This window comes from Perna viridis, chromosome 13 (assembly GCF_037379345.1).
Source record: "Perna viridis isolate PV_CMFRI_1.1 ecotype Kerala chromosome 13, ASM3737934v1, whole genome shotgun sequence".
Lineage (NCBI taxonomy): Eukaryota > Metazoa > Mollusca > Bivalvia > Mytilida > Mytilidae > Perna > Perna viridis.
The window spans coordinates 35,042,490-35,186,668 of record NC_142457.1 but is presented as its reverse complement, the minus strand read 5'-3'; the positions used below and the strand labels follow the sequence as shown (position 1 = coordinate 35,186,668).

The 144,179-nt window shown below is 32.5% G+C and overlaps 3 protein-coding genes, 2 long non-coding RNA genes and 1 pseudogene across 6 annotated transcripts in view; 1 reads left to right on the top strand and 5 right to left on the bottom strand.

The window, feature by feature from the left end:
* LOC148600611 (uncharacterized) overlaps positions 1-1,741 on the top strand; it is a 3,422-nt gene extending 1,681 nt beyond the window's left edge. The window contains exon 2 of the long non-coding RNA XR_015918061.1: positions 1,486-1,741. This is a non-coding gene — a long non-coding RNA (uncharacterized LOC148600611). The remainder of the gene's footprint in view (positions 1-1,485) is intronic.
* Positions 1,742-38,818: 37,077 nt separating this feature from the next.
* On the bottom strand, positions 38,819-69,575 carry LOC148600609 (uncharacterized). 2 transcript variants are annotated; one of them, XM_088557982.1, is made up of 18 exons: positions 69,564-69,575; positions 68,271-68,386; positions 67,946-68,051; positions 67,428-67,477; positions 66,358-66,622; positions 61,304-62,959; positions 60,326-60,379; positions 59,333-59,413; positions 58,235-58,303; positions 57,357-57,404; positions 56,953-57,042; positions 56,077-56,124; positions 52,857-52,946; positions 45,146-45,181; positions 43,958-44,065; positions 42,383-42,516; positions 39,649-39,772; positions 38,819-39,002 (listed from the first exon to the last, which is right to left on the bottom strand). In XM_088557982.1, the coding sequence occupies exons 3-17, from the start codon at positions 68,049-68,051 to the stop codon at positions 39,755-39,757; spliced, it is 2,853 nt and encodes a 950-aa protein (XP_088414108.1). In that variant the 5' UTR covers positions 68,271-68,386; positions 69,564-69,575; the 3' UTR covers positions 38,819-39,002; positions 39,649-39,754. The 2 variants fall into 2 exon arrangements, with proteins under 2 accessions (XP_088414108.1, XP_088414109.1); XM_088557983.1 differs by having other exon boundaries at positions 42,464-42,516.
* On the bottom strand, positions 47,659-52,309 carry LOC148600610 (uncharacterized; annotated as a pseudogene).
* LOC148600608 (uncharacterized) lies at positions 69,469-72,635 on the bottom strand. The gene is made up of 4 exons (XM_088557984.1): positions 72,510-72,635; positions 72,104-72,222; positions 70,537-70,605; positions 69,469-69,652 (listed from the first exon to the last, which is right to left on the bottom strand). The coding sequence occupies exons 1-4, from the start codon at positions 72,583-72,585 to the stop codon at positions 69,560-69,562; spliced, it is 357 nt and encodes a 118-aa protein (XP_088414110.1). The 5' UTR covers positions 72,586-72,635; the 3' UTR covers positions 69,469-69,559.
* Positions 72,636-75,850: 3,215 nt separating this feature from the next.
* LOC148600607 (uncharacterized) lies at positions 75,851-112,197 on the bottom strand. Its single transcript, XM_088558242.1, has 13 exons — positions 112,056-112,197; positions 98,385-98,427; positions 95,923-96,013; positions 87,057-87,219; positions 85,269-85,491; positions 82,161-82,212; positions 81,716-81,759; positions 80,699-80,753; positions 79,238-79,290; positions 78,642-78,725; positions 77,888-77,971; positions 77,163-77,231; positions 75,851-75,961 (listed from the first exon to the last, which is right to left on the bottom strand). Coding segments are annotated over exons 1-13 (1,074 nt in total). The 5' UTR covers positions 112,058-112,197.
* A 10,620-nt stretch (positions 112,198-122,817) lies between these two features.
* On the bottom strand, positions 122,818-125,714 carry LOC148600606 (uncharacterized). Its single transcript, XR_015918209.1, has 2 exons — positions 125,139-125,714; positions 122,818-123,052 (listed from the first exon to the last, which is right to left on the bottom strand). It is a non-coding gene; the product is annotated as an uncharacterized LOC148600606 (long non-coding RNA).
* Between the last annotated feature and the right edge of the window lie 18,465 nt (positions 125,715-144,179).

Below are 144,179 nucleotides of genomic sequence, written 5' to 3'. Positions count from 1 at the left end.
CACACACACAAAATAGAAACAGTAAACAAATAGAAAAAAAATAAACGAAATAAAAACAAATAATTAATCGTCACTGTGAAATTTCACTCCTCAAAAAACATTTCTATAAATAATAAATAACCAATATACATAAAAATATCGAGGGGAACGATTGTTATGCACGTCGTGTAGGAGACCCCTCTTCAAGGTGTCATAAAAAATTCATACGGCAAAGCTTTTAAAGGCCATTCAGGGTTAGTTAGACACCATACCGTTTAGTTCACAACTCAATTTCCAGGGTGTGCATATGAACCGTCCTCCCAAACGTGGAATTCAAATTTGGCAAAAAGCGTCAGATAGGGGACCCCTCTTCAAGGTGTCATAAAACATTTCCTACGGCAAAGCTTTTACAGGCCATTCTGGGTTCGTTAGTCACTATACCGGTTAGCTCACCACTCAATTTCAAGGATGTGCATATGAACCGTTCGCCCAAACATGGAATTCAAATTTGGCAAAAAAAAAAAAACTTCATGTAGGGGACACCTCTTCAAGGTGTTCCCTACATGACGTTTTTTTCTTTTGCCAAATTTGAATTCCATGTTTGGAATTTTTTTATTGTTCACGCCCGAGCACTTTAGGGCTGAATTTTCGATATATTGGTTAGTTAACCATCAAATTTCTGGGGTGTTCAATATGGATCGTTCCCGCACAATCAGGATCCCCCAACACATTATTTTGTTCTTTCTTGTTACGAATTACTTTTTATAGAAATCTTTTTTCGTGGAGGAGTGAAATTAAACAATGGTTGGTCATTATTTGTTGTTATTTCATTTGTTTTTTGTTTTTGTATGTTTTTGTAAAAAAGGGATGTAATTTCTTTTTTTATCTTTATAGATCGGATTAAAAAAAAAATTAACATAATTCTGTCGGTATGTAACTGAATTGAGTTGTATAATTAAAGTTGACAGATTTATCAATGTCATATCCAGACATTTACATATCGGGCCCTAAACCAGGGTCCAAAATTAGTTAATTAATAATATTATTATGCAAACTAATATCTTATGTCTATGAAGGCATTCAGAATTTTATTTATTTTAATTACAAAAAGTTTTCAATCTCAGTTTCAATAAAGCAGTTTAAAATGCATTAAAAGTACGTGTATAAATACAATAGTGTCAAAAATTTTGTTACGAAATTATCCAATGATACATAATAATATGAAATAAAATGGCAAAGTCCGTTGTGGGTTTGTTATGTTCTATGGTGTTTAGACATTGAAGTTTTCCCGCACTTTCTTATTGTTTGCAGCCTTATTGTTCGATCGCTAGCTTGATCGGGCTTATTGGTCTCTGTTTTATTCTTCGCTCGCTTGAGCTTGGTATTTGTAAGGGGTGAAATAGGCATCACGAAAACTTGTGAAAAGATCTGTTCTTAGTGAAATGGAATATTATGTGTAAAATTAATGAAAATGCTCAATTCTCAGACTGATTTCTTCAATTTTAGGTACAGAAATAATTGGAAAACGCCTGTAACCAATGCTGGCAATAGCAGAACGGTACTATTTTTCGTAGGAAACAATAGTGAAATTAAAAATAAAAATGTTTGAAAACAATGACGGAGCTATATAAACCGACCTACCTTCATTTTGTAATTGCAAATCCATTGAATTTTTAAGCACATGATGGCTGGGATCCGTCTTCAGTTTTATCTGTTAGTAACACACGTTGCTTCTTTTTTATTAAAGTAAAATAACGTTTAAGCTACTAGTCTTTGTCAGAGTGGTTAAAGGCCGTGAGCTCTTTAATTTTGAAACGAATGTCATTTTTTAAAGTTGGTCAATGAGTGCCAAGGCTACATCAGTTTTCAAAGACCCCGCTGTAGCAAAAACATCTTCTATTATACATGACAAATATGTTGTCGTACCAGCAGACAAAGCCCAAAGCAACATTGTTTTTGTCTGCAAAACGTTTTACATCCAATGTTTATTATCAGAAGTAGACATAGTGGTAAACCATAAATCTGTGCTATCCTCTTTTGGTTTCTCTACCAAGGACGATGATTGTGATTTACCGTCTATGTACTGGATTCCTAAACTCCACAAGAATCCACACAAACAACGTTTCATAGCTGGATCAATGTACCACCAAACCTCTTTCAAAACATTTAACTTCTATACTCACAACTGTCAAAGAGAGTCCTACCGCAACACTAGTTACTCCCGTAGTGGTATTAATTCAATGTGGATCCTGAAAAAATCGGAAGATCTTTTGGAGACAATCAGTTCAAGACTATTATCTGAATATGACATGATAGCATTAAAACCTATGATTTTTCAACTCTGTATACTTCTATTCCCCATACTCAGTTAAAATTCCGACATTATACATCATTGTTTTTCCAAAAAAGATGGTACACCTAGATACAAATATATAGTTCTTGGTAGAGATTCCTCATACTTCGTAAGAAATAATTCCAAATCGTCTTCCAAATATACAGAGGAACTTACTTACTGCCCTTTACGCCACTGGCATGTAGGGCAGTGTACTAGTGATTATTATCACAGGGATTGGATATGCGCCTAGTGCAGGGGGAGTCGAAGACTCTACTACTGCCGCTGACTAGCCTACTTGTAGGTGAAAAAGAAAGCCGAGTGCATACAGAGGAAGATGTTTACCAAATGATGGAATTTTTAATCGACAATATATTTGTCCAGTGTGGTGGACGTGTTTTTCAACAAACGGTCGACATTCTAATGGGAACTAATTGTGCTCCTTTACGTGCTGACCTATTTCTTCACTCTTATAAGGCTGACTTTATAGCTGATCTGATCCGAAAGAAAGAATACCGTTTGGGTAGATCATTTAACCTCAGTTTCCTCTGTATAGATGACGTATTATCTTTAAACAATCCTAATTTCGGGGACTTGGTACATCGCATCTACCCTTAAGAACTTGAGATAAAGGACACTACAGACACTGTGAACTCAGCCTCATATCTTGACCTACACGTAGAAATCGATGGTGAGGGAAAACTATTGACCAAACTTTACGACAAACATGATGACTTTTCATTCAGACTTGTCAAGTTTCCTTTCATCTGTGGCAACATCCCCTCAGCACCTGCGTATGGAGTGTTCATATCACAACTCATACGTTATGCCAGAGCTTGCCGAAACTACGCAGACTTTTTTGTATCGCGCTAGAAATCTAACAAATAGGCTTCTGGAGAATGGTTATGTTGCTACAAGATTGAAGTCGTAACTACAAAAGTTTTATGGTCGTCATCATGAACGCGTGGATCGTTATGGTGTATCCATCTGCACCATGAAAACTGATTCATTCAACGGGTCATAGTTTTCCTTTCCTCCTTTGTCTACCGCGGACTCGACTTTTTATGAGCAACTCGTTGGGTGTTTCTAGAAAAGCATATGTCGCTTACCCTACCGGTGCGCATGGTCCATGCTCCCAGTTTTAGTAAAGTCCGATTTGCTCATTTACTTTTGTTATTTTGTATGTATGATTTTAGTTACTTTGTGTTCTTTTTGTGTATGTTTGTTTTCCATGTCCGGTCTTTATCCCTGGATAACATTCTTTTTTGATCACTGCTATAACCTTGGTTCCCCTAATAACTCTTCCATGTCTGGTCTTTGTACCTGTATTACATTCGATCTTTTTTAAACAGTTAATAAGTGTTCAATGTTTTATTAAAGCCATCATTTATACATATATATAAACATTTCAAATAGAAGAGAGCTAGTACCTACAATTAACTTATTAACTGTAATGCGTATCGTATAGATATCACATGTCTTTGATTAACTACTAATAAATAAAATGTGAATTCCACCTGATTGATTCATACAAGCTTCTTCAGCTAGATTTAATAATATTTCACCAAACATTTGAACAGTTTCATCAGGTTTTTGTTTAACTTCCGAAAGTTGTTGAAAAGCGTAATGACTATCAGTAATTTCTGCAAATATTGTAGCTAATTCAGCTTTTAATGCAGGCGATGTGATATCTTCATTATTAATAAAAAAATCTTTTTAGGAAGGAGCTAACACAACCTGTACTGTTTTGAAATGCAACCAATTTAACATTTTCAAGTGGTAGGTTACACACAATTGCATGTTTCTCTTTATTTTTTATCCAGTCTTTAAATTTTGTTGGATCACCATCATACGATCGAAGGAATCAACTGAGCGACACTTTGGGCACCTTTTGAATTAGTCAACCCAGAAACATCATTTGCTAAATCATGAAATACAGTCCCAATGTTTTGGTAAGTCATTTGTAGCAAATAAAAGTCTACTAAAGCCATTAACCTAAGTACTTCCTAGATAAGCTGTTTCATGTTCCTCCGGTGATCACTTCGATTACGGTTCGAAATTTACATAATAAAAAATTTTAAAATCCTCAACACGGCACCATAAAAACTATGGTGTTGCATAACCCATAGTTTTTTAAACAGTTAATAAGTGTTCAATGTTTTATTACATCCACCATTTATACATATATACAAACATAACAAATAAAAGAGAGAGGTAGCAGCTACATCTAGATGTTAGGTTAACTTAACGGATCTTATAATTTTCAAAAGTCTTTGAATAACTACTAATAAATAGAAAGAGGTAGGAAAGATAGATAATGAATTGTTTATGCATCTATGCACTTATTATCCATTAATTCATGTTAGGTCCACAACAAAGGCTAATTAAGAATGGTCATCTGGTTTCTGGAAAATGTGCATCAAAACAAACACACAATGATTATATCGTCAACAGTTTCGTAAGGACTGTTACACTATTTAACTGAAGTGTAGGAATTTCTATAGAATTGTACCATAGTGGATCTAAATGATGTTGGGTTTATGACCCCAAACATACAGAAAGTAAAGGTGAAAAGGACAAAAAAAAATAATTTTCTGTTTCCAAACCATAGCATGAATGAAAATATTTTTGCATATGTTCCTATAGTAGTAGGGGTCAAAAAGGACCTGAAACAAGCATGTGAGAAAATTACTTGCATAATATAGTATCAGTGAATCCCTTATGAGTTGTACATGTAATACCGGTACAGGGATTTATAACACTAAGCTCTGGCTTGGATTAGTTTTTATGTTATGACGGTAATCAAGAAGGAATAGTAGAGCCACAAACAACCAAACGTTTTATTTTCAAAAGGAAAGTTTTGGTTATAGCTCTTATCTTTAATAAATTCGGAACTAATAATGGGCCAAACATTTATGTTTTATAATCTTAACGTACTGAATTTCCAAAGTTCTTAATTTCTTAAATGCAAAAATTATAAAGTTAAACTTTTCACAATCCAAAGTCAGAGCGTTTTTGCCTTATGGCTTTGCCATTTGATACAGAATTCAAGAAGTTAATCTCTAATTTTATTGCAGCTTTGTATTAATTTTATTTCATTGGCGTGATAAATGACAAATGAATTGTCTCTTTTAAAGTACGAAACAATTAGTTGGGAGGTATCCAATGATACCCCTGCCTTTACAGTACAGTTACTGTCTTCAATTCACAAAACAGTTAACAATGATACGTCTAGATTTTTTTAATTTTTTTTCTTCTTTAGGAAACATTGCTGAAATTGTGTCTTCCCCGTTTAATAAATAAACAAAAAAGAAAAACATCTGATCATTTTTAACTGATAAAAATTCATATATCTAATTAAACTACGCAGTAAATAAAAGATTTTAAATAATCTGACAAGATAGCTCTTACTCTTACTCGTATTTATTTGTTTTCATTTTCAAGAACATTGTATTTGCGAATTTTTGTTCCAGCAAACAAGTCCTCGGAGACCATCAGCTGTCCAAATTGCAGATTATAAAACGATGCGCGATCGCTTTAAACGTTTTATTTACGTTTTATATGTGTTGTGTCCAATAGATGAACATAACCCGACAATTCGGTTGCTTCTGAATCACGGGGTTACATTCTGTATATTTTTCAATAAACAAAAAAAAAAGATATAACAAACAAACATTTTATTTTCTATGGCATGCCGAATTTATATTCAAATAACAGTCTTTGTAATAATAATGCCAATTCTGTAATATGTGATGGCTACGCATTTTTTTGTTTTTTTTTTTTTGTTATTAAGTTGTTTAATGGGTCCATTTAATGAAATGTATAATCGTTCATTCCAATCTGTCTGTTCTTAGGAGATAATTCTCATCAAAAACTTGATAGTTTCTATTGTATTTTAGCCTCCCTTAATTTTGAATTATAAAGACCATTCTTTATAACTGTTATCTCCTAAGAACAAGGGTTATATAAAAATCCATGTTATTAATAATTGTTACTTACTATAACATTTCAAACAAAATATCAAAAATAAAAATATGTAGTCTTTCCAACCATGAATCACATTTTGCACGATTCTTATTTTGAGTACTACTTAATATTCCAATTTGTAGGTATATTATATAATTTAGTAGGCCTTAGATCTATTTTAGAATATATTAGATATCTTATAAAGTTTATGATATATCTTGTATTATAATTTTTTTTATCAAAATCCAAAATAAGAGTTGCATGCGCAATGGGAACATGTAATAAAGATTCCGTAAAGTTTCTTTTAAATTCAATACAGTGGTGCGGAAAGAAAAACGTATAAGAGACCCTCAAGCGTTCCGGAAAGGAAGGGCGGAGAGCCCTCTCACTATAGTGGGGGGTATTTTTAATTTGCTGTGTGTTCAATATCCAGTCGTTCCAGTACTCATTTGCAATGCGTTCAGAGCTTTAAGTACTTCTCTGTCTAAAAATCAAGCAAAACGTGTATAGGGTGTGGCACATTAAGAAAAAAATAACGACCAGAAATAAAGATAAGTGTTTGTCAAATTTGCCTTCTAAAGATATTGATTCAGTAATAGAGATACAATGAAATGCCGAGTTCCTATGACACGACCTGCCCTAAGAGCCAGATTGTAAATTCTACTACTTTTAAGTTTCCGATCGGCATTATAATATTGTTTTCCAATGAAAAAGCTAAAAAGTTTTTCTCCATTAGCATGGACCAGGTGCACCGGTAGGGTTAGCGTCCTCTGCTTTTCTAGAAACACCCGCTGAGTTGCTCATAAAAAGTCAAGTCCGGGGTAGACAAACGAGGAAAGGAAAACCGTGACCCGTTGAATAAATCAAAAATATGCAAGTTTTGTGTCAAAATCGCCCCGATTGTCAATATTTGAGCCCCGGTGAGCGACTTTAAACTCAAGGAACTGAGTTTCGATTGGCTGTCGATTTTTGCCCTATTCCAGTACTACAACCTTTATATAGTAGCTGATTGATACACTTCGGGTTCAGGGGAGCAAAAGTCGTTGCAAATATAAATATGCAAGTTCTTGTCTCAAATTGCTCCGACCACCAACAATTGAGCCCCGGTGAGCGAGTTCAATCTCTAAGAATCGAGTATCGTTGGTTGTCGATTGTTGCCTTAATCTAATTCTACAACTCTTAAACAGTGGCTGTTTGATACAATTTGGGTTAAGGGGGTGGGGAGTGGTTGCAAATAAAAATATGCAAGTTTTGTGTCAAAATCGCCCCGTTTGCCAACACTAGAGCCCCGGTGAGCGACTTCATTCCATTCTCTTGGAATCGAGTATCGATTGGCTGTTGATTGTTGCCCTATTTCAGTATCGCCCCAACTGCAAACAGTAAAGCCCCGGTGAGTGACTTAATAAGCTTCAATCTCCAGGAATCGAGCTTCGATTGGCTGCCGGTTGTTGCCCGGCTTTTCCAGTTCTAACACCCGTATATAGTGACTGTTTGAAACACTTCGGGTTAAGGGAGGCAAAGTCGTTGCAAATAAGAATATGCAAGTTTTGTGTCAAAATTGCCCCGACCACCAACATCTGAGCACCGGTGAGCGAGTTCAGTCTTTAACAATCGAGTATCGCACTTGTTGCTTAAGGTTAGATAGCACCAAGTCAGAAATTAGCTTGCCAGACAACCTTTAGAACTGCTGGAGTACTAAAAGTAGATCTTTCAGCACTTGATTTTTATTACATTCAAACTTCGAAAATTATTAAATTTTATGTGGACGTACTGGATTGGTAAATTATCATCTAAAATCAGATTTGCATAGGGCATCTATTCCTCCTTCTGACTAAATTCCACCAGATAAAGAGGCTTTTTGCCCTGAAGAAGTTATTGGATACCTGAAGAATGATAAACCGTTACACCAAAGTAATCATCTGATTTTCACTCGTCGCAACTTCGGCCGAGTCCGTACCCTCCTCATACCTCGTCTGTATTACGTCAGCTGCCATTGGAACTACTTTCGGAAATCTTCTATGTAGATGTATTTAATGTTAATTTTAAGATGGATGCGCCCATAATATGGATTTGAAACACAGGCACTTGGGGACAATTTGTGGTTTCTCGGTATTTTTCCTCGAAACCCGCGTATTTTATAGTGTTCCCTCATATTTGGCCATTATATGCATATCTGACCTGTTTTTAGCTTGTTTTACCATCTCTGACATTTCCCTCTATCTCTAACATAAATGAAAATTTTAATTATCTATGTATCAGGAAAAAGAGGATAGCTACTACACCCCCTCTGCTCTTAAAGTTTCTTGTAGAGAATCGGTAGCTGACAAACTTGTAAATTCTATAGAAAAGATGAGAAAATTAGACATAAATGGTAATCTAGTTGCACCTGTGAAATCAGGAGATTCACTTTTGATAAAGTATCGAGTATCAGTTAAAAAAGTCGAGTTTCGAGTTGAAAAGGTCGAGTATCGAGTCAAAAATGTCGAGTATCGAGTCAAAAAAGTCGAGTATCGAGTTAAAAAAGTCAAGTATCTATAGAAATCTATAGAAAAAGATGAGAAAAATAGGCATAAATGGTAATCTAGTTGCACCTGTGAAATCAAGAGATTCACTTTTGATAAAGTATCGAGTATCAGTTAAAAAAGTCGAGTATCGAGTTAATAAAGTCGAGTATCGAGTTGAAAAGGTCGAGTATCGAGTTAATAAAGTCGAGTATCGAGTTGAAAATGTCGAGTATCGAGTCAAAAAAAGTCGAGTATCGAGTTAAAAAATGTCGAGTATCGAGTAAAAAAAGTCGAGTATCGAGTAAAAAAAGTCGAGTATCGAGTTAAAAAAACACAATTACAGAAATGATATAATTATGGTAAACAAACACGAAACATCAAGATAAAAAGTAATATGAAAAGACACTCCCTTGTATTTTTTTTATATTTAAACATCTGAGAAATGTCCCGTGCCAAGAGGGTATGTACGTCTGGTTCTAGTTTCAGTTTTCCTTCCGGAATTTTAGATGTAGAACGTATTGAAATCCGAAGGCCGGTCTGCATTTTATTGTTCACTTCCGGGAAATGAAAACGCTGTATCACTATGCAAAAATTTCTATTTCTATGCTTTTTTTAACATTTTTATTCAGTAGAACTAGATATTTGTCATTTTCTATCAGTATTTTTTTCACAAAAATATATTTTGCTTTTAACGTTGAACTCAAAGCTGCGTTAATGACGAATCTCTATGCATTTGAATGGGAGATGAGGACCCATTCTCATGAAATCATGTGACGAAACTTACATACCCTAGAGCATAACAGTAAAAATAGCCTTGTATAAAGTAGACATGTACGCACATAAAACGTGACGGTGTTCAAATTTGTTGTCGGAGGAAGACGAAAAATGGTTCCAAACGACATCGTATCAACAGTAAAGTGTTTCCTAAATCAAGTCAGTTCTGTCCAAACAGAAAAAAAATATTCAGAAAATCCAAGACGAAATTAGAAAATTTGCGGAGTTACAAATTGTTTTACAATGTATGATATGGGTAATAAATACTTTGATCGTGGTATTTTTCACAAATAGGAAAAATCTAGTCATGCAAGAAAAAGCACGGTGTAATAGGAAGTAAAGTATAGCACCATAATGATATAATCGATCTCCTTTATATGTTTGAGTCTCATGAATTCGTCTATGTTTTCGAATATTTAAGGTTACTTTGCCTTGGGTTCAATTTTCCTAGAAAACAAAAAATTCAAATTATTTGATAACTCCTAAAATATACACTTGACCATAAGTTAAGGACCACTCAATTTTTCTCAAAGAAATTGCTTGAATTTTTTTTATAAGATAAAATTGTCAATATCTATCCTTTCTGTGAAAATATTGTACAAAGTATCATTTCATCAGAAAATGCAGCATTCAGGATTCTGAAAAAAAGTCTAGAATTTAAAAATTGGTGACCGTGTGAAAAATTATTCGAAAAAGCCGGGGGTTGTGATTTTTTAAAATTCTGGAAAGATTATAAAAAATGTAATTAAAATTGGCAAGTCTTTAAGTCTAAAGCTCTTATCACGTGTTTGGTGCCAAAACTTATTGCACAGATACATTTGATGGCAGACTTTTTTGATAGTTTTCCTTCTTTATTTTTCCACAAAGTCTTATTGTAAAGCTAATAAGAAATATCCAAATGAATAAAAGCTCCTTAAAAGTCGTATTCACGCTTGACTGTTCAAACCTAGAATATCTTTTATCAAGGCTTATTGCTGATTGGAGAAACATTGAAAAGAAAAACATAGTCGCTTAAGAGTCATACAAGTATTGTTTAAACTCCTGTTTTAAAATGACATATATATATATATATATATATATATATATATATATTATATATATATATATATATATATATATATATATATATATATATATATATATATATATATATATTCTATTTCATCAAAACAGTTGGGTCTCTGTAACCCTGAATGAAAAATAAAACAAAAATCACGTTATAACACTAAGACCACATTTAATCCCTCACTTAACTGACCTGAAGTTGATCTGAAAAATATGAATAGATTATGAAGAAATATACCAAAGATCTTTATCCAATTGATATTCAAGTTAGATGAAGTTGTTTTTAACAGATTTATTTTGACCGCTTGGAGGAAAAAGGAAAAGGGAGTGTCTTGCGTTTAGGACTCGGCCGTACAGACCCTGAAAAGAAAAGAAAAGAAAAGAAAAGAAAAAGAGAGATATACCTAAAAACAACGCTTTAAACATTTTAAGTTTATTACCATGGACGTTTTTACTGTTTATGTAACGTTTTGAAAATTACTTTTGTCACGTGAATTACCTGTAAGTTGGTATTAATATATATGCAGTTTTTAAACCCGATACCCGACTTTTTTAACTCGATACTCGACATTTTTTACTCGATACTCGACATTTTTTACTCGATACTCGACTTTCTTGACTCGATACTCGACTTATTCAACTCGATACTCGACTCTTTTAACTCGATACCGACATTTTTAACTCGATGCTCGACTTTTATGACTCGATACTTGACTGTTTCAACTCGATATTCGACTTTTTTGACTCGATACTTTACTTTTTACAAGAAGTAACCCTCTGAAATCAGAGGAAATGTCTAAGATTAAATTGTTTTTTAATGACATGTTGTTCGTTCTTGACAATAGAAATACATGTCGTACTGAAAAGTTTGAAGATGTATTGGCTAGTCCACATTCTTTGGATAATGCTGAGTCGTTAAATGATCATGGGTACTGTTCTGTTGGAGCGGAAAATACATGTAGTACATCACAAAAGACTATGGCTTTAGATTACTCATATACAGCAACAAAGATTGATATTGAGGATTTATCATTAACAAATCAACAGTCTGTGGAAAACTTGCTATCAGTATCTGATAAAAGGGAAATTTCAATCTCTATTGAAAAATAACTCACCCAATTGAGCAAAGTTGGACATAGTATTGTCTTTGATAATAAACAAGAAACATTATTTGAGAGAAATTGGTTTAAAGAGTTAGTAGAAGAAATGAAGACAAGATGCCCAGAATTACTTGAGATACTATTATGTGCCGTAGGTAAGTGTTAGTTACAATAACGTGACTAGGTAAGTGTGACTTCAATAATATTAAAGCAAACTTTTTTCCAACTAGACCATCCCTACCAGTGTACCTATTCAATACCACAATTTTTTCCAAATAAATACCTTTATACTAGTGTATGTGAGCAACTGATTCCTGATTTAAATAATCTTAAATTGCTTTACATGTACGTGTAGGTGACGAAGTTGATGTGGACTCAAAGCTGTCAACAGTAGGGACCATTTATGGGATGATATTGAACTGCAGGAACAAAAAAGCATCTGCTGTTTAAAGAATTTATACAGCTCTAGCTATAAGATTCCATGCAGACAATAAGGTAATTTTATGAGTGTCCTACTTAAAAGGTAAATTATTACATCAAAAGATTGAACTATGTGTGTTTATATATAATATGAAATAAGCACTTGCTTGGAGGACTCAGTTTTTATGAGTGAAGGGTTCAACTCCCTTCAGGTGCAATTTTTGTCTCACCCACGACAAAATACTGAAGGCGAGACTCATGTTTTGCTTTTCCAGTGGTTGCGGCGTCCACACACTTAACATAAAGTTTCCTGATAAGTTCATTTAAACATGAACCCCATATCCCAAGTCAATGATATTTGGTGTTTAGATTCATTGCCATCATTGCATCACAAATTTATGCCAATTTCACATATATACCCCCGCAGTGATGGTCAATGTTAAAGCTAGATGTTAAGTTTTCTGATAAGTTTATTTCAACATGAACCCCTTATGCTAGGTCAGTGAACTTTGGTGTACAGGTTATACAAAGGATGAAAGCAACACAAAATATTATATTTAGCAAATAAACCATTATATTGACAATATCGAACAGGCCAGGCTGATCTGTGATAACAGTATATATTAAATATTATTCATTCATTATATGTTATATGCTTTATTTGAACATGTTGAAAACTCTTGTTTACACTTGTATATCAGAACTTTGAAAACTTAGATGAATCTTTAAAATTTTTCGAGTTGTAGACGCAAGAAAACTTGTCTATTATGGAGAACTTAAAAAGAATAGGTCTTGATACTGTTATTTGATATCAATGTGTTTTTGTTATACATATTTAGCTATGATTCTGATTGAGGCTCATGGTGATATTATAGTACTTGTGTGTAATCTCTTATTGCCTACTCCATTACTTCGATCATTGTACTGTACTTAATTTTTATGCTCTTTATGGGCCCTGTAATTTGGAAAAAATATTCTATTTTATTTTTTAGTATATAAAACCAATAATCCTCAAATGGCTTTTGATTCAAAGTTTTATGTATATACATGTGTGTAGTATAACATTTTTATCCAATTACTTTTTATCACTTAATTTTATCATTACTTGCCATTTAAACTGTACCTTTTGAAGCGACTGCAGAGAACTCACATCACACTTTCAGATGAATCTAAGCGTAACATCTTGGACCAGTTTGCTGAGCATTCCTCTAATAACATTGTCAAAATGATTTCTGCTGGAAAACATGGCAAATTTAATGGTGATAATCTTGATATCTATGTTACAACAAATGACATAAGAATGAACAACAAAAATAGGGATTACCATTTTGTTGCATCAGACTGGACAGCTGATCGTGCAGATTTGTCAGGACTGGGCGACAAGAAACCCCTCATTGAAGATGAACTGATATCTATGAAACTATATACCCTAAATGATGAAGAAACAAAGTTTATAAGACAGCAATCAAGTTCTTGTTGGGCAGAATTACAGCTCAGTACATGGATGGTTTTAACTGGATGGATTCTGTTATTCCAAAACACTTCCCACATCCATTGGAAGAAACCATGAAAGCAAAATCTGAAATATTTTGGTTAAAGATCATGTTAAAAAATGAAGCCTGCTATTCTGATTGTGTTCAGATCATAGATGAGTATGAGAGAGAATTATTGCAATGGTGCACAAAAGCTGGAAGAAGTATGCACTCCAGATAAGAATCATGCGAATTGTAAATTTTTGATAATTTGTTTGAAACGTTGTACAACAAATGTAACCACAGAATGTGGCTTTTCATATAATCCTTGTTCTTAGGAGATAAAGATTACATAGAATGTAGAATTCACAATTAAGGGAGATAACTCTGTATATGACACTGAAATACAATGGAAACTATTTGATTTTTGACACAAATTGTTACCTACGAACACATTCACACATCTGAATGAACAATTATACATTTTATCATATGGGCTAACAAAACAACTTAATAACAAGATTAAAAATGTGTAGTCATTTCTTAATTAGATTAACAAGGTGTGAAAATTTTACAAGCCAGATAATGGTGATTAGAGAAAGTTACTAGTAATCCAATTAAGGCATTTTGTGTCAATAAATTAAAATGTTTACCCTGAAAATAGTTCGTCCTGTCAAGATTTGGGATTTATCTCTAACTTAAATTCAAGTATCTATACATCAAAATGTAGCAAAATATATAAGCTTTAAGAATATGATAAATATTTTCGACAGACATTAAATGAAATTCAGATATTATATGTTTTGTATTAGATGTATAATCATTGATTCTAATATGTCTGTTCTTGGGAGATAAATTAAATCGAAACTCAATAGTTTCTATTATATTTCAGATCCCCTTAATTTTGAATGCTGGAGTACATTTTGTATAATTGTTATCCCCTAAGAACAAGGAATATATGAAAAACCACATGTTAATTTCTGCTACATATAACATTTTAAACATGAATATCAACAATAAAAATATTCACTTTCCAATCATGAATCACATTTTGCATGATTCTTATTTTGAGTACTACTTAATATTCTAATTTTTAGATATCTTGTACAATTTAGTAGATTTAAGATATATTTTAAAATATATAAGATTTTGAGATATTTTGTGTTAAAAACGTAAGTACGATATCTCATAAAATTTGTTTCAAAATCAAAAATAAGATGTGCATGCGCAATGGGAACATGTAACAAAGATTCTGCGAAAGTTTCATTAAATTCCATTTTATGGCGTAGGAGGATTTACGAATAAGAAATGCCCCTTCCATTTTCCCTATTTATGACGAAGTCGATCCATCTTTTGCTATGTGAAACGCCCAAATTGATTTGTCTGACAAAATTCTAAATCTAAAATAAGAGGTACGCAATGAGAACATGTAATAAAGATACGTAATCGTCTCACTAAATTCGATCCAGTGGTGTGGGAAGAATAACGAATAACGGAATGAAGGACTGACAGTCCTTTCACTAAAGTGTGGGGGTATATTTAATCTTAACAAAATTTGCTGTGCATTCAATATCCAGTCGTTCCATTACTAATTTTGTAATGCGTTCAGATATTTTTAAAAGTAATTCTCTGTCTAAGAATTATGCAAAACTTGTATAAGGTGTTGCACATAAAAAACAGTAATAATAATAAAAGTGTTTGTAAAGTTTGCCGTCTTAAAATATTGATTCGTCAAGTTTATTGGAAATACACGATGAAAAAATGACAGGAAAAATTTCCCGCATTTTTTCTTTATGTAAGCAGTCAAAATATCTACTCAAGAGATAGCTCAAGATTTATTAAATTAGCTATTCGGTTGTTTCCTAGATGTACATAATATATTTTATATTTTATAATAAACAAGAAACATTATTTGAGAGAAATTGGTTTAAAGAGTTAGTAGAAGAAATGAAGACAAGATGCCCAGAATTACTTGAGATACTATTATGTGCCGTAGGTAAGTGTTAGTTACAATAACGTGACTAGGTAAGTGTGACTTCAATAATATTAAAGCAAACTTTTTTCCAACTAGACCATCCCTACCAGTGTACCTATTCAATACCACAATTTTTTCCAAATAAATACCTTTATACTAGTGTATGTGAGCAACTGATTCCTGATTTAAATAATCTTAAATTGCTTTACATGTACGTGTAGGTGACGAAGTTGATGTGGACTCAAAGCTGTCAACAGTAGGGACCATTTATGGGATGATATTGAACTGCAGGAACAAAAAAGCATCTGCTGTTTAAAGAATTTATACAGCTCTAGCTATAAGATTCCATGCAGACAATAAGGTAATTTTATGAGTGTCCTACTTAAAAGGTAAATTATTACATCAAAAGATTGAACTATGTGTGTTTATATATAATATGAAATAAGCACTTGCTTGGAGGACTCAGTTTTTATGAGTGAAGGGTTCAACTCCCTTCAGGTGCAATTTTTGTCTCACCCACGACAAAATACTGAAGGCGAGACTCATGTTTTGCTTTTCCAGTGGTTGCGGCGTCCACACACTTAACATAAAGTTTCCTGATAAGTTCATTTAAACATGAACCCCATATCCCAAGTCAATGATATTTGGTGTTTAGATTCATTGCCATCATTGCATCACAAATTTATGCCAATTTCACATATATACCCCCGCAGTGATGGTCAATGTTAAAGCTAGATGTTAAGTTTTCTGATAAGTTTATTTCAACATGAACCCCTTATGCTAGGTCAGTGAACTTTGGTGTACAGGTTATACAAAGGATGAAAGCAACACAAAATATTATATTTAGCAAATAAACCATTATATTGACAATATCGAACAGGCCAGGCTGATCTGTGATAACAGTATATATTAAATATTATTCATTCATTATATGTTATATGCTTTATTTGAACATGTTGAAAACTCTTGTTTACACTTGTATATCAGAACTTTGAAAACTTAGATGAATCTTTAAAATTTTTCGAGTTGTAGACGCAAGAAAACTTGTCTATTATGGAGAACTTAAAAAGAATAGGTCTTGATACTGTTATTTGATATCAATGTGTTTTTGTTATACATATTTAGCTATGATTCTGATTGAGGCTCATGGTGATATTATAGTACTTGTGTGTAATCTCTTATTGCCTACTCCATTACTTCGATCATTGTACTGTACTTAATTTTTATGCTCTTTATGGGCCCTGTAATTTGGAAAAAATATTCTATTTTATTTTTTAGTATATAAAACCAATAATCCTCAAATGGCTTTTGATTCAAAGTTTTATGTATATACATGTGTGTAGTATAACATTTTTATCCAATTACTTTTTATCACTTAATTTTATCATTACTTGCCATTTAAACTGTACCTTTTGAAGCGACTGCAGAGAACTCACATCACACTTTCAGATGAATCTAAGCGTAACATCTTGGACCAGTTTGCTGAGCATTCCTCTAATAACATTGTCAAAATGATTTCTGCTGGAAAACATGGCAAATTTAATGGTGATAATCTTGATATCTATGTTACAACAAATGACATAAGAATGAACAACAAAAATAGGGATTACCATTTTGTTGCATCAGACTGGACAGCTGATCGTGCAGATTTGTCAGGACTGGGCGACAAGAAACCCCTCATTGAAGATGAACTGATATCTATGAAACTATATACCCTAAATGATGAAGAAACAAAGTTTATAAGACAGCAATCAAGTTCTTGTTGGGCAGAATTACAGCTCAGTACATGGATGGTTTTAACTGGATGGATTCTGTTATTCCAAAACACTTCCCACATCCATTGGAAGAAACCATGAAAGCAAAATCTGAAATATTTTGGTTAAAGATCATGTTAAAAAATGAAGCCTGCTATTCTGATTGTGTTCAGATCATAGATGAGTATGAGAGAGAATTATTGCAATGGTGCACAAAAGCTGGAAGAAGTATGCACTCCAGATAAGAATCATGCGAATTGTAAATTTTTGATAATTTGTTTGAAACATTGTACAACAAATGTAACCACAGAATGTGGCTTTTCATATAATCCTTGTTCTTAGGAGATAAAGATTACATAGAATGTAGAATTCACAATTAAGGGAGATAACTCTGTATATGACACTGAAATACAATGGAAACTATTTGATTTTTGACACAAATTGTTACCTACGAACACATTCACACATCTGAATGAACAATTATACATTTTATCATATGGGCTAACAAAACAACTTAATAACAAGATTAAAAATGTGTAGTCATTTCTTAATTAGATTAACAAGGTGTGAAAATTTTACAAGCCAGATAATGGTGATTAGAGAAAGTTACTAGTAATCCAATTAAGGCATTTTGTGTCAATAAATTAAAATGTTTACCCTGAAAATAGTTCGTCCTGTCAAGATTTGGGATTTATCTCTAACTTAAATTCAAGTATCTATACATCAAAATGTAGCAAAATATATAAGCTTTAAGAATATGATAAATATTTTCGACAGACATTAAATGAAATTCAGATATTATATGTTTTGTATTAGATGTATAATCATTGATTCTAATATGTCTGTTCTTGGGAGATAAATTAAATCGAAACTCAATAGTTTCTATTATATTTCAGATCCCCTTAATTTTGAATGCTGGAGTACATTTTGTATAATTGTTATCCCCTAAGAACAAGGAATATATGAAAAACCACATGTTAATTTCTGCTACATATAACATTTTAAACATGAATATCAACAATAAAAATATTCACTTTCCAATCATGAATCACATTTTGCATGATTCTTATTTTGAGTACTACTTAATATTCTAATTTTTAGATATCTTGTACAATTTAGTAGATTTAAGATATATTTTAAAATATATAAGATTTTGAGATATTTTGTGTTAAAAACGTAAGTACGATATCTCATAAAATTTGTTTCAAAATCAAAAATAAGATGTGCATGCGCAATGGGAACATGTAACAAAGATTCTGCGAAAGTTTCATTAAATTCCATTTTATGGCGTAGGAGGATTTACGAATAAGAAATGCCCCTTCCATTTTCCCTATTTATGACGAAGTCGATCCATCTTTTGCTATGTGAAACGCCCAAATTGATTTGTCTGACAAAATTCTAAATCTAAAATAAGAGGTACGCAATGAGAACATGTAATAAAGATACGTAATCGTCTCACTAAATTCGATCCAGTGGTGTGGGAAGAATAACGAATAACGGAATGAAGGACTGACAGTCCTTTCACTAAAGTGTGGGGGTATATTTAATCTTAACAAAATTTGCTGTGCATTCAATATCCAGTCGTTCCATTACTAATTTTGTAATGCGTTCAGATATTTTAAAAGTAATTCTCTGTCTAAGAATTATGCAAAACTTGTATAAGGTGTTGCACATAAAAAACAGTAATAATAATAAAAGTGTTTGTAAAGTTTGCCGTCTTAAAATATTGATTCGTCAAGTTTATTGGAAATACACGATGAAAAAATGACAGGAAAAATTTCCCGCATTTTTTCTTTATGTAAGCAGTCAAAATATCTACTCAAGAGATAGCTCAAGATTTATTAAATTAGCTATTCGGTTGTTTCCTAGATGTACATAATATATTTTAGGACTTAAAGTGCACCGTATCTTAATTGAAAGCATTCTTACATAATTAATTGTCATAATAATCCAGACGGAAATACAATTTGTTGGCTGTAAGGTTTTAATTCGTTCAATTTGTTATATTTAAACGCATTTTTGCACATATGTCATACCTGTGGAACACCTTAATGTGAAGTTCCATTTAAACTATGTATGTTGCTTCTAACTACTTGTACCAATATGAGTCATTTCAGCAAAAAAAGTCTTTGAATAACACAGAATGAAATAGAAAGAAAAGAAATCCTGTAGTTGAAGTTTTTCACTTTAAAAATTGTCAATATTTTGCATATACATTATGTATATCATTGATTTCCATAACATATAATTAGCATTAATGTAAGATAATTTATGACATGTAATTGGGAGGACTCATAGCCAAGTAACATGGATACTTGCTAAAGCTATTTGTATTGAAAACGTAGCTTTATACACCGGTCCATGTATAGATACATGTATCATTTGATGACTTGTACTGTGCTCCTTTCCTTTTCAGGTTTGGCTTGATATACATGTATGGTGAGATGCGTTTTCAGTCAACAAAATTTTGACTCTATGCTTGAAGAGAGTTGTTAGACATGCTATATATATGGAGAAGAGTGTGACCAGATTTAATAAGGGGGGGGGGGTTGTAATCCCGCAAAGGTGCTTGAAACCGCCGCATTTTTACGCATGACCCAAGTCAGGAATTTCATGCCTCTCTATACATGTATTATTTCGTTTTCACTTTCAGTTTACTTTATGTTGCTGGAGTATATATACTAGCATGTGTATACCTGTGTATAATGTTGTTTTGTGACCAGCTGCAGCCTGCCCTATGGTGTGAGGGTTTCCTTATCGTTCATTGAAGACCGATGGCTGGCCTTAAGCTGTCTACTTTTCATCCCAGTTGGGTTGTTGTCTCTTTGACGTATTTACCGTTTCCATTTTGCCTAAGTCTAAAGTACACTCTTAAAATGACAGAAATCCCAAGTCCAAAAAGGGGGGAGGGTGATACCCTCGAGGAGTAAACCATGAATTAATGAAGTGAACTAATAGAAAGGCTTATGAACATTCTTTATTAAGTTGTCCGATATGAACGAATTGTGGTTGAGGACAACGCATGCAACTTCAAGTTATTAATAATTGATAGCATTACCGGAGTGGTTTCATGATATTATGTTTACCTTCAATACAGAAGGTAATGATTTGCTTAATTTGCTTGTAGTCAAGAGTTCAGCACTCATTACATGGTATTTATGGAGACTGAGTGATGATTGTTGGTCCGGAGTAGAAGTAATGTGTCCTTAGGCTAGTGGTGTGGCATATCTTAATGCAGGCTGTTGCTTCTGCACACAAGAAAAATAAAGAACCAGACTGTCAGACTAGTACAAAGGATGATTTATACGTTTATACTTAAACTGATATATCTGCCATAGGACGTTAAACCAAAATCAATCAATATAACAATCCAGTAAAAGCTGATATCATCCAAAGACACCATTGCCAAGCGAGAGAAATTATCATGAACAGATAAATGAAATATGTCAAGTATTGCAGCTTGACCGTGAATGGAACAAGTACTGGATTGTGAACACAAAAATATTGTTACTGTTTTGACAATTTCAGTAAAACCGTGACTTTTACAACAAGAGGTCCTCAGGAGCCTGAGTCGCTCATCTAGTAAATTGTTGCCCTTGAAAGGCAATAACGGTAACAAGGAGTCATCATACAACTTTGATGATCTTATCAAACGAATCATTTCATCAATTAATTTAGTTTTATCTATCATGGTTTTCAATATACTGACAATAAATGTTAAAAAAGTATTTCAAGGGCAATAACTCTACCAAAGAGTCGTCCGACACCTTATCATAACTTCATCAATTGAATTTGTTTTCTATTATTGTTTTCTAGGTAAAGGGCTCAAAACTAAAAAAAAGTGTCATTTTTCACCTTTCGATGACAATAACTGTAACAAAGAAATGTCCAACAAATTTAAACCGTGAAGAAATTGGTAGGCCTTATCACAGGGATTATATTATCAATTGAACGTTTTTCTCCCTATCTTTTATAGTTTTAAAGAAATTGGCCGAAAAAAAAACTCTCATGTTTTCACCCATCAAGAGCAAGTCTCTTTTAAGAAGACATCAGACGATTTGACTTGATAGACTTTTGCAGGTCTTATCATTAAGATCATTTCATCAATTGAAAGTTTTTTTCTTTCTTTTCTATCATAGGGCCCTTTCAAGGGCAACAACTCTAACAAAGAGTTGTCTGACAACTTTGACCAAATTGAGACTTTTATAGGTTTAATCTTTTATTGTACAATGTATTACAATTATAGCTGACTGCCAGTATTGATAGGTACTAGAAAATTATATCAAACAAAACCATGAATAATCCAGAAACCAGATTCCTGTTAACCTTTGATAATCTATCACCTGCCTGAATAACAAAACCAAAAGGTGTTTTGTCTCGGTTTTATGCATAAAAGAAGTAAGTTCCGTTGGTATAAATATTTTATTGAAGTGTTTGATATAAATCATGTACAAGAAATCATGTTTACACTTGCTCTCTATAAGGATGTTTCAGGTAAAAACAAAAAGATGAAACAATCAAGTATTTATATCACAGTTGCACAAGTAAAAAAATGTGTATGACGACTAGTTGTACATTACGTAAATGTATCTTGCATGTCAAATATTGAAATAAAATTATGAACTAATATACATAATAAAAAATACTTTCAAATCATTCTTATTCAATTCAATTCAACAATTCATAATGGTAATTTAATTTAACTAATTTAGGATTGAAATAACAGATCAGCACAAAACATCAAATATACACAGAATTCATTCCCTCCACCTGTACATGTGTAAAATAAATATTTACAAATTTGTAATTTACTGAATCTGACCAAAATCTGAAGTCATCCAACAACTTTGACCAAAGCAGACTTAAGTAGGCCTTATTGTAAGGGACATTTCAATAATTAAAAGTTTCTTTCTAACTTTCATAGTTTTTTTTTTAGATATTTGCAGAAAACTACAAAATACATCAATTTTGCCTTTCAAGGTATAAACTCAAAGCATGGCTTAACAGATTTCATGAATTATTTTAAGTGTTCAACATGATGAGATCTACTTCATTCTGTGGTCAAATTTTTGTGTTAGTCTGCTACGCCATATTGGAGTTATTTCCCTTTTTGAAATTTTTTTGGTTATTTTATCGATATTTCTTTAAAACATTTCCTTATTGGACTATTGTGCTACTGGACACAATTGATTTAATGAAAATTGATTTGATTGTTTCTTGGGTATAAAAATTAGGAACTTTTATCCAAGAAAAATCATGGACACTTTTACAATAAAGAGCTGCGCTTTGAGCGCATGATACGCCCTTTGCCCTTTTAATTCGTCCTTATGCTTTGAATAAATTTATATGATAAACTCCTATCCACTCACCCCAAAAAAAGTAAATTAAAAATCCCCCTTTTTTAAGTATAAAAATTCATAACTAACTTCATTTGTTTGGTGGTCAACACGACTGTGTCAGAAGTAAAATAGGTAGTCCACAACAGTCATGATGGTTCTGTTCTTAGATCTTATAAGTCAAAATTTATATTACCCATAGGACTTCCATGAAAATATTTAAGGAGTCCTCTCCAAAATTAGGGTGTCAAAAAACTACTCGACTACTGTTAATGTCGATCCACGATTACATGGAAATGAAGAATCTGAAATTTATAAAAATCGGAAGTGAGTTTATGTCAATATGTATACACAATTCACCAAAGTTTCATAAAAGTAGGCGAATGTGTTTTTTAGTTATTGTCTGAAAACTTGAAAATCCCCCTTTTTTAAATATAAGAATTCATTACAGAGAAAAGAAAAATCTGAAATTATTAAAAATCGAAAGGGAGCTTGTACGTGAATAGATATGAAAAATTCAGCAAAGTTTCATATAAGTCAGTGAAAGTGTTTTTTAAGTTATTGTCCGTAGCGTTGACGATGGACAGACAGACAACGCTATACCATAATATGTCTTGTCTTAGCTGGGCGTATAAAAATGAAATGTTGCTTACCGAGACAGGTGAGCGATTCAGGTTCTTTAGAGCTTCTAGTTTTAATCTTTTAGATACATGTGTATTTAAAGATAGTACATTGTACATGCCTTGATTATTCCTTCTTAAAAAACCTTTTTTTCCTAATTCTATGGAACTTTTTTATCTTACTTTTTTACCAACTTACTTTCACCAACATTTTTTACAATCTAAGAATGCTATAGATACAAAACAAAATCTTAACACTTCCACACATGCTTTTTTCGTGGAAACCAGATAAAAAATACTTAAGCCTTTTTTTAGCCTTAAGCAAGATGGCAATATTTACCAACACTGAACTCACTTTTTAGTCTAAAGCCACCACCTAGGAGTCTTGTATTATTTTTATTACCTTACACAGTTGTTTACTTTGCTTCATCCAGCCTTCTAAGCACAAATGAGCAAGGTTAATAGCTGGTACATTTTCAAATGACATGTTCCCAAATAAAGTATATGTGTCCGTTTTCATCCTGGCTATAGATATCACCACTTGATATTGGAACAACTTTTATGATGCTTTTAAAATATATATAGAACGTCTCTGATAGTAAGTCCAGTCAGTGGCCACCTGCATTAAATACAATGCATATGGTTTATGTGCCTTTGTTTTCTTTCTTTTGGTGTTTCATTATTTTGACTCATATTGTGACTTTCTGTGTATATTAAGTAGTCAATCCCTTTGAAATTGCTAATTGATGGATAAACTATCTAAGATATATCACTATTAACATCACTGTCTTTTTGCATGTACCGGTAGTAGGCCACTTTTGCAACATTTTTGTCATGACCACTGTATTCACAACTGATGGTTATATTTTCAATTTCAGAAAATGAAGGCTGGCGATAGCTCATACTTGTTAGTGGCAACCTGCATTGCATCACACTGATGAAGTGTTGATTTACAGGATGGTCCTACTTTGAACAACTTACTGTGAGTTTCCTGTCCTGTTGTTGGTCATACATGTAAAACAAATTTCATCTGGTATTGGAGAATAACAAGCTCACCCTCAAGGAATGCCTCCTGACTCAAACTTATCTTTAAAAGACTACTGACATCAATACCAAACTTGTTATCAACTATGTCACTAATTTCGAAAGGAAATACTTCTTTCCAACAGTCAGACAGAATTGGCATTAATTGCATAATGCAGAGTACCTTAAAAAATATCCATACCAAGTTTGGTTCTAATTGGTCCAGTAGTGTCCGAAAAGAATTTAAAAAAAAAACGTTGAAAAGGGGCAATTACTCCAACATGGCCTAACAAATTAACAAGAAAATTTGACTACATCAATTCTAATCATGATAAACACTTTAACCACTGTCAAAATTTGGCTAAACCTAAATGTTTATTAGATATATGCCAAAAATTTCTGCTGACCCCTATATTCTATTTTTAGTAACAGCGGCCATGGTTTCCGACAGCTCAAAAATCCCAACATCTGTTCTATGCGGAATACTCTATGGAACATTCATGTCAACTTCAGTTCTAGTTAGTCTGGATGATAAGATTTTATATAGAAATTACATTACATATAACAAAACGCCAAAACAAGTTAATAACTCCAACAATGGTCAACAGATGTTTATGAACATTTTACCACAGACACACAAATGCGATCCCATCATACTGAACACTATAACCCAATGGCATAATGTTTGTGTAGGATACCCTATGGAACATTCATGTTAAGTTTCATCTAAATCCATTCAGTAGTTTCAGAGATGTTTGAATAATTGTTAAGGAAGACAGACTATGAGCGACAAACAACACGTGCGAAGTGATGGCAACAGCTCACATGGCCTATGGACAGGTGAACAAAAAAGTAAAATTACCAATAAAATGAAATTGTGTAAGCCTTATTACTGAGAAATCTTTTTTTTTTACATTTTTAATTGTTCATGTTTATGGACATTTCCTATATTGTGTAATTTGTAACTCATAAAATCTTGAAACAATATCATTCAAACTTTTCACAGTGATTTTATACTTTAAAAAAGAAGCTCGATTCCTAAGGACACATTTGAAATAATGATAATAACATGAGAGCTGAGATAATAAAACAATCATAAATGTACACATAAAACTAAATTTTAACAAGAAGTTGTAAATATATTATGAATATTAAAAAGTTTGCCATAAAAATATGAATACTACACTACTTGAAGCGTTCACGTTCCCATCGTTTATCGTGCATTTACACATCATTTTGCATTCGTTTAAACACTGTGCAAGAAAAAAACGCACGATAAAAGCGTTCATTTAAAGGCATGATAGAAGCGTTTTTTTTTATTTTTGTACCCTGATTATTTCCTTGGTTCAACTGTTATTTTTACATTTTTTGCTATTATTAATATATTATAATAATAATGATAATAATAATATTATTTAATTTCATTAATTTTATTTTCTATTCTTTCTTTCTGCATTATTTGTTAATATTATTTTTCCCCCTTTGTCTATCGTGCATTTAAATGCATGCTTGGAGTGTTGGTTTATCGTGGGTTTGGGTATTGTGCATTCGGCAAACCTAAACGTCTCAACGAGTGTATATGTATTTGTAAATAAAACATATAATTATAATAGTTAATCTATTTATTAACACTGTGCATTAAAAATAGTTTCATCTAAAACTCAAGAAGAAGATAATTCATTACCTATTGGAAATTCATACTTTAAATAACCTCATTGTATTTAACAGACCTTTCAAAAGAAGTTCTGGTTTCCTTAGGAATGCTTTCGTATCAAGACACTGTTTTACTTATCATAATGTGAACTTGTGTTCTTCTAAATTCAAAAACTGTTTCTGACATTTAATTGTCTCTTAAGCATTCTGACCAGTCAGTCTTTATTTTGTTTGAAAGTTACAAATAAATCACTTTGGACTAGCTTCTGCTTGATTCTAATCTTTAAACACATGTAGTAAAGGATTGAAATGACTGCAATACAAAAATTATACATATAATCTAATCCAACACAATCTACCTAAAATTAAAAACAGGAGAAAAATTTTAAAATTCATCATTTACAGAACTTACTTATCAAACCACAGGAAAACAAGTTGCTCCTAATGTTGTGCTTAATTGTTGAAATGGAAGTGAACTGTTGAACAAGAGACTCCCAGGAGCCCGAATCGCTCACTTGGTCTATCATAAAATTATTTCATCAAATAAAGGCTATTTTTCATATACCATAGTTTGCAAGAAATTGGTCAAAAACTGCCATTTGTTGCCTTTCAATGGCAATAATTCTTACAAAGAGTCATCCAACAACTTCAATCCAGTAAAGATTATTGTAGGCCTTAACTTTATTAAGTTTGGTTTAATTGATTCAATGGTTTTAGAGGAGAAGAGCTTTGTAAAATTGTTAACAACAATGACTGAAGAAGATCACAGATGCAAAGTGATGGCAACAGCTCACATGGTCATAGGTCAGATGAGCTAAAAATACATACTTGAAAATGAAAGATTTAATAAATAAAAAGCTGTAATTTCTTTTCAGAAAGAATCATAACATTCTCTTGTTTCAAGTACTGGTTTCAATGTTAATGTTTGAAAATGGTTCATCCATGGATATGGTAAGTCTTATTCTTCACTCAAAAAAGCTTCACAGGGTGCAAAACTACATACAATTTAGATGATCCCTGTATAATTGGGGCAAGAATGGATACTCCATTGATACAGTTCAGAGTTCTGATACGAATATAAACTTTTCCTTGGTTGTACATTTTGGTATGGCACCTTTTGTTACAATTTTACAAATATAAATGTATGCATACACATATACTTAAATAAATGTCTGGACATAGAATTGTCTACAGATGCTGTATGTTATGGATGATGACAAAAGCATATAATTATATATAATTTTTTTCAGTCATTAAATAAAGAATGATCCCCTTGAAAGATCTCTAGGAAAATGATTTTTTTCTTTTTCACCAAGGAAATGCAGAATAAAAAAGAGGTGTTACATTTGTAACAAAATGACAATGCAAAATTATTTACATTTTGTAAAGTACATCTGTATCTCTCCCCCATCCTCAAACTTCAAAAATACTCCTATAGCAATTTCTGTTAAAATCCTTCCTTATCAAGCTTTTATAGCTACTCAGCATGTCCGAAAAATTGAAAGATACCAGTCCAAAAATGAAGAATTTACTGTGTAAGTGGTTTTTTTTTGCACGTATTTAAAATTTTGCTTTTTTCTTCAAAAACTGAGAAATTTTTTTTTTTTTGCATTATATAACTTTTATGTAAAGTTCAATGAATAAGTCATTGATGAATAAGTCTGTTTTATCTTCAGAAATATTTTTTTGTATTCCAACTTTGACAGCTAATATAAAGGAAATTAAGTCGCCATGAGAAAAACACTTATACAGTTTATTCATATATATATATGCAGTAAACAACCCTAAATCCTTAACTTATTACTAAGTACACCTCCAAGGCAAACTGTCTTCTTTATTGATTTCTGCATAACAAATTCATCTCATAAAAACAGTTAATCTTCCATCAAAGTCTGAAGGAAATCAGTAAAAATAAAAAGCTTGCCCAAGCACAGCATGGTTCAAATGCAGTGGTCAAACCCTGAACAGTTGGATTAAGCATGGACATATTGTTTTTTTGATACACATAATTATGTAGCCTAGGGGCATATAATTCATTATGGACATAACAAATTATTTAAACACTATCATGTTGCACAAAACTGATAATTCAATCACAAATTCTCAAAACCAGACAAAAAATAAAATTGTTTGGGGCATGGTCCTTTTTACCACTTATAACTCAAAAACTATAAAAATATCTGAAATCTGATAGAAAATGCAGGCATGGACTTTACTTAATAGAAACAGAAAGTTATTTTAGAATTTTTAAAAACATTGATCCAACCATTTACTACAGGAATAATACAATAAAAGTTCAAGATGCTGTAATAAGTAGTAACTTAGAAAAGTGTGGTGGAAAAAATTGTTACCGGCACCACAAACATGGACAAGGATAAAACAGTGTACCCCTCTCTTTAAGACAAGAGGTATAATTATTATACAATTAAAACTTATATATGCATACTTAATGCTAATATGACACAATATTAATGTGTTGTAACTACAACAAAAGTATAAATAGAAATCATGCCCTATAAATGTGTTTAAAAATTTAAATTACCAAAAACAACTCTTTACAATGTATCATGGTATGCTTTGACAAAAATCTTAACATTTTACTGTTGGTTCATTTAAAATATAAATATAATAAATTCATTATAATCAACACTGAAAAAGTAACCGCATAAACAAACGTGTTTATATGTATTCAAGTTAAGTCCAGTAAGAATAAAGAAATTTCATAGGATCAAATATCTAAAGTATTTGTTCTATATAAAATGATTAATTCCTGTCCCTGTAACCCTGAACATTTCGGTTCTTTAAATTCCAATATTCAATAAAATTGTTCATATATGGTATGAAGCACAGAAGAAAATTTTTAAGAAATAAATACACTTTTTCAAATGCCAGACTTTGGAAGGCTAAGAAATGTAGAAATAGACAGAAAGACATCCAGATCACCAAACACTACTCATTTTAAAGCTGGGAGAATACAGGTAAAACAACATATAGACAATAACAGTGCCCTGACTGGACATATAACTGATATACAAATGAAACTTAGAACCGAAGGAAAAATTTCAGGGCCTGCTGAACTCATATATCAAAGATTTGATAAGTCGGTGCACTATTATGGTCTTTATACTGTGATAACGTTTTATAAGAAAAGTAGTTTTCAGCTGGAAGAACAACCTTTTAAATTTGAAGTGGTGGAAATCCTGTCAACTTCGAAAACATTTTATGCTTGTAACACAACAGTGACTGTATATCACTTTTAAATATACATCCAGTGGATTTTGACAAGTTAGTTTCCTTCTATATGCATGTTATTGTTCATTGAATTTTCATATTTAATTTGAGCATATCTAATTAACTAAAATCAATGGAATATAGAAATTATCATTGTTTTATTTTAAGCTAAGGTCACTGACCAAAACATATCCTAATAAATCACTGATATGGAATAACAAAAAGAAAAAATATACTTAACTGATTTGGATGAGAAGGAATTTAGTAGTGACTGCAGCATTTTCCCCAGGCCATTATAGCGCTGAACTTTGCACCACTATGATTTCTTAGCACTGTACTATGAGTAATTAATTTAAGTTAGAATGCAGTATGGGCACTGTGCTATAGTTTTGGAGGAAGGCCAAAAGAGCTATTCAATTAAAAAAATATGGGAAGAACTCTGACAGTGTCAGGAAATCCATATAAATTTCACTAACTTTATTCTGTACCTCTATTCCAATGATATTACTTTCTTTACAACTTGTTAAAAATGCTTTTAATTTTGTAGACTTCCACCAGTAATTTTGGACAAAATCTTCTTCTGATGTTTCTTAATGCCAATGACATCTGAAAAATAAAACATGTCTACTAAATTTTTCATGACAAATACAAATGTAATGCCATATTCACATTCCTGCAATACATCCTTGACAATGAAGTACAAAAATAAGCAATTTTTGACTGTAAGATGGGAGAAGTTAACAAAACAGGTGTTTCAGAAGTGCAATTCAGGAAACTAAATTTAATCAAAGTGTGTTAGCACTAAAGGTTTTTGATCTTTGTTAAAATAATCTCAAAGATACTGTGAAAGTACTACAGTTCGTGGGGCACCAATTTTCGTGGTTATTGTGGGCAAGCAAAATAACAAAATTTGGTTCCCAACAACTGGAGACTCTAAAGAGCCAAAATCTCTCATCTGGTAAACTGTGCCAAGTCAGCAGGTAATGATATCCTTTTCATTATCATCATTTAACTTAGAATTACAATTATACATTGTTTAAACAAAAGAAAGTAAAACAATTAGCAGGATATTGGCAGCCAATTTAACAACTGTCATCTAAAACAAAATTTCTATCACCATTCAACTTGTATTCCTTTTGAAACCAAATATCACTGAAATCTGAGCAAGTATATAAACAACAGGAGAACAGTCATAACTTCTAAAATGGCAGCCCAGAACAAAATTTTGTCATCAACATTCAACTCAAGACACCATAATTCCTAACTAAACCAAATATCATTCAAATTTCAGCAATTAAAAATAAATTATTGATATCATGTTTACCTTAAAAATAGCATTAATGTTCATGATTTTATAAAAGTGGAGAAAAAAACTATGAAAAATTGCATTTTGACTCCTACATTGTATGTTCTATTTTTAGTAATGGTGGTCATGTCAGAATACTCTGAAATGCAACCCGTTTGTAACCTGCAAGGTTTCAAAGAAATCTGTGAGGTAATTTTAGAGTAATTTCTTTTTTAAAAGGCAGGCAACAAACCATGAAAAGTGCAAAAAAACAACACTTTTAGGGGCCATAACTCAAAGTCAACATTTTTTACTGAAATTTGCACCAAAGATAGATCTCATTGTGCTTCACATTTTTCCAATTTATAATAATCAATCTGCTATCTTTTTAAAAATACATCACACTCAGAATGAAAGTGGTTCTCTAACACTCAAGTCTGACCCAAGTGAAACTGAATGTTACACTGACGACATCCAGATTCCACCTGGCCAACACTGACTGTATGTATATTGTAAAAGTTGTAAATCCAATGAGGCATAACAGGGAATTCATTGTAAGAACAATGTATGTTCTGTTTCTGTTTCTCAGGATAAAAATTTGGTCATGTATGTATTCAATTCGTACTTTGTACATGTTCTTCATTGGTACAAATATACTGGAAGATGAGATGCATTTACTAGTGAACTGTGTTATTTATAGTGATCTAAGATATGATTTATTTAATCATGCTATTCATATTGATAACTCTTTTGTTACGAAAACTGATACAGAAAAATTCATATTTCTGATACATCAATGTGAATTTCTACATGAGTTATCTCCCTTAGTATGTAATATGATAAAACGTGGAAGGGCACTGCTGTTGGCCTCGTGCAATAGAACACTTGATCATTTTCAGTACCTTAGGACAAATATTCTGGTCTATTGCACCCAACCCATTTTATAACTGTATATTATTTTATTTTTTTTTATTTATTATTATTATTAATATTATTATTATTATTGTATTTTTCAGGGATCCCAATCGATTTCGGACTAAAATGATATAACAGATGTTAAAACAATCCATTGATGAACATTCAATTAATTATAACAGCCAATGAATATTATATTGATTTTCTTGTGTTATCACATGATCTTTGTCAATAGTTCATACCACATGCTAATCGTCTCAACTGTGTTTCATGGTGCTGACAGGATTCAACATTCTTTTGGGCAAATTTACTTTATGTTGAGAAATCGTAATTCAGCAATTGGATTGACAATTTTCACAAGTCCCTGGACTCCCCTGTTGTAATTTTCAGGTAGCCCCAACAATTTCAGACTTAAATGATACCAACCAATGTTAAAACAATACCTTGACAAACCATGCTAATAGTTGTCTATTTTTAAAACTCTAATTGAAAAAATTGTATACAAAGACTCTGATGTGTGTCTGGTCATTAAAGTGAACTTAAATTAATTATTTTACGATTTTCTAGAGTTTCACACTTTATTTCTCAATTGGTAATATCACGTGCTGATCGTCTCAACTGTATTTTTTTGTGTGCAGACGGCTTGGATTCAACAATCAATAGGGGCACATTCACTTCATGTTGGGTACCTTATTGTAATGTATTTCATCGACTGGATTATTTTCACAAGCCTCCGGACTCTCCTGTTGTATGTTCTGGGATCCTCAATGAATTTTAGAGGTCAATGACATGGGAGCTCTGGTCCTCAAGAACCCTGCTGATCAACTTTAGTACCAATGACCATACTTTCAGCGGAGATCAATGAGATTAACGTTACCGTGCTGGGTGGATTTCCCAACCAGGTTGGTGATTCTCCATACACAATTAACAACCACAATTTACAGTCCCAGATGGATGGGTGTAACACTCATTTTACCCCAAGATAAAATCTGACTGACACGGAGTTTCACGAACTAACACAGATTTAAAACTTGAGTGTTAGAAACCCAAATGTCCCGGAGTGCACTGTAACTGGCAAAATTCAACAAAATCATCAAAAATGACCCTTTCAAAGGCCATAAATCCAAGAATTGTTCTGAAGCTTGCACCAGGGGTTTCATTAATTTTTCAGGCAGGAGGTACTTTAAAGAAAGTAGGAGGTACCAAATAAACTTGACTAGGGGTCTTGGGGCCACTTAAGGTCCCCAGTGGGTCCATGGGAATGCCCTAGTGGGGGCCCGGGGGACAAAGCTCCTGGATGTTTGCCTTTTTGAGATTTAAATTTTGACTTGAAAATATGGGATTAAGTCTGCAATATTTTCTTCAGTTTTGTTTAAAGTGTATGAATTTGAAATCAAGATATATGATGAATCATACATAACTGATTTAGTCTCAAAACCCTGAAATCAAGGAGCTCCCCATGATTCCCACCAGATCCATTTCTAGACTAATGCTGATAAACTTTGTTGATTGTTTATTACTATGCCATTTTATATGAAATTTTGATAAATGTCATATTTTATTCTTAGGCTTTTATTTACTTGTTACAAAATTTGAACAATAACACATGCAAATAAAAGCATACGAACAAATGAAACATTAAATGAAATTCCATAATATGTAATGGTTCTTAGTGTTGATTAAATAATTTTCGTAATAAAATTTGGTTGTTGTGTATTACTGTGACATGTCGTGCAATTGCATGTGGCTTATGGTGAAATGGTCGTTTAAAAATCATAGTCTGATAAGAAATTTGTTGCTTTTGAAAAAGAACAAGGCTGGCAGTTTTAGTCTGGTTGACTTTTAGACAGATAGAATTTTTTTAACATAACAATGTACTTATTATCTATAATTATTTATACTAGTGTTGAATCTCGGATCCAATATTTTTATTATATTCTTGGCAGCAAAGGCCAGATGTGTTCTTTTCAAACCTTAAATCATATTATGTAAAAGTTTGATTCACGTGTTGACTTGTTGTCTGCACAAATCACAACAAATATCGGGAAAAATGACAGGTATGGGGCAATTCAAAATACGAAAGGCATTTTTTGGACATGTTTTCATAAAAACTTCACCTGCGTTTTGCTTTTATTCCAGCACAAAAAAAATTAGTGATTGCTTTGACATCGAAAGTCACCACGTTTTCTAAAAAGGGACACTGTTGGTTAAATTGTTGTAGGTTAAAGCACTTTACCGATTAGATTCCGACGCGAATCTCGACAAAGACACCCATATAAACAATAATAAATACTTGAGATCACGATTTTGGAGACAAAGCCTACAGACGGAATGATCTTAGATATCTATTTACTAGATTTTTCCTCATGAATTTTTTTTATTTAATTTATTCTACCGGTACCAGACGCTACCATAGCCGAGTGAAAGTACCGGGTAGGGGCTCTTAATGAAGCACTAGCACCAATGATGGATCTTGTCTTTATTTTGTTAATACAGTTTGAAATGTCAAGCAAGCTGCTATACTTTTCAAATAAATAACCAAAAACTGCAAAACAATATGTAAAATAAGCATAAAAAGGGCATTAACTCCAAAATTGGTAATTCAATTATCATAACATTTCAGTGAAAATAGATCTCTTTGGGACGAAGAGCCTTAATTGTCTCTGATTTCACCTATCTATTACCATTATAAAGACACTAGCAAAAACATATGGTAAGACTCCAATGTTCTATCTCTAGTAACAGGGTCTCAAGCCACTTTCGGCCTAAAAAATATAGGATTATAGGGATTTTTTTTTTCAATTTATTGGCCAAATAAAGGGATTTTTAAATAAATTTATAGGGATATATAGGGTTTTTATTGAAGGATTTGTGTTGAAAGTCTATGATTTCAGCCTACAAATCTAGCAAATTTGGTATTTAACAAAAACTGGAATAATATGACAACATACATTGTTAACTAAAAAGACATTTAACTTTGATTAGTTTTGTGTCCAGCTCTTATATCTCTGATACAAACTGACAAATGTATATTTAACTCTCTATTCTAAGTACATGTATTATGGCCTTTTCCTCCCCTACAGCCATTTCCTTTACTCCCATTTATTATTTTTCCTAATTTATGTTAAGCCATTATAAAGTTACTCTTTATATCCCATTAAAATTAAAGAAACAAATATTCAGTATCTAATGAATACATGAAAATGTCATTAATGTTTTTGTTTCTCTCTATCTTCTTCAAATGCTGCAGTTGTTTCACTCTTTCTCTTAGTTGATTTCTCTCCCTTGCTTTTAGAACTGCTTTCCCTGTCATCCTGCTTTTTTTAACTTGATAGATGACAGTGTTCATGATGTTCATGATGTTTTGTACCATGCTTTCCTTGCGTTGGGTTATCTTTTTCCTCAAGAGAAGTGACCTTTTGTAACACTGAGCTTTCCCCCTTCTTCAATGCTTTTGTGTCTATGATATTTTTTTTCGGCTCCTTTAAGGCTTTTTCTGATTTGCTTAAATCTGTATTCATCGTCATTTGGGTAACCTGGAGAGATGATCTATCTATGTCCTTTTCCTTCATTATCTAGTTTCATTTTTCCTTCTTTAAGGAGGGCATTGCCTGCATCTGTATCAATCATAACTTGTGTTTCTCTTTCTGACAGTTCTATAAATGTAGCTCTCTTTGTCCAATTTTTTTTGGTAGCTGCTAGTTCTTCTTCTCATTTTCTCTTTATTCTTTCTCCATTTTCCCATTCCCCTTTGCATTGGTTAATTCCAATTCTTTTGCTTATTTACCAGCTTCAAAGCCAGTTCTATTTTGTTTCTTTCTTAGTCAAGCCTTGCTTGGTACCAAGCAAGTGCAGTTTTCAAAGCTTTGATCAATTCCTTTATGAAAATATGCTTCTTGGCTGTTTATGTTGAGGATCATAGAATGCCACTGCATCCTTCACCATTGGTATGCAATTAATAGCTTGCTCTGAAAGCAAAGCCCTATTATCAGTAACCACATCAGTATTCACTGACAAACTCCTTTCAACATCCGCACTTCCATGTGGCAATACAAAAGCTGTTTTAATTACATTCTCCAATAGTCTGTACTTAGTTTTGCCATCATCACTTTTAAGTCGAATACTTCTTTCCAGTAGTGGTCAATTCCTTGCTCCTCCACTGCTACAGGCAGACTAGTATCATGCTGATAACATTTCAACTCATCAGTAACCAAAACAAGATAAATTGTTGGTTCTAGTTTGAATACATCTGACAGACTCACTGACTGTTCCAGTCTTTTTCAATGGATTGAGACAACTAGGACTCATGATAAGGGCATTACCTAGTTGCAGTCTCTTCTGTTCATGCTCAACTGATCTATGGTAAAATGCACAATTCCTACTTTTGCTTTTTCCGCTGTTTAGGACTCAACTTTACCATGTGATGTCTCACTTTATGTCCTATTACTACATCCTGATCACTTAAGCAGTTCTTTAAATTATTGGCATCAATGCTCAACAATTTCTAGCCTGTTTGCCCTCTCTTAGTTCTGGCTTAATGAAATTTCCCTTTTCTAAATCTTTAAAACAAGTCATTCTTAAAGATAAAGTTAAATTCTTCAAAAGGATTCAATGACTTAACTACTAACTTTTTAACAAATATATGCCAAATCAAAGACGATATATCTCTTTGTAAAGTCCTCCTACTAACATGAGTATATGACGATCAAAAAGCATGGCTTAAATTTTGCTGCCCCGAGTACACCAGATAGAACATCATACCTGTAAGTTACTTTCCCAGAAACAGCTTTTTCAATAAATATATATATCAGTGTTTTTTTATTTTTTCGAAAAAAAATATCACAGATTTTTCGGAATATATAGGGTCTTATAGGGATTTTAATGAATTATGGAAAAGTATAGGGACATTTGAATTTATAGGAAAATATAGGAATTTACAGGGACTTGACACCCTGTTAAGTAACGGCAGCTACATTTTTTTATTAGATCACTTCAAAATGAGGATTGTTTGCAACCTACGGGTCGGGTAAGCTAACAAGAGGCTCCCAAGAGTCTGAATCACTCACCTGGTTATTTGTTTTTTTCCTTTCAAAGGCAATTACTTTAACATGGAGTTGTCCAACAATTTGAAGAAAAAAGAAGACTGTAGTCAAACTTATTATAAAGATCATTTTATCAATTGATGGTTTCTATCTATTATAGTTTTCAAATAATTTTTCACCTTTCAAGGGCAATAACTCTAACAAAGAGTTGTCCAAAATCTTTGGGTCAATGCAGACTTTTGTAGACCTCATCATAAATTTTATTTCACCTATTGATCCTTTCTTTCTATCTACTAAATTTTTCAAGATATCGGCTAAATACTGCTATAAAATAATTTTCCACGATTCAAGGGCAACAATTCTAACAAAAAGTTGTTTTAATGTAGACATTTGTAGGCCTAATAACAAAGATCTTTCATCAATTCATAGTTTCCTTCTATCTATTAAAGTTCTCAAAATATTGGCCAAAAACTGTCATTTTTCACCTTTCACAGACAATAACTAACAAAGAGTTTTCTGACACCTTTGACAGAGCACAGACTTTGGATGACTCATCAAAAAGATCATTTCAGCAGTAAAAGTTTTCTTCGTTCTATCATAGTTTTCAAGATACAGGCTAAAAACTGTAAAAAAACTTCATTTTTAGCCTTTCAAGGACAATAACTCTGAAAAGTCATCTGATAACTTTGATTCATTAAAAACTTTTGTAGGCCTTATCATAAGGATCATTTTGGCAATTGAAAGAGTTTTGCTAAACCAGACAGTTTTAGAGATAATGTGAAAAACATCTGTCCGACCCCATGTCCTATTTTAAGTAACAGCAGCCATTGTTTGACAGATCTAAAATTCCCACATCAGTTCTATGCAGAATACCCAAAGGAACAATTATACCAAGTTTGGATCATACTGGTCAAGTATTTCAGAGGAAAAGAGTTCAGAAAAATTGTTTACAACAACATCGGATGCTAAGTGACGGCAATAGCTCACATGGCCTATGGCGATTCCCATTGATGTGTATAATGAAAACCTCATAACTACAAATCCACAAACTTGTGTTATTTCCCTAATTCACAAAAATTGGCATCCATGAATTAAAGTACTTTCACAGTAACTTGATGTAAAAACAACTATAATCATAAATTTGCATTTACCATATAATTCAGAACTGCTTTTTCTTAAATGTTTAAACTCAATGTTGATCTTTAAAACTAATTTCAAAGATATGCAAACCTGTAATCCTTTAGAACAATTTATGTGGGTAATTCTCATTACAGCAATTACTTAACATCTTTCAATGCCCAAGTTTGAATCTTCATATTATTTGTACCAATGATAGAATATTATTAAGCTGAATAACTGCTTGAAACCTATTTACTGATTTTGAAATAGATTTCAAAACAGGGTATTATTTACATTTGGAATTATTTTTGAATTTGGAAAATAAGCGAAAAAATATTTTTTTAGATGAACATTTACTAAGAGGGTTAGTCATGCCAGGATGATTAATCCCCTTAGTAGGGTTAGTCTTGCAAATTATTTTTTGAATTTTCTAAATTCCAAAATTATTCTTAATTCAAATAATACCCTGTTTCAAGAATATGAAGAATAAAATCAAAGTCACCTAAACATAATGAAGTAGTTTCCTCATGTCTAAGAACGTTTGTACCAAGTCCCTTCTATCTTCTCTCTTCAGAATGTTATATTCTTTGCTGAATGTTATTACTGCCTCCTTTTTCTGCAAAAATCCTTTGCATAAATTTTCGTAATATCCATTTTCTGGTGTAAAAGTTGTCAAGGTCACCTGCAATACAATAACAATGTATACAAGTAGTAAGTAGCATGACTTGCTCAGGTAGCTCCCCAAAGTTGGGAATCTCTGGTTCATTTTATCCAAAAATTAAAATGCATAAATGGCATAGAATATGAAAAAAAAGTTTGAGCTATATTGTGAAAATGATACCACAATTGCTACAACTGAACATTTACCTTGGTAACAAAATGGCTGTTAGCTAGGTTACACATTTGTTTACGTAGTAGCAACTATGTATGAATGAAAAAAGTAGTTGTGGTCACATGAGCAGTGGGCATAGATTAAAGTGATACTATGACATTGGCATTTCAAAGCCTTATGAATAAACAGTCAATATGTTTAACTTGCACTAATAGGATGATCGAAGTATACAAAAGAAGGTCCTATGAAAAGAGAGATGAACAAACAGATAAACAAATGGATAAACAGACAGATAGACAATTACATCAACTGTATTAGGTCATCAACTGATAATTTCTATTGATGCTTTGACTTAAGACAATTACATCAACTGTATTAGGTCATCAACTGATAATTTCTATTGATGCTTTGACTTACATTTGTTCCTTGTACAAGAAACCCATAGATTCCATTGTTTCCAAAAGCAGAAGATGATAAAGTACAAAGGAATTGACCTCCATGCTGACCTTTCAATGATGATCGAATGTGTTGGGCATAGTATGCTTTCTTTGTATTCTCAAATTTCTAACAACATCCATGTCTTCATCTTCCTTGTAACGCTTCACCTATTAATGCAAGTGATGTTGAATCAGTGGTCAATGTTAATTGATCAAGGAACTCAAGATAAACACTAAATCAACAAGTATATGTTTGCAAACATGCTATCTAGACTGCATTAATTGTAACTTCATAACTGACACAATTTAGGGTTATTAATTGAAGTAAAACATTAATTCAAAATTTTTTACAAATAAAGTCCCATGACTCGAAAATAAAAAAAAAATAAAAAAACAAATACATGTATATAATTCAAAAAGGCAGCTAGCTCACACCGAATAACAAAAAAAACAACAAATCACTAATATTTCATAAAAATTAAAAGCAACGTTTTAGCTAGACACCAGTATACTGTAATATGTTCCATCTCATAAGACAAGGGGATAAAAATCATATAAAGCATCACTAACTGCATGTTTCATTTATTGAAGTTGTATGACAAAGACAAAAGAGACATGACAATGAGTACAGTGAAATATAGTTACAATGTATTGGCATATGACCACCAAGTTTTTTGTGATTCATCTAACCAAAAAATTTATTTCTTGACCTGAAAAAGTGGTTAAATATGTATATATTTTTTTCATTTTTAATTTTAAAGTTATGACAAATGTGCTTCATTTCTGCTGCATAACACAAATGAAATATTAATACCTCAATGATAGCACATATCTTGTCCTCATCTGTATCTGTGGTATGGATTACCAATCCATCTGGTATAGCAACAATGTCAGTGTCATTGATCTTTAATGTGTATTTTTCAACATTGGACCCACTCCTGAAAATAAAATTTGGCAAGTAATAGAAACATATTTTTTAGAATACCCTACAACATAGTTAGCATGATGGGGCAGCTAATACATGAACAACTAGAAATACTGTGAGCAAACTGTGAAATGTTCATGAAAATAGGATTAAAATAAATCAATTATATGCAGTACCATGATCATTCAGCCCCAACTTCACAAAGTCAGTGTGTAAAGTGAAAGTGTAAATTTGGGATTTGTTTCTTATAATTTCAATCCAAATACATAGAACAAGAGGCTCAAAGGAGTCTGAATCGCTCACCTGGTAATTTTTCACCATTCAAGGGCAATTACTCTTACAAGTTGTCTGACAACTTTTATCCCTAGAGACTTTTTTAGGCCTTACAATAAGGATCATTTCAGTGAAAGAATTTGGCTAAACCTAACAGTTTTGGAGATAATTTATGCGAAAAACTACTGTCTGACCCCTATGTTCTATTTTTAGTAATGGTAGCCATGTTTTATCCCCACTTCAGCTCTATGCAGGATACCTCAAGGAACATTCATACCAAGTTTGGTTTCAATTGGACAAGTACTGTCTGAGGAGAAGATTAGATTTCTGGAAGAAATAACATTAAAAATGGCAAAAGACATTAAAGAGGGCAACAACGCCAACATGGCTTAACAGATTAAAACAAAAATTTAACTACAGATAGATCTCATCATGCTGAACACTATTAGCCTATGTTAGAATTAATATGTGATATATATAATATGTGACACTATACCAAACACTGGATACACAAACACTGGATACAAACACTATACCAAACAAACACAGTATACAGACACTATACCAAACACTGGATACAAACACTATACCAAACAAACACAGTATACAGACACTATACAAAACACTGGATACAAATACTATACCAAACACTGGATACAAACACTATACCAAACAAACACAGTATACAGACACTATACCAAACACTGGATACAAAAACTATACCAAACACTGGATACAAAAACTATACCAAACAAACACAGTATACAGACACTATACCAAACACTGGATACAGACACTATACACAAACACTGGGTACAAACATTATACCAAACACTGGATACAGACACTATACCAAACACTGGATACAAAAACACTGGATACAAACACTATACCAAACAAACACAGTATACAGACACTATACCAAACACTGGGTACAAACACTATACCAAACACTGGATACAAACACTATACCAAACACTGGATACACAAACACTGGATACAAACACTATACCAAACAAACACAGTATACAGACACTATACCAAACACTGGATACAAACACTATACCAAACAAACACAGTATACAGACACTATACAAAACACTGGATACAAACACTATACCAAACACTGGATACAAACACTATACCAAACAAACACTGGATACAAACACTATACCAAACAAACACAGTATACAGACACTATACCAAACACTGGATACAAACACTATACCAAACACTGGATACAAAAACTATACCAAACAAACACAGTATATAGACACTATACCAAACACTGGATACAGACACTATACACAAACACTGGGTACAAACACTATACCAAACACTGGATACAGACACTATACCAAACACTGGATACAGACACCATACCAAACAAACACAGTATACAGACACTATACCAAACAAACACAGTATACAGACACTATACCAAACACTGGATACAAACACTATACCAAACACTGGATACAGACACTATACCAAAGACTGGATACAAACACTATACCAAACACTGGATACAGACACCATACCAAACAAACACAGTATACAGACACTATACCAAACAAACACAGTATACAGACACTATACCAAACACAGGATACAGACACTATACCAAACAAACACAGTATACAGACACTATACCAAACACTGGATACAGACACCATACCAAACAAATACAGTATACAGACACTATACCAAACACTGGATACAAACACTATACCAAACAAACACTGGATACAAACACTATACCAAACACAGTATACAGACACTATACCAAACACTGGATACAGACACCATACCAAACAATGGATACAGACACTATACCAAACACTGGATACAGACACTATACCAAACACTGGATACAAACACTATACCTAACACTGGATACAAACACTATACCAAACAAACACAGTATGCAGACACTATACAAAACACTGGATACAAACACTATACCAAACACTGGATACAAACACTATACCAAACACTGGATACAGACACTATACCAAACACTGGATACAGACACCATACCAAATAAACACAGTATACAAACACTATACCAAACACTGGATATAGACAATGTACCAAAAACAATCACTGGACACAGATTTGGTAAAGAAAAGAAACATTCAAGGGATATTTACAACAAAGCTTGATTTATAAAAAATATGAATCCATCAATAAACCAAAGAATAAACACAGAATATAAGTAAAATAATAAACCAACGGAATCACTGGGGAATACACAACTTGATGCAACAAAATACAGAAAGACAGACACCACTGATGTGTCAGGTTTAAGTTAGTCATGAAATCAACTGCAATATTTCTGCTTTCTCACTTGAAATAATCGTCTTGTCTTGTTTCTTTCATTCATTACTTTTGTTTTTATCAAATTCAGCTTTATTTGAGCATCACATACTTCTGTCAATACATCTGGATAGGCAGCAACAAACTTTAATAAATCTTTTTTACCTGAAACATATAAATGAATAATTACAATTATTGTACATCTCATTAAAATATGCTTATTTCCTTGGATTATCTGCTTTACATGTGATGTTTAAATGTTTCATAAGCTGATAAATCACATCTTTGAGTTATTTATTTATGCAAAGCCCACAATTAAGTGAACTACTTCTTTATCACTGTGTATTATCTATTATTTATGTAAATCTAAAATAAAATCAAATTAAAAAATAAAGAATGTAATTATAAGAATTTATTATATAGATAGCATTGTTTTATCCAATGTTCCCAGTGTAATAAATTTTGATAATTCACACTGTGAAATAAATTTGGTAATTTCACTCTTGAACTTTCTCCCCCCAAAATGTCACAACTTTTATATCAATTCATCAATCACAAAATTTAAAATTCATGTTGAAAATATCAATAAAATATGAAGACAATCTATATAATAAAAGGATAAGAAAATCTATATAATAAAAGGAAAAGAAAATCTATATAATAAATAAGATAATTATTTGGTTATCATGAATAACTAAAATAAGATCACTCGTGCCAAGAACTCATGCATGGAACAAGTTCTGCAAGTTTGAGTATGGAACCTTTGGACCCTAATATGGACCAATTTGTTATACACAATTTAATATATCTTTAACCATCTTGAAACTTGCTTGTTAAAAAATTCTTCGTAAGTAATCAGGATTTGAAAAACAACAAAAATTGGTCAAAGAAAATTGATTAATGAAATTTTGTATCCTGACCATACCTACTAAACTTTATTCTCATGGGGACCAATTGTGCACTCTATGATGGAAGAGGATTTCACATGAAAAGATGCTTCAGTAGTGTATTTCAAACTTTAAAGTGCAAGGGTTCAAAAGTTCGACTTCGGAACATTCTCAAACTTCAATCAGTACTTTGTTAAGAACGAAACTTCTTAATTAGTGATGACTTAAATTTTAACTGTAATTAACTTAAATCACACTGATAAATGATAGGGTACCACTTTTTTGCACATTTTATTTATGCCCAAGCTGACAAAATGGCTGATGAGTTCGAATTAGTGAGGGTTATTCTTTAGGATTTATTATCGAACGGACTGACTAGTCAGTTCGAGTGTTTGAGAAATTGAAATCTGAGAAATTCAAGGTTATTTATATTGATTATATACGGGAACATTTTGGTACTTTGAATTGTATTAAAGAAATCCCAGGTGTTCGAGCCATCTAAGTTTGAATGAGTGAAGTTCAACTGTGTGTGTGAAAATATGCATAACCATAAATTGTGTCCCTACAACATACTAGGTTCACTTGATCTTCAGTTAAGTAGTTTGAGACACTCGTAACAATACAATAAAGGGTGGACATACAGACATGTAAACACATTACACCCTCCCAAAATATTATGTGAATTACATGGCAATGTGTTCCAATAAAAGAAAACATACCAGGCAAACGACCCTTTGAATCCAAAGATGATGTATCTTGTATATAATCTTTAAAGTATATTTTCACAATGCCTGCATCTGCCTCGCTCCACTGTACATATCGTCTTTCTATAAATGAAAAATTATATAAAAAAAGTTTAAAATACATACTTCTGAGTGCTTATTGAAATTCTTAAATTAGCATGAGTATCTACAAACAATGTTTAGACAGACAGCAGATATATAGCAAACAATGATGAGATTTATGGGATTGCTTACCGCTTGCTGGCTGTTTTCTTTATAATTTTTTTGCATGTTGACAATAATAGGATAATCAATTGGAAAGAGTCAATAACCAAGATATTATCACGAGTGCAGAGGAATGCCTGGATTTAATAAGTGTGCCGAACTTGTTCCATGCACGAGTTAAATCCTCTAAAGGTCTTGGCACAAGTGATCATATTTTTGGTTATTCACTATAACTAATTGATTATTTTATTTATTATATAGATTTTCTTAATAATTTATCAATATTTTCAACATGCACTTTAAATTCTGTGATTGGCGACTGATATAAAAGTTGTGACATTTTGTCCAAGATTGAAATTATGGAATTTACTTCACAGTATGAATTATTAAAATTTATCACTCTTATAATCTATAAAAAAGAGACATTCTTCTATTCATCTAACAAAAGCAATATACAAAATGTACCAAATATCTGAGCAAACCCTCCAATAGAAGCTCAGAAACATGTTACAAAAATTTCCATTTTGCAAAACCTTAAAAACTGCTAAATTGATTGGTAAACAGGAAATTGATGAGTGAGCAGTCTAAAAAAGAGAGGCAAAATACAAGTAATCATGCAAAAGCAAACATTCAAATTTCTATCCTATAGAACCAGAAATATCTGCTACAGAAAAGTGTAACATACGGATGTATGAACGGACAAGGAGATTGCAATAAAGCCCCCAGTGAGTTGGGATATAATCATAATAACTATGAATCTTACAGATGCAGACCTGTTTATGCTACTTCATGACAAAGCATAGTTTTAACTGTATTTTCAGAAAAAAGAGTCATAAAATCTTTCAATTTGTGTCATTATGGAGAAATTCACAATGCATAGAGCATAATTTACAGCCAAACCTGTAAAAACTGCACTGAAATCTTAAGAGTAAACAAGTCTGCAAGAACAGCATACATTACCTTTCTTTGCACCAAAAATTTCTTTATGCATTATGTCTGAAATTAACAAGTTTTGAAAATTACAATACCTATCAAAATGTGTGCCTTAATAACAGATAATACACAGTCACTAGTTTTTACCCATATCCAAAAAGCAAACCAATATGAACTTTGACAGCTTTTTTCATATATTATCTCTGTACAAGGATAAGCAAAATCAATTACCAAACATTCATTTTCTCTTTTTGTGTTTCATAACATTTAGCAAATACAATTCAGGAAAACCGTCCTAAATTTTAGGTTACACACCACCAATTCATACAATGAGTATTTGAAATGTACACAAAAATACTCCTACACATAAATTACCCCCTGTTCCTCATAGAGCTGTGAAAAAGTTCTCATGTTATTTCAAAAATTTGAACTGTTTCTCAAAGGAAAACATTTCTGCACATTTTATAAGGGCATTTTTCTTCTTGCAATGTAAATCCTAATCTCCATTATGACTTTTAAATAATATCCCTATCTTGTGAAAAAACCTTGGATTTCTCATGCTATTTATAGACCCTTCACTTCTGGTGACCAGTGCTGCATTCCAAGTCTGATGTATAGTCCTCTGTAGGTTTAAAATCAGGCATAGTCCATGGAAGCCACTGAATATTGTAAAATTAGCATAGAAGCCTAAGGGAAGTAGAATTAGTGGTGTCTAGCCTAAACAAAGTAAGCGGACAATAACTTTGATGGAACCATAGAGTTGCATGTGTGGACACTCCTTTTAAGCTTGATACAAATGTTTAACATTGACAGATCCATTTTTGGTCCCTTATTCCTGAACATTAAGTCATAACCCCACAAATTAATACCATCCTTCTGGTATGGCACCTTATGTTACAATTTCATAAAGATCTTTATACTATTGCTCTGCAAAAGTCAAGGAATAATGAAAACAGCATGATGTCATTATGTTAAAGGGGAAGACCACCTTTGTATTAGGTTTGGCTCTTATGATAAATCATACCCACGTAAACAATAAAAAACCTTTAATGCAAAATGTGCTTTTATAAAATGCTCAAGGCTATTCAAAGTTCGATTTTTTTTAATATATGTAAATAGCTACTTGGAGAGCTCTTCTTTCTGAAGGACAATCATAAGCAGACTTTACTGATTATAACCGATAGATTCCGAATGGCTCATGACATCACAAAGTCGGTTTGGTACTGATACAAGTACTGCAAATGATACGTAAAACAAAGAATATACCGTAACTATTTCTACGATCCTGTTTATCTAATCTGCCTAATTTTAAATCGTGATTAATTAGTTAAGAAAAGGAAATAATTTTGTTTCAATTTAATTTTCATGAACATTTAATAGACTAGTTTTGATATTTAAGACTTTCACAATAACATGGTCTACTCCTTCTAACTATTTGTTTTGTGATCATTTAATGATTCATGGATATCAGATTCTGGAAAAAAAAAACAGAAAAAGACTGTGAGCAATGCTCCCTAACAAGATACTCCTCCAATTGATAACATGCACCTTTGATCTCTATATTGATTTTGATTAAAAAAAAAAAAACTCAAACAGGAAGTAAACAATGGGAACATTAAATAAAGATTCAATAAAAAATTCATTCAATTCCATTCAATTGTGTAGGAGGAGTGATGAATAAGAGATGGGTCTCCCCTTGTCCTCATATTCATAAATGAATACGTCCATGTTTTGCTGTGTAAAACCTTCAAATTGATTTGAATCAAAATCTAAAATAGATTGTGCAAAATAGGAGTATGTCAAAAATATTCTGTAAAAGATTTATTCAATTTCATTCAGTGGTGTAGGAGGAGTAACAGATAAAAGATGCCCCCAAGTAATGGTAGGAAGAAAGGACATACACCCCTTTCACTAAACATCCCCCACTTTGCAAGTGGGATATAGAAAAGGATTTTATCAAGAAGCATAGAGAACTGGATATGGTTATAACTAACAACTTTGTAAATGTTGAAGCAATTCTTATCAAACATTAGACATGCAAAATTATGAATGGTCAACCACTAAAAAAATTAAAAACAGTAAAATGGGAAATTTATCAAAGGGGTTGGTTCACTAAGTACCAAATTTGGCCCAAGCTCAGTTTTTGACAAAAGCTTTACAGATGGATAGGTATTGATGAAATTTATATATATAAACTATTAAAATGTCTGAATATCAATTCTGCATTTCCATGGAAACTGACTGAATCTATCATAGGAAAGTCACATTTTTATCATAAAAATGCCATATTTGGCCATTTTATTCATCTTTGGTATTGAATTTCCTTATAACTTTGTATGAGACTTTGTAGTAGAAAGGTATATAATGGAAAATGAACAAAAATTACAACAAAAAATAATGTTTATTTAATGTTTCCATGGAAACCAATCAATTTTTGACAACATCACCATTTCTTACTTCTTAACCAGTGCAATGATGACTCATCTATTTTAATATGTTGTCCTTAAAGTACTTCATTATTAATTACTTTCAGAGAAGCTTTATAGTAGTGAAAATTTTCTAAAATTTACTACACCAGCTACACGACATCCAGCACGACATGTGCAGTACCATGACTGCACATCATTTACAGAAAACCTTATCCACACTAAATATTTTTTGGCAGAAATATGTCTACTTTGAATTTTGATTCTGATCAAGTTTTGTTCTTCTTTATGAATAAATATGGAAGACTCCCTATCCATATACTCCTGAGTGTAGAAAGGAAAGAGTTTAAGCTGGTATACCCCAAGGGTTAAACTTTGAAATTGTTCTTTTCTTCATGAAAAATGTGATGTCACTCTCCTCAATTGCAACCCAATTGGCTGACCTTCTTTCCAAATGATTTGTCTTCACATATTCCTTTAAGGTATTGACCTACAACATAAGATTGTCATAAATAACCTGAATACTGGTAAACAAAATTGTGGGAGGGGAATTGTGACCATTGCTGGTCATACTGTTACTTGACAGTCAGAAACGCTTGTTACATAAATGAGGCTCCAATTTTCAACAAAAAAAGTGAATACTTGTATTATGTGTCCACTTATCCATTCAAAATATAATGTAACTTGATATAAAGTCAGTAAATCCACAAACATTATCAAAATATTACCTCAGAAGCTCTTTGGAACCTGTCTTGAGCTAGTTCTTCATCCTGCTCTGTATTCGATGGACTGCTCAGTGGTGGAAATTACTTATTGGAAATTACACAAACAATTTTGACATAGTCTCCAATAAATGGAACTTGGCTGGTTGGAAGAACACAATCAAGGTATTTGAACTTCTTAATCCTGGCATTGGCTGATTCAACTACCCATCTGATCTGAAATATAAAATGACAGCATAATGCTTATTGATACCAAGTTGTTATAATTACATGATTTTGAGCAACTGACCTCTGTGCTAATTATTGCAATTACAAAAAATAATTTTTTAATTTTTTTTTAAATATCATTTTACAAGTCGAATCAATTCCATTTTATGTGATACTATCATAAGATTATTACATTCATTTCTGTCCTGTTAATAATAAATTGTATGTCTAATCAATATCATACATGTACTTTGGTAAACACAAAGTAAACATTACTGTATACTAAACTGTCAGTAAAGTCCTGTGAAATTTTATATATTCAACAATGCTCATGCAATAACTATAATGATTGTCTTATGATAGTCTTAATTTTTTTGTTATGTAGTATACTTTTAATAATCAATGAAAGCAGATTATGACAGGTTATAAAATTGTAAATAGTACCACAAACAATTTTAAGAATAAGACAAAATTACCTTAGTAACCATTCTGCTTGTATTGGCATCATTGTCTGACATTTGCTTTTCTCCTTTTTTCATAAATGCTGGCATTTCTGTCTGGATACCTAAATCTTCTAACAATGACAAAGAGTCCCTAAACCCACGATCTACTACAAAAATATCGTCTTCCTTTATAAATTCTTTAATGTCATTGATATTTCTTTGCAGCATATGAGTCAAGATCAAAGCATCATTGTTTTTTGCTAGGTATGGACCAAGTATTGCAACAAAGTGTCCAGTTGTTGTTACTACAACCATTGGTTTCACAAGTGGTCTTGACTTATGGAGACTGAAAGATCTTCTCTGGAATGAAAAGTTATTGCTCATTTGGATATATATGTATGTCCCATCTCAAACATGAATGAATTTTTCCCATCTGCACACAGTAAAGACTTGGCTAATGGGTGTGTGTGATTTTTAATAATATCCTATCTTGTAAAACTGTCAAATCCTAAATACAGGGATACAAAAGATTGCATGAATGCATGCCTGACTGTGTGATCAGCACCTTGAATGCTAGATACACTTATTATAAATAAAGTTGATAAGAGCTTATTTGAAAGGGCACATTACAATTTCATCAAAAATATTCCAACAGATGTCTTTGGAGTTCTGGATGAAGTATTTTTAACATGTATGATGATATGTGAACAAAGATCATCAAATTGTTCCTGTGACAGACCTGTAACGTTTGTACAGTCTTCTTTAACAGTACTGTCAAAATTGATCCTATTGTTGGACTTCAGACATGACTCTCTTAAGTGTTCTAACAGTTTGACGATGGATGTTCTGTTTGTTGAGGAATTGGCTTGTGTGTTGATGTTTGTAAATGATTCAGAGGTAAGCATTTTGTGGCTATCTAAATGCGGGCCACAACATATTGCTCCAGCTGGTATTAGTATGTTACTATCAATAAAAGCTTTGAATCAAGTATCTTGTGAGAGAACATACATCTTTGACCCTTGCCTTTTACATACAAAACATCTTGCATGACTCTTTGATGTGCTTGGTATATTCAATAAAACAGAGGGTGGACTTGAAATGGAGCTTAAAATTCTTGGCTTTTTCGATGGCACATAATCAGGATCAGTCATCTGGTTGAACTGTAGTTTCTCTGACTAATTCTAGTATGTTGTTTTCAGACTTGTAATACTTGTGTAAACATTTATTGCAAAGCTTGTCATCCTATGAAATTTCTGTTATAAAAGAACTTTCTCTTTAGATACTTCTTTACAGCAGGGTTGATATTCTTTCTGTTTTTAGGTTTTGTTCTGGCATTACACAAAATGCAGTTGTAGTGCTTCACCATGATGCTGAAAAAAAAAATCAAGATTTAAGAAAACATACTGATATATTCCACATACTATTTAATTGTTAGCTTTTACAATAAAACAATAAAATGGTTCAAAACCTTAAACTGAACTTACTTTAATGTATGTACATTTGATGACAGTATTCTAATTTTCATTTATGACATGTCATAATTATATTTATAACAATTTGTAGATATCTTATATAATTTAGTAGATACCTTTTATTTTTTCATAAGTAACAATATTTTATATACTTTATGAGATATCTTATCATTTTTTTTAAAAAAGAGATATCTTATTAAATATATAAGATATATTAAACTTTACAACAATTGTGACGACTTTTCATTCAGAATTGTCAACTTTCCTTTCACCTGTGGCAACATCCCTTCAGCACCTGCATATGGAGTATTCATAACACAACTCGCACGTTATGCTAGAGGTTGCCTAAATTCAAAACTTTATGTCTTGCGCTAGACTTACTTCTGAAACAGGGTTATGTTGCTACGAGATTGAAGTCATCACTACAGAAGTTTTATGGTCGTCATCATAAACTTGTGGATCGCTACGATGTATCCATCGGCACCATGAAAACTGATTTGTTCAATGTGTCATAGTTTTCCTTTCCTCGTTTGTCTACCCCGGACTTGACTTTTTATGAGCAACTCGGCGGGTGTTTCTAGAAAAGCAGAGGACGCTTACCCTACCGGTGCACCTGGTCCATGCTCCCAGTTTTTAGTGGAGTCCGAGTTGCTCATTTACTTTTGTTACTTTGTATGTATGATTTTAGTTACTTTATGTTCTTTGTTGTGTATGTCTGTTTTCCATGTCTGGTCTTTTTCCCTGGATTACATTCTTTTGATTACCGCTATAACCTTGGTTCCCTTGATTACTCTCTTATACATGTATATTTTCTAAGATATATAATAAAATGTATAATATATGCTAACTCCTTATTAAGATATCTAATAAAGTTTATAAGATATCCTATATATTCTATAAGATTTCTTATAAAAAATGGGAAGTGTTGGCTAAATAATATACAAATATATCTACAAATTTGAATAAATATAAATAAGGCATGCCACTTTAAATTTCAAAGAAAAAATAATGCTGATCTATATTTGTTGATGTACCCTTACTCCATTGAAAAATGCCTTCAAACACTTTTTTTTTAATGTAAAAAACACTTCAGAGTATAATGCTGCAGTAAAAAAATGGCTTAATTTTTTATTTTCCATTTAGTGCTGTCACAACTGATACTTTTGACAAATTTAAAGGGCTTGTCATCATAATGAAAATAAGAATGTGTCAACTGCACTTCACATTTAAATAAAAAATTGTAGCTACATGGACCATTAATTTTCCAAAAGATGTTATTTCAGAAAAAAAATTGGGCCCGTATTATTGGAAGAAATCATTTGGCCCACATGAAAATTCAATTTGCATAAGGAGAAGTTTGCATGGAAATGTTAAAATATTGAAATCAACCCGGGAAGATAATTCGAGATCCGACAGTAAAATATGTTTTTTCTCACTCTTGAATTTTGCTGCCACTGCCAACAACTTGAAGTCATATATCTTAAAGTACATTTATTTTTCTTTGTATATGAATTAAAACATACTAAATGCATAGTAAATTTGGCCAGTTTCAATGTTAGACTTTACAATCGATATGGTCGTCTGCTGCCGCTTCCAAACATATTTCACCTATTCGGTTTACTACTTCATAAAAAGAATAAGGGTAACTGATGTTTATGAACAGATGGCATACTTACATTTCTAATGATGATTACATATTATATTTCTGTACATGATCTGTAAGCAGTTTTGATGAAATCATAAACATCAACATTGTAAAGTTCGTAATCTGGCACGATGATGTCTCTTCGGTTTCCATGGCAAAGTAAACAACAAAAACACGGTCGGAACGGAATGTTCCGATTTGCATAAACAAAACACGCTTCTCAAAGTTAAACAACATAAAAATTTCAATAGAGCACATTTCTCGAACTATTAGATATTGAAGGTGGACGTAGATATATAAGATATATAAGAGACGATTTTATCATAAAGATACAAAGATGTTTGACAGCTGCATTGATACTACATTTTTCGTTTGAAGTAGGTAAATCGGGGAAAAAACTTACCAAACGATCATACCATCGATAAGACATGGCTACTTTTTTCACTGAAGTGACAGAGAACTTTTTCTACAATATCATTTTGTTGAAAGACGACATTCAAAGTTTGTTATGAGCAACAAATATTACTGCTGGGTGAATTTTGAATTTTCAAGAAATAGTTGGGCTGAATATCTTGAAAAGTGAACAAACCCCTTTCAAAGAAAACTCACAAATCAATAAAAAGACAATCCACTGTAGTTTTGTGGAAATTGGTTTAAGTGTATTTGACATTCTGTGTAAAGTGTGAACAAAAAATATACAGACAGACAAACAGCATTGTTCCTTTACATGAGAAGAACACAACAAAATAAAAATCTTATTAAAACAATGTCCCACTTTCTTAAAGATGCAATTGTTATTAGACTTTAAACAGTGATGACTTACCTTTCACTTCTTTCATCAACTCATCACTTTCAGCTCCTGTTTCATCACTCTCTAAATCATCACTACTTTCACTAAAACTTTCTTTAGGATCTTCAAAACAAAAATAAAGAAAATTATTACTGGCTTTTTGCTGTTTGACCTGTAAAGGAACAAATTACCACTTATACATGTGATTATGCATATTACTATTTTCCTCTTAGAAAAATTTTCATGACTATGCCCTCAGCACAGAAAACTCACATACTTCCTGACTTATGTAAACATTTATGGAAACTCTTAATACAAAATTATCATCAAAATATTACCGGTATAACATCGAAACATGAACTTACAATTATTTATACTACTTTTCTATGCTCCCAGTTTTTAGTGGAGTCTGAGTTGCTCATTTTCTTTTGTTACTTTGTATGTATGATTTTAGTTACATTATGTTCTTCATTGTGTATGTCTGTTTTCCATGTCTGGTCTTTGTCCCTGGATTACATTCTTTTGATTACCGCTATAACCTTGGTTCCCTTGATTACTCTTTGCCAGTTGAAATCCTGACATTATTGTTGTTACTCTAAGAAAGATAGAACTCCTAGATGGAAAAACATAGTGCTTGGTAGAGATCCATCATACATATACTTTTAAAAAAATGAATTCCAAACTATCTTCTATATACACCAAATAAGGTGTCAAAATGCTGGATTTTGTTTGTGTCAACATCATACTTGTACAGAGTGGTGAAAATGTTTTTCAACAGACATTTAGCATTCAAATGGAAACATATTGTGCTCAGCTACTCAGTGACTTATTCCTTCACTCTGAAGCTGACTTAAGAGCTCATCTGATCAAAAAGTAGGACATTGTTTAGCAAGTTATTTTGACTCAGTTTCCACTATACAGATGATGTTTTGTCTCTAAACAATCTAGATTTGGGGGTTTTATATTTCACATATCTACCACAAATAACTTGAATTAATGATATTTTGGAATCAAGACTCATATCTTGACCAACCCTTAGAGACTGATGGAATAGGAACACTCATGATTAAAATATAAAACAAAGCTTATGGGACTTCTTCTTTCTTATTTTATGCAGATCTTTTCAAAACCATGTGGGCTTTTGTACGGTTTTAGGCTTCTTACAGTTAGGCTTCTGGAATAGAGCTATGTTGCTAGAAGATTAAAGTCATCACTACAGAAGTTTTGAAGTTTTATAATGTATCCATTTGCATCGGGTGAGGAATGAATTGAATACCCTGCCATAATAAGTTTTCTTTTGTCTACCCTAGACATGAAATTTTATGATCAACTCAAGAGGGTAAACAAGCAGAGGGCACTTACCCAATCAGTGCACCTGATTCTTGTTCCCAGTCTTTATTGGAGTCAGGTTGCTCATCACTTTTGTTTTTTATGTGCTTGTTATTCTAGTTTTTTTTCTAGTTATGTTCTTTTATGTGTAGGTTTATTTAAATTGTCTAGTCATTTCCCTGGATTATGCTCTTTTTTATTACCATTTAATTCCTTGTTCCCTTAATTTCTGTTTGTCATAAATAATTTAGGTCTTTGCTTTTACATCAGACTAATTTGTTTTATGTGTTGAAGATGAAGTATATCTTTTAACTCTTTATACATTTAAGTTATACAAAAACTGTAAAATGTTATTTGTAACAAGCATTCTGGTTGGTTGACCCTCATCAGACAAATCAAGTCATTTCTCATTACCTATTTTGGTACTCTTATATCACTTATGCCACTTGGTCTGCAGTATATATAATTTAAAATGAATCAAAACTTGGGTAAGGAATCAATATTAAATGGAGTATCCTACATAGGTGTTAACTCTCCTGTTTCTGACTGGAGCCTCCCGATATTTCATAACAAATTTTGGAATTTCCCATTTCCCATGTGTGAATCCTAGCAGGAGCTTAGAAACTCAATAATGAACGAAAAGTTTTTTTTCAAATCAAAGTGCTGTTAGCACTGGAGGTTTTTGGTTCTAGTGAGAATTTTCAAAGATAACATGATGTAAATTAAAAATCGTAATCATACATTTGTGTTTCCCACATTATCTAAAACTATTTTCCTATCTTGTAGAATGCACATGACAATCTTTACTACTGATTTCTGAGGTATAAAATGTATTCAATAGTTAAGCAATGTTCAACTTCACAAATTTATAAAATTTCGTTCCATTTACCTTTTTCAAAACTTTTTTTAATTTTTAATCTGTCCGGAAGATAATTTGTGTTTACATTCAATAATTATTTTAACTGAGTATTTTTCCTTAACTGTATTTATACTCAAATAAAACCCATTTCAGCTGAAGAAAATAATTTCTTAATGAACAAAAGATTTTCCAAAACTAAACACTTTTTACAATTTTAATTTTCCCACTAATTTTACTTGGATAAATCCACTCCTCTCAACTTTTTGTCAATTAATAATAAAATATTAATGATAGGATAAACATTTTGACTGATACATATACAATGTATGTAAGTGTGTTAAAAGAAACATGCTTAATTCATCAAATGTTTCTTGACACATTACAGCAAGAATAAAATTCACTAATTGAGTTTTATTCCTAATCATCTTTCAAAGCGAAATAGGAGTCCCTCAAATCTTCAGTTGATTTTAATCTTATTTTGCAGAAATAATAGAATTGAGCTGAACAATTGCCAGAAACATATTATACGGTTATAAGGAGTTATTGAATGATATAAAAAGAATTATATAAGGAATACACTTTTGTGTAGAATTCTAAAATAGTAGGAAAGTTCCAGGCATTGCCCGATGACATAAGCTATTTTGATCCTATAAAATCAAAAACTGCCAAAAAAAAAAAAGAATTCCAATCTGATGTTGTAATGTTTGAAAATAATTTGTTACAAATTCTAGTATACAATGTAGCTTTGTTACAGAAAAGTTGGTATGCTATGAAAATCACAATCATTTTATCAAATCATAGATCTGTAATTAAATACTAGTCTATAATCAAATTTCATGCTTTCTGTAATTTTTAAGAGAAAGATCTGCTTATTTGATTTTCCAAATGTATAGAGATAGGGTCTGCTAGAAATTAAATTATAAGAAGAGGTGTATGAGGTACAAACTGTAACAAAGCAGGCCATTTTGTGTTACCTTTTAAAACAACAGAAAAATTCCTTAAATCTAATTTGCTAAGGGTCATAATTCTCTATTAGAATCTAATCACTAAAAATCAAATACATACATTTTCGTTTTTTACCAACTCTACTTCTTCTGGCTGTTGAAGTAACCCCTAAAGATAAAATAAAAACAATATCACACTGATTTTACTTTATTATAAACTCTACAACTGACATTACAATTTCATCCTTCAATTATAACTGACCATGCGGAACTATGAATTAAAATTGATTAAACTTATCACTACCATTGCTTTGAGTAGTATGTTATGCTAATTAAAAATTTTTCTTAAGTAGTTTTATCAAGAACTTTACAAGAACAGTAAATGCTCAACAAAGAAATCTTCAACAGCTAAGAGTAAGATATTAAGTTCTTCCTGATTGATTTGTGATATGACAGTATCCTGATGTTTGTCACAATAAAATGTTTATAAGAACTTCTCCGGTGAGTAATAGTGCATGTAATGTTTATATTTATGTGAGAGATATCCCACCATTTAATCACTATATTCTGCCATGCCTCAAAGAGGGAACAGCAAAAATTAAAGACAAAAGGTAGAATCCTTAACATGAGCAGAACATCACCACAAAATAAAACTCTTATGACAGTGAATACACTGCAGGGAATAGAGTTAGTCTTCCTCTGATTAAACAACAATCACCTGATGAACGTCCTTAGGTAGTTAAATGTAAAACTGAGATTTAAACATTCTATCAAACAATAATTAAAGGAATGATACAGAGTTTAAATGATGCTAATTGTGGCAATAAATAACCAAGATATTTCATCAGATAATGGTTCTTCAACCAAAAGAAGACCAACTCCATCCTGAGTTAACTGTATTCCCCCCTGTAAGACAATGTCCCCGTCTACAAAATGACACAATATATCAATATTTTACATTTAAGCAAGGTTTGAGCTCAAGAAAGTAATGACTTACCTTTCACTTTTTTCATAAATTCATCACTTTCAGCTCCCGTTTCATCACTCATTAAATCATCACCACTTTCACAAGCACTTTCTTTTGGATCTTCAAAACCAAAAAAAAAAAAAAGAAAAACATTGCAACAAACTTTTGCCATTTCATCTGTAGAGGAACAAACATGATATCTGTGAGTGATGGCTCAATCACTTGTGCTATCCCAGCTTTCAATCATGATATGAAGAAAATGTAGAAAGTCCTCAATATACAGGAAGTTGTCATCTAATTTTTCAAAAAATGGATTCAAAAGTATGGAATGTTTTTGGACCACAGTATATCAAACCCATATATTCTATAAAAACTTTTTTTAGATTTCGCTATCATAGCTCCTTTTGGGAGCAAATTAACAATCAAATACATACATTTTTGTCTTCTTTCAACTTTTTGTCTACTGGCCTTTGAAGGTAAGCCTAAAATTAAAAATAAATGAATCATCAAAACAGAAGTTGAGGAACAAATTGAGGAATTAGTTTATAAATTCTAGGCAAACCCCATGATCCGTTTGACTATGGTGTTTAAAGGGATATCATCAAATGTTCAAATAATAATGATGTTTATCCCTATGCTTAAACACAATAAATACAAACAAATAATTAGAGACCCTGGACTAAGGGGTTACCTGCTGTTGACCTCGTTAAATGCAATATTACCTTGTTTAATTGGCAAAGGATTAATAAATGTTCCAAATCCTTAAAGATGTTGTTTGAGATGTGTTTAGACAGATTACATATGACAAGATACTGCATCTTCCGACCGGATCGATAGATCAGATGATTATATAAGCAGTGTCCAGATTACTATATCAAGGAAATATAAGAGTGATTGTAAGAACTAGCTAGGGGAAGTTGGAATGTTGATTAGATCAGACATTTTAACCTGTTCTGCTAACTGATTCATACACACAGATCATCATGCACTTAAAATGAATAGGTCCAGGTTCATGTATGTCTGTCTGGTCTTTGTCCCTAGATTGCATTCTTTTGATTACCACTAGAACCTTGGTACCCTTGATTACTCTTTCAGAATGTTTTTGGTAGTTAGTGACACAAACAAATTGAATTAATTCCTGTTACAAGCATCACTTAATAACTATTTCTGTAAGAAAATATGCTTGGAACTAAACCTGTTTCCCAATAAACATTTTATCTTTAAACTGCTTTTCTTTATATCAAGCAACTAAAACTTTAATCTTTTTTGTACACAAACAAACATATGTTTTGATTCTTTAGCTAAATAATACCTGATTCTGTACCACTTCTGATGGAGCCATCCCCACTAGACTCTTGCCCAAAATAATTGGTTTGGAAAACTGAAAAATATAATCAATAATTCTGAATTGTGTGGCTGCATTTGAAATCTCCAGTACAGAATCTTAATAAGCAAGCTGTTGATAGTCAAATGGTTGTAAATGAAACTCAGGTGTGACTCTATATACATAATACAAGACTGTGAAAAATTTTTAAGAATTATTTCTATCTAATTTGTACTTGCATTTTTATTTTAAACACAGACTGCACATGAACAGAAAAACAACTTATATCACCAGTAACAAAATCATATTTTAATATGATGTCCTTAAAAGGCTTTGAGACTGTGGTTGATTTTCAGTTGCTTTATGAGCAGCATGCAACTTATTGGCCATGGCTTGTGTGTGTAAATTACTGCCCATCTTAAATCATGTTTTTCATTCATTTTAGAAGCATGAATGAACATCAAATTCGTATTTAATAAAAATATTAGAAAAAGTATGTAATATACTGTAAAAAGCACTTACGCACGTACACATTACATTTAGCACTTGTCACGTGCGCCATCATGTATGAAAACAAACAATAACAATCGTCAATGAATGAAAAGTTGTACCTGTCCATGTGTAAACGCTATGACCTTAATATATTGCAAACAACTATTGCCATATCTAACCTCATCCTACTTAATGCCCATTTCCTTCATAATAAATAATACAAAGCACTAAGCTAGTGACCGTTTCAACTGATATGGCATAAAGTGTACATACAAATATGGACAAATATGGCAGGTCTAAAGTTCCCGTAAAAGTCATGAAAATGTAATAAAAAAATAACCGTAATTGTTATTATTAGATTCAAAATAAATCATTTCCGAAATTTGTTACATAATTTTACAACTTATTCAACTTGTATATTCACTGATCCTACAAAAAAACAAAACAAAAACAAAAAAACACTTTCACCATGATTATTTGTAGCACAAAAAAAGTCAAAACAACCATTAATTAGGCAAATAATTATTAAGAAATGATTAAGTGGTTAATGATGTGATTAATACTATCTCTACCCAAATGCTTTCAAGTACAAACCATTCCAATCTATATCATCATTGTCAACATCAAGATTACCAACATCACCACTTTGAGTACTCCCCGAGTTCTCATTTTGAGCTGTAACAAATAAAAGCAATGAGACAATGTTTAGAACTAGGACAAAAAATTCAAATTAGACTAATGAAACTTCATCTAGTACACAAATTAACTAAAAGGATACACACAGAAAGTGTGAGTGATTGCATTAAAAAATAAAGTTGCACGTGTTGTTATGCAATGTATGTATGTACAAATGTATATACCTTCACTTGTACAGGAAGTTGATAATGGACAGAAACAAAAATTGCTTATGTTTGCCATATCTATCTAAAGCCTCACATTTAAAATTGCTCCACCCAGTGGGAGTGGGATTCAAACATTTTGTAATAAAAATTTTTTATTATCCATCATTTCATATAATGAAAAATTGCAGACCCACAGAACAGTTTTGAGATATTCAACTTTTGCTCATTATGAAACCTATAACTATCTCATGTGGACAGACATTGCATTAGTAATATTTAATGAGTAATAAACCTTAATCTCTCTCAATATTGATCAATGGATCAATGTTATATTTGGTATGTGGCTTTAGATAGTGGAGGGTTATATTGTAAGCAATATTGGATGGTTTCCATTACTGAACATAAAAAGCAAAAGTTGAATATTGCAAAACATTTCTCTAAAATTTCATTAAAATCCCTTGAGCAGTTTGGGAGAGATGGGCTGACAAGAAATAGGGACAAGCAGTCTGACATACTGGATAGGGAAGTTCCTATAATTCCCGCAAAAAAAAAAAAAAAAAAAAAAAAAAAAAAAAACTTTTTTGCAAATGGTATAAAAAAGGAAGTCTCCCCGTAAAATCAGTTAAGGGCTAAGAGGCTCAGTGATGACCACATATACTTCAATATTTCCATCTGTACAGAATGCAATTATAGATGAAAGAATTTTTGTTCATAAAGCTATTGCTAACATATGTGTACTTCTTACCTGGCCAATCATCTTTTACTAATGCCTTTTCTCTTTGCATAGCTGAATCCAAGCCTGAAATTTTTTTTTTTTTCAAATTATTCAAAAATTTCATCAGTTTTCTTCTTGTCATTACGTTTTCTCCAAAACTGATATACCAGAAGTACAAAAAAACAATAGATCAGAGAAACTTCTGAAACATTACTTACTATCTACAGTGGTTTCTTGTTTTGTTGTCTACAAAGAGTTTAAATATTAACATTTTGATTTCTATAAAATTTATCATTTTTTAGCATAACAAAGCAAAACTGACCATTTTGTATAACCCACATTTTTTGTAACTTGGTATCTTAGCTGTGCCCCTAACTATGAACTTCTTTAATGGTATCCCAACACCCTAAACACATGTATGTAAATAACAAATGGTGCTATTGACTGATAATGCTAAAAAATGTTGATTTCATATTAGAAATACAATTCCTTGATATTTAATTTTCAAAGGGTGTTAAATGTTATGTTATTAAAAAGTTGGCTTATCTCCCATTGGATGAGTCTACCAACAGAAATTGTATTCTTTATGTGTATCAATATAGTATTATAGCAAATGTTCCCAAAATATTTCATCACAATCCCTTTGATTAGTGCTATCAAGGCTTTCATATGTAAAAACCTTTAGTTGTATTATCTCCCTTTGAAGACACAAAGTCCTATGTTTCCTTCATGCACATCTACATTAAATTACAGGAAGAGTTGCCTTTACAAAAACTGTTGACTGGGTGATTCCTATATACCATAAAAATCTGTGTGAATTGGGTATAATAATTAACTGATGAAAAATCTAGTTTTTTTTTTTTTTTTTTTTTTTTTTTTTTGGGGGGGGGGGGTGGGGGCTGAGTGCATGTTAAATATCTATCCACAGATAACATTAGCAAGAACAGGTTAATGCTTCAAAAATGTTAAAAGTAGTTTTAGAACAGAATTTGAGGACAGGGTACTTACCCTGATCAATATTACGCAGAAATCTGCCAACTTTTGTAATTTCTTCTATCCCTAAAGGACATTGATAAACATGTTTATTGATTTCTTCAGAATGTCCCATATGTCTGTAAAAAGCTTCTTTTTCAGTGTCTGGATGATCTAACCTTGCATAAACAGTTGACATCCAGTGTCTCATTTGTGTTGCATTAATTTTTTTTGATAATCCTGCCTGATCACACACCTGGCTCACACAGTTCCAACCAGAAGCATGAAAACGTGAATTTTTTATATGTGGAAATAGGTAAATATTATCAGGTGATATACCAGCTGCCTGCCTGATCACTGGATCAGCCAGTTTCTCTAGAGCTTTCCATGTGTCTTTAGGAAACAGAATAGGCACAGTCTGGTTCACACATTTACCAGACTGATATGTCAGTTTGTGACTTTTTAAAAGGTCTTGCTCTTCTGGGTTTGTGACGCAATTTTTCTGGTTTTCATTTATCCAAACATCATTTCTGGCATTTTCCCACTCTTTATATGTAAGTCTACATGGTTCACCTCCTTTTCTAGCATTATAAAGTGTCAATCTACTAACAACAAGATTTCGTAACAGGATATATTCACTTTTCTCAAGAAATTCATAATGGTCATCAATACTCTTCATTTTCTGCACTGTGTAAGTCTGGAGTTTCTTCACATCTTGCTCATCTGGTAAATTTTTTGGACGCCGTAATTCCTGTTGCCTATTTTTCTTTATATTGTATTCAGCACTATGAAACATTACTGCCTTAAAATTTGAAAACAAACTGTTGAAATCATCAACATCATTAACCAGCTCTTTTTTTTTCTCCCAAATAAACTTTCCCCGTAAATGCTGCGTAACATTTTTAATTAGATGCCCAACATTTCTTTTTGTACCTGATTTGATTCCACCATCTTCTTTTTGGGCTATTTCATTAACTGCATCCATAAATATTTGGAAATTATCTGCTTTGAACATATCTAATGATGTTGTTACATTTATGTTATTTTTTGCAACTTCCTCTTTAAAATGAAAGAAAAGTTTTGCTAACATTCTCATTGCAGCCATAATTGTCTTGCGGTTTTGGTCGGACTTATCTATATTTGCCTGAACAATTCTGAAAAGATGGTAACCAAACTCTTTGATATATGTGTCACTCCTACAAAAATTTCCAATTTCATCTTTCCAAAAATCCTTCAAAATATTCTTTTGAAATGCCTCACTAAAAGTTATGTTATCACTCAGAATTTCCAACTGAATACCTGCTGGAGTATGTGTGTTTCCTTCTGCTGCACTGCAAATACTGACATGTTTTCTGAAATGTTTTCTGACAAAATATCCCTTACATAGTGAACACACTTCTCTGGCATCCCCTTGATTAATTTCTCCTGCTTCAGCTGATTTTTTTCTTGACTTCCTTTCTTTCATTAAACTAGAAGGATCAAAGTTTTCTTCCTTCAGTTTATCTAAATTATATGCATGACAACCCTTCCTTCTCAAAAGATTGAATGCTTGATTCCTATCTTTAGCAGGTAGTTTCATGGCTGCCATCACCTCATCTTCATCCTTATGTACACTTTGAATATGCCTGGTTAACCGTGCAAACATCTTGCCTCCACAAAAGGGACATGGTCTTTTGGGGTCTTTTTCACCACCTACAATCACAGTAAACCTCAATTAATTAATGATCACCTTCTAAATTATTTATACTCAGAAAATTTTGTTAAGAAAACAGGCCAAAAGAATTAAAACTTAAATCATTACAGTATAATAGGTTATAACAAATATGCTTTTAGCACACTTCCATGTCTGGTATTTGTCCCGGCATTACATTCATTTGATTTCCGCTAGAATCTTGGTTCCTTTGATTACTCTTTCAGATACAGCAAAGCATGTTTTGTTTCTTTAATGCAACGTTGATATTTTTCTAACTGCAATAAACCCTAATCAAACTAATACATGTAGACATATTAGTTATTCATGGGCAAGCAATTAGGCCTCTTGGGAGCAATTGTTTTTGAAGTAATGAAGTGTGAAATAAAAAAATTCTTTCCAACAAACCTCCTCATTTTAAACTATAGTTTTAAACTAGATAAGTTTCCCTTGAATGTGCTGTGTACATAATTGAAATATTTAATACATTGTTTGTTATGTGTCACCTTTTGGATTATAAGCTTTCCTATTTACCCCTTACAACGAATTGGTTATATTATATCATGTTATCAGACACAAGCTTTTCTATACAAAACAACAAACTTGTCCAGAGAAATTTGTTCTAGATGAAATGTACTGTCAATTGCTAATGATACACATATTTTCTATATAGGGACATACAAAATAAAATATTTTGCAAAGCACAGCTAGAAATGCCTGCAAAGATTGAAACCTGAATATAGCTCTCAACTTTTGACTGTTATTTAGTATTTGACACAAAATATACAATAAAATGCTTCACAGGGTGCAGCATGATACAACCACAGAGGTCAAACCCTAAACAGTTGGGTTAAGTTTGGACATACCATCTCATGAAGATTTGAATTTCGTTATGATTTAATATTTTGACACGGGATAAGAATTTAACTGGAATCACAAGTGGTCACTTTTTGGCCCCTTGTTCCCTAACGGTTCCAGTCAAAACCTTCAAAATCAATCCCAGCCTTCATTTGGGGTTATGGAACCTTATTTTATGACATCAGAGCAATTCAATCCTTTTTACTCAAGTTATCATTCAGAAATCAGTATTTGTTTCTGGCCCTTTTTCTTAATTTGCTCATATCATTTCCCCAAAAATCAATCCCAGTCTTTCCTTTTGAGGTTGGTCACATCGTAGTAAAATTTGTATGAGATCCTTTCACTTTTACTCAAGTTATTGTCAAGACACAAGGAAATGCTAGTTTCAGGCCCTTTTCATCCCTAATTTAAAAAGATTCATGTGCTAACCCAAGGAGCTAAATATAGAAGGATTTGTATCTTGCATGGAAGATTTCATTATACTAGCCACAGCTACTTGCCGCCTATACAGTCAAAATTAGGTCATATAAAACATTGATATCACAAATGCAGGTGAAGCTACAGCTATAAACATCCTTATATACACCCTCAGACTATTTCTATCAATTTGAAAGAAATTTTATGATGATTGTTTGGGTTTTGAAGGAGTTAGAGCTTTAATTTAGGAGGGAATGACTTTCTGGAGGGCGTGACTCCAACCGCCAATTTTTTTATATCAACAGTTGGTCAAATAAAAATGTTGATTTCATGCAAGAACGGGAGGCTACAGCTACAAAATTTCTTATATACACGATCAGACCATTTCTGATCAATTAGAAATAAATTTTATGATGATAGATCAGATTTTGAAGAAGAAGGAGTTTAAATTTTAAATGAATAGGATAACAGCCCTCGAAGGCGGGGCTACGCAGTCAGGAGTCAAAACAAAGGCTTGTATAAATGTTGATATCACAAATACAGGGAAAGCTACAACTATAAAACTCCTTGTATACACCCTCATACATACTATTTCTGATAAATTTTTAACAAATGTTATGACGACTGATCGGGTCTGGAAAAAGGAGTTTGAATTTTTGATGAGGAGGGAAGTACACCTGCGAAGGTGGGACCAGGTTGAAAATTTGATAAGAGATTAAGGTCTCGAATATCGAGGAATTAATCAGAACAAAACAATAAAAAAGTCTGGAGGCAACTTGAGGTGGGATATTTTTTTTTAAAACCATTTAGGTCAGAATACCTAAATTTATCATGATGAAATGTTGAAGCAAAGAAAATTGTCCGCCATTAAACAGGGCACTATCAGAATCAACAAAATGTGTCATGGGTAATCTTGCTGTATATCGCCCCACGCAACATATTTATTATTGTACCATGTACAATTGTGTGAGATTCCAATCCCTGATATATAGAAATCATTGATTAACCACTAAAATCAATTCCAGTTTACCTTTGTTGGTATGGCACTCTGTGATACAGTTTTAAAGTGATCATTTCATCAACAGTCAAATAATTGTTTGGAAAGCAAGAAATTGCATGTTCTTGGCCCCCTTTTTGGCGTCTCTTTTATTTACAATGGACATGTTTTAACAACCAAAATTTATTTAGTCTCATCATATAGGTATAGAATATTGTGAAATAATATCATAGACATTTCTATGCTTTTACTTGAATTATAGAAGTAAATTCAACAAAATGCTAGTTTTTGCCCATTTTTTGTCCCTAAATTCTAAATTTATGCTTGGCACCATAACCCCCCAAAATCAATGCAAATCTTCCTTTTGTGGTTTGTAATGTTGATATAAAACTTTATTGGGATCACTGACTTGGACTTTTTTGGCCCTTATGCTTATGGTTGGGGCTGTAACCTCCACAATTATTTCCAACCATTATTTTGTGGTTTAAAACCCTGTTATAAATTTTTATTAAGTGTCATTGATGTTGCTGCAAGAGTTTTCAAGTTATATTCTGAAATCAGAAAATCACTCCATCTTTGAACAATTTTAGTCCCATAACTCAAAAACAATACATTAGAAATTTATCAAAATCATAAGGGAGCTCACATCAATAGATAGAAACTATTCACCAAAGTTCATAAAAAAATTGATGGCATTTTTGAGATATTGTGCAAAGTGCAAACAACAAAAAGACTGATACCATAATACTACAACACATCCCATCTATAGAGACTGTGTGTAAAAAACTACGAAGATAAAGATATTTTGCATAAACAATTTAGATTTCAAAAGCACTACAGTTGTCACCAGACAAAATTTACCAGTAGAAGTATTAGATATTAGGGACAGGTCTCCTGCATCATATTCATAAATGGCAACGACAATCAAAATTGATTTTGCACAAATTCCAAATAAGAGCTACTCAAGACTGGAATATGTAATAAATATTTAGTAGTGAATGAGGAGTGATGGATCAGTTAGTTACCTATGTGACCACATATTAATAAACCATAATGTCTATGTGAGAGATAATTAAATGAAGTAATCATCATTCTTGTGTTCCATCTGAAATAACTTAAGTAACTTACTTTTTGTTGAAGCGACAGTATTTAGTTCTGCTGTTTGGTTTTCTGGACATAAATCATTCAGTTCTGCAGTTTGGTTTTCTGGACATAAATCATTCAGTTCTGCAGTTTGGTTTTCTGGACATAAATCATTCAGTTCTGCAGTTTGGTTTTCTGGACATACATTATTCAGTTCTGCTGTTTGGTTTTCTGGAAATACATCATTTGATTCTGCTGTTACGCCTTCACAAAATAAGTCCATTTGTTCAATTGTCTGGTGCATATTTTTCTAAAAGATAAGATGATACGTAATAACCCAGTATGTAAGAAGACAAAGGCAAGCAATGTATCTAATTAAAGAACCTTAGTGAGCACGCTCACATACCCCACACGTCCTAATGTTGGATACTCAAGCAAATTTGTTTGTAAGAGAAATATATGTAGAAGGACCCCAATAAAAATAGGAATAAGAGCTTTTTTTCAGGCTTTAGACCTTTCTCTTTTAACTAAATTCTGTTACACATTCTTTTTTTAAAACCCACAAAACATGAAGTACGCAAAGACATCATCAAAACCCCAAATCATCCCAAGCCTACCTTTTACTGTATGGCACTTTGTGATAGAAATTGTTAAGATACTGAAAATGCTTGTTTCTGGTCAAATTTTACCCCATTTCCTACATAGTTCAAGCAAAACCTCTGCTTTCTTTTTTTTAATATAGCACCTTGTAGTACAATGTCAGAGATCCATATACTTGTACTGAAGTTACTGCCTGGACACCAAAATGAGAATGGCAAAGTTTCATGGTTTATCTTTGTTAAGGCAGTCAGCCATATTCAAAAACAGAAAACAATGCTGTGAATATCTTAGATACATGTACATATCTAACAGTTATCTCTAGTTTTCAAATTATATTTTTCTATTTTTTCATGACAAGTGACTTTTTAAAATCAGACCATGTCAATATACAATCCTATGTAATAAGAAAATTTATGATGTCAAATCATGGAAATTCAATGGCTAAGTCTACATGAAACAGGAATTTAATATAATTTTTCTTTAAATGTAAGAAAAATGACAGATGATGCACTCACCATAGTGATTTGTCCTTGCCTTGATAATATTTGTTGAAGTTTTGTCAAACCTGAATTATAACAAATATATGATATGAAACTACAAAAGAGTGAAATCAAAACAGACAGAAACAAAAAGACAGATAAATTGATTCCATTGTACTGTGATTTTATTTAAGTTTGTCTTTACATGTATCAATTTTTGTGGTTAGAGAAAATAAAACATTTCATTGGGTACTTGACTTTGTAGTTCACAGGTCAATAAAATAGATAAATAGAGGATTGATTACTCTGTGTTTCTGCCAAATAATGACCAAAGAAAAACAAACATTTTTAGTTGAAGAGTTTGAAGGTAATTATTTTTGCTGATACCCACCTCACAACACTACTAATTGAGATGAAGTTAGTTCAATTACTCAAGGAAGGAATATATAATGGATACAAAGCACTAGCATAAGCTTACTTGGACCAAACTTTGTTCCAGTGAGGCGTTAATGTGTTAACTTTGACTCAAGAAAATAAAAAATATTAATAAATACCCTCAACATTAAGGATAACTGAACCTATGTGCAGTCTGAACATTATGATATCATCCTCTGTCATAACAAAAGCAATATCTTGATCAGCCAAGATAGTTTCTGCCATCTGAAGCATAAAGATCATCTTTACAAACATTTGTTCATGCAATATCTATAGAGACAGTTATCATTACAGAGTATTCTAAAATGAAACTTTGACATATTATAAATTGCAATATCTACTCAATAAAATGGCATCTATGATAGATAACAAATTTCCAAAACTGAAAGCATTTTTCTAACTAGAGTAACATTGGCAAAATAAGTTTGAAGAGTAGATACATACCTTTAGAACATAAACGCCACATGATATGCTATCCCTCTGTTTCGAATGGTCTAGAATTCTAACATTCCAAATGCCTTCACCATCTAACAGAAAATCTGATCTCTCTTATAAAAGAGCTGAATTAGAAAAGATTGAAAATCAATGATAAAACAATAATGATTAATGACAAAAACTCAAAATGCTCTGTTGAACCCCATCATGTTATATCTGTATAATTTTGGAGGAATCTGTTCAAGCATTCAATCCTGAACACAGATTGTACAACTTTTATGCTGTTTATTTAAAAAAAGTGTTGTTTGGGCTAGCTGCAGCATGCCCTGTAAGTGGATGATTTCCACTTTGTTCATTGTAGAGGTATAGATGGCCTTGAGCTGACATTTATCATACTGGTGGTGTTGTTGTCTCTTTGACATATTCACCATATCCATTCTTGTTAAATAATATGATGAAGGTGAAACCTTGTAACGCTCCTGAAGAAACATTGATTAAAAACAACTTCCATAATTTTCCATAAATGATATGTCTATTGGCCAAAATGTCCAGTATTCATAAGGAATTATTGGTTGTCATGGTCCAAAATATCTTTGGGTTGCATTGTCCGGCACTGGTAAACATTATAATTCTTATAATTTGCAAAATGCCTTAAAAGATTTTTTTTACATTCAATTTAGTTTTGCTTTACTGTTTTGTTTTGTATCGTTTAATAATATTTTTATTATGTTTTTTAGTACGATTTGATTCATTTTATCGAATTGTTTCCTTTCCATTCTTTCTTTTATCAATCATTTTCGTTTCACAATTTTCATGATCCGAGAATTATTGGTAATATTGATAACATAATTTTCATAAACAACTGGGCGCCGTACTGCAGACTGTATGGCCAACCCTATCCTGGAAAAGCTATGATTTGATTTGTATTTAATTATCAAAACTAGTAAATATTTTCCAAGACTGGATTGGCTCTCAATCGAACATATACAAGCATACACAAACGAAGCTGCCATTATGCTGTTTTTCAGCTCCTAAAAATGCAGGTACAAACTGGATATTGATGCTTTTTCTTGCCAGAAGTATACAGATTCAAGTTGATAATACAACCATAAATGGTCCCTCCTGGAGCGTATTAATATAACTTTTAAAATTGTGATTTGTTTTTGTTTTGTTTTTTTTTTTTTTTCAGAATAATTTAAGTCTGGGCTATTTTTTTTCAAGAAAAAACAATAAATCAATAGTACAATTCTTATATCAATGTTGATATGTATATGGTTATTAATCACATTAATGCATACTTACAACCAATTCTCCATTAAGGAATGCAATTCCAGGTATGATGCTCCCAATGGATCATAATAAAAAATAATCCTCTGTTCTGGACAAATTACCTGTACAAAATGAAAAAAAATAGGATAATCTAGATGACATCCTCACATGCATTTCAGGTTAAGAACATTTTATTAATCTAACTAGTGCTAAGTACTAGTACGACACAATGAGACACTTTGCTCAGGAACATTTCATGGGGAGGCATGTCAACCCAATTAAACATATTATTCTCACTAATTAAATACAATTTATTTTGATCAAAACAAAATGCAAAGAACAACTACTTAAATCAGTGTAGTGAGTATATCTGAACAGAATGATAGACAGATAGCACTGTCAAAGACAATATACATAATGCACCCTTAGTAACTTTGCTGTAAGGGCCCTAATTACTGCATAACATCAATACGAGTAAACCAAATGAAACAAGATGTTGCATGCTATATCGTGCTTTAAATACCCCTACTCACAGTATTTTATGTGAAGGGAGCAAGGGTAGGCTTTACTACTATTGTTTGTATTTTTAAAGATGGAAGCAGGTCCATCAAAACCAGACTCATTGACATGCCTGTGATGAACATTGGAACAAGGCAAAATCTATTTTATGCCATACCAAGCATCACCTATGTGAATACATGTATAATTCATTTGGTTGATTCATTTGTATATATCATGTATTTATAGTTTTGAAAAAAAATATTCAAAATCCTCTGTTTTACTTTTAACATAACATTATAACATAACAAATTATGTTGATAATGTCATCACACAAAATCTCCCGCAATTTTATGCTGCATTGCATTCTCTCTCATAAAAGCTGCGAAATCTATTAAGTAATATGAACAGTGCAATTGAGAGAATGACAGACTAACAAGGTGATTGCAATATAGGTTATGACACAAATGCTTCATAGTCATACAATAAATATTTAATTTCTACATACCAATAAAATCCAGTGATTCTGACCATCATTGACCGCACCAATAATGTAGTTATATTCATCAAAATTTATCTAATAAAAATAAATATAACATTTTCAGTATTTAAGTGAATTGGTTGTTGCAATGGCAGAAACTTCATGATCAATTGAGTTGTACTAGTCTAAACCTTTTATATGCTAGCATATAAAAGAAAAGAGACAACAACAGAAAAGTATTGTCACTTAGTCCGTGTTTTGTTATAACATATCAACAATATTGCATGTTAACAGAAAGCATTGACTCTTTAAAACATACATTAAAACATAAATAAGGCCTTAGGTTGATCCCACAACATCCATTCTGGACGAAACAAATAAAAACACTAACTCCATAAGTCCACAAACAGGAACAAAAGGAAAACTTTTCAGCAAGATAAAGAAATGCTTAGTTCCCACATAAAAACCATCGTAGGGGAGAAATTGCATTATAAAAAGCATAGGTAGGATCTTCACCAAAAAAAGAGATTTGCAAGCTACTGCTCACAAGTATACCCCCCTTTCCCCCTTCCCCAAGATGTATTCTTCCCAAAGTAGGTAAACAGGAAGTACAAGACCTGAATCTGAAAGCGATGTGTATGACCTTTAGCCGAGACTGCATATAATGTACCAAATATCAAGTGGCTATGATCAGTTGTTACCAAGAAAAATGTTACAAAATGTTTTCATTTGATCATTTATGTTCAAAGACTAAGTCAGTAAACATAAAGTAGTTGCCCTACAAGACTAAAATTGGTAAGTGCAGTATAGGACCACTAGCTGAAGCTGAAAATTAGGTTACAGAATGACAGAATGAGCTAAAACAGTATACCCCTCTCTTCTTCATAGTGGGGGTATAATTATATTCAAAAGTCTTTCTTTTTGTAACATTTTTGCAAAATGACTAGAATTATCTTTAAAACTGACATTTTAAATTTTCAAACCTTAAACAACCAATTATCTACCAGCTATTACAGTCATTATTGTTTATCAATATTGTTTTATCAGCATTTGCTGCCGATTTGTGTAAGTAAGCATCAATTACCTGAAAATAATTATCAACAAATATAAAATTTAAATAACCTTTAAAAACATATGAGACTTTCCTAACCTCAACAACATAAATGATAAAAAGCTTAGCTATCACCACAGACAGTTGTGGACACAATATATATTAACTTGATACAGCTCTCAATTTTGGTTGTGATTAAAAGTTTAGCATTTAATAATTCTGACCAGAATGAAACCAGTCAAGAACAACTCTTCAATTCATCAAAACCTCAAGGGTCTTCATACCAAAAACAACTCTTAACACAACTAGCCCAATAGTTTTACAGATGTCATGGAAGTTTTAGGTTTAATGAGAGACTATGATTTACCTCACAAAATTGTACTGTCACCACAGAGCATCGAAACCTAGACAACTCATTGACAGGTGAGTAACAACCAAAACTAAATACTCAATTTTTTTAGATAGATTTTCATTCATAACTAAGCCTGATTTCAAAGAATATTTGCATTTCCTAAAATAGGTCTTTTCATAAGAAAGAATTACCTCATCTGGTAAGAATTCTCTCAGGGAATGCAAACTGTTTAAAGTTAAAGTGCTGTTGTCAACTTTGTTAAGCACCTCATTCTGCTCCACACTTGGCCACTTCCAAACTTCCAAAATACCTGAAGAAAAAGTTACATTTGTAAAAAAGTCAAATATTGGTTAATATTTTTTTATTGTGTAAGTGGGTACATCATATATTGCTAAATTCTCTTAAATGTCCAATTAAACATTTCATATGTATAAAATGTGCAATGAAATGAACCCCAATGCTTTGATTCTCTGAAAATAATATGTTATCTGACATGACCAAAGATGAAAATGGTTATTTACATTTTTATGCTAATATTAAGTTTAACCTAAATAGGTGATGTGATTTCTATCTAAGATCAGAGAACCTTATACTCACATGCATGTACTATTTCCTCAAATGTCACTTTATGCAGTGCTGTACAACTAAATACTTTTTCAGAATGAGACTCCATTGTCTCTTTAAAAGACTTAGTTAAATCATCTTGATCACTAGCCTAAACAATAAAAAAAATACAAATTATGAAACATTTACAATAATTTGCAATGATATGTACAATATTGACTGCAATCAATTGATACACTGAAAAAAATATTCCTATTTCCAGGACATTGCCTAGGTTAAGACTTTTTGCAAAAACTGTATTTCACAGGTGCAACATTATGCAGATTATGTACATAATCATTGACTTTTCTTAACCTAAGTTTTCTTTATTGAAACATATTATGCCTTTCAATTGTTTACTCGTGAGTATTTTAAAACAATAAGAAAATGAAGAGTTCACAGAGTGCAGCAAATTTGTACTCTGTACACTTGGGGCAAATGTGGACACAGTATTAGTTTTTGACACACTTACGCATAGGGACTTAAATTTCAATATGGACAAAATAACTGGTTCTGATGCAAAATTTGAAATTCAATTGAACTAAAGATGAACATAATGGCTGCTTATCAAAAACCTTTGCCTATAATACAGTAACGAAATTAGTACAACAGATGTTATTCTGATAGAAATGGTCAGGCAGGGATTTTCATCAGGAAAATTGTGTTTGCCTTAACTCAAAACCCGTATAAAATATCTGAAATATGATTGACATATGCAGGCAGGAATTTGTATAAGGATTTCAAATAAAAAACAAGAAATCTGTGTGCGATGGCTCACTATTGATACCCCCACTTTCAATCACGATACAAAGAAAATAAACAAAGTCCTCAGTAAATAGGAAGTTGTGGTCAAATTTTTCTGGAAATAGATTCTACCATACGACATACCTACAGAAAGAATGTGTTACAAGCCTTATGGTCTATACGAAGGCCAAAACAAGTTTAGTTCAAATGTTCCATAACTCCTGTTAAATTGGCTGCATAATATGAATGTAAATGGCAACAACAAATGGTGACCATCCAAACTATCCAACACAATTCAAGTAAATTTGCCAAACAGTTTCATTGGACTTGTGTCAACAAGTTTGACTGGAAAGATGCATGGTCAAATGGAAACCTCTCCAGACATAGGAACAATGTGTTAAAATTTCTAAACGATAGAATAAGTTTTACTCAAAATATTGTATATAAATGAAAAATTAATAATATACAGGCATTTTCAGTGGAAATGGCAGTTTAAACCAGGTTTAATAGCAAGCTTAATCATATGCTTTTATTATGATTATTTAGTTGAAATAAATAAGGGCAGCAAAAAGTCTTCATTCATACAAATCTTACGTTATTAGCATCAATCTTAATTATATTCAAATTTGTAGGATATAACCAAGATTCAACAAATATTTACAGGTGAGACAGGGTCTATTGAATATTTTTTCTGCTTGACAATAATTTATTCAGATTTTTTATACTTACAGTGCCTGTATGGGATAAACTTGCAATTTTATGGAGTATTGGGCAATGGGGTATGGGGAATGGGGAATGGGTAATGGGGCACTGGGGCAATGGGGGATGGGGCAATGGGGAATGGGGCAATTGGGAATGTGGCATTTGGAACGGGGTAAATGCATAGGACAATGGGAATGGGGAGAGGGAATAATTTTGGTTAGTCAATCAAACTAATTGTTCTGCCTTTTACCGCTAGCAACGTACCTATCATAATTCTATGACAGCAATTTAAATAGTTTTTAAACAAGATTGTTTCAGAGTAATTTTTAATTATTACAGGTGTTACAGTTCATTATTCATTGACATTTTTTTAAAATATTAACAGGAAGTGCATTTGTACAAATTTAATTTCTGGTCATCATAGATTGAAAATGTTCGCACTCACACAATATCTAAACGTAAATCATTTTTGAAAATTCATATTGAAATAATTTTGTGTTGGAGACACTCGTATGATTTTAATATTTAAAAAATACAATGAAATGTTGATTCCTTTTCAATTGGCAGATAAATGTTATAAGAATAATAATATTGCCATTTTTAATATTTTATACAAGAATTTTACACCATTATTGAAATTAAACTGTTCGCATCCTTACAATGTGCAGAAATATGTCATTTTTGGGTAATTCAAATGAAATCAATATGTCCCAGCCAAACATATGATGCCTATTTTGACAATTTTAACGTTTTAAACAATAATATAAGACCATAACAGTAATTTCAAGTGTTCACACTCATTTAATTTGCAAAAAATCTCATTTTCAACAATTTGGTCTGAAATATATGTATCACAGCCATCAACATAATAATGATATAGACAATTTTAACATTGTTTACAATAATTTTAGACTAATAGGTATATTAAAAGTGTTATCACACATACACTCTGCAAAAATATGTCATTTTGAAGATTTTTGACTGAAATATGAGTGTTGCATCCACCAAAGGGATACTAATATTGCCAGTTTTAATATTTTTAACAATAATTAGGGACCATTATTGAAATTAAAATAGTTCACACCCTTACAATCTGCAGAAATATGTCATTTTTGAGAAATTGGATTGAAATAAATGTATCAAAGCAACACATATAATGCTGATTTTGACAATTTTAACATTTTAAACAATGATATAAGACTATTAAGGATATTTCAAGTGTATGCAATCATTTAATTTGCAAAAATATTTCATTTTCAAGAATTTGGTTTGAAATATGTAACTTATAACAACAATCAACATAAACTTTATCTGGACAATTTTAACATTTCTAAGAATAATTTTAAGAATAAAGTTCATTCACAATTTTTACATATATCTATAATTATAAAAATATAGCATGATTATTTCTCATGCAGCTCGGAGTGGCGATGATACATGTAAACAATGTAAATATTGCATGATTTCAGTAATTCTCAAACTTGACGTTGAGATTCTAAAATCAATATTGATTGCACAAAACTTTCTGCATCCTAATGCATTATATGTGTTTGATAAAACGTTTACTTAATTTTTTTTTTTTTTTTCGAAATGGGGAAAGGCATTGGACAACGGGAAATAAGTCGATGCAATAGGGGATGGAGCAATGGTGAATGTGGCTATAGTGAATAGGGTATAGGGCAATGGGGGATGGGGTATGGGGCAATGGAGAATATGGGATTGGGCAATGCGGAATGGGGGATGAGCCAAGTGGGAAGTTTATCCCATACATGGACTGTAATTTGTCATTCAGCTCATAATTTCAAGTAAACTGTGTGGATTTACAAACCATCAAAAAACAAAAACATTCAACTAGAGGTGATACCTGCAGGCCATTTTTGAGTAAACTATTAAGAACAGTTTTGTATTAAACTCACAAATCCACACTGGGCAGCTGACAATGGCTCTGACTCACACTGTGGCTCTAGTTCTAGCAATGGATCAGGGAAAACTTCATACTGCTGAAATAAGTTTAAGTTGCATGAAACCAATTTCATGAGCAATTCTTTTTTTTACAAAAAGTATTCCATCTCTATACAAAGTAAGCATCTGACTTAAGAACAAGGCTCCAGTAGCCACTGTCAGTTATAATTCAGATTTCAGCAGATGAAAAAATGTTAGTGCTGGTCTTTTATATGCTAGTGTTTAAACTTTCCCATTTCTAAATATAGCTGAGATTAAGAAATCTTGGAAAAACCGAGACTTGCAAGTGTGAAAGAGTTTAAAGCACATTTCTTATGGTTGAAAATTAATTTATTCAGTTTGATAATAATTCGATATTCAGCTCTCAATTTTAGTCAACTGTGTGTATTTACAAACCAACAAGAAAATGAATAACTTCCCAGGAATAGTTCTGCTTAAATAAACAATAAAATGCTTTACAGGGCACTGATGTTAAAGTCAAATCCTTTCGTGGAATGGCACCTTGTAGTAAAATTAATTTGAGATCCATTCACTTTTACTCAAGAAATTGTCCAGCTGTATTGAAACTGCTTGTTTCTGGCCTTTTTTGGCTCCTAATTCTAAAATAGTTAAAGTCTTTTAAAATCTCCAAAATCAATCCAAGTATTCCTTTGGTGGTAAAGCACATTGTAATTTAGTTTCAAAGAGAACACTTCATTAATAGTCAAGTTGCATTGCCTGAATATCAGGAAAATACATGTTTCCGCCCCCCTATTTGGGACCTTGTTTCTAAAATTTTCAAATCTTAACTCCGAAATTAAATCCCAGTCTGACTATTGTCATGTAGATTATTATTGTGGAACACTAACAAAGATATTCCTGTTCTTTAAGTGGAGTTATATATTTGAGTTCCATAAAATGCTTGTTTTTTGTCCCTTTCTGGTATCTTATTCTAAAACGTTTGGATTCATAAGCCACAAAGTCAATATGAAACCTTCCTTTTGCAGATTGGAACTTTTTACTTTTCTTAAATTTAATAAAGATTAAAAGACCACTGTTAAAGTTAAATATTCTTCTAAAAACAAAGTGTCAGTAAAATATGAGGAGAACCATGACAATGATAGCATAAAACAATTATACAACCACAAATTTTTTGCAGTTGTATAAAAACCATTTGTTAAACCAGAGGTGATATCTGCATGCCATGTTTGAGCATTTTGCCAAAAACAACAGGTTTAGTATTCAGAATATTAAACTCACAGATACACATTGGTCAGGAGACGGTGGTTTCCCTCCACACTGTGGCTCTGTTTCTACCATATCTCCTCGCTGAAATAAGTTTTTGTTACATGAATCCAATAAGCATAAGCTATTATTAGATAAAATAAGATATTCTTCCTTTATAAAATTAGCAATTGTCTTGAGAACCCTAATTAACTGCAGTGAGTTCTCCACCTACACAGTTTGTAATGGTGAACAGATGTTTCAAATTTCTTTACACTACATACCGATAATTCTTCTTAAAGACTTAAGCATTCAAAAATACTGTCAACAACAGTATACCATTCTGACTATAATTGTACTTCTACAGATAATAACATATTTTGATGTCTTTACATTAGTATCACATGTCGCTTTACTCATAGTTGTAGTACAGAATTTAGTACTGAGTAGTAATCAATATTTTGCATCCATTTTCAGATCAATAAAAATCACTTTAATTTATTATCAATTTTACTGTTCCAAGATGTTAGTGTTTAAATAACTTTCCTATTTACAAAATATAGCTGAGATTAAGAAAGCAAGGAAAAACAGACTTACCATGGCACTGACAATGACAACTGTAGCATCATACAATTATACAACCACAATCCTTTGCAGTAGTATAAAAAAACATTTATTAAACGAAATATCTGATATCTATATGCCAAATTTTAACATTTTGTTGAGAAAAATAAGTTATGTATTCAGACTTTTAAACTCACAGATCCACATTGGTCTGTACATAGTTGTTCTGTCCCACACTGTGGCTCTGTTTCTTCCAATGAGTTAAGATTTACTTCTCCTTGCTGAAATAAGTTTTATTTGCATTAATCTAATTACCATGAGCTACATTTTTTTATAAAAAGTATTATATCGCTGTAAAAATTATCTTGAGATCCCTTATTAACTGCAGTGAGACATTATTTATCTTTCTCCACTTAATATGTTTGTAATGGTGAATAGATATACTTGAAATTGCTTTAATCTCCATTCTTCTAAAAACATGATGTTTCCTTTGTGACTTAAGATGTTTTGATGTCATAACATAAGTATCAAATGTCACAATGCAATGCAGAATTCAAAACAGAGCAGTATACCATATTTTGCATCCAATTTCAATTCATAAAAAAATTACACCAATTTATGATAAATTTTATTTAAATGCCATTCCAATTTCCAGGATATACATGTAGCTTTGATTCAGAAATCAGGTAAAAACTGAGACTAACAGATTTGACAGGGATTATAGCACATTTCTTGTGGTTGGCACTCAATTTATTCAGTTTTTTTCTTCTAATATAAAATTCAGTTCTCAATTTATTTAAGTTAACTATGTACATGTATATCAATAAATAATCCAGAAAAAGAAAACTCTCTTCAAATGAAACATTCATTCAATCAAAGGTCATCAATGGCAATTTTTGACTATTTTAACAAAATAGTCAAAAGGTTTTGTATTCAGGATAATAAACTCACAGATACAGTTTGGTCAGCAGAAAGTGGTTCTGATTCTCGTTGTAGTTCTGGTTCTACCGATAGATCAGGGACTACATCTTCTTGCTTAAATAAGATTTAATTGCATGTATATGGATCTGCAAAGAAGTGTTCTCAGTAATGTAAATGGTGTGATTCCAATTTCATTACAAAGCTAGGTACCAGTAGGCTACCAAATAATAGTTCTGCCTTACATTATAACCACTGAACACATGTGTGATCTTTTGGATACTGTCTATAAAGCTTTAACAGTTTTCTATGATGATGACCACCAACCAGTGTGTTTTTGTGTATTGTATTTTATTTATCTTATTTATTTGTTTTCTTGTGTTTTTTATTTTCATTATTAATGTATAAGCTTTATTTTTTAATACTCAGACTATTGATCAGGAAATCGGTTGAAATGACAGCTCTTAAGTGTGCAAGCTCAAAAGCATGCCCTCAACTTAAAAGACAAATTAAACCACTTGCGATAAATAAACTGATACATTATAACAATACACTCTCCGCAGCTCTGTTGCTTTTGGTATAACTAGCAGGTCATTATGATATATGTCTATATAAATTTTATCACTTACCATTTCAGGTGGCCTGAAAGTACCTGACACTCCACCAATGATCATCTTTTTCTCTAAAAAATGTCAATTGTTATGTACTAGCTATTAGTCTTAAACCTTCATTTCTAAACAGTAAATGAGCTACACTACTCACTCAAAACCTTCCTTTTGTGATATGGAATCGTGTGATACAATTTCATAGAGATCCACATGTTTACAAGTGCCATTGCCCGGAAACAAACATTTCACTTTGTGTGGTCATCTATACACTAAAATTTTATTATACTAAATTTTATGACATACTTGTTTTTGGTTCCTTTTTAGCACTTGCAAAACAACAGACCATTACACTTGAAATTAAAACTTTTTATAATCAATATAAAATTATTAGTATTCAACTTATTGAACCGTCCAAGTGTTTGCGAATAACAACAACAGAGATGCAGACTTTAAGTAGCACTCCAGCTAAGGATCACGCAAAATGTGATTCATGGGTAAAAAGCCTACATATTTTTATTTTTGATATATTGTTTGAAATGTCATAGTAAACAGAAATAAACATGCGGTTTTACATATAACCCATGCTCTTAGGAGATAAAAATTGTATAGAATGCACTGTAGATTTCAAATTAAGGGAGATAACTCTGTAAATGACACTCAACAGAATCTACTGTATTTTCAATGTCAATTATCTCCTAAGAGCAGGCACATTTGAATGAATAATTACACATTTCATAGTATAGACCCATAAAACAACTTAATTACAAAAATAAAAATATGTACCCTTTTTTGGTTGTATCACATTTTTCAGATTTTGCATGATTCTTACAAGGACAGCAACTTAAAACAGGAAACATTTTCAAAGTGGACAACAATGCCAATATACCATTAAAAGACCACTAATACATGTATTAGGTTTCAGCAGAGTACCTCTTTTACCAAACACAAAATGTGCACATATTTATGTCAGTGACACCTAGAAGTTTTAGCTATTAATTATTTCAAGTTATATCATTACATTTGGAATCTTTCAAATAACAATTGTTAGTCCAATCCTTAAAAAATGGTTACAAAGAAATTTATTACAATCAGAAGAGTATGCATTTAGTCTCATGACAATTGCTAGAAGTGTTTTAGTATTATACAAGAAAACAGAAATCACCATATAGTCACAAAACTTGAAGAAATAAAATCCATAACTTACAATTATTAGGGAGGAAATTGACTGAATTATTTTTTAATGTCATGTTAATGATAGATGGTCTAAAATCTACTGGTACAAATGAATCAGAGTTAAACTGGTTATCCCAAGATATTTTCTCAAATTTCTAAGATCCTTAGTTTAACTACTCCAATTTATTTCCTGTATGATATGATATATGATTTTCATATAAAACAAGATCATTTGTATATGTTCAGCCATACAAATACATCAAGTAAGCAAACTTTCACAGATATGACTATTAGATTTTGTTAACTAACCTTTAAGCTTTTCAATACATAACTTTTTAAGTATAACACTGCAGCTTTTCACCATCTGAAAAAGATTAACAAAATAACCTGGTAATTACACAAAAATTTGCAATGGTGACAGATGGACGTACAGAAAAACAGACAGAAAGGACCATGTGATCACCATATACCATCCATTTTTTAAGCAAGGGTGGTATAAAAAAAGACAAATTTAGCCTTCATTTCGTAAACACAACTAAACTTGAAAACAATCTGCCTATTACATCAGGCTGCCTAATACCTGCCAGCCATACATCCCCAAACTGACTTTTTCGATCAGGTATTGAGATCTATTTAATGTTCTTTCTACCTATCAAGGGTCATGATATACAGCAGAGTGGTTTAAAAGAAGATGTGATGACTAACTTTGTGATCTTGAGGCCTATTAGTAAGATTAAACGAGACAAAATCAATACGCAATATGTCTCCCAACCATAATGTTGGGGGAAACAAAAAGGATAGCAAAATCTCAGGACACCCACACGTAAGATTTAATTGTTCTCTAATAAGGCTCTGCTCTGTTAGTGAACTGTTATATCATACCCAATGGTGTCTGAGATTTCTAAACTTGCATGAAAAAAAGCTGGTGTATGATTTTTTCCTAACTTGAATTGAGTTATTTTCCAATTAAACGTTTTGAATTGAAATGACCTACATTGAACAGCAGATCATGACAAATCAGTCTGGCCAACACTATGTAACAACCTGGTGTAAATATGGTTCACTTACTGAATAAAGTAATCAACAACTGTTTATACTTGATTAAATTAAAATATTGTGGAAATTTCAAACATTCAATGGTAAAATAAGATTTCCCTTTATTTCAATGTTCCATTTTTTCATGATAAAGTACACATATATAGACCCTAAGAAAATCTCACACAGCTAAAAACAGGAACTGTCTTGTCTTAATAATGCCTTTAAAGCCTAAAAACCTTAATTCCTTACCTGGTGCAGATGAGACAGTAATGTACAACTCATACTTACTCTAATTTTAGATTTTAAGGTGTCTTCTTTTAATGAACAACTCTCTGCAAAAAATGTATACACAATATATTAAAGGTATTTGAAGAGAGTTTCAATACAGAAACACTAACGCTATTATCATGCTTACCATAGAGAAGCCAAACTATCATTTTATCAAAAAAATGTTGTCTTGAAATTTTGTTTTGATGAAACAATAAGTTAACTACAGGCCATATCACCACCAGGAAAAAATACGTAATCAACAACATCATATGGCTTTATAATTTGATCATTTAAAATAAAAAGTAAATTATTTAAAAAAAACTTTATCAGTAAGGTCCTTACTTGTATTATTCGTTTAAAAAAATTCAAACAAAAGCAATAAGAAAAATATAAACAATGAGTGTAAGTCTTCCTCACTCCACTATTTTTTTTTATTTTGAATATTTTTATACTATAACCTTACCTTGCAATATTGTCTGAATTCTGTCATCTCCCTTTTTCATCAAATCCTCCTCCTTTATCATAAAATATTATAGTATACATAAGTATTCATAACTTAGTGAATAAAAGTGTTTTGAGTAGTGCAGTTTATTACTAACATATATAGATCAGAAAGCAGAATTAAGAAATGAGGTAATATCCATTCCAACAATGCAAAACAGCTGAAGTCACCCATGGGTCTTAAAAATAAAACTGAAAATCCCCACACCATGAGGCAGTCCTTAGAAGAAACCTCTAGTTGGAGAAAGGGCTATTGTTAGTTGTTACTCAATTTATATAATAAATTATAAACTACAACATAACTTATGACAATAATATTACAGATGATTCATATGATAATCATGTATTGTAGATCATAAGAACTTAGTGAGTGGTTCTTTACTAAGTTTAGACTGTGTAGATATCCATGTCAGAGCTACTATTGGGTAGGTGTAATTGTCCATTACTAAAACTTTGTGAAACCATTTTAATTTGATGGCCAATGTTATCTACTTTTGCTATTCCTTTAGTACTAAAAAGAGGTTGTTATAAAAGAAAGTATAGAAAATTCTAAGTTCCACATTTTTACCTTCATCTCAAAATAGACAATCGAGGAATGTTAAAAAAAAATCTATTAACATGAAAACTTTGTTTATATCGTCAACTATCCTGTTATGGGTAAGAGCATTTCTGATCCTCAGCATAAGGAGGTTACATTAGTGTTGTAAGAGATTACAGGGTATGTAAGTCTCGTCATGTGACTCCATGGTTTCATGAGAATGTGTCTATAGCTACCAATGAAATGCATAGAGATTTGTCATTTACAGTGCGTTGAGTTTAGTATTAAAATCAAAAAATCTTTTCACGCAACAATACCAATAATGAATGACAAATACATACTTCTTAATGATAAAAGTGTTAAGACAAGAATGCTACGTGTAGCCATATGTCCCCCGCCGCTGTAGAAAGTTGAATTACAAATGTTTGACACTTGTATAAATAGCAGATTCAAAACTTATGTGTTTTCATAAGTCCATGTGGTGATACAAGCAGGGATACCAAAACAACAACAATGACAACAAAATTATTTGACTTATCCAAGAACAACTGGGTCCCATCCATATAAAAGCAACTTGGAAGCAAGAGATGATATACTTACCTTCAGCTACTATGTGAAAGATATAACCTTCTACTGGCATCTCTTCATACAACAAAAAATAATGCACAAAAAAAGAATGTGAAAAATGAACAAAGTCCCATAACTCCCATAAAAATTGTCGAATCAAAATAGCGGTTAAGTATGGTAAACTACATATGGTGACAAACAATCCTACAAAATTTGGTCAAATTCTGTTCAGCCGTTTCTGAGAAGTTGCGTCCACAAGCTTCAGACGCACGGATGCACAAATAGAAGATTTTGCATTAAAATACAGCATTTTGAGATCTCGGTAGGAAAAAATAAAATAGAGATTGGTCTTCGGATTTCAATATGTTCTATATAGGAAATTCTGGTATGGAAAACAAAACTGAAACAAGACTTACAAATCTTATTACCTCTTTAAAGATTTGCTTTTAAGGCATAAGCAACTCACACAGTGATTATGTTGTTATCACTCCAATAATTCTACAGTCGTTACCATGACCTAATGTTATTATTATGGAGTATCGGCAGTCCGATTCACAAAAAGTCAGAAGTGCAACATAAGTCCCAAGTTATGATGTCATAACTTATGACTATTTTTTTTTTTTTGGTGAAATTGACCACAGCATTTCCAGAATGACAAACATATTTTATTTTTAGGATTTCTTTCTCTTTACAGGGAATGATTATTGACATGCAGCATAACAGAGGTCTTGCAAGAAGCATTATCTGCTTACACTCCACAAACACCCGAGTTCCTCCTGTCTGTGGTGGAGTGTGCTGCTTGTTTCTATGTTTATTAGCTTTATGTCTGTTTGTTTTTCCAGTTCATGTAAAACATTTTTTTGCCAATGAGTTTTTACTCTTTGATATCCCCCTTTTTAATGGCACTTAAAGATACTTTATGTTCTTTGTTGAGTATGTCTGTTTTCTATGTCTGGTCTTTGTCCCTGGATTACATTCTTTTGATTACTGCTATAAACTTGGTTCCCTTGATTACTCTTAAACATTCTTGCTTTTATTTGAAATACTTTATTTTATTTTTTGGCCAGTAGATGTAAACAAGCTGTAACACCCTATGTACTGCTAAGTAGTCACATAAGTAAAACACTCAATTCTGATCTGTTCAGAGCGGGTTTGGTGCCTGACCAGAAATGCACCTGTGGCTGGCATATTGAGGATAGTATCCATTTCTTTCAAGAATGTCCTGTAGATTATCCATAGCCAATCTTCCAGATACTGGTGAAGATCTATGATTTTCATAACTATGATTTTATCTGGTAGCACAATACTTGATAACACCAGCAATGCTGACAACTTTAAAACAATACAACATTTTATTCAGCAATCAGGTAGATTCTGTTTAGAATTATCTAAATATCTTTGGAATTTTTCTAATTTTTCATTATTTATTAATGTTTTACACCCAATTATGATTTTTCCCCCTTTCTGATTTGGACCTACTGTTGTAAAAGGTTAAATTATCAATTTCTGTACACTACACTTGTCATTATTTGTTCAACAATTTATTGTGTGTTATATTCCATGTATGGAGAAGACCACGTGAGTTTGAATAACTCAGGTCAAATCCAAATGTGTTTGTTTGCAAATAAAATATGTTTAAACTAAAAACTTTAAACTAAACTCCTGCTAAGAATAACCCAACTTGTCGAATTCTGTCCAACCTTGAAAAAGGCAACATGTTAAAAGTCATCATGCAAAAGCAATACACTGTGTATACCATATATCTAAGCATTCCTTCCAATTTAGACAGTGAAAACTGTTACAATTTTTTTCCATTATGCATCACCTAAAAAATGATATTTACAAAATTAACATTAACTAAGAAAAATTAGATCTTCTGTTTTCAACAGGTGCCTCTTGCATAAAAACTTCCTAGAGCATGATACGTAATAAAATAACATATTTTAACATACTAAGTCAACTTACAATTTTCATTTTCTTCCCTTTTAACTTCTGTCTCCAAGGTAGGTTTCGGCTCGCATCACCATAATCATACCTAATTTCTTCCCCTTGACAAATGTCTCTCTTTGAATACAAAACTAGATGGGGCCTTCCATCTACCACAATTTTCTTCATAACAGCATTTTGACCTCTACCAATGCTATCATTGACAAACCTTCCCATTTGTTTTGAGAAGGTTGCATCTATGCTAAATGAAGAATGATAAGCATATTTAACAATAAACAGTTTAATGCACATGATAAAAACTGAAAAATACTATTCAGTATGAACACTAAAACATGGTCTTCTCATGGACTTTTTCCAGACTTCTTTGACTGAGACCGATTAACAGTTTTACAAAGAAAATTTATCTTTTTTTTGACAAGACATTAAAGATGGATTCTAAAATGATATGAGGAAAGAATATACCCTATTTAAACATAGAAAATGTGTAAGACTCAGAACCGCGATGGGACGCGGAGGTATGATGGTCATGCTGAAGTGCAATGGTAGTACGCCGAAGTGCGTTTATGATCACGCTGAACTGCGATGGTTAGACATGATTTTTGACTGCCAATAGCAACATGGAAATGTGTTGGCCACTACGTTCATACTTCAAACTATTGAGGAAATTTGAAAAACAAAATTAATAATTTTACTTCATTTTTTTCCTACACCAAGTGGAAATTTGAAAAAAAAAACTGGTAGTCTCATTTAGAAGGACAAGTACTCTTTAACATGAACATATTTTGACTAGCTTAGCTCTAGAACGTTTGTGGATAGCTTGAATGCTTCAGTATTAGCGTATGAACTACATGTACTACATAAAACACATATGATCGATAGTACCTGTAGAATTTGCAAATACAAATGTAATGTAGTATTAGACAGCACTTTTTTCTCTGTGTATCATCCTATTCACTGTGGCTAAGGTTATCAAAGAATAATTGATTCTACAGAGGTCTAGATTGGATGGATTAAGGGACTGTACATAATATGAATAGAAACGTGCTAGTCTGGTCCACCAGAACTTAAGTTGTGTCTCTGACATTTTAATACTCTCTTTGAACTCGTATATTGCAGTTTTTATTTCACCTGTCAACTATATAATTCGCTCCATGATTCATGGTGAAAGCATGTCTTACTGTTTCTAAAGGTAAAAATCCATGATATCAAATTTATAAAAAAGAAAATTTTTTTTTCACATTTTTAACGATAACAAAGTTGTCCCGAGTAAATCTTTTAATTATATCTATTACAGTTTGCATGATGCATAACATACGACTTTCAGTATACGCTATCTTTGGTAACCCGTAGCAACAGTTTATGTTTTTTAATTACCTTCAGTATCGCTTATGCACTTAAAATTCATGGCGAAGTTGAATTGGGTATGCAAACGCACTTCCACGCATTTGCGTTAGACATCCAACATACTTCAGCATTGACCATTGCAGATCAGCGCAACCAACGCACTTTGGCGTCCTCATCGTACTTCCGAATCTTACAAATATATCAGATATTAATCCTTGGAATGACAATTTCTGTTAATTGCATTATTTTTCAGACAAATAGGATATGCAATTAGCATCCAGTGTATATTGTATATTAACTCAAAATCAATGTTTAGCTTCATTCCATTTAATGCTGACCTATTCAAATTAAATATTCTGTTAAGTTCACAATGCCTAACTCATGTTATTGAAAATGCATAAAATTACTAAAGTTGCTCTAGTCAACATGCTAAAAACATGAATTTGAAATGCTTGCACATACCTATAATTTTTTCCTCCAGACCTGAAGAAGAAAACATAGCAACCCAATCTCTTGCTATGTTTTTCCAATCTCTGACCTCCCTCTTTATGGGAAATAAGATCCCCGTCATATTCCAACAAAAACTCCCCTTTCTTGAAAAACCTTTCTGCAAACACACCTTTTCCTGTTACAATAAACATAAACAGTAGTAAATAGATAACAGTTAAATGTACATTGTACCTGCTTTTTAGTTTAAGTGTGTTTCATTTTGCAATGATGGAGGTGAAATTTTGTAGACTAATTCAAACCATGTTCTAAAAACATTTTTTCTGAGTAACTTGCCATCGGATTTGTTTTTTACAATAAATATGTTACCACCATAAATTATGATTAAGTCCATATGCACAAGTCAAGGAGACGGAATCTCCTATCTGAAAAAATTATCCAATGGGATGACCTCATAGTAGCCATCTACCCTTTATTCATCATTTAATTTCTGCCCATGCAAGAAGACACATGTGCTAAATTTTGTTGTGAATAATATATAATAATTTAGTAATATTAGAATTTATTTTTATTGAGGAATTTTCCTTTATATTTTTATTACTGGCAATGATGTTTTTTTGGATTGGTCATTACCTTACGATAGTCAGGTGGTTACTCCAAATGTGTCTAGTGAACCAACTGACGTGGGTTAACTTCAGGGACTAACACTACTATTCCACAGACCCTGTTGTAGGATACGGTAACTCTAACAGTATCTAGGCCAGTAGACACCACAGGTTCAGTTTCCTGTTCCCCTGGTGTTTCTTTGGGTCTAAATTTACCAGGTTCTAGGCCTCCAGTACCTTACTGTGGTGTTACTTTGCCTTCCTCAGCTAATAACCCCATGTATTGGTCAAGACATCCCTGGCCTCAGGCTTACCCTTACCCAGGTTTTCCTGGTCAGGCTTTTCCAGGTTTCTGGCCTTATGGTAACAACTTTGGACCTATTGGTCCTCAAACTTTCACTCCTAGTTTGTCAACCCCTGCTCCTTCTGTAGCAGTGCCTTCTAGTAGTGTTACTATACCTACAACTGCAGGTACCTCTTCTGTTAGGCATCAGACTAATCAGGTTATTAACTCTTCTCCCTAATTCGATGGGTTTAAGAACATTTTAGATGACTTTCGTCAATCCATAACTTCTGAGTTTGTTGTTTTCTCCAATCGCCTCGCAGCTTTGGAGAAAAAAGCTAACCAACCAACACCAACTCCTCTATGACTCCACTTCCTACAGTTCACAACTCTGAAAGTGAACACGAGGATAGTGATGTAACGTTTCTCAGTGGCCCCAGGTAGTCAGGAAGGTAATTTTTCCTCTGGTGAAGAAGATGAAACTAGAGACCAGGTTCCTCTGAATGTTTCTGTTGGTAATCCTGCTCCTTTTGTTATTGGTCGGTCTCATTCCAATTCCAACAAGACTGCTGAAAGTGAGGATACTCCTTCTTCTTTGAAGGATCTCAGAGATTCTGTCTACTCCATTATAAGAGATGTCAATAAGGTGCCTTTTCAGTCGCCTCCTAAACCTAAGAGACTCACTTCAACTTTTGAGCTTCTTGTGGTATATCTAACGACCTACCTAAGTCTCATACTAGTTTTCCAGAATCTATTCATATGTCCACTTCTCTTCAGATTATCAATGAAGGTATCATAGCAAATGACTTTCATTTTTCCAAGGTAAGAGATTTTGGTAAAACTTCCTTTATTGATCATTTCCGATCAAGGGAATATGATATTTTCAATTCACTTTGGGTAAGTTGGTTCATTCTTGTGATAAAGTCTTTTCTTCTTCTATTAACTTGGCCTATGGACGGACTGTGTCTTTCTCAGTCTGTCTGGTCTAAAACTAAAAATCTTCTGAGAAATGCTTCTCATGTTCTAGGTACAGTAGAACATTATTTGTCTGCTGTAGCCCCCTTACAGAAAGAGTTACTCTTCCTCTGAAGTAAAACCATTTTTATTCCAGGTTGATAAAGCTCTAGGCTCTTCTCAGCTTTTACTTATAGGATCTTTGGCTAACTTTACTTTATCCAAAAGGTTTGAGATCCTGGATAATGCTAAAGTTTCAGACAGCCTGAAAGATTCTTTGATCAAATTTCCATTGAATGACATACTTTTTGGTTTGCCTCTTGAGGAGATTCGGAAGCAACACAGTCATGCTCCATCACCAATAAATGTTAAGGTCTCACTCTCTGGAAATAATTCTAAGAAAGGTGGTTCTTCTTCTGGTGGTTCTTCCTATCCTTCCACAGAAAAGAGAGGAAGGTTTTCACTGAGGGCGTTTCACTGAAGGTGGATAAAAAGTAGTTCAAGGATCACTTACTAACTGCCAACCAGGTAATTTTAAAGGCGGTAAGAGGTCAAATCCTTCTACCTAGGAAGATACCCTCTCGTACATTACAGACAAAACCCAATCCAGAGGGTTATTTTTACGAAAATCCCCTTTCTCAAATCCCAGTAGGGGGGGTTTAACAAAAATGGAAAGATATTACCTGTTAGATATTGTCAGTAATTTGGGGGAAGGGGTTAACTCTAACATTCAAGGAACTACCACCTCTTTCACCAGTTCCTATTCCACTGTCCAACACCATTCATCTGCAAAAAAACATCTCTTTTATCAACAGAGATAGATTGTCTTTTGACAAAGAAGGCAATAGAGGAAGTTCCTGTTTCATAAACAGACCCAGGTTCCTCTTCTCAGATTTTCCTTGTTCCAAAGAAAACAGGAGGAATGAGACCATGGTCATCACCTGTCCATTCTCAACCTTTATCTGATTGTTCCCCATTTCAAGATGGAGATAATTCGGTCTATCAGACCTTCAATACTTCATGGTATGTGGACTACTTCCCAGGATTTGACAGACCCTTATTTCCATATTCCAATATGTCCTTCTTACAGGAAATTTCTTCGTTTTGTTTGGAACAACAAGGTTTACCACTTCAGAGTTTGGCCTCTCTACTGCACCTTTTGTTTTCACCAAGGTTGTGCAAGTTGCCGTAGTTCATCTTTACTCTCAGGCCATTCAGATTCATTCTTATCTAAACGATTCTCTTCTCAGAACTGGAAATATCAAATTCAAATAATTCCTCAGGAATTGTTTCTACATCTTTCATGGTGGACCGTTCAGGAGAATACTTTGAAAGGTGAACTTCTGTCTTTCCAATTCCGAATCAGACTCTGTTCACAGATGCCTCCAACCTCTATCTAGAGGTATCTGGAAGGATGTTCAGTATCAGGGGTCTGGAACCCCAACTTACTGAAAGAACACATCAATTTTCTAGAGATGAAAGCAGTTCTTCAGGAAATATCTAAATTTCAACCTATTCTGCAAAAAAGTCTCTTGTTCTTGCATCCAACAATATGACAGTTGTTGCTTACGTAAAAATCCAGGGGGAACTCAATGTTTCAAGCTATTTCTTCTTGCAAAAGAAATTATCCTTCTTCGCAATCAACTTCAGCTTCAGCTAGTAGCTCGTCATGTTCCAGGGAAACTCGATGTCTTAGCAGACTCTCTATCGAGAACTCTAACCCCAGTGAATACAGAATGGGAACTTCTCAAATCAGTGTTTCAAGCAATAACTCTTCATTGGGGTTCTCCTGTATCCAGATCTTTTCGCGTCACTTCTCTCTAGAATAGTTTCAAGGAGAGAAGCTTTTCTGAGCGAGCAGCCAGACATTTCTCTCAAGCAGTCAGGGACTCTACCAACACTGTCTACCATGCTAAGTGGACAATCTTCAGTAGCTGGTGTAGTGAGAAAGAAACTGATCCTCTCAAAATTACTATTACTGTTCAGCAGTTAGCTGAATTTCTTATCTATCTTTTTGAAGATAAAAACTTGTCTCCTTCAACAATTAAAGGTTATCGTTCTGCTATTTCCAGAACTATCCACTTGCCTGGTGGTCCTGATTTTGGTAGTAATGAGTACATTTCTCTTTTGGTTAAGAATTTTACTCTTGAAAATCCTAGACAAAAGGTTTTAATTTCTTTCTGGAATTTAAGTTTGGTTTTATCATCTTTTAAAACCATTCCTTTTGAACCAGCTGGAGAAGTAGATATCAAGTTTTTGTAATACAAATGTTGTTTTCTACTGACAATAGCTTCAGGTAGAAGAAGCAGTGAAATACATGCTCTTTCTATTTCTGATTCATGCCTAAAGTTCAACAGAGTTCAATTTTTAGTCACTCTTTTAACTGACCCAGCTATTTTAGCCAAAAATCAGATTCCTAGTAGAGGTTCACAACCAATAGTTACACCTTCATTGCCTATTGATTCTACTTGTAAACTGCTTTGTCCCATCAGAATTTACTTATTTATTTAAAAGAACCCACAGTATTAGAGCTAAAGCTAATATATGTACTAGGATATTTATTCCCTTTAAGAAAGATATTAAGGATTTATCAGCAAAAACGATATCTACCTGGATTTGTAAGACCATTCAATTAGCCTATAATTCTTCTAATACAGAATCTCTTTTTTGGCTGAACATTAAAGCCAATGATGTTAGAGCTATTTCTACATTTTGGGCACTGTTTAATAATATTCCTTTAGAGGAAGTTTTATCAACAGGTTTCTTGAAAACTGAAAATTCCTTCATTCCTCACTACCTAAGATCATTATATCCTAAAGCCAAGGGTTTATATTCATTGAGACCTTTGATAACTGCTCAAAGAGTTGTTTTACCTCCTGCATCTTCTGGTTCATGGGATTCAGCTTTACATTAGATTCTGTGTTTTTTATTAATTTTAAAATTTAATCAGAATTTATGATGGTAACATATTTTTAGATAGAGGAGTCTGCCTGCTTGACTTGCACAGATGGACTTACTCAGAATTTATCATGGCAAGTATTTATTTTATTAAGTCCCATTTTACTTTAAAAATGTTAAATTTTCTTTTCTATTGAAATTTTTTTTTTATCAGGGCAAAGTTTTTGCTCTGCACATCTATCCCAGATTTTACATGTATGTATTACAGGGCAAATTAGAATCCAGTAGGCAGAATCCTCCCGGTGGAAATCAAAATTCCTATTTCTCCTAGTAAAAATAGGAATTCTGCTTTACACTGATTTAAATCCAGTACAAATCAGAATTCCAATTTCTTCTAGAACAAATTAATTGTTCTAGGAAGATTTCAGATGAATTGTACTAGAAATTTAAGTCAGGATTCTGGATTGTCCTGGAATTTTACATGTAAACTATAAAGTTTGTTTGAACACTGAATTCAAACTACATTTAATCACAAGAATATAATAAGCTTTCCAGCCACTGGTTTCTTTAGTGGTTTTGTAGTAGAGCATGTCGAACAGATTTCAATAAATAAGCCAATAAGTGGATAACATATTCCACCATAACTTGTTTTAATGTTTAGTTCCTACATGACTCTGAACATTTAATCCCTAGTTACTACAGGACAGTCTGTATTACCACACGTTAACATATCCTTTTCACTTATGGTTGTTTTCTTAGTGTTGTTTATTGCCCAGTGCTTGAATTTTGCTCCTTTATTCATTTTGAGTCCCTTTTCAGCATCAAGACACTTTAAGATCAATGCATATTAAACTCCTGACAAGACAAACTTCTTCCTGTCATATTTTTGTATCAAATCATCCTCATATTCAAAGAATTAAAAGACAGATCATGGGGAATAACAAATTTGAGATCAATAAAATATCTTTACTACTTTTTTTTAAATAAAAAATGCTAAAACATTTATCATTATATAACATCAACACACTTTCAGTTTTTTCTTATTTACATGTATTATAACTTTTTATCGAATGTTCACTCATTTAAGTCAGGACAATCTGGAAATCCAAATCCTCCTAGGGCAAATCAGGATATCTCAATTTGACCTAGTAGAAATTGGAATTCTGATTTGTACTGGACTTAAACCCATGCAAATCAGAATCCAATTTCTACTAGGACAAATTGGAATTCCGATTTGCCCTAGGAGGATTCTGGATTGTCATTGATTCCAGTTTACCCTGTAACACACATTAATATTTGAAGATTTAGCTCTGTCCAACTGAAACCAATCCTTAATCAAATAAATTTGATGCACTGGATAACCCACTAAGGTTAAACATTTAACAGTTGGGGCAAATGTGAACACAATATTTAATCTTGCTACATATCTGAATTTGGATTGTGATTTATAGGTAAATGTTTAATACAGGATATGGTGTCAACACTTGCAATATGACTAGTAATATGACGTCCTATTTTTTAGCCAACTTTGGTTCCCATCAGTTGGGCTGTTTTTGATAAGTGCATAGACAAAAGTATATGGGAAAGAAGAATGATTAAAGTTAGAACAAAAACAATATGTTCTCTAGCTACTACATTTGGGAAACATAACAACTGAAAGAAGCTTGGAGCCAGAAATAAACTATTTAAACACAGTCCTATGCAAATAAGTGTACTTTTGAGCTTAAGTACTAGTCTGATAACTTCATCAAAGCTTCATAAAGCTTTGAGGTAACAATTTCGAGTCATTTTATGAAATGGTTCACAACAATATACAGTAACAGTAACAAACTCTTTAATTCTTGAATTCATGATTTATAAAAGGGAAAAATCTATCAAATTACACCAAATTTTACCTGTTTTGACATTCAACATACATGGATTTTTTTTAACACTTCTCAAAAATCTCATTTTCAGTACTTTTTTTGTACATTCTGCCTATATGTAAAGTAGCCCAAGTCATTAAAAGAACCCCAAAATTATCAGTTAAGACTTTAATTAATAGAAAATATCAAAAGCCATTTTTTTACCTAAGCAAAATCATCCAGTGCTTTTGACATTGAACAATGTATTACATATTGTCTGAACCTGTGTGACAGTTATATATCTGTCAGTACACAAACAAGTATCATCCATCTATTTGTTAAGCATTTATACACTACATTATTGGTTACAAATGTTTAAAGTATTCTACTAATGAAAGCATATACTGTTGGAAAAGTGAAAAATGGCTAAGTTTAAGACACTAAAAATGAAGAAAAATAGATGTGTCACCATGACACCAATACCCCAACCTGCAGTACATTCAGTTCTCCATAAAAAATTAACAAAGCAGAACAGAACTCAACCTCTGTGTGTTATTCATCAATATAAACCTGCATACAAAATATCTGATCAATATTTCAGGGCATTTAGAAAAATAAATTTGTGGAAAACATTTTCTAAGTTCAAGAGGCACCATAAATAAAATCATTGAACTAGAACAATATTTAAACATGATCAGTAACTCATCAACATACACCTGTTTATAAAAATTCACTTCAAAGTCTCACTGCGTTTAGATAAAAAGTCCAGAAAACTGGTCATACAGTTATTTTTCTAATTTAAAGGAATACAACTCGGAACTGTAAATCATCAATATACACCTGTATACAAACATCACTTCATTGTCTAAAGGTGTTTAAAAACAAATTCTGGAAAACTGGTCAAACAGTAATTTTTCAGATTTAAAGGGCACAACTCCTTCAAATATCAACAAACCGGAAAAAAACACAACCTGATCTGCAACATACCAATATACACCTATTTACAAAAAATGACTTCAATATGACAATGGTTTTAGAAAATAAATCTGGAAAGCTGCTTGTTACAGAATGGCGGAATGATTGAATGATGGGCAGATGGACAAGAGTATAACTACATGGAGTGGTTGGTGGCATAAAAATGGTTAAGTTTCTTTTTAATAACATGTGCCAACATTCCAAAAAGTTTGACTGATAGAAGGGTGAACTCACAGATAGTAGGAATGATGGACATAGCCAAGTCGCTACTAGACATGCTTTTACTCCTGATGATATTAGAAATAATGTGAATAATCCCCCTTGCTTCAAATGCAGTTAAATGTACAACTCCTCAGTTAAATTATCTCCATTTGGAGCCTTCAGACAGAAACTGGATTCCTTCTTGCACATCTACATATGATGTCCAACCTTGCTATAAAATTTCATCAAAATCACTTGAGCAGTTTAGGCGGAGTTGTGCTAACGAGGCTTTAACATCCAAAATCTTTAATTTGGATTATCATCCATTGGAGTTCTCCAACAGTAATTATATTCCTTCATGCACATCTAGATATGATACCCAACCTTCCTATAAAACTGCACCTAAATCCCTTGTGCAATTTGGGAGTTGTGTTTTTGAGGTTTAATATATAAAACCCTTAATTTGGATTATCTCCCTTTTGAGTTGCCTGACAGTACTTATATTCCATCATATACATCCACACCTGTTTCCCCACCTATTTATAAAGTTTCATCAAAATACCATGAGGGGTTTAGAAGGAGTTACAAGAACTTATAATGGATATCTTTGGAAGTATGGACAGACAGACAGATGGGGTGATTCCTATATAACATAAAACAATGTACTGCATGACAGATTATTGCAGTGGGTGTAACATTTTGAGATTTTGTGGCAAAAAGTAAATAAAAAATGTTTGTGCTTTAAGTACTTTAGCCAAGGTTAAATATATGGCAGAATTTATTATGGCATTTTTTAGACACTCAGCTAAAATACACCAAAAGAAGTGAGTTGCGAAAAATTATCTACTATAGGGTAAGCCATTTTTAATGGGGTAGGGGGAAATATATAGCCTTTAACTCTAATACATGTACCTCATCTCACATGATACCATACAGATATTATTCTTCAAAAAGAAAGAGAATAAATTGCTGATCATGTGACCAAAATGAATAACAATTCAAAGAGTGGTTTCGCATGAGAGGATTCTCTAGAAAAGGTCATACCATACAAAGATTGACCAAAAGTGAAGTCATAAACTCATTTAGAACTTTGTATAGGCGAGTCCAAAATATTTACTTACCAATTATATCATCTATCTGTTTAACGACTAATCCATCACGGTCTTTTTTCATTCTAATAAAATGTTCTGCTTCCTTTTCAGGAAACAGCTCCTGTAACAGAAAAATATAAACTTGTTAAGAAATAGGTTTAGATGGGTGCTAAGGCCTAAAAAAAAATTTGTGTTTCCGATAACCCGACCAACCTTAGTTTGTGACCCCTGACCCCATCTTTTTTATGGCGTCGCCAAAAAAAAAATCTGGAATTTCGGCGTTTTCCTTCACCAATTTGCATTTTATTGTATTTAAATTGCTCTCCCATGTGGAGACCCATTATCACCATAAAAACACTATGGCGAAGGCCAGTGTGAGTTCATTATTTGCAATCAAACTTGCGAAATGTCAGCACTTGGACACTAAAAACCTACTGAAATGTTTGGACAGATGTTCTCTGTTCTTCGGAAATAACAGCTTCAATGTCTATATTGTCACTAAATGTTCTGACACCAATAGTCTCCAGACCGTACTTTTGTTTAATACTTTCTATTTTTCCTATATGTTTAACTAAATTTTACCCAAGAGTAAGGTAGCTCAAATTCCCGTTACCGTGGACTACTAGGGGACTGCTATTTTTTATCTCTGCAGTGCCTAACTAGAAATACTTTTAACAAGCCTACAAAGAGAATACCCCCGTTTCAAATGGACTTAAATGAACTTTTGTTGGATTATCTTCTTTTGGCATCATTCAACACTAACTATATTCCTTCATGCACATCTAGATACGATACCCAAGCTTCCTATAATATTGTTACAAAATCCCTTGAGCAGTACAAGAGTTTCACTTATCATGTAAAACCCTTAATTTAGATTATCTCCCTTTGGAATCCTCTTGACATTAATTCTATTTCTTTATGCACATCTACATATGTCATCGAACCTTCCTATAAAACTTGATCAAAATCCCTTGAGACTGTCTATAATTATTTTGACAGCCAAAATGTCTGGTTGGGAATTTGACTAACACCTTACACTCCAACAGAATATACTGACTGTCTAAATAATCATAGATGGTCACCTGGGAGCTTTTTACTTGTAATTGATATAATTAATAGCCCAATTACAAAAAAATAATTTTCCTCATTCATTCAAGTTTGAAATTTACTTTTTAAAAAATTAATGTAAGATGACACTGTATAACAGTAACACCTCTTTTACTCATAATTCCTGTTGTTTATTGTGTAATACCTATCAATTAGATCACTCGTGAAACCCCATTTTCAATCACGATACAATAAAAAAAATTTTAAAAACCTTGGTGCATAGGAAGTGGTCATTTTTTTCAAAAAAATATCCTACAATATGGCATACCCACAAAAAGAATGCATTAAACTTCTAGCCCCTTTATGATGAGTAAAAGTGCAATAAAAAATTCAACTTCCAAAATTTAAAGTAAAAAAAATTAACAAAGTCATCAGTGAACAGGAAGTTGTGGTATTTTTCTGAAAAAAGGATACTGCAATATAGCATTCTAATAGAAAGTTGCTGAGAAAACTGTGAAAAAAAACTTGTTAGGGATAGAAACACAGACAAGGGTAAAACAGTATTCCACTCTCGCCTTAGGAGTGGGGGTATAAAATACAGACAGGAATCCTGGATAGTGAAAAAAAAAACAAAACCTATAGGATTTTGTCTCAACTTATGCACCACTTTTTATTTATGGACACATTGTCACAAAGTATCTAAAATATGTATAGGTATATAAACACTTAAACATGTTCAAAACTACAGTGTGGATTACAAATTACCCAAGTACTTACAAAAGTTCCATAGGTAAAGTTTCATGACATATATTTGTCAAGATGCACATCTTCATTATGTATGTATATATAACACTGCAAAATTAAATAATATTGGCTTAATAAGTTTTTAGTTATAAAGTAAGCAAAGTGTGTTCATAAATTCCTCTGTTCAATATGCTAAAAATGTGAGCCTGAAAAAATAATCAAATTGTTCATTATAGGAGATGCACACATTAAATTTGTATTGACCTATGGCAAACAGGAATTAAAAGAAAAAACTGATTCAATAAAAGTTCACCTTTAAGAATACCAAAAATATGAAAGTCAAAATCCTGACAATATGCACATCTTCAACCCATGTAAAAGCTTTGACAAACATTAAAATCAAAATGTTTCTGGAATATTAAATATGAAAACTGTAAACTGTGTTCTAATGAGACAGGCACAGTGAAAATTCTTTCACATGTCAAGTTTTGGGACATAATCTAATATCAATTTTCTAACAATTGGTAGTGTAGAACCTTTTAATACAATTTCATAGGGATCAGTAGTTGAATAATCATCTTTCTTTAACTATTGTACAAAAAATTAGTTAAATTCATAACAACAAAAGTAACACTTGGTGGATTGCATAAAAAAAAGACCTGTTTACTAATCATTAGGAATTGTAAATTAAGTTAACTCACAGTTTTATTATTTACTTTGTTTAATCTTGCACTTCTCCTTTCCCTGAAATCAAAATGAAAAATTACAATGTAGTATATGTATGCTCAAGATATCAATATGTTCATTAAAAAAAAAATCACCAATAGGCTTGTTTGTTATTATGTTGAAATTAAATACCGTAACTTTTGTTGATATTGACAGCATGTGATATGATAGCTGCAGATATTGTGTAAACTGTTGAAATATCAGCGAACAAATACTGAAGAATGAAAAATAAAAGTTTAAACAGAAATATCCAAATAAATGGCCGAAACATACAAGAATAATCAAGGGAACCAAGAGTAAGTAGAAATCAAAAGAATGTAATCCAGGGACAAAGACCAGATATGGAAAACAGACATACACAACAAAGATTATAACACAACCAAAATAATACATACTAAGGAACAAAAGTAATTTAGCAACTTGGACTCCACTAAAAACTGGGAGCATGGACTAAGTGCACCAGTAAGGTTAGCATCCTCCGCTTGTCCAGAAACACCCTCCAAGTTGCTCATAAAAAGTCAAGTCCAGGGTAGGCGAAAGAGGAAGGAAAACTATGACACCTTAAACAAATCAGTTTTTGCAGTGCATATGGATACACTGTAATGATCACAAGTTTTTGATGACAAACATAAAACTTCAGTAGTGATAAAATTCCATCTTGCAGCAATAAAACCTTGCTTCAGATGTCAAGTGTGATAAAAGTCTGCATAGTTATGGCACTCTAGCATAACGTACATTCCATACACAGGTGCTGAAGGGATGTTGCCACAGGTGAAAGTATAGCTGACTATATGGAATGAAAAGTCATTGTGTTTGTCGTATAGTTTTGTCTCTTAAGTGCAGGTCAAGATATGAGGCTGACTTCACAGTATCATTTATCTCAAGTTCTTTGGTGTAAATATGATGTAAAAAATTTCTAAAACTAGAATTGTTGAACAATAATATGTCATCTGTATAGGGAAAACTGAGATTAAAGGATCTAGCTAAACGATGTTCCTTCTTTTGGATCAGATCAGCCTCATAAGAGTGAAGGAATATGTCTGCAAGTAGAGTAGCACTATTTGTTATCCAAAACAGGACATAAGCGTTCCATTTTCTTTCTTTCCTATTTTTAATAGCTGATACATGACAAACTGCCTTTTGTTGCACTCAATAGATAGGTCACTACAAACAATTTTGTGTCAATTTGTGTCCAATGAAGTTATACAGAGACACTCTAAGCAAATCCAGGAGATGGACGTGTTTTTCAACAAACGGTTGGCATTCCGATGGGAACAAATTGTACTCCTTTACTTGCTGGCCTATTCCTCCACTCTTATGAGCTGATCTGATCCAAAAGAAAGAATATTGTTTGGCCTGATCCTATAATCAGGTCATAGTTTTCCGTTCCTTGTGTGTCTACCCTGGACTTGAATTTTTATGAACAACTCGGCAGGTGTTTCTATAAAAAACAGAGGATGCATATCCTACCCGTGCACCTGGTCCCTGCTAACAGTTTTCAGTGGAGTCCGAGTTGCTCATTTGCATTTGTTACTTAGATGTATGATTTAAGTTACTTTATGATCTTTGTAGTGTATGTCTCTTTTCCATGTCTAGTCTTTGTCCCTAGATTACATTCTTTTGATTTCCACTAAATCTTGGTTCCCTTGATTACTCTTAAATTCCTACATTATGGAGATCCAGGAAAATGATAGATAGGCTTTTATATTTTATCATAAAAATCTGTAGCTATGGTAACATAATGAAAAAAAACAATTTTCATGAAAAATTTTGAGTGCCTTCTGTAATTTACCTGTCAAAAGTCTTCTCCAAAATATCAGGCACATTAAAACAGTCAGGAAAAGAATTGGTATTGTTGTAAAAAAAAAAAACAAAAATCTAAGGGCATCTAATGGGAATTAAAACATACCAGGCCACATTGGTATAATTTACATACATATATGATTTAAAAAGACATAGCTCAAAAAGCGCATTTTAGATTTAACTGACAATTGAACTCAACCTGTATTTTATAGTGCTTAAGAAATGTGCAAATTGTCGAAGCTGGACAGATTAAAGCTTTTATTTTACACCTCTTTATTTCCTTGAGTATTGCACATATTTACATATGAATGCTTTACTACCCACACTCGAAACCATCAAGTTTCACCTAATTGTTCTACTAAATTAGACTGTGTCAAGTTTGAGTACAAAACAGTGTAAAAAAATGGTAAAGTTGGAAATATACAGAAAAAAAAGTATTAACTAGCTTCCTAAAAAGCTATGGAGTGCTTCACTATGTCATATATAGTTGGTACAGCAGTGTCATTTGAAAATCTTTCTTTATTTGACGGGAATGTTTTCATATCCACCAAGTGATCTCATAACTGGGTTTTAAGAAGGCAATTTCTTTTGACAATTATAAGTGCAAACTTCTTCTAAAAGATTATATGAAACCACATACACAAGTTCAACAATTCTATTTAGAAAACAAATACTGTTGTTGCTGAAAGAATTGGCATTTCAAACACTTGTTACAGGGGTATATATAGGTCCATGTCATTCAACCAAAACAAGTAAAATCTGAATATATCTATTCATAGACTGTTAGTCACACAATTTAAGAATTAATCTAGCAGTAAAAACTATTTTTAACATGAATGCATTGCAAGCATGACATGATAATTTATCAAACTGAATAGTTTTCTGAGCTACCTGACTAATGTTATTATAGTACATGTATATAGATATTGAAGTTGTTTGCTGAAGCATATTTAATCTATCACGTTTCACATTTTTGTAACTATGTTCACAGGGGGTATAATTACTGTAATTATGTTGGAGCTAATAAAAGTATTTGTACAAGCATTAGTATTTGTAATCATAAAAATTTGGGAAAAACAAAGAATATTTTCTCCAGGATTTTGGTAATCATGACATGTATAAAAAACTAAATAGTGTACATGTTATCTGTTTAGATGTATATATTTATTTCTTGTATATACCATGATGTAAAATAAATATAAGGTATCTAGAGCAAAACAAAAAATATTCACATTTTCTATTTTCTGTACATACATGTAAACTTGATCATCCAACATTCTTAAATCTTTATAAGTCTTCTTCCACTTCACTAGTTAACATTCGCATTGGATTTGCTTAATTATATAAAACTACACTTTATTATGCAGCTGATCAGTGACGTAAAATCGTCAACTCTAACTTCATACAAGATCATATGAGATCAAAATGTACCGCTTAAATATCATACAGGCATTCTACGTGTGATTTTTGCTTGTATGAGAATGGGAAGATTACAGTAAAAGACGAAATGATCAGTTAACACTAAATTTAATGTAATATTACTTAGACACAGGCTCTCCTTACAATTGACATTAAAGGTCATAAACATTATCAGGGCCCCAATATCAATATACAGTCATTGCTAGTTTTTTAATATGGTTCCTTATCTGGTTCCCTGGTCAAAATCATGTCACCTAAAGATCGCTAAAAATTTGAGAGAAACTTGTGGAACAAAAACATTACTCGCATTTCCTGGTAACCAGTTGCTTTGATTGAGAAACTTTTCAGTCATCACGGTTACAAAAGAGTAATCTTATGAGAGGAAGCAAGATTCTAGCGAAAGTCACCCAATTTTAGAGCACATCGCATTTGTGTCTTTTTAGATGTTGAAAGCAAGTCAAAATCTGTGACATAGAATATTTGAGGATTAGCCAGTTTGAAAACTTCAGTCTTTGATTTATATTTTCTAATATCTAGAATCAACAAAACTTTCTATATAACTGGTTAACAAATCAAATTGCTAAATAGTAGCATTTATGTACAGAATATTGTTGGAGAAAGGAACAATTGTGCAGCTTGCTTAGTATTAATCTAGTGAACCATACTTTCAGAGCCCTATGAAGAATAAATGTCTAGAACTATGGTTCAAGGCATACTGACTCTTAAAGTAACCAACCAAATCATGTTCTTACATATACATGTACATGTACATGTACAATGTATTTGTGACTTCAAGCTCCCACATTTTCATGTTACTTAATATAAGTTGGCTTTCTACAAATTTAGAAACTCTTTTCTTTACATGCATCATGAACATTAATTTAGACAACTATATGCATTTGTACCAGTAAATCTGTATGTATGCTGTTATATATACATGTACATTTAGTTCTTAACAAGTATGCACATGTACAATGTACATAAACACATTGATCTGATCACAATTTTGTGATGTAAATTGACAGATGATCTGTTAGAAATAAACCAAACATAAAAAAAGTATAAACTGATGTTTAAATATGTTGCATTATGTAAATATGTGTAAAATTGACAAAGGAAACAATGAAATCTGCAAAATATATTGACTGCTTTGTGGTCACATGATGCGAACCCTGACCAATCGGTTTCTGATCAGTAATAGATGACAGATTGCAATTTTTGTTGCACAGACCAGTTCAGTAACTGTAAGTGAATCTGGAAAGTTATGCTTGACATCCAAATCACAATATCCAATATACATTTATATATGCATATGGCAATGGCATAGCTTGGGACTATATACATACTGATGAAGTTATTTTAAATGTAAACTGCCTCAGCTATGAAATAGTCAAGAGAACACTAAACAATGCAAGGAATTTGGTGAAAGTTCATGGATAAACAAGCAGTTTGTCTCTGCCTTGATGTAACACTGAAATAAACCACAGGCAAAACTATAATTAACAATATACATGTAGTACCAGGGTCAAGTCATTGATTGATTGATTATTGGGGTTTAACGCCCAAGCAACAATATTTCAGCTATAATCAGGCAATGAACATGAAATAGATGATAAAATGAACATGAAATGATGATGATCAAATGAAAAAAATGGATGGGACACAAGGATAACAGGGTCGACAAATTTTGATTGCCACTAGAAAAGGGTAGGGGTAAGTAGGGTCAGGCAATAGGTTCCTATTCCTATCGAATACCACAGCAGGGTCTTTAACCTGCGAGGAACATGGCGTCTTTCCCAACACGGTGCACCACTATGGTTTGCGGTCAGGTTTTTCGTATCATAGCCTGACAACCTTAACATGTAACACGTCAGGGGTACCCCATTACATCACATGGGGCCACAACCCAGTTGCTCTATGGGCAGAGTGCCTAGCCCCTGGCTAGGTTTCTGAGCATAATTTAGTCACCTTTTACGACAAGCTTAGAGCTGCTGCAGGCCTTTTCTTTTGACACCCGGACCTGCACAGGGCTCAAGTTATCATTAGATAGTTGTATTATGCAAATAAATTTCTTTTGTTATATTTTCAGAGAATTGGTTCAGAAAATAGCAAAAATATTAATCTAATCATATTAATTAATTGGACAGATATAATGCTTCTCGAGAAATAAAATATTTCCAGGGCACAGCTTAATATGACCACAGAGGTCAAAATATGAACAATTTGGGTAAGTATGGACACACCATTCAAACTTGACACAGCTTTGAAAATTGTGTTTCAATTTCAAAAATCAATTCCTTTTAGGACTCAAGTCAGAAAAAATACTGATTTCTTGCCTCTAATTGCACCCATTATTCTTACTAGGCTCAAGTCACAATACATAAAATGAATCCTAGTCTATGGCACCTTATTGGAAAATTTATATGAGATTTCTAGTTTCAGGCCCCTAAGGCCAAAGAAAAATCGGTCTTGCTTTTCCCTCTTGCAAATGGGTATCTTTCAACCTGCCAGGTTGTTTTTTTTTTTTTTAATTGAAAAATCACCAGGTCATTTTTTCCACAGTGTTTCTGTAATTTTTTTTTAATTTCTGGTCACCAATCTTGGTCACCAAAGAGCTTCCATTATATATGTTTCTTAATGTGAAGCATTTTTCGCACCTTGAATGATGAACTTACAGAAACTTTACCACATCCGTAATAGCCGCAGGCTTTGCCAATGACAACATTCTAGCAATCAATCTACATAAATGCTCCCACAAAAGCGAAGTATGACTTATGCAAAACTTTACACAACAAGAGGCTCCCAGGAGCCTGAATCCTCACCTTGTTGAATTCTGCCTTTCAAAGGCAATACATTAAACAAGAAGTTGTCCAACAATTTTGACTCAAGAAGTCTTTGGTAGGACTTATCACAAGATCTTTTCAACAATTGAAAGAGTCTTTTAACCTATCATAGTTTTCAAGATATTGACTAAAAACTATTAATAAATAGGTCATTTTTCCCCTTTTAAGGGCAATAACTCTTACAAGGAGTCTGAAGACTTTTGTAGTCCTAAACTCCTAATAATATGGATCATTTTAATTACTGATAGAATTTGGATAAACCTAACAGTTTAGGAGATATATGTGAAAAACTACTGTCTGACCCTATGTTCTATTTTTAGTAACGGCAGCCATGTTTTTAGATGAAAACCATGATGACAGCGCCATACCAATATACAACCACAATTTATTTGCAGTTGTATAAAAAGGAAGAATGGTCAACAGCATCCACACTCAAAGTGAATGTAAAAAGACTTTGTGTGAATAGCTGTATCAAAATAAACCATGCTTATTCCATACACAAAAAAAATCCTGACAGGAAATTCTGCAAGTAAATATTGGTTCATAAATTCCACAGTCATTTAGTTCCTGGATCAAGCCCCCCACCCACTACCCCCACCTCCCCCACCACAAAAAAAAAGTATTTTAATTTCCCGGAACTCAATGTGCTAATTTCCAGAATGTTTTCCCATTAAGTCAATGTAAAATATTTTTAAAATACAAAATTATTTCCTAAACTATACATACATCTGTACCCTATTTTTTCTCTTAGTTTTCTTTTGTTTGGGCCTTGTGCCTTGTTGGCAAAATATCCAAGTCCTATAAACATAAAGAAAGAATACATCTGTTGGGCTTATAATGCTGGATAACTTACTTTTGTTTCATGGGATTGGAATCACTTCCCCATTCTTGGAATACTACCAAATGGGAAAAAAATTGGTCATGCTACATTATGTACATGTACCTAAATTCACTCTTAAAATTTTACTATACCTACAGACAAGATAATTTTTAGGATTACCTATCAATCAAAAAGTCCATTGGGCTACCTAGCTAAAACAAAGTTATTTTCAACCCCTGTTGCTGTCATACTAACTCAATATTTCAGGTTTTTTCTATCAAAAATTAGAAGTTGATGTTTTGCCTGTTAAAAACTGTAATCTGAGATCATTCTGGCATATGTTCTAAATGTTATTTCAAAACTAGTACCTAATATTTTATGAAAAAATCAAAACAAAAAACAAAAAAAAACAGCTTCAAAAAGTATAATGGAGTGGTACAATTCAAGTGAAGGAAGGCCACAAAAATGCATGAAGTATTTTGAATCGAAAAAAAATCTATACAGCTCTTAGTGGCTTTGCCCCTAAACCCCACAACTCACTCAAAAGGTCTAAAGACCCTTGACAGCTCTTGTACCCCCTGGCCTGAAATCCTGGATCCGCAACCTAACAAACTGGTAGACCTGAGAACAGAAGCAGTGAAACACTTGTCAGTGGCGAATCCAGAGTTTTAGGTAAGGGGGCCCAAAAAAAAATTTCTTGACAAGATCATCATTGAGTATCATGAAGTGAGTGTTTTTCATGATTTAAAGGGAAAGACCACCATTACATTAAATTAGGCTTTTATGGTAAATTATACCCACGTAAACAAAAATAAATAACCTTTAATGCAAAATGCATTTTTATAAAATGTTCAAGGCTATGCAAAGTTCGAAATCTATGAATTACGTGTGGATAGCCATCTTGCAGAACTTTCCTATCAGAAGAAAGATCATAGGCAGACTTTATTGATTTTATACTGATAGCTTCCAATTGGCTCATGACGTCACTAAGTTGGTTTGGAACTGATACAAGTACTGCATGCAAATGATATGTAAACAAAGAATATTTCTACAATCCTGTTAATCTAATCACCAAAATATGTTGTCTTGTCAAGCTTACCAGTGCATGAATGATAAACAAGAAATACTCTAAAAGTGATTTGACTGGCAACACAAACATTCTTTGGAAGTAGCCACTAGATTTTCCTCAGACATTCTAGTCTTCTATTCATAATACCGTAGTTCGTCAATGTTGTCTGACATTTGATAACATTGTGTGCCTCAATCTCTTCTTCTGTTTATTTTTGGTTAAAATTATAGGGGAAAAGTCATAAAATTTAGGATTTCTTCAGACATCATAATATATTACCTATTTATTTTAACTTCACAAATCGACTTTGTGATGTCACAGCTCAACCGATCATGGTGGTGCCAATAGGCGCAGAAAATTCAAATTCCCTAATTATAAATCATGATTAATTAGTTAATAAAAGGAAACTAATTTAATTTTCATGAACATTTAACAGATTCGTTTCAATATTTATGACTTGCACAATAACATAAGTTTTCAACAATTTGTTTTCTAAGCCCACCCCCCCCCTCCTGGATCCACCACTGTACAAGTTCTATCAATGACAGGGTTTTACTATCCACATGCTCCCCTAGTATGGCAAGCCGTTGTGGAATTTATTCCCCATTCAATGATATCTATAAATTATTTCTTGATATCAATAATTCATTTATTGATATTAATAAATGAATTATTGATATTAAGGATTAATTATTGACAAATCAATAAATAGATAAATCAATTTGTTTATGTGTGTAAACTCTTTCATTGACTGAAATAGATCTAAGTGCTTGAGGGTATGCCCGAGAACCAAGCCCAAGCACAGGGACTTGTTCCCAGTCAATTATCAAATTGCAACCCACCATCAAACAGCAACACGGAATGATATTTGATAGTGGCGTTGCCTTTGATAGTAAACCCCCATTATTGACCGCGAGCAAGTCCCTGTGGCTCAAGAGCAAGAAATTAATTTTGTATCGCCTGGTTGCACGTGTGTGTGTACAAAATAAAAAGTATCTTAGTTCAAGACTGTGTTTTGAGTCAGTAAGTTGTATTATAGATAGTATCAAAGGCATGCAAAATACATACTTTTAAGAGGAAAATTCGTTCCTAGCTATCTACTGCATTGTTGCCAACATCAAGCTACTTATTTACTAGTCCGGGTACGACTAGCACCAATCTCATGCAGTATGTAATCATCGGTACCGCATGTACAATTTTCAAAATAAACAAATCTTGATCGCACTTCAAACATCGCGTTTTGAATAGTATAACATGATATGCTTCAAGCCTTCAGAGAATACAAAGTTCCAAATGAAACAGTCTTAAATCTTAGGTGTTGTCGTTACATGACGTTTTAAGTCTACTTTCTGAGCAACACGAAAAGCGGTGCGTTTGAACAGAGACCTATTCGAACATCGCATCGCTACTCGGTATTTTAAATATTTTATCAATTGACCAATAATCTAACAATTTAGGATTAAGTTTGTATATGTTTATATAAAGTCAGAGACGTTGTATATTATCGTGACTGTCTCTGGTAAAAAAAAATCGCTCAGTTTACTTTCTCGTATCGCGAGTGAAATGTAATACGGGGAAAAACGAGAAGTCATTGGAAACCACGTACATCATACATTAAATAATGAATAATAACTAATTTTTTGCCGATCTGTTCAAAATACAACGATCATCTCAAATTTTTAACTGAAGCAGAGACATAATTGTCGTATCAGTTATACAATATACACATTTTACTATATGTTTTCAAATCACTACAGCATGATCATGAAGCGCCAGTCTATATACAAGCGCTTCATAAAAAAAATCATATGTTACAATTTTAAGAATAATACTAAGAAATACTCTCTTAGTTGGTACATTGACAGCATTATTTTGAAAGGATTCAACAATCCTTATACATATTTTTATACAAGGATTGTTGGCAGACAAGTTAATTGATCCAGCTTCTCAGTGTTTCAAAGCCAGCAAGAACTCTACGATCAGTAAAGCCAGTAGTTAAGTCGAAAACATACGGAGAAAGACTATTTGATCGAGAGGCCGCCGTTGTATGGAATGACTTCCCATTTTAGACGTTCGAAGTGTTGAATCACTGTCTGCGTTGAAGAATAATCTTAATACACTTTTAATCAGACAAGCATCCAGAATTGTTAATTCATATGTGATACTTGCCTTTTTCAGACTTTTATTTGTTTATATGCTTTTAGACTTCTTTTGCGTTGTCGTTGATTCTTTATTTATCATTTCTTGCATATGTTTTCTTTTATTTGATTAATGGGTTTTACATATGTAACTAGAATTTTTTTAGTTATATTATTTTTATTACAATACATCGTGTACCAAGTTACATCCCTAGGTTATTCCTACGAGGAGGAATGACCCGGCCAGCAAAAGCTGTAATTTTATATAGCCTAGCTGGCCGAGTGGTCTAGGGCGCTGGACTTTGTGCAGGCTGTGTTGTCATAAGATGTCAGAGCGGTACGATTTCGAGTCCCGCGAAGAGAACGACCAAAATCGCAATTTTGACAGTTCTAACGTCGTTGGGATTTTCCAGACCCTTATATATATACATACCATGTTATCACTGAGAATATGCAGACACAATAAATAAGACAAGTTAAATATTTGAATGAGTAGAGACGGATCCAGATTCGAAGCTTTAGGGGAGTGGCCTTCAAGAGGGTATGCCTCCTTTCTCTCGCCTGATGACAAACATTTTATAAAATGAAAATGCTGAATAAATTGATTATTCGAGTGATTTAGTGCATTTTGTCAATCTAAAGTGATGTCATAGACCAAATCTAAAGAAACTACGATCCGGATACCAAACTTGAGATCTAACAGAAGATGTTGCCGTTCAGATCTACTCTTCATTACTTTTAGAAACACCGAATATACCAGATACACCCATGGACAGTACTTAATAACAAAATATAAGAAGGGTGCCGCTTGGCCTACTTTTTACAGTTGGGACAAGTCAGTATGGACACAACATTTAAATTTGAAACAGCTCTTCGTGGATTTGAAGAAGTGATAGAATGCTTGGAAAATTGACCGAAACTTTTTTTTAAAAAGTGGTAGTATAGAATAAGAAATACAATATTAATACAAAGTTTATGAAAATTCTAATTCTGACACTTTTTTGAAACGTTAGATCTTTAGAGGTGCGTGTAAGGACCTCGTGGTATGGACCAACAGTGGTACAAATCTATAAAGATCTATAATATAGTTTTACTTAAAGTTAAAACTTGAGATACTATTTTAGAGACTAAACTTTTTGCTGAGAGTGGTCGCCGTATTGACACCTAATTTTGACAGAAAAACTGAATTTTTTTTTAATCAGTCGACTTTCAGAGACACCGAAAATACAAAATCTCAATATGTATATATATATATATATATATATATATATATGTGTGTGTGTGTGTGTGTGTGTTTTTTTTTTTTTGTTTTTGTTTTTGTTTTTTTTTGGGGGGGGAGAGGGGGGGTTATAATATAAAATCTCGCTACTATTCAAAAAGGAAGGGCGTCAAAATTTGATAACATCGATTTACACATAAAGGCAGTTATCAACACGATAAATTCCAATGTACACAGTTCAGGCACTAGCTGACCCAAAATCACTACGAAAACTGATGAGGTGTCAGATCGTGTATTACACGCACTAGATCTGTCTCGTATGGTATTATTTCTTTTTTATCATTTTTGTGGAGGGCGTGGCCCAAGATAAAGAACCTTGAAGAATCACTTCAACTTTATGTTTCACGTTCGTATTCTTGAAAGTAGTACATTAAAAGTCACCAAACTTGCAAAAGAAATAGTTGGTGATAAACCTAAAATCTAATTACCCCTTCCCAACAAAATCAAATATCCTCAAGGCAGTGCTTGGGAACACCTGACTAGATCAAATAAAGTTTTATTTCAGAGCTCGATACGTAACAAAATAATTCGCTGCAAAAGAGGGCCATAAATTAAATCGAACATCTAAATACATGTACTATAGCTGTTAGTTTTAGCAATAGAATAGCATGTTTCGTTGGACACAGCTCGATACAGAGAGGTCGATGGGATATCCCGGGGAAAGTTTCAAGCTTGATGTAGTTCTGGATCTGGATTATTCTTAAATGTTTAACATAGGATAAAATTTTGACAATATTGTTATATATGAAATTGTACAAGATTACATGGACTAACACAGTACTACTCTATATCTTCAAATATTGCTTGTGGATGGTATGGGTTTAAAAAGTGAATAAATAATTTAATTTTTACTTATTGGCCATGAAATTTGAATGTATCCAAAATTGAAAACTTGATTGTAATTAGGTATAGGTTGTTAACTATCATGAAAATGCTTTTGGTCACATTTCGACTCTATTTCTATACAAACTGCATGTCATATAACACCAAAAATCTACCCATGCAGCCAATTTCTCCTTTTGCTACATAGAACCATGAACTACGATTTCATACAGATTTATACAATTTGACTCTTAACTATTGTGCGTTCCTCGCACGTTTAAGAACCCTGCTGTGGTATTCGATAGGGGGAACCTTTGTGCTCCGCCACAGGAGGCTAAATTGCCCTACCCTACCCATCCCTCCCTTTTATCTTGTGGTAATCAAGGTTTGCCGACCGTATTACACTTGTGTCCCATCACTTTTTTTCATTTCATCGTCATCATTTCATGTTAAACCACAATATTCAATCAATCAATCAGAGTTCAAAAAATAAATTAAAGTACAATAACGATATTCACTATTATTCTAGATTTTTTACTAGTTGACAGTGCATATGAACACACTATGAAGAAAAATGAAAACTAGAAATACTGTGAGCAACCTTACAAATGAAGTACCTCAAGGTTAGAATACCCACTCCCCCATCTGTACAGTGGCCTGGCATAAATTATCATATATATTTTATAACTACATACATCTCTAAATATGGTGCAAAGCCTTCCTGTAAAATATTTTATGGCAGGCAGACAGACAGACAAATTATGCCCTATACACCACTTTAATTTTGTTTGTTGGTGTTGTCAAAAATCCAGAGCTGTAAAACACAAATACTAGATATCGACGCCTTTTTAACAGTTGTGGAACGAGACTGGTGTGTTTGATATACTAACAAATTCATAGTATTCAATTTGATAAATACTGTACAGTATGTACAAATAGAATATATACTATTAATAAGTTACTTCAAAACTGATTTTCTTACCCCCGCCCCGCCCGCCCTTTAGTATTTGGGTATACTTGTACAAATTCATATTGTGATTTGAAATTAATGATTTACCCATGTACGTAATATATGGTAAATTACATTTATCGTTCCCCGAGTGACTTAATCATAATTGTCCTGTTTTGTGACTGTCGTTGATTGGAACAGAAACATTCGATATTCTTCTCCTGCTTCTTCGTTATCATCATCATCTTCTTCTTCTAAGATGCATGCAATAGTGACCGACATTGATTACATGTATAACATCTTTCGATGCGACCCATGACAAAATTCTTCATCAAGAATAAAAGGAAAGAAATATGCATCATCCTAAGTACATATGCTGAATACTTGTCTATTGCATTCTGAGTACGTTTAGTTTCAGAAGGGTGACCAGGCCATCAAATCCCCCCCCCGACCCTTTTATATTCGGATACATTTGTATGAAAATATTGATTTTATAATACTCACATTCTGAAAATTTCTTCTGTTCTTCGTTATTGACGAAAATAATACTCTAAACTTCACTTTCACGAAAATATTAAAATCACAAAGATATTGTGTGTTAATACAAAATGTATTAAAAGGAGTGGTTCAAAACAAAGATGTTAAAAACCACATAGCAGGTCATATTTTGAAAGTATTTACACCGTTTGATCACGAGGTTCATAAGCGCTGCATCCATTGCTCCAGTACAACATAACATTTTAATTGATAAGGAATTTGGTTTAAATTGTACATGTTCCGAAAAGGGGGGTGCTTACTGGCCTAGAGGGAAAGAGGGGGTTTGAGATTTAGTACTATAGTGATTTGATAAATAACAGGATATCAATATACTACAGAGAAGAATTTATTAAAGTATATACCTCCCTATCGATGGAGGAGTGAGCTGTCTATCTGTCCGTAATAGTGTTCTCTTCAACTATGGCCAGGGCCACTCGATGTAATGCCACAAGCTGTGCTGTATTTGTGAACTTTAACCTTTGATATAAAGTTTTGGTAACTTTCAGTATATCGAATTGGTTTATATACTGCATGTTTGTCGTTCACTCAACTTGGGATTAGGTGGTTAATAGTTGGTATGTTGTTTCGCCATAATGTGCCCGATACAAACACTTAACCGAAAAAAAATCAATACGACAATAATATAGAAAACACTCAATGTAGCTACATTTTAATACTAGAGAGGGAACATTAATGGCAGTAGCAGTCAACCGTTAACTTTAAGGATAGAACAAATAAATAATAAAATCGCCTAAACAAAAACTAAAATCACCAGAAACAAGAAAAAAAAGAACAAAATAAAAAAAAAAGATAACACATATATTTGTATATGATAGAATGTCACCCGAGCGCTAATGTGTCGGTTTGTTTTTAGGGGGTTGTCAGTTGTCAGGACATGCGTCCATAGAAGAACAAATGCAAAATCCGTCACAATATCCGAAACTTCTCCACCGACAGAAAATCGCGGACAGCCTGTGTCTTTTTAGTCCACCAGGGTGGAGGATTTGTTCCCTCAGTTGACAGATGAAGATATTATCCTGTCTAATATATTTGAAAGGTTGGAACGAAGAATAGTAACCACGATAAATAAACCCATATGATGTGCTTCACGGCAAATCCTGAAAAAAGCCGGATACTGACCAAGAAATATAAAAAGTGGCGTTTTCAAGCTAGCACTTGTTCCTTTTTAGCCTTATTTTGCCAAAGTTCAACACAATTTTTCAACACAAGTGTATACCAACCCCTTGTATCCTTTTCTAATATCCGACACTTTTCGACAATTACAAGTACAATGGTAATCAAGGGAACCAAGGTTATTGCGGGGATCAAAAGAATGTAATTCAGGGACAAGTATCAGAAAACATGTCGGTGTAGATTACACGGATGATTTATTGTGACTAAACTGAAGATATCTTCAATAGTGCAAATAGAACGTTGACACACTCAAAGGAATTTGCAGAGAAACTTTATTCTTTTTTGTCATACATTTTGTATTTCAATAGTCCTGTCGTTATGAAATAATTTTGTTAATTTTATTTCCTAAACGGATTGGGTTGACATATGTTGGTCGGTTTCCTCTTCTTTTCCTTCTTATAATCTGGTCTGTATATCGACTCAAACACAGCCAAACGGATTGAACCAAACTTGTCAACAAACTGAGTCACCATACATGTATTCAGATTTACACTCAATATCCGAATTTTCAATCACATCCGTCGTGTAAAAAGGGTATAAGGGACAAAATAGTCCTTGACAATATGTACATGTAAACTGATCTTGTTTGGAGGACATCTATCCGATTGGTGTCAATTTTTCGTGGCATCCGACAAGGGGGTGTTCTGTCGGCTAAACTATACTGACTTAATGATAAACAGCCTCACTTCATGAACTAAAGGCCGTGAGGTCTCTAATTTTGAAACAAATGAAAGTTAAGTAGGCCAATGAGTGCCAATGCTACATCAGTTTTCAAAGACCTTGATGTAGCAAAAACATTGTCTACTATACATGATAAATATGTTTTCGTACCAGCAGTATTACCAGAGGTAGACGTAGAAAATAATAGTAATGATAAGACCTATACTGTTACCACAGTCTCCAAAGACGGGATTGGGGAAAGCCATAAATCAGTGCTATCTTCTTTTTGTCTCTCTACCGAGGACGGTGATTGTGATTTACCGTGTATGTACTGGATTCCTAAATTCCACAAAAATCCATTCAAACAAAGACACATAGCTGGATCTGCAAAATGTACTACCAAACATCTTTCAAAGCTTTTAACTTCTATACTCACAGCTGCCAAAGAGAGTCTGCAGTCCTACCACAACACTTTTTACCCCGTAGTGGTATTATTTCAATGTGGATCCTGAAACATTCGAAAGATCTTTCGGAGAAAATCTGTTCAAGACCATTATCAGAATAAGATAGCATTAAAACCTATGTTTTTTTTATCACGCTAGAATATTTACAAATAGGCCTCTAAAACAGGATTATGTTGCTACAAGATTAAAATCATTATTTCAGAGGTTTTATGGTCGTCCTCATGAACTGGTGATCGCTACGGAGTATCCATCTTCACAATGAAAATTGATTTGTTCAACGTGTCATAGTTTTCCCTTCCTCTTTCGTCTACCCTGAACTTGACTTTTTATGAGCAACTCGGCGGGTGTTTCTAGAAAAGCAAAGGACACTTAGCCTACTGGTGCACCTGTTCCATGCTTCCAGTTTTTAGTGGAATCGAGTTGCTTATTTGCTTTTGTTACTTAATATGTATGATTTTAGTTGCTTTATGTTCTTTGTTGTCTATGTCTGTTTTCCATGTCCAGTCTTTGTCCCTGGATTACATTCTTTTGATTACCGCTATAACCTTGGTTCCCTTGATTACTCCCCAAAAACTGTTACTTTTATATGTTACTGTTCCACAAAATACTAGTTAGTTTTCATAAAATAACAATACAGAACTCGGTCGCACAGCATTCTTCCGAACATTTACAAAATACAATAAACAAACACAAAGTCTGTACATGCGGTTCAACGTCTTTTGTTTTCAATTACGTCAGTAGATTCAAAAGATAATCAATCTCTTTAACGAATCAAGACGATTTTGACAAACACGGCTAATTGTTTAATTAATAAAACAGCCTAGATGAAACTATTCTACCGACAGCGATGCCACTCCACTCATAATTTGACGTTGTTAAAGAAATTAGACACCTCTCTCATTTTAATTTGCGATAACTTCCTGTACGAGTTAGACAAGCGTAATGCAAAACAACGTGTGCAGCTTTTTGGGGGGACAAAGAGTGTAGGACCATATGCAAAGCATTCCGTTCAAAGGAAAAAAATGATAACAGAAAAATAAAGGCAAAAACAAAGTTAACGTTCACCCATGTAAACAGCCGCCGAGCGCAAAGTACGGTTGATAAACAAGTTCACGAACATAAATATGTGGAGAACAGAAATGAATCCTAAGAAAATGTGGTGAGCCTTACACCATTTCTTCATTTAAAGTTTTCTCTTTGGAAATGGTTCAATTGGAAATGATTCTTCTAGATTGAGAGAATTTATAGTTCAAAGTTAACAAAATCCTTTTTTATCTGAACTTTTCACAAATTTTGTTTTGTATTTCAACGGGCAAGTTTAAACACAAAAATTGTGTTCGTATATCCTTTATAAAAACTACTCATAGAAATATTATCAATTCCAAGTTTGTAGTAATTTAGAGATAAACAAAAATTTATAAAAGCACCGTAGCCGATAATGTGTAGCTTATAGATACGATTGGCGTGGAAGTCTAAAGCGGTTAAGATCACAATAATGTGTCGCAAATGCGGTTGATTTTTATCACTTTACTACATGAATAACAGTGAAAAGTTATGGCTTTATTCAAAATTAGCAAAACACATGAATCGAACTCTTTTTTACTATGATTTGCGTAGTTGTAGATGAACTATAGATGCAGTTTACTGTTTTCTAAGTCGTTTTGGTTCTGAACGTGTGTTCATACATTATATTGCAAGATAGAAACGATTTTTATATGATTCAGTTGTGATGAAAAGACTAAGGACTTCTAAATTATAGTCAAACATTACATGTCGTAACACAAGAAAACTAAAATAAAGTTTAAATGATCAAAATGAGAAATTTCAGTACCAAACAAAGACGAACATGTACATTAAATACATGTATATGCTAATTGTGTTACATGTGCCACACAATGAAGGAAAGTTCTGCAAGTCTATGACACAGTCAGAAAATTCAAAGTTCACTGAGCTATTGAAAGCATCCGTTAACCATTTATGCGCCCAAACTGATCACTTAAGTGTAAGTGTTTGTTCGAATCAGGCAAAATGGGAAAAATCAGAAACAGGCATGTCAAAACTCCTCCGATCTGACAATCAAATATCACACAAGAATGCTTTCTCTATTTGAAAATACCATTATTTCATCTAAGCATCATTGGATTTTCTCAGAAAATTTCATATGGAATCTTAGAAAAAATAGATTTTTGACAGAGTTATCTGTCCTTGAAATATTATTTTTCAGTGCATTTCAATGAAGTTGTAACTCAATGATTCGGGGGGGGGGGGGGGGGTTACGAGCACGCATTTTGTAATTCAGCACACGACTTCATCCAAAAAGACTAATTTCCTCTTAAATACAGTTAATTTTAATTTGCATTAATAACTGATATACTTGTATCGAATACCATACTTGGTACAATGACCCCATGAATAATTACCGTTAGAATTCGTTTATCTCGATGATATTAAAAGTAGTATAAAAGTAGTATAAAGTGACCAAGATTATTGTAATGTCCAGACAAAAACACACGCGTCTTATCAACTTACAGCATATATCAAACTATTGGATGTTTAACATTTACCGTTTCACTAGGAGATGATTTAGCCCAATAATTCACAATTTTCATATTTAATCGAATATAACAATATTGTTAACTAACCTCAGATCTGTTTTTAAATTGTTTATCAACCGTATTTGTGATCAGCACCGATTTGGAAGCCACAGGTTTTCCCGGCTGTTTCTAGCAAATGATATAAATCAAATAACGGCCCAATTGCAATATTAAAAGACAAACAATGAATTTGGAGAATGAGGTTTATGTTAGCCAAAGCTATGCGTGTACATGGTTTATTGAATTAATGTTACTTCTTGTAAAGCCCTACAGGGTAAATAAGCATTTGGCAGGATGACTGGCGGGCATTATCTTTATGAAATGCTTACATGTATATACCCTTTAGGGCTAGACAAGTTACATGAATTCAATTAACAGTGTACATATGCATGCATTCATTTAAATATACATGCACCTTGGTCTTTTAAGATCGCAATTTAGCCATCATTTAATTTACATCAGTTGCTAGAAAAAAAGAAATGATTGATTTTTAATTTAAGCCAAGAGTCCGACAATTTAAAAGGGAAATACGTGTTTGGTCAAAGAATTTGAAGGTTCTTTTCTTATAAACAGAAGTATATCGTCTGGTGTTTTACTAATACAATAATGTTTGAAGAGTACCTGGTTTGCATAAAGGGGACTAACAGACACACCTTCTTGTTATCGTCCTATTTCAATTTGTTCTTTACATACAATTTCCAAAAATTTTGAGAGACATAATTGTTCGAATCTCTATGCATATATATGTATTCTACTACAAGTAGATCAGTCTGATTTTAGACAAGACAGTACGTGTTAATCAGCATTCACGAAGTTACTATTAATTGATGAATGAATCAAATACATACATGTAGAAGATATTTCAGTAAATAATTTTGTTGTTGTAAGCTAATCTGAAATTTCATAGTATTGAGAGTAATCTTTGGTCCAGGTGAGCTAAAACGGGGATTAAATTTACGGACCCTCCTTAGTATTTGAAGATTTTCCAACTGTACGAGTTATCACAAAATCAAAATAGCTTGCCATGCTTTCATAGATGACGTTGGAACTTTGGTGTCGACCTAGATATCATAAATTACTTATTCCAACCAGAATATTACTAACATGTCTGCGATAAGACTTTTACAATCTAATGTAGAATTTGTAAAACAAATTTGTTCCTCTTCTCATTCCCTGTTCTCATTGGCTGAGTAAAACAAATAGCGCGCATACTGATTTTTTTTTCAAAACAGTCACAGGTATCAAACCCCCCTCCCCTTTTCCGGTATAAAGGTGGTGGGTGCCTTAATATTCTACATCTGAGCTAGACGGCTTCAATTGATTCTTTTTACCATACATTTTTAACGAATATTTAAGTTTGGAAAATGAGAAAAATAAAGAGAATCAAGATTTAACACAAACATACACGATTTAAAATAAGAAAATTAATAAATCCCGTGGTTAGAAATATCAGTTTCTCATTTTGACTAGACTGAAGCATTGACTGAATCAGAGCGCAGTGTGAGGACACTGGGCCAGATGCTCTAACAGATTAGGAAGGCGTCCCAATCTGACAACATAACTGAAAGTGCAGTTTAGTCACAAAAAATAAACAAAGTTCTGAAAATCCAACAGAAACTATAGCTCTCTGAATTAACAGTTTCTCTGCAAAACATGTTGTCGGGCATCGGTCGTTAAGTGCATAATTTAGGCGATAGCCATCTTTTCAAGTTTCCAGCAGGTAGATTATTTTCATCATGAAATAAAATCTAACTATATCTAGAGTAGCGGATCAAAATGGGATTTCAAGAGGATAACCAGAAGAAAGAAGATTCAAGCCTAGAACTGATATTTGCTCACTTTTGTCCTGAACAAAACCCCAAAACTATTACACTGGATCCGCCACTGATCACGACATGAACAATGCCGTGACTGCTGTTAATCACGGTGGCATGTCCATCAACAAGTCTGCAACCATAACTTGATTTTATTTCTCTTTTTTAAATGCATTACACAGTGTCTCTTTTTATAACTGATATCACAAGCTAGACATGCATGAAGACCCGACTTAATATTTGTTCAACCAATCATGTCTACAATAGAGTAGATATTTCAGTTTCAAACAGCTAAACATCATTTTCCTTCGTGGAGCTTCGCTCCTTCTTAAGGCTCTGCCCTGGATCCGGACCCTCAGACCCCTCGCCGTAATGGTCCCTATACTTTGTTTCTTGCCTATCTTCACCCTTGTTGAAACAGCAATGTCACATCAAATCATGAGGTAAAAGTGGGGGATACTGAAAAAAGCTGTTTTTCACTGTTTGTGCTCGAGTGTTATCTTTTTAATGATTGATTTATTTTATGCAGTATAAACATTTGTTAAATTGGCAAATCGATGTTTTGCATTTCGGGACGCAAACATTCATAAATATGTTTTTTTTTTCTACTCGGATTTTGTATCCGGATGCTAGCCCACAGAACGCTAGTCTGGAAAATGTTTTCTTTATTCAAGCAGTGCTAAGGTTGTCTGGCAAGCTATTTTCTGACTTGGTGCCATACTCAAGCAGTGCTAGAAGTTGACTGGCAAAATATTTTCTGACTTGGTGCCGATTTGGTGTTTGGAGGAACGGAGTTCCAACCTCTTTCTTTGTAGGGGTAATATTCCTTATAATTCCACTTCATTTCATAGCATGGGAGCTACATCAACCCAAAGTTGTATGAATAGTTGTCACTCCAACAGATGGTTATCAGGGGCGGATTCAGGCGGGGGCGTGACGGGGGTACATCCCGCCCCCAATTTTGCTGAGCATGGGTTGTCAGTGGTAGATGTAGGCGGTTTTAGGTTGAAAACTTAATTTTCTTGCCAATTTTACCACAAAAGAAATCTACATTTTATCCACTCTAGAAGAATATTTCAAACATTTAACCTAAAATGGCGAAACTATGCGCCCCTAATCTAAAATCCTGGATCCAAGGTTGTCACCATACTTTAAATGATTGATCGGTTATAGTTTAACGTCCTGTGGAATATATATTACATGCAAGGTTTTGAATATGAGTGCTTTTGCATCGAAACATTTAAGTAATATATATTCAATTTCTAGGAAATACTATTTGTGATTTTCTGGACGATTAATTATCGGGGAAAGTTTGAAATAACAGTAGGCAATATAACTTCGAAAGTTTCATATTTTAGACTACTGACGAAATTTCATTACATTAATTCTACAGATGTTTCAGCTCGGTTTTAAACAGAATTGCGGCATCTGAACGGACTGAAATAAAGTCTTGCTCATAAAATCATTCGATCGTGAGTTATCATAAGGTATGGGGATTAATATTTTTCTGAGACAACCGTCTAAAGCTGTAACAATGGGGTATATGTGTCATTTAATAGCACTTTACTGAAGCTTTTTTATAACTATGATTTCATTCAATATTTGCTTTCCTGCTCACAATTATTTTAATATACATTTTAGTCTCCCTCCACTTCTCTCCCTGTCGCCTTTTGCCATTTCCATCGCCCTTGCTCTGTCTTAAAGATGTGATAAGCGACTATTGTGAAGGGTTTCCCTCCTTTCCTAATTCAGAGAGGTTTTGACACTTTTTATTACTGAGACTACGTGTACCTTTTTCCTGATTGTATAGACGTCTTACAACCAACGCTCTTAGTAAGTCATCTGTACACCTTTTTAAGTAAGGAAGACATTATTTTCATCGGTTTCATTTACTAGTATACACTGTGCTATCACCTAATCAAGAGCATTTTATTTAATACATTTGTATATGCAGGGGCGTAGCTAGACTTTCTTTGAAGTAGATGCTCAAATTCGTCAAGAAGTATAAGGGGCCGCCAAAGGCCCCAAGTTGGGAGGGGGCAGGGAGCAAAGCACCGTGAAGCTTCCGCTGTTTGAGCGTTTTACACCTATAAAAGTTAGTCAAAATTTATGCTGTGAGATAATTTTGTGGAAAATGTTTTGTTTTAAATTTGTTAATACCAGCAGTGACAGTGATGATCGAGGATAAAACTAAAATGAAGAAATTTTTCTCCCCGCTGATATGTTGTATTTTGTATTGTTTTAAATTGTTGATCCCTTCAGCACACGTTTTCATACCACAGCGTATACGGTATGAAAGAGCTTGCTGTAACTACACAGACTTTTTGCACTATGATGGACTTCTTACAATTACTGTAGGCTTCTGGAACAGTGTAATGTTGCTACAAGAATGAAGTCATCACTACAGAAGTTTTATGGTTGTCATCATGAACTCGTGGATCATAACGGTGTATCAATTTGCTACATGAGCGTCGACCAATTTGTTCAGCGTGTATAATAGTTTTCCTTTGCTCTTTCGTCTACCCTGGACTTGACTTTTCATGAGCAACTCGACGAATGTTTCTAGAAAAGCAGTAACCCTACCGGTGCAACTGGTCCATGTTCCCAGCTTTTTTTAGTCCGGATTACCCATTTTACTTTTGTTGCTGTGTATGTACTAATCTGTTCTGTGTGTGTGTGTGTAGTCGTTGTCATTTGATAACATTCGTTTGATTTGCGCTAGAATCTTGGTTCTCTTGATTACTACTTGTACCTTCCAGTGGTCTCGGAAATAGTTGCATCTCAAAGCGGGTTCCATGATTTTTAAGATTTAAAAAAAAATATTTATGCAACCTATTCCTTCAACTATTTTGGAAAAGTCCGATTTACTAAAAAAAAAAATTAGAGAGAATGGTCTTTTACGTTTTTAAATCATCACTGCAATCTTCATCAATTTGGCAAATCATTATGAACAACCCATTCATGTTTGAGATTAATGAACTTTTGAATAGGTAAGTGCTGCTCGTTCTGCAATAGTACACCCGAGTCTATACGTGTTCCTTCCGTGAGACCTGGTTGTTTTCATCCGTTATTGTTTTTTTTTTTCAAGATTATATAACGACCTTGAATCTTGAACCTACGCGCCTGACATGGAATGTAACCACTGTTTTTTTTTTCTCCTGGAGCTTGAGTCGTGTAATTTTTAAGATTAAAAAGCCTATGAAATTAAGATTGTGTTTGAAGGACTAAGCAATCACGTTGTTCATGTAATGCAGTATTAATGTTATACGTGTATTTGACTTTTTTCAAAACTACCCCATCCTCTAAATGGGTAACCTTAGGGAAATAAGATATAGTAAATAACACACTGGAAGGTTTTTGGCAGTAAAAACTTTTACGTACATTGATAAGTATTTGTAAGAACCTGATAAAACTCGAAGAATCCAAAACATGGATGCCAAAAAAAAAAAAAAAAACTTAACAATTTACACATGCACTTTCAGTCAACAGTGGCGGATCCAGAGTTTAGGTAAGGGGGGGGGGTAAGATTTGTTCATTCAACTGAATTTAAACATGTAGTAAAATCAGACGGATTTTTAATCTACTGATTGTTATTTTACTTGTGTCTGATCCATTTTGTTTATTACAAATAAAATATGTTTCAATTAATTGATTCTTACAGAGAAAAAAATAGATAGTCTAGTGAGGTATAACTGGATATTCATTTTTTGACTAGGTGGGAAGCTTTCCTATGGGAAACAGCTTATTGGAGGTAAACAGTGTTACTTTGTGTAAGATTGTACTTCATTTTTTGCCCTATCTATAGAAACAAAATGTTTTTAATTGAATTTCTTTGGTTTAATTTAGCATTGTTTTTCCTCTTGTTCCTTTTAAAAGACATATTTCCCACAATCTCTCTTTAAATTTTGAAATAACTACCATAAACAGCACATGTACAATTTAGCATAGCATCATAGTTTGTATCAACAAAATGTAACTTAACATAAATGTACAACTCAACATGTACCATCAAGTGTGCATATGTATTTATTACTTCCTATAAGACATCAAAATATGTAGTATAAACAATAGATTTTGTGTACAAAATTCTTTGTCACAATAAAACAGTCATGCATGAAACACACTTCAGCTAATTTGAAACTATCAAATCAGTTCAGTCTCATATTCTTTTCTGTCTATATTTGCACAAAATAAACCACAATTAATCCAAGAAGTCTTTGTAGGAAATATGATGGAATCTGAAAAAGAAAAAAAAAAATTCTGTTATACAGAAATAGGATAATAGATATTATTTCAAACATGCAAGTGCTACATTTCAGTCTATGTAAATGTATACATGTACATATATTTGTCATTGAAATATCATGATGAGAATAATTTAACCAAACAACAGATTTGTATTTTCTTCAAAATGATATACTGAATTGTTAAATATGATTGTTTCAATACCTCTGGAAATGTTTTTTGCACTTTACTGAGCATATTTTAAGTGCTAGAGGAATAAATATAAGGCACATTTCATTTTAAAACACAAGTAGATAAAGGAATGTCATATACTTATACCACAATAAGATGTTTGAAGGAATTTTTAATTAATGTTTTAATTTTTCTGATTTTCAAAATTGCAAAATGATTGACGACAGAATATAACTAGACATTGCCCTTAATGGGACTAATACCCAACACCTATTGAATCCTGTATGATGACCCAGGATTCATATTGGACACAATTATGGAGGATAAATGAAGTATTTTTTAACACACTGTTTTGATGCCATTTCTAAAACACCCCACTCAATAATATTGTTTTTGTTGACAACACAATAACAGAACATAACTGTAAATTTACTTTAAACATAAATTCATATGACAACATGGATATCCCAATTTGGTAATCCAACATCCTGTTAAGTTTCATAACAATCCTGCAAGTTGTTGACAAGGAGTTGCAGACAATGGATGGGACTAAGCTTTACTGAAAAATGCCTTACTACAACAGCCATCATTTCCCCTTGACTCTGTTTACGAAAGGGGGTGATGTTTATGTCTGTTTTAATGTTCTCAGAGTCTTGTTTATAAAAATGTGCAGGTACTTCTATTTATGTATTAAATAACTAGGATTTGTTTTGGATCTAAATATAACCTCTCACAGTTACACACTGCAAATTAGTGAACTATTTATAGAATATTTAGATCAACACAACATACACCTAGTAAAAAGGTGGAATGAGACTGTGTACAAAATAAGAAAAATGTAGAACTAAACAAATTAGAAAGTTAGTGTGTTGAACCCCTGTTAAAATTGTATCCTAGTTGTACTCTGTGTTGCTTTTTCAGTTCAAAGAACTTAAATCATTGAAATCTCTGTAGTAGGTATACAAATACATTGTATCAAAGAAATATTATCAGTTATCAGAAAGATAATTTTAAAGGAGGATTAGCAATAGAAAACATGCTATTCATTACCCCATTATGTACTTCTGCAATGTATATAAATTGTACCACAAAAAGTAAGATTTAAAGGAACAAGTTGCTGCTCCAATTAAAATAATAACAGCTTTCAAAAAGAACAATACAATTCATGAAAGAGTGTTGGCAAATCAGAATAAATGTTTGATTCAGTCAAGTTTGTGTCAAATCATGCCAGATAGTGAAAACAAATGATGATTTTATCCTTTATCACATGTTTTCTTTCTTCAGGTTATTTGTGTCAAGCCATACAACACATACATTGTATGTGCAAGTAAATGAGGTCTACTCTGAAATTTTTTATTGGAATTACAAATACAACTGGTGGTTTTATTATACATCCACACTTTATGTACCATTTCTTGTTACATATTGGATATTAACTTTTTTCTGTTGGCTGTATATTTCATATTGTCATTAAAAGATATAGTAAACAAGTCCAATGATGGATAATCTTGAGCATCAGGAGAGTATGTCTCAATACTACAAAACTGTGTATGTAAAACAACTGTTTTACTCTCAGTTAATAGTGATTATAGATGTATAAACATGCATGCACGACAGTTATTTTATAAGTATTCATATTCTTGAAATTGAAGTGAATAACATGTACATGTACATGTATACATGTATGTGCCTACTAATTGTGGTGCTCTTTGTTGAAGCTATACTAATATCAGAATTCATATACTTTGAATAGATGGATCCCGAAAGAGGTTTCAGGAAATTCTTGATATTAGTAGTAATTTGTTACCACAAAAATCACAAAATTAAACACGTGTTCGCAATCTCTACAATCCCCTCCACCCTGCATATATTGTTCATCGATTCTTATAAATTTATACATGTACCAACCTGTTAACTGTTATTAGTGTAAATCTAAGCTCGGAAGAATTGCTTTCCTTCATGTTTGGATGTAAATCCATTTGTAAATCCTACAAAACAATATTAGAATCTAGGTCACCGCTTCGTTTTCTGTTCCGCCATTTTTCTGTGACGTAGATGACACCGGATGTTCACATATATTTTAAAAGTGGATGTTTAGCGAGCAAAACAAATATATATCTCTTACAACATTAAAATTGAGACATATATCTAGTATGTGATGCTTAAAATATATAGATTAAAGTATCATACGTTGATTCGTGCAATAAAATATAACATATAAAGCAAATATCTAGATGAAAACTTGATTTTAAGATAGGATCCAGCTTATACCCAATCTGACCGCAAACCGGATATGAGAGATATATGTTTTCGCGGGGGGAGGTGTCTTTAAATTGCGATAAATTTCTTATTTATGAATGTATTTTTGAAAATAAAATCATTCTGTAATCTACAAACACGGCGCTTTTCATTCGTATACAATACATTTGTCAAACATAATTCCTTATCCTCACAACAACATTCGAAGATAAGCTGGCCTCCATCGGAGGCCAGCTTACTGCAGTTTGCGGAAAACCGTAGATAAGCTGGCCTCGGAAGCCAGTTTACGGTACAGTTGTTCTTGTATATATATATATATATATATATATATATATATATATATATATATATATATATATATATATATATATATATATATATATTCTATTTCATCAAAACAGTTGGGTCTCTGTAACCCTGAATGAAAAATAAAACAAAAATCACGTTATAACACTAAGACCACATTTAATCCCTCACTTAACTGACCTGAAGTTGATCTGAAAAATATGAATAGATTATGAAGAAATATACCAAAGATCTTTATCCAATTGATATTCAAGTTAGATGAAGTTGTTTTTAACAGATTTATTTTGACCGCTTGGAGGAAAAAGGAAAAGGGAGTGTCTTGCGTTTAGGACTCGGCCGTACAGACCCTGAAAAGAAAAGAAAAGAAAAGAAAAGAAAAAGAGAGATATACCTAAAAACAACGCTTTAAACATTTTAAGTTTATTACCATGGACGTTTTTACTGTTTATGTAACGTTTTGAAAATTACTTTTGTCACGTGAATTACCTGTAAGTTGGTATTAATATATATGCAGTTTTTAAACCCGATACCCGACTTTTTTAACTCGATACTCGACATTTTTTACTCGATACTCGACTTTCTTGACTCGATACTCGACTTATTCAACTCGATACTCGACTCTTTTAACTCGATACCGACATTTTTAACTCGATGCTCGACTTTTATGACTCGATACTTGACTGTTTCAACTCGATATTCGACTTTTTTGACTCGATACTTTACTTTTTACAAGAAGTAACCCTCTGAAATCAGAGGAAATGTCTAAGATTAAATTGTTTTTTAATGACATGTTGTTCGTTCTTGACAATAGAAATACATGTCGTACTGAAAAGTTTGAAGATGTATTGGCTAGTCCACATTCTTTGGATAATGCTGAGTCGTTAAATGATCATGGGTACTGTTCTGTTGGAGCGGAAAATACATGTAGTACATCACAAAAGACTATGGCTTTAGATTACTCATATACAGCAACAAAGATTGATATTGAGGATTTATCATTAACAAATCAACAGTCTGTGGAAAACTTGCTATCAGTATCTGATAAAAGGGAAATTTCAATCTCTATTGAAAAATAACTCACCCAATTGAGCAAAGTTGGACATAGTATTGTCTTTGATAATAAACAAGAAACATTATTTGAGAGAAATTGGTTTAAAGAGTTAGTAGAAGAAATGAAGACAAGATGCCCAGAATTACTTGAGATACTATTATGTGCCGTAGGTAAGTGTTAGTTACAATAACGTGACTAGGTAAGTGTGACTTCAATAATATTAAAGCAAACTTTTTTCCAACTAGACCATCCCTACCAGTGTACCTATTCAATACCACAATTTTTTCCAAATAAATACCTTTATACTAGTGTATGTGAGCAACTGATTCCTGATTTAAATAATCTTAAATTGCTTTACATGTACGTGTAGGTGACGAAGTTGATGTGGACTCAAAGCTGTCAACAGTAGGGACCATTTATGGGATGATATTGAACTGCAGGAACAAAAAAGCATCTGCTGTTTAAAGAATTTATACAGCTCTAGCTATAAGATTCCATGCAGACAATAAGGTAATTTTATGAGTGTCCTACTTAAAAGGTAAATTATTACATCAAAAGATTGAACTATGTGTGTTTATATATAATATGAAATAAGCACTTGCTTGGAGGACTCAGTTTTTATGAGTGAAGGGTTCAACTCCCTTCAGGTGCAATTTTTGTCTCACCCACGACAAAATACTGAAGGCGAGACTCATGTTTTGCTTTTCCAGTGGTTGCGGCGTCCACACACTTAACATAAAGTTTCCTGATAAGTTCATTTAAACATGAACCCCATATCCCAAGTCAATGATATTTGGTGTTTAGATTCATTGCCATCATTGCATCACAAATTTATGCCAATTTCACATATATACCCCCGCAGTGATGGTCAATGTTAAAGCTAGATGTTAAGTTTTCTGATAAGTTTATTTCAACATGAACCCCTTATGCTAGGTCAGTGAACTTTGGTGTACAGGTTATACAAAGGATGAAAGCAACACAAAATATTATATTTAGCAAATAAACCATTATATTGACAATATCGAACAGGCCAGGCTGATCTGTGATAACAGTATATATTAAATATTATTCATTCATTATATGTTATATGCTTTATTTGAACATGTTGAAAACTCTTGTTTACACTTGTATATCAGAACTTTGAAAACTTAGATGAATCTTTAAAATTTTTCGAGTTGTAGACGCAAGAAAACTTGTCTATTATGGAGAACTTAAAAAGAATAGGTCTTGATACTGTTATTTGATATCAATGTGTTTTTGTTATACATATTTAGCTATGATTCTGATTGAGGCTCATGGTGATATTATAGTACTTGTGTGTAATCTCTTATTGCCTACTCCATTACTTCGATCATTGTACTGTACTTAATTTTTATGCTCTTTATGGGCCCTGTAATTTGGAAAAAATATTCTATTTTATTTTTTAGTATATAAAACCAATAATCCTCAAATGGCTTTTGATTCAAAGTTTTATGTATATACATGTGTGTAGTATAACATTTTTATCCAATTACTTTTTATCACTTAATTTTATCATTACTTGCCATTTAAACTGTACCTTTTGAAGCGACTGCAGAGAACTCACATCACACTTTCAGATGAATCTAAGCGTAACATCTTGGACCAGTTTGCTGAGCATTCCTCTAATAACATTGTCAAAATGATTTCTGCTGGAAAACATGGCAAATTTAATGGTGATAATCTTGATATCTATGTTACAACAAATGACATAAGAATGAACAACAAAAATAGGGATTACCATTTTGTTGCATCAGACTGGACAGCTGATCGTGCAGATTTGTCAGGACTGGGCGACAAGAAACCCCTCATTGAAGATGAACTGATATCTATGAAACTATATACCCTAAATGATGAAGAAACAAAGTTTATAAGACAGCAATCAAGTTCTTGTTGGGCAGAATTACAGCTCAGTACATGGATGGTTTTAACTGGATGGATTCTGTTATTCCAAAACACTTCCCACATCCATTGGAAGAAACCATGAAAGCAAAATCTGAAATATTTTGGTTAAAGATCATGTTAAAAAATGAAGCCTGCTATTCTGATTGTGTTCAGATCATAGATGAGTATGAGAGAGAATTATTGCAATGGTGCACAAAAGCTGGAAGAAGTATGCACTCCAGATAAGAATCATGCGAATTGTAAATTTTTGATAATTTGTTTGAAACGTTGTACAACAAATGTAACCACAGAATGTGGCTTTTCATATAATCCTTGTTCTTAGGAGATAAAGATTACATAGAATGTAGAATTCACAATTAAGGGAGATAACTCTGTATATGACACTGAAATACAATGGAAACTATTTGATTTTTGACACAAATTGTTACCTACGAACACATTCACACATCTGAATGAACAATTATACATTTTATCATATGGGCTAACAAAACAACTTAATAACAAGATTAAAAATGTGTAGTCATTTCTTAATTAGATTAACAAGGTGTGAAAATTTTACAAGCCAGATAATGGTGATTAGAGAAAGTTACTAGTAATCCAATTAAGGCATTTTGTGTCAATAAATTAAAATGTTTACCCTGAAAATAGTTCGTCCTGTCAAGATTTGGGATTTATCTCTAACTTAAATTCAAGTATCTATACATCAAAATGTAGCAAAATATATAAGCTTTAAGAATATGATAAATATTTTCGACAGACATTAAATGAAATTCAGATATTATATGTTTTGTATTAGATGTATAATCATTGATTCTAATATGTCTGTTCTTGGGAGATAAATTAAATCGAAACTCAATAGTTTCTATTATATTTCAGATCCCCTTAATTTTGAATGCTGGAGTACATTTTGTATAATTGTTATCCCCTAAGAACAAGGAATATATGAAAAACCACATGTTAATTTCTGCTACATATAACATTTTAAACATGAATATCAACAATAAAAATATTCACTTTCCAATCATGAATCACATTTTGCATGATTCTTATTTTGAGTACTACTTAATATTCTAATTTTTAGATATCTTGTACAATTTAGTAGATTTAAGATATATTTTAAAATATATAAGATTTTGAGATATTTTGTGTTAAAAACGTAAGTACGATATCTCATAAAATTTGTTTCAAAATCAAAAATAAGATGTGCATGCGCAATGGGAACATGTAACAAAGATTCTGCGAAAGTTTCATTAAATTCCATTTTATGGCGTAGGAGGATTTACGAATAAGAAATGCCCCTTCCATTTTCCCTATTTATGACGAAGTCGATCCATCTTTTGCTATGTGAAACGCCCAAATTGATTTGTCTGACAAAATTCTAAATCTAAAATAAGAGGTACGCAATGAGAACATGTAATAAAGATACGTAATCGTCTCACTAAATTCGATCCAGTGGTGTGGGAAGAATAACGAATAACGGAATGAAGGACTGACAGTCCTTTCACTAAAGTGTGGGGGTATATTTAATCTTAACAAAATTTGCTGTGCATTCAATATCCAGTCGTTCCATTACTAATTTTGTAATGCGTTCAGATATTTTTAAAAGTAATTCTCTGTCTAAGAATTATGCAAAACTTGTATAAGGTGTTGCACATAAAAAACAGTAATAATAATAAAAGTGTTTGTAAAGTTTGCCGTCTTAAAATATTGATTCGTCAAGTTTATTGGAAATACACGATGAAAAAATGACAGGAAAAATTTCCCGCATTTTTTCTTTATGTAAGCAGTCAAAATATCTACTCAAGAGATAGCTCAAGATTTATTAAATTAGCTATTCGGTTGTTTCCTAGATGTACATAATATATTTTATATTTTATAATAAACAAGAAACATTATTTGAGAGAAATTGGTTTAAAGAGTTAGTAGAAGAAATGAAGACAAGATGCCCAGAATTACTTGAGATACTATTATGTGCCGTAGGTAAGTGTTAGTTACAATAACGTGACTAGGTAAGTGTGACTTCAATAATATTAAAGCAAACTTTTTTCCAACTAGACCATCCCTACCAGTGTACCTATTCAATACCACAATTTTTTCCAAATAAATACCTTTATACTAGTGTATGTGAGCAACTGATTCCTGATTTAAATAATCTTAAATTGCTTTACATGTACGTGTAGGTGACGAAGTTGATGTGGACTCAAAGCTGTCAACAGTAGGGACCATTTATGGGATGATATTGAACTGCAGGAACAAAAAAGCATCTGCTGTTTAAAGAATTTATACAGCTCTAGCTATAAGATTCCATGCAGACAATAAGGTAATTTTATGAGTGTCCTACTTAAAAGGTAAATTATTACATCAAAAGATTGAACTATGTGTGTTTATATATAATATGAAATAAGCACTTGCTTGGAGGACTCAGTTTTTATGAGTGAAGGGTTCAACTCCCTTCAGGTGCAATTTTTGTCTCACCCACGACAAAATACTGAAGGCGAGACTCATGTTTTGCTTTTCCAGTGGTTGCGGCGTCCACACACTTAACATAAAGTTTCCTGATAAGTTCATTTAAACATGAACCCCATATCCCAAGTCAATGATATTTGGTGTTTAGATTCATTGCCATCATTGCATCACAAATTTATGCCAATTTCACATATATACCCCCGCAGTGATGGTCAATGTTAAAGCTAGATGTTAAGTTTTCTGATAAGTTTATTTCAACATGAACCCCTTATGCTAGGTCAGTGAACTTTGGTGTACAGGTTATACAAAGGATGAAAGCAACACAAAATATTATATTTAGCAAATAAACCATTATATTGACAATATCGAACAGGCCAGGCTGATCTGTGATAACAGTATATATTAAATATTATTCATTCATTATATGTTATATGCTTTATTTGAACATGTTGAAAACTCTTGTTTACACTTGTATATCAGAACTTTGAAAACTTAGATGAATCTTTAAAATTTTTCGAGTTGTAGACGCAAGAAAACTTGTCTATTATGGAGAACTTAAAAAGAATAGGTCTTGATACTGTTATTTGATATCAATGTGTTTTTGTTATACATATTTAGCTATGATTCTGATTGAGGCTCATGGTGATATTATAGTACTTGTGTGTAATCTCTTATTGCCTACTCCATTACTTCGATCATTGTACTGTACTTAATTTTTATGCTCTTTATGGGCCCTGTAATTTGGAAAAAATATTCTATTTTATTTTTTAGTATATAAAACCAATAATCCTCAAATGGCTTTTGATTCAAAGTTTTATGTATATACATGTGTGTAGTATAACATTTTTATCCAATTACTTTTTATCACTTAATTTTATCATTACTTGCCATTTAAACTGTACCTTTTGAAGCGACTGCAGAGAACTCACATCACACTTTCAGATGAATCTAAGCGTAACATCTTGGACCAGTTTGCTGAGCATTCCTCTAATAACATTGTCAAAATGATTTCTGCTGGAAAACATGGCAAATTTAATGGTGATAATCTTGATATCTATGTTACAACAAATGACATAAGAATGAACAACAAAAATAGGGATTACCATTTTGTTGCATCAGACTGGACAGCTGATCGTGCAGATTTGTCAGGACTGGGCGACAAGAAACCCCTCATTGAAGATGAACTGATATCTATGAAACTATATACCCTAAATGATGAAGAAACAAAGTTTATAAGACAGCAATCAAGTTCTTGTTGGGCAGAATTACAGCTCAGTACATGGATGGTTTTAACTGGATGGATTCTGTTATTCCAAAACACTTCCCACATCCATTGGAAGAAACCATGAACGCAAAATCTGAAATATTTTGGTTAAAGATCATGTTAAAAAATGAAGCCTGCTATTCTGATTGTGTTCAGATCATAGATGAGTATGAGAGAGAATTATTGCAATGGTGCACAAAAGCTGGAAGAAGTATGCACTCCAGATAAGAATCATGCGAATTGTAAATTTTTGATAATTTGTTTGAAACGTTGTACAACAAATGTAACCACAGAATGTGGCTTTTCATATAATCCTTGTTCTTAGGAGATAAAGATTACATAGAATGTAGAATTCACAATTAAGGGAGATAACTCTGTATATGACACTGAAATACAATGGAAACTATTTGATTTTTGACACAAATTGTTACCTACGAACACATTCACACATCTGAATGAACAATTATACATTTTATCATATGGGCTAACAAAACAACTTAATAACAAGATTAAAAATGTGTAGTCATTTCTTAATTAGATTAACAAGGTGTGAAAATTTTACAAGCCAGATAATGGTGATTAGAGAAAGTTACTAGTAATCCAATTAAGGCATTTTGTGTCAATAAATTAAAATGTTTACCCTGAAAATAGTTCGTCCTGTCAAGATTTGGGATTTATCTCTAACTTAAATTCAAGTATCTATACATCAAAATGTAGCAAAATATATAAGCTTTAAGAATATGATAAATATTTTCGACAGACATTAAATGAAATTCAGATATTATATGTTTTGTATTAGATGTATAATCATTGATTCTAATATGTCTGTTCTTGGGAGATAAATTAAATCGAAACTCAATAGTTTCTATTATATTTCAGATCCCCTTAATTTTGAATGCTGGAGTACATTTTGTATAATTGTTATCCCCTAAGAACAAGGAATATATGAAAAACCACATGTTAATTTCTGCTACATATAACATTTTAAACATGAATATCAACAATAAAAATATTCACTTTCCAATCATGAATCACATTTTGCATGATTCTTATTTTGAGTACTACTTAATATTCTAATTTTTAGATATCTTGTACAATTTAGTAGATTTAAGATATATTTTAAAATATATAAGATTTTGAGATATTTTGTGTTAAAAACGTAAGTACGATATCTCATAAAATTTGTTTCAAAATCAAAAATAAGATGTGCATGCGCAATGGGAACATGTAACAAAGATTCTGCGAAAGTTTCATTAAATTCCATTTTATGGCGTAGGAGGATTTACGAATAAGAAATGCCCCTTCCATTTTCCCTATTTATGACGAAGTCGATCCATCTTTTGCTATGTGAAACGCCCAAATTGATTTGTCTGACAAAATTCTAAATCTAAAATAAGAGGTACGCAATGAGAACATGTAATAAAGATACGTAATCGTCTCACTAAATTCGATCCAGTGGTGTGGGAAGAATAACGAATAACGGAATGAAGGACTGACAGTCCTTTCACTAAAGTGTGGGGGTATATTTAATCTTAACAAAATTTGCTGTGCATTCAATATCCAGTCGTTCCATTACTAATTTTGTAATGCGTTCAGATATTTTAAAAGTAATTCTCTGTCTAAGAATTATGCAAAACTTGTATAAGGTGTTGCACATAAAAAACAGTAATAATAATAAAAGTGTTTGTAAAGTTTGCCGTCTTAAAATATTGATTCGTCAAGTTTATTGGAAATACACGATGAAAAAATGACAGGAAAAATTTCCCGCATTTTTTCTTTATGTAAGCAGTCAAAATATCTACTCAAGAGATAGCTCAAGATTTATTAAATTAGCTATTCGGTTGTTTCCTAGATGTACATAATATATTTTAGGACTTAAAGTGCACCGTATCTTAATTGAAAGCATTCTTACATAATTAATTGTCATAATAATCCAGACGGAAATACAATTTGTTGGCTGTAAGGTTTTAATTCGTTCAATTTGTTATATTTAAACGCATTTTTGCACATATGTCATACCTGTGGAACACCTTAATGTGAAGTTCCATTTAAACTATGTATGTTGCTTCTAACTACTTGTACCAATATGAGTCATTTCAGCAAAAAAGGTCTTTGAATAACACAGAATGAAATAGAAAGAAAAGAAATCCTGTAGTTGAAGTTTTTCACTTTAAAAATTGTCAATATTTTGCATATACATTATGTATATCATTGATTTCCATAACATATAATTAGCATTAATGTAAGATAATTTATGACATGTAATTGGGAGGACTCATAGCCAAGTAACATGGATACTTGCTAAAGCTATTTGTATTGAAAACGTAGCTTTATACACCGGTCCATGTATAGATACATGTATCATTTGATGACTTGTACTGTGCTCCTTTCCTTTTCAGGTTTGGCTTGATATACATGTATGGTGAGATGCGTTTTCAGTCAACAAAATTTTGACTCTATGCTTGAAGAGAGTTGTTAGACATGCTATATATATGGAGAAGAGTGTGACCAGATTTAATAAGGGGGGGGGTTGTAATCCCGCAAAGGTGCTTGAAACCGCCGCATTTTTACGCATGACCCAAGTCAGGAATTTCATGCCTCTCTATACATGTATTATTTCGTTTTCACTTTCAGTTTACTTTATGTTGCTGGAGTATATATACTAGCATGTGTATACCTGTGTATAATGTTGTTTTGTGACCAGCTGCAGCCTGCCCTATGGTGTGAGGGTTTCCTTATCGTTCATTGAAGACCGATGGCTGGCCTTAAGCTGTCTACTTTTCATCCCAGTTGGGTTGTTGTCTCTTTGACGTATTTACCGTTTCCATTTTGCCTAAGTCTAAAGTACACTCTTAAAATGACAGAAATCCCAAGTCCAAAAAGGGGGGAGGGTGATACCCTCGAGGAGTAAACCATGAATTAATGAAGTGAACTAATAGAAAGGCTTATGAACATTCTTTATTAAGTTGTCCGATATGAACGAATTGTGGTTGAGGACAACGCATGCAACTTCAAGTTATTAATAATTGATAGCATTACCGGAGTGGTTTCATGATATTATGTTTACCTTCAATACAGAAGGTAATGATTTGCTTAATTTGCTTGTAGTCAAGAGTTCAGCACTCATTACATGGTATTTATGGAGACTGAGTGATGATTGTTGGTCCGGAGTAGAAGTAATGTGTCCTTAGGCTAGTGGTGTGGCATATCTTAATGCAGGCTGTTGCTTCTGCACACAAGAAAAATAAAGAACCAGACTGTCAGACTAGTACAAAGGATGATTTATACGTTTATACTTAAACTGATATATCTGCCATAGGACGTTAAACCAAAATCAATCAATATAACAATCCAGTAAAAGCTGATATCATCCAAAGACACCATTGCCAAGCGAGAGAAATTATCATGAACAGATAAATGAAATATGTCAAGTATTGCGGCTTGACCGTGAATGGAACAAGTACTGGATTGTGAACACAAAAATATTGTTACTGTTTTGACAATTTCAGTAAAACCGTGACTTTTACAACAAGAGGTCCTCAGGAGCCTGAGTCGCTCATCTAGTAAATTGTTGCCCTTGAAAGGCAATAACGGTAACAAGGAGTCATCATACAACTTTGATGATCTTATCAAACGAATCATTTCATCAATTAATTTAGTTTTATCTATCATGGTTTTCAATATACTGACAATAAATGTTAAAAAAGTATTTCAAGGGCAATAACTCTACCAAAGAGTCGTCCGACACCTTATCATAACTTCATCAATTGAATTTGTTTTCTATTATTGTTTTCTAGGTAAAGGGCTCAAAACTAAAAAAAAGTGTCATTTTTCACCTTTCGATGACAATAACTGTAACAAAGAAATGTCCAACAAATTTAAACCGTGAAGAAATTGGTAGGCCTTATCACAGGGATTATATTATCAATTGAACGTTTTTCTCCCTATCTTTTATAGTTTTAAAGAAATTGGCCGAAAAAAAAACTCTCATGTTTTCACCCATCAAGAGCAAGTCTCTTTTAAGAAGACATCAGACGATTTGACTTGATAGACTTTTGCAGGTCTTATCATTAAGATCATTTCATCAATTGAAAGTTTTTTTCTTTCTTTTCTATCATAGGGCCCTTTCAAGGGCAACAACTCTAACAAAGAGTTGTCTGACAACTTTGACCAAAGTGAGACTTTTATAGGTTTAATCTTTTATTGTACAATGTATTACAATTATAGCTGACTGCCAGTATTGATAGGTACTAGAAAATTATATCAAACAAAACCATGAATAATCCAGAAACCAGATTCCTGTTAACCTTTGATAATCTATCACCTGCCTGAATAACAAAACCAAAAGGTGTTTTGTCTCGGTTTTATGCATAAAAGAAGTAAGTTCCGTTGGTATAAATATTTTATTGAAGTGTTTGATATAAATCATGTACAAGAAATCATGTTTACACTTGCTCTCTATAAGGATGTTTCAGGTAAAAACAAAAAGATGAAACAATCAAGTATTTATATCACAGTTGCACAAGTAAAAAAATGTGTATGACGACTAGTTGTACATTACGTAAATGTATCTTGCATGTCAAATATTGAAATAAAATTATGAACTAATATACATAATAAAAAATACTTTCAAATCATTCTTATTCAATTCAATTCAACAATTCATAATGGTAATTTAATTTAACTAATTTAGGATTGAAATAACAGATCAGCACAAAACATCAAATATACACAGAATTCATTCCCTCCACCTGTACATGTGTAAAATAAATATTTACAAATTTGTAATTTACTGAATCTGACCAAAATCTGAAGTCATCCAACAACTTTGACCAAAGCAGACTTAAGTAGGCCTTATTGTAAGGGACATTTCAATAATTAAAAGTTTCTTTCTAACTTTCATAGTTTTTTTTTTAGATATTTGCAGAAAACTACAAAATACATCAATTTTGCCTTTCAAGGTATAAACTCAAAGCATGGCTTAACAGATTTCATGAATTATTTTAAGTGTTCAACATGATGAGATCTACTTCATTCTGTGGTCAAATTTTTGTGTTAGTCTGCTACGCCATATTGGAGTTATTTCCCTTTTTGAAATTTTTTTGGTTATTTTATCGATATTTCTTTAAAACATTTCCTTATTGGACTATTGTGCTACTGGACACAATTGATTTAATGAAAATTGATTTGATTGTTTCTTGGGTATAAAAATTAGGAACTTTTATCCAAGAAAAATCATGGACACTTTTACAATAAAGAGCTGCGCTTTGAGCGCATGATACGCCCTTTGCCCTTTTAATTCGTCCTTATGCTTTGAATAAATTTATATGATAAACTCCTATCCACTCACCCCAAAAAAAGTAAATTAAAAATCCCCCTTTTTTAAGTATAAAAATTCATAACTAACTTCATTTGTTTGGTGGTCAACACGACTGTGTCAGAAGTAAAATAGGTAGTCCACAACAGTCATGATGGTTCTGTTCTTAGATCTTATAAGTCAAAATTTATATTACCCATAGGACTTCCATGAAAATATTTAAGGAGTCCTCTCCAAAATTAGGGTGTCAAAAAACTACTCGACTACTGTTAATGTCGATCCACGATTACATGGAAATGAAGAATCTGAAATTTATAAAAATCGGAAGTGAGTTTATGTCAATATGTATACACAATTCACCAAAGTTTCATAAAAGTAGGCGAATGTGTTTTTTAGTTATTGTCTGAAAACTTGAAAATCCCCCTTTTTTAAATATAAGAATTCATTACAGAGAAAAGAAAAATCTGAAATTATTAAAAATCGAAAGGGAGCTTGTACGTGAATAGATATGAAAAATTCAGCAAAGTTTCATATAAGTCAGTGAAAGTGTTTTTTAAGTTATTGTCCGTAGCGTTGACGATGGACAGACAGACAACGCTATACCATAATATGTCTTGTCTTAGCTGGGCGTATAAAAATGAAATGTTGCTTACCGAGACAGGTGAGCGATTCAGGTTCTTTAGAGCTTCTAGTTTTAATCTTTTAGATACATGTGTATTTAAAGATAGTACATTGTACATGCCTTGATTATTCCTTCTTAAAAAACCTTTTTTTCCTAATTCTATGGAACTTTTTTATCTTACTTTTTTACCAACTTACTTTCACCAACATTTTTTACAATCTAAGAATGCTATAGATACAAAACAAAATCTTAACACTTCCACACATGCTTTTTTCGTGGAAACCAGATAAAAAATACTTAAGCCTTTTTTTAGCCTTAAGCAAGATGGCAATATTTACCAACACTGAACTCACTTTTTAGTCTAAAGCCACCACCTAGGAGTCTTGTATTATTTTTATTACCTTACACAGTTGTTTACTTTGCTTCATCCAGCCTTCTAAGCACAAATGAGCAAGGTTAATAGCTGGTACATTTTCAAATGACATGTTCCCAAATAAAGTATATGTGTCCGTTTTCATCCTGGCTATAGATATCACCACTTGATATTGGAACAACTTTTATGATGCTTTTAAAATATATATAGAACGTCTCTGATAGTAAGTCCAGTCAGTGGCCACCTGCATTAAATACAATGCATATGGTTTATGTGCCTTTGTTTTCTTTCTTTTGGTGTTTCATTATTTTGACTCATATTGTGACTTTCTGTGTATATTAAGTAGTCAATCCCTTTGAAATTGCTAATTGATGGATAAACTATCTAAGATATATCACTATTAACATCACTGTCTTTTTGCATGTACCGGTAGTAGGCCACTTTTGCAACATTTTTGTCATGACCACTGTATTCACAACTGATGGTTATATTTTCAATTTCAGAAAATGAAGGCTGGCGATAGCTCATACTTGTTAGTGGCAACCTGCATTGCATCACACTGATGAAGTGTTGATTTACAGGATGGTCCTACTTTGAACAACTTACTGTGAGTTTCCTGTCCTGTTGTTGGTCATACATGTAAAACAAATTTCATCTGGTATTGGAGAATAACAAGCTCACCCTCAAGGAATGCCTCCTGACTCAAACTTATCTTTAAAAGACTACTGACATCAATACCAAACTTGTTATCAACTATGTCACTAATTTCGAAAGGAAATACTTCTTTCCAACAGTCAGACAGAATTGGCATTAATTGCATAATGCAGAGTACCTTAAAAAATATCCATACCAAGTTTGGTTCTAATTGGTCCAGTAGTGTCCGAAAAGAATTTAAAAAAAAAACGTTGAAAAGGGGCAATTACTCCAACATGGCCTAACAAATTAACAAGAAAATTTGACTACATCAATTCTAATCATGATAAACACTTTAACCACTGTCAAAATTTGGCTAAACCTAAATGTTTATTAGATATATGCCAAAAATTTCTGCTGACCCCTATATTCTATTTTTAGTAACAGCGGCCATGGTTTCCGACAGCTCAAAAATCCCAACATCTGTTCTATGCGGAATACTCTATGGAACATTCATGTCAACTTCAGTTCTAGTTAGTCTGGATGATAAGATTTTATATAGAAATTACATTACATATAACAAAACGCCAAAACAAGTTAATAACTCCAACAATGGTCAACAGATGTTTATGAACATTTTACCACAGACACACAAATGCGATCCCATCATACTGAACACTATAACCCAATGGCATAATGTTTGTGTAGGATACCCTATGGAACATTCATGTTAAGTTTCATCTAAATCCATTCAGTAGTTTCAGAGATGTTTGAATAATTGTTAAGGAAGACAGACTATGAGCGACAAACAACACGTGCGAAGTGATGGCAACAGCTCACATGGCCTATGGACAGGTGAACAAAAAAGTAAAATTACCAATAAAATGAAATTGTGTAAGCCTTATTACTGAGAAATCTTTTTTTTTTACATTTTTAATTGTTCATGTTTATGGACATTTCCTATATTGTGTAATTTGTAACTCATAAAATCTTGAAACAATATCATTCAAACTTTTCACAGTGATTTTATACTTTAAAAAAGAAGCTCGATTCCTAAGGACACATTTGAAATAATGATAATAACATGAGAGCTGAGATAATAAAACAATCATAAATGTACACATAAAACTAAATTTTAACAAGAAGTTGTAAATATATTATGAATATTAAAAAGTTTGCCATAAAAATATGAATACTACACTACTTGAAGCGTTCACGTTCCCATCGTTTATCGTGCATTTACACATCATTTTGCATTCGTTTAAACACTGTGCAAGAAAAAAACGCACGATAAAAGCGTTCATTTAAAGGCATGATAGAAGCGTTTTTTTTTATTTTTGTACCCTGATTATTTCCTTGGTTCAACTGTTATTTTTACATTTTTTGCTATTATTAATATATTATAATAATAATGATAATAATAATATTATTTAATTTCATTAATTTTATTTTCTATTCTTTCTTTCTGCATTATTTGTTAATATTATTTTTCCCCCTTTGTCTATCGTGCATTTAAATGCATGCTTGGAGTGTTGGTTTATCGTGGGTTTGGGTATTGTGCATTCGGCAAACCTAAACGTCTCAACGAGTGTATATGTATTTGTAAATAAAACATATAATTATAATAGTTAATCTATTTATTAACACTGTGCATTAAAAATAGTTTCATCTAAAACTCAAGAAGAAGATAATTCATTACCTATTGGAAATTCATACTTTAAATAACCTCATTGTATTTAACAGACCTTTCAAAAGAAGTTCTGGTTTCCTTAGGAATGCTTTCGTATCAAGACACTGTTTTACTTATCATAATGTGAACTTGTGTTCTTCTAAATTCAAAAACTGTTTCTGACATTTAATTGTCTCTTAAGCATTCTGACCAGTCAGTCTTTATTTTGTTTGAAAGTTACAAATAAATCACTTTGGACTAGCTTCTGCTTGATTCTAATCTTTAAACACATGTAGTAAAGGATTGAAATGACTGCAATACAAAAATTATACATATAATCTAATCCAACACAATCTACCTAAAATTAAAAACAGGAGAAAAATTTTAAAATTCATCATTTACAGAACTTACTTATCAAACCACAGGAAAACAAGTTGCTCCTAATGTTGTGCTTAATTGTTGAAATGGAAGTGAACTGTTGAACAAGAGACTCCCAGGAGCCCGAATCGCTCACTTGGTCTATCATAAAATTATTTCATCAAATAAAGGCTATTTTTCATATACCATAGTTTGCAAGAAATTGGTCAAAAACTGCCATTTGTTGCCTTTCAATGGCAATAATTCTTACAAAGAGTCATCCAACAACTTCAATCCAGTAAAGATTATTGTAGGCCTTAACTTTATTAAGTTTGGTTTAATTGATTCAATGGTTTTAGAGGAGAAGAGCTTTGTAAAATTGTTAACAACAATGACTGAAGAAGATCACAGATGCAAAGTGATGGCAACAGCTCACATGGTCATAGGTCAGATGAGCTAAAAATACATACTTGAAAATGAAAGATTTAATAAATAAAAAGCTGTAATTTCTTTTCAGAAAGAATCATAACATTCTCTTGTTTCAAGTACTGGTTTCAATGTTAATGTTTGAAAATGGTTCATCCATGGATATGGTAAGTCTTATTCTTCACTCAAAAAAGCTTCACAGGGTGCAAAACTACATACAATTTAGATGATCCCTGTATAATTGGGGCAAGAATGGATACTCCATTGATACAGTTCAGAGTTCTGATACGAATATAAACTTTTCCTTGGTTGTACATTTTGGTATGGCACCTTTTGTTACAATTTTACAAATATAAATGTATGCATACACATATACTTAAATAAATGTCTGGACATAGAATTGTCTACAGATGCTGTATGTTATGGATGATGACAAAAGCATATAATTATATATAATTTTTTTCAGTCATTAAATAAAGAATGATCCCCTTGAAAGATCTCTAGGAAAATGATTTTTTTCTTTTTCACCAAGGAAATGCAGAATAAAAAAGAGGTGTTACATTTGTAACAAAATGACAATGCAAAATTATTTACATTTTGTAAAGTACATCTGTATCTCTCCCCCATCCTCAAACTTCAAAAATACTCCTATAGCAATTTCTGTTAAAATCCTTCCTTATCAAGCTTTTATAGCTACTCAGCATGTCCGAAAAATTGAAAGATACCAGTCCAAAAATGAAGAATTTACTGTGTAAGTGGTTTTTTTTTGCACGTATTTAAAATTTTGCTTTTTTCTTCAAAAACTGAGAAATTTTTTTTTTTTTGCATTATATAACTTTTATGTAAAGTTCAATGAATAAGTCATTGATGAATAAGTCTGTTTTATCTTCAGAAATATTTTTTTGTATTCCAACTTTGACAGCTAATATAAAGGAAATTAAGTCGCCATGAGAAAAACACTTATACAGTTTATTCATATATATATATGCAGTAAACAACCCTAAATCCTTAACTTATTACTAAGTACACCTCCAAGGCAAACTGTCTTCTTTATTGATTTCTGCATAACAAATTCATCTCATAAAAACAGTTAATCTTCCATCAAAGTCTGAAGGAAATCAGTAAAAATAAAAAGCTTGCCCAAGCACAGCATGGTTCAAATGCAGTGGTCAAACCCTGAACAGTTGGATTAAGCATGGACATATTGTTTTTTTGATACACATAATTATGTAGCCTAGGGGCATATAATTCATTATGGACATAACAAATTATTTAAACACTATCATGTTGCACAAAACTGATAATTCAATCACAAATTCTCAAAACCAGACAAAAAATAAAATTGTTTGGGGCATGGTCCTTTTTACCACTTATAACTCAAAAACTATAAAAATATCTGAAATCTGATAGAAAATGCAGGCATGGACTTTACTTAATAGAAACAGAAAGTTATTTTAGAATTTTTAAAAACATTGATCCAACCATTTACTACAGGAATAATACAATAAAAGTTCAAGATGCTGTAATAAGTAGTAACTTAGAAAAGTGTGGTGGAAAAAATTGTTACCGGCACCACAAACATGGACAAGGATAAAACAGTGTACCCCTCTCTTTAAGACAAGAGGTATAATTATTATACAATTAAAACTTATATATGCATACTTAATGCTAATATGACACAATATTAATGTGTTGTAACTACAACAAAAGTATAAATAGAAATCATGCCCTATAAATGTGTTTAAAAATTTAAATTACCAAAAACAACTCTTTACAATGTATCATGGTATGCTTTGACAAAAATCTTAACATTTTACTGTTGGTTCATTTAAAATATAAATATAATAAATTCATTATAATCAACACTGAAAAAGTAACCGCATAAACAAACGTGTTTATATGTATTCAAGTTAAGTCCAGTAAGAATAAAGAAATTTCATAGGATCAAATATCTAAAGTATTTGTTCTATATAAAATGATTAATTCCTGTCCCTGTAACCCTGAACATTTCGGTTCTTTAAATTCCAATATTCAATAAAATTGTTCATATATGGTATGAAGCACAGAAGAAAATTTTTAAGAAATAAATACACTTTTTCAAATGCCAGACTTTGGAAGGCTAAGAAATGTAGAAATAGACAGAAAGACATCCAGATCACCAAACACTACTCATTTTAAAGCTGGGAGAATACAGGTAAAACAACATATAGACAATAACAGTGCCCTGACTGGACATATAACTGATATACAAATGAAACTTAGAACCGAAGGAAAAATTTCAGG

Coding starts and splice junctions, on each gene's coding strand:
- LOC148600609 (XM_088557982.1), bottom strand. CDS start 68,051: ATGGCAGAAACTATCTTGGCTGATCAAGATATTGCTTTTGTTATGACA. Junction 57,405..58,234: donor CAGAAGTGGTACAGAATCAG/GTATTATTTAGC, acceptor TTTTAATTTTAG/GCTTACCTTCAAAGGCCAGT. Junction 42,517..43,957: donor TTCAAAGGGTCGTTTGCCTG/GTATGTTTTCTT, acceptor TATATGTTTCAG/GTAAAAAAGATTTATTAAAG.
- LOC148600608 (XM_088557984.1), bottom strand. CDS start 72,585: ATGGAGTCTCATTCTGAAAAAGTATTTAGTTGTACAGCACTGCATAAA. Junction 72,223..72,509: donor TGAGGAAATAGTACATGCAT/GTGAGTATAAGG, acceptor CTTTTTCTTCAG/GTATTTTGGAAGTTTGGAAG. Junction 70,606..72,103: donor GAGAATTCTTACCAGATGAG/GTAATTCTTTCT, acceptor TATTTTTATTAG/ATAAATTTTGATGAATATAA.
- LOC148600607 (XM_088558242.1), bottom strand. Junction 78,726..79,237: donor CTTTCAGGCCACCTGAAATG/GTAAGTGATAAA, acceptor ATCTTATTTAAG/CAAGAAGATGTAGTCCCTGA. Junction 77,972..78,641: donor CTGCTGACCAAACTGTATCT/GTGAGTTTATTA, acceptor AACTTATTTCAG/CAAGGAGAAGTAAATCTTAA.